At 42.8% G+C, this 144179-nt stretch overlaps 1 protein-coding gene across 1 annotated transcript; it reads right to left on the minus strand.

The window, feature by feature from the left end:
• Positions 1-15388: 15388 nt before the first annotated feature.
• On the minus strand, positions 15389-110365 carry NCALD (neurocalcin delta). The gene is made up of 4 exons (XM_073590077.1): positions 110221-110365; positions 38404-38800; positions 33511-33616; positions 15389-19832 (listed from the first exon to the last, which is right to left on the minus strand). Exons 2-4 carry the CDS (start codon positions 38779-38781, stop codon positions 19735-19737), a joined length of 582 nt encoding a protein of 193 aa, XP_073446178.1. The 5' UTR covers positions 38782-38800; positions 110221-110365; the 3' UTR covers positions 15389-19734.
• Positions 110366-144179: the final 33814 nt, after the last annotated feature.

Consider the following 144179-nt stretch of genomic DNA (forward strand, 5'->3'; position numbering starts at 1 on the left):
GGCTGTGTTGAAGTGATACTGATGCAATTGATCACAACTATTTAACCTCTTAAATGCAGTTGTCATGCATGAGACCTTCAAGATGGCTACCAGCCCACTGGCCCCCTGAGTGATGGGATTGCAGGGTGCTAATGAGTTGCCAAGCCAGCCTTCGGAAGACCTCCATGTCTGCCATGATAATTATCTCTGTTGCTATAACTATTACTTCTATAAGACTTATGACTGGGCTTCTAGGTGACCAGTAATTGTGTGATATCAAAAAAATCTAGAATTAATAATACATCTGTTAAATTTAGAGATGAGCTAAATTGTTCGGAAAATGTTCGCAAATCTCAAATTCGTCACAAACGTAACTCGTACAGATTCGTGTTTGGATTCCCTAGCATTTTCCCTCAAAATTGGCAAAATTCGGATCCACTTCAGCAAATTATCGCATTTCCACTAATGCTTTTGTTAGGACTTTGGCTAGGATAGTTGTGCTGTATGATGAGCTGGGGGATGTGTTTAATCAGGGTAGGGGAAGGGGAGAGGTCAGAGGAGCGTTGGACTTTTTTTCGTTTTTTTTAAATTACTGTATGTTTCGGATTATAAGACGCACCTTTCTTCCCCCAAATTTTGGGGGAAAATGGGGGTGCATCTTATAATGCGGATATACCTTACTGGCCATGGGGCAGCAGGGTCCCAGGGTCGCAGCTGGAGAAGGAAAGAGTGCAGCTTTGCTGCAGGCCGCAGGCTGGGATGAGGGGGTGTTCGGATGTGCGGCGCTCCACTGCAGGTGTCCGGTGCTGTTGCGGGTGTCTCCGGTGCTGCTGCAGGGGCTCTGCCAACATTTTGAGAAAGGCCAGAGCCCCCGCAGTTCAATTGTTTCTTATGCGGTTGACTCCGTGAATGTCACAATGACCCGTCCTGTGTGACATGACCCGCAGGCTGGTAACTGTAAACAACAAGACGAGGCACGTGATACTGTCCTGTGTGACACGGCCCGCAGGCCGGTAACTAAATCAATAAGACACGGGGAAAGGGGAAACAGTTACAACGGTAGGCCCTGCGATAGGGAAAGGGGACGTGGAGACCTCCTACACTCCCCTGAGTCAGTGTCCCTAACGATCCTAACGTTCCCTATGCTGGTTCCGCACCGGGTGCCGATCAGGAACCTGTCGCCCTAGCACACCCTACACCTATCTCTTGCTAGGGAGCTGGGTGGCGCAGGCACTGGCCCCACCGCTGTACTAATACACACTAAGGAAAAACACAAATAGGGAAACACCACTTAGCTTTACTCTGTTGCACTTGCTCCCAGAATGCAGCTCTCCTCCTGAATTGCTGCCACCAAGCTCTGTCTGAGCTACAAGGAAATCCCCTATGACTCCTTCCACACCAGGGCTAAGACAGTGCTGGCAAGGAATGTTCTCCAGCTCCTTCCTCCACCAAGGATGGTTGAAATGAACACTATCACCAACAATGATTGCAACACCTGTGACTCTTTTATAGCAGAGCAGAGCAATCACACCTGCATTATAATCATGTGCACTTAACTAAAGAAACGAGTGCAATGATGCTCACCACCATCGTGGGCAAACTTAGTACTAACAACACCACAGTGCATTAATCCTAATGGCCACCGGGGGAAAAAAACAAACTTAAGCACAGCTTAAGAAAAAAAAAGGTTACCTGTGCTTTTTATCAGTCCTGATCCAGCATGGATCATGACAGTACCCTCCCCTTAATGAGGGGCCTCTGGACCCTCAAGACTGCTCCTCATCAGGGAACCACCTACAGCGGAGACGCCCAGACCCAGAGTTCACCCCAGCAACTACCTGCACGCCAGGTTGATGACAAACGAGCCCGCTGGTATTGGCAACGTATATTCTGGAGGCAACACACATCTCCGAAGCGCTGACCTGGGGAACGGGTTGTGTATGTGTATGTTTGGAATGAGCTGGTAACACTCCACAACACACTTCCACTGGATGTTTTTTGGTGGCCACCAATACACGCTCGTTCACACACAGGTCCGGACCTGAACATTTATTGCCACTCGTTCATTTGTCACCATTTGGAGAACTCTTTCTGGGATTGACAACAGAGGCGTCCCCATGTGTCACCACACTCAGACCCCCCGCATTTCACCAAGGGGTAGACCACCCTCCAACCCCTTCCACCACGAGGTCTGCGCCTCCCAGGGTTGGCCAATGGCGAGGGTTGAGACTTGCCCCTACTCTCCTGCAGTACATCTGCTGCTCTCACCGGAGAGGACGGGGTCCGTTGAAGAGAGACGGCAGAGACAGTAGTTCCTAGGCAGCAGCCCTCACACGAGGGCCCCCAGCTGACCACTTCCTTCGCCCACCAATCTATTACCTGGTTGTGTCTTTTCAGCCAAGGGAGGCCTAAAACAATAGGTGCTGGCATTCCCTCCAAGATGTAGCATGACAAGGACTCCTCATGATGTCCTATACGCAGATGGATATTCTCTACGACTTTGGTAAAGCTCCCCTGGTTCAGTGGAACAGAGTTTATGGCCTGGACGCTTATAGGCTGGGCTAGCATCCTACACCTCAGACCATGAGTCTGGACAAAGCGATCATCCACCAGATTGACTCCTGCTCCGCTGTCCACAAGCAACGTTATCACCTCCAGCCAAGACCTCTGCTGACATGGTACCTTGGGAGGGCAAAATGGAGGAAATGTATACTCCCTGGTCGCCTCCCTCCAAGCGACCAGGAGAATGCGGCTTCTCAGATGGCACAGATAATTTGGCACGCAATGGGCAAGCCTTCAGGACATGAACAGTCTGCCCACAGTACAAACATGCCGACAACATTCCCCGAACCGTAGGCAACTCCGAATACAAACTAGCTCCTCCTACTTGCATAGGTTCATCGGGAGACTTGGCATGAACTGGGCAGGCTCTCATAAAATGGCCAGGCTTCCCACAGGAAAAGCATACCCCCCACCACGACGAGCCGCAGACACCCCCTTTTTTGTATCAACAACACCGGGCTGTCTGGGTTCCTCCATCCGCACAGGTGGGTCCTCCTCCCTAGCGAGGACAGCAGCGGGCACTTTTTGTATATGTCTTTCCCTAAGGCGTCTATCCACCCTAATGGCAAGGGACATGGCGGCCTCCAGCGACCTGGGGGCGGCGTACTGCACCAGAGTATCCTGCAACTTTGGAGACAAAGCCTGTACAAATTGACTCCTAAGTGCAGGGTCATTCCACTGAGTGTTAGTGGCCCATCTCCTAAACTCTGATCAGTAGTCCTCAGCAACCCGGGCTCCCTGTTTACACCTACGGATTCGGGATTCCGCCAGGGCGACGCCATCAGGATCCCCATACACAAGCGCCAAAGCCGCAAAAAACTCGTCCACGGACACCAATGATGGAGAATTGTCTGGTAGGGAGAAGGCCCAGGATTGGGGATCCCCTTTAAGAAGGGACATAATGATTCCCACCCGTTGCTCTTCACTCCCTGATGAACGAGGGCACAGCCTGAAATACAATTTACAGGCTTGTTGAAACACCAAGAATTGATCTCTCCCTCCAGAAAATCTGTCAGGGAGGGATATCTTGGGTTCTGGCTGAGCCTGTTCCTGAACCAAGAACCCAGAGCCCACCAACAGCCGCAGCTGCCTCACCAACCCTCCGCGCAGCCCCCTAATCTCATTAGTAAGGTCTGCAGCATTTGGGCAAAGGTCTGAACTGGGTCCATGGCTCAGCAGAAAAAAGTTGTGGTTGGTGATAATGTCACGATGACTCCGTCCTGTGTGACGCGACCTGCAGGCCGGTAACTGTAAACAACAAGACGCGGCACGTGATACTGTCCTGTGTGACACGGCCTGCAGGCCGGCAACTAAAACAACAAGACATGGGGAAAGGGGAAACAGTTACAACGGTGGGCCCTGCGATAGGGAAAGGGGAAGTGGAGACCTCCTGCACTCCCCTGAGTCAGTGTCCCTAACGCTCCTAACGTTCCCTATGCCGATTCCGCACAGGGCGCCAATCAGGAATCTGTCGCCCTAGCACACCCTACACCTATCCCTTGCTAGGGAGCTGGGTGGCACAGGCACTGGCCCCACTGCTGTACTAATACACACTAAGGAAAACCACAAACAGGGAAACACCACTTAGCTTTACTCTGTTGCACTTGCTCCCGGCAACACAGCAACAGAGTCCACCACCAGAATGCAGCTCTCCTCCTGAATCGCTGCCACCAAGCTCTGTCTGAGCTACAAGGAAATCCCCTGACTCCTTCCACAAAAACTGAATGGGAGGAGACACAGATTAGATATTAGAAAAAACTTTTTGACAGTTAGAGTGATCAATGAGTGGAACAGGCTGCCACGAGAAGTTGTGAGTTCTCCTTCAATGGAAGTCTTCAAACAGAGGCTGGACAGACATCTGACTGGGATGATTTAGCGAATCCTGCTTTGAGCAGGGGGTTGGACCAGATGGCCCAGGAGGTCCCTTCCAACTCTACGATTCTATTCTATTCTATGATTCACACCAGGGCTAAGAGAGTGCTGCAAGGAACATTCTCCAGCTCCTTCCTCCACCAAGGATGGTTGAAATGAACACTATCACCAACACTGATTGCAACACCTGTGACTCTTTTATAGCAGAGCAGAGCAATCACACCTGCATTATAATCATGTGCACTTAACTAAAGAAACAAGAGTGCAATGACGCTCACCACCACCGGGGGCAAACTTAGAACAAACTACACCACAGTGCAATAATCCTAATGGCCACCGGGGGCAAAAACCAAACTTAAACACAGCTTAAGAAAAAAATAAAGGTTACCTGTGCTTTCTATCAGTCCTGATCCAGCATGGATGATGACAGTGAAAATGGCTGCCGGGGGCGGCACATGCGCAGATGGAGATCTCAGCACCAAGATCTCAGGAGATGAGATCTCAGCACTGAGAAGCTGGCTGTTTTTGTCTCACTGAGCACACCACATCCTTCTCAATTCACCATAACATCTCCGCCTGCACCTCACTCACAGTCCAGCAGTTTGTCGTGTTCACCCTACTCCACCTTCTCTCTGCACAGCAGCCAGCCCTTGGTCCTTCAGTTGTGGTCACGTAAAGAATTTTTCCTCCTACACATACCAAAGCTAAGGCTAGTTTCACACTAGCGTTTCTTCCGTCTGCGCACGGCCGCTGATAAGCCCCACCCCCTGACGCGCCCCCTCCTGACATCACTGTCTATTATCGCACATGGGCGCATGCGATCTGCGCACCCTATCTTTAATATAGGGTGAGCAGACCGTGTGCTAGTAGGATTTTTGAGTGCGCTGCGCACTTTTGTAGGTGCCCCAAATGCAGCATGTTGCATTTTGGCATGCTTGGCGCACCTTCAAAAGTGCGCAGCGCACTCAAAAATCCTACTAGCACACGGTCAGGGCACGTTCTGTGCACCCTATATTAAAGATAGGGTGCGCAGATCGCATGCGGCCATGTGCGATAATAGGCGGTGATGTCAGGAGGGGGTGCGGCAGGGGGCAGGGCTTATCGGCGGCCGTGCACAGACGGCAGAAACGCTAGTGTGAAACTAGCCTAAGAGCTTGAACTCCACGATCTTCAATTAGTTGGCCACAGAAATGCTGCCTTTCCACCTGGTGGATACAGTTTCCAAAAGCTGAGGGCTGTTGCAGTCCCCCAGTACCAGTTGCCCAATCGTCAGTAGTTCTCTAAGAATTTGTACCTGCGAAACACCAGCATGTTTCAGACATCATCACCCTTTCCTTGAAAAAATGTATCTGTCAGGGTGAATTACTCCACTGACACCTGGACGAGCAAAGATGGCCAGGAGAGTTACATCTCGCTGACTGGGTACTGAGTGAGTCTGGTGGCTGTGGAGGCAGGCAGTCAAGGGGCTGCTTCATAAGTCTTGGAATCCCCATGGTTTGTGGGACAAACCTCTGCATCTAACACTTCCTCCACTGCTTCTGCATCCTCCACCTCCTTTAGGTCCGTTACCTGTGCCCTCAACCTCTCCCTTAATGAGAAACGTATTTCAACAGTGCAGAGGGAATCCCCCATCTCCCTACTGCACAGCCATGACTCACTGCAATCAGACAGTATTTAAATTAATATGCCTTGGAGATTGCAGTCACACAGCTCAAGAGTTGTGGACAGGTATCCAAGCCGAGTTAGAGCAATGGCTGTCTACACTGAATCTGGAGCTAAGGAAGGCCATGTGTGATAATGGTGCAGTTCCGGTGGTGGCTCCAAGGCTGCATAACCTCACCCTTGTGCCTTGCATGGCTCATGTCCTCAACCTGGTGGTACAGCAATATACCACTATCCCGGCCTGGTTGCGCTGCTGCACAAAACAAGGTCATTGTGTGCTCACTTCCACCGTTTGCACCTCGCAGGTCATCAACCTGCATCACTACAGAGGTCTTTTGACCAACCTGTTAACCGCTTGATATGCAATGTGCCAACATGGTGGAATTCCACTCTGCACCTATTGCAGCAATTGTGGCAGCAGCGACAAGTCCTTTTGCATAGCCTGGGCCAATGCAGTACGGACGTGGTGCAAATTACAATTGCAGTTTGGGCACACATGAAGAACCTCTGCACCCTTCTGCATAGTTTTAAAATGGCTACTAATATGGTTAGTGCTGGTGATGCTGTCATCAGCATCACTACACCAGTCATCTACATGCTGGAAAACACTTTGAATAATTTGCAGGAGGAGGTAGTGGTCCCAGAGGAAGAGGTAAAAGCAGAGGAGGATGCGGACGGGATAACAATATCTAAAAGTTCCAGACTGTCATCTCACAGGCAGGTGCCATGGCAGGGTGGATTACAGCGATTGAAAAGGGCTCATAGTACCAGACAAACTGTTAGTAAAGGTAAAGGAGCCAAGGAATAAATGGAGGATGAGGAGGAAGAATTGACAGGCGTCCAACTATCAGGAGATGAAGATGATAATGATTCCCTCTCTGTTGTCCATGGTTGGTGGGAGGGGACGGAGGAAGCAAGCTTGAGTGTTACATCACCCCCAACACACCATGTACTTGTACCTCATGGAAGCTCCCAACACATGAGCGCCTTCTTGCTGCACTATCTGCAGTATGATGCCCATAGTCTTAGAGATATAAAAGTGGTGACTAATGGATAGCCACTCTGTTAGATCCACGGTACAAGAGTAAATTTTACCAGATGATTTCCCCCTCCCTGTAAAGGGACATATGCATGCTGGAGTATCAAAACATGCTTGTATACAATCTTATGAGTGGTTTTCCCCAAGACAGCAGTGAGGCAACAGTGTGCATCGCAGTTATAGACTTCCAACCCCAAAACATTGAGTCGTCAACGCAAAAACATTAGCAGCAGTAGTGTAAGTGGTAGAAGCAATTTAAGTGAGTTGTATTTAAATATTTTTATCAAAGTTTTTATAAAACTGGGAGGTGGATAGGGAGGGGGAACAAGAAAAATGGAGGAGAAAAGGGTAAATGTACATAGGATTTATTTTGTATTTAAATATTTTTATTAAAGTTAATTTATGTGAGTTGTTTCACACATCGTTGTGAATAACTGGAGAGGATGGTGCAGGAGTATCTCAAGCTCAATATCAATGCCATAGGGGGTTTGGACAGGGGCTTGTCTGTCATGCCTTGGTGGTTTTGTCATGCCCTGCAGCCACCGTTCTCTCAGAACATGTCTTCAGCACTGCTGGTGGTGTCCCCTAAAAGTATAGACCACTTAACGTTCATCAAGATGAGCAAGTCATGGATCTCCGATGACTTTTCCACCCCAGTCACATGCTGGGAAGACTAGGCAATGGTGTAGTTTTTAGTGTGCTGCATTGATCTTGCGTTATTGCAGTCTGTAACATCTTTGTTGCTGTTCTGTGCCTGCAGCTGCTACTGCTGATGATTTTACAAACATCACAGTGTGGTTGTTATAGGCATTGTGCAGGGTTGCTAACCGTCCATAAATTTCAAAACAGTCCATAAAAATAGACCCCCTTTTTGCTCTGTCCATGAAAAAAATCCTGGCGTGCATGATTTTTTTGTTTAAGCTGTAGAACCGTATACAGATTATGGGAGATCTGTATGTTATGGAAAAGCATCACATGATGGCCACTAAGCTCTGTGGAGGTGCATCATAGCTGGAAAAAGCCCTCATGCTGGTTTGGGCCAAACAAAGATCACTTGGAAGGTAAACAACCACTAGCAGTGATGACATCTCTCTTCACTTCAAGCAATTTAATTATTAGTGTTTAGTCTTTATTAGTGATGAGCGAATGTCCTGGGATAAGTCGTCATCAGAGCATGCTCGGGTCCCATCCGAGTGTCTTCGGCGTGCTTGAAAAATATGTTTGCGTTCCCGCGGCTGCATGTCTCACTGCTATTTAACCGCCACAACACATGCAGGGATTGTCTAACAAACAGGCCATCCCTACATTTGTTGTGGCTGTCGAATAGCTGTGAGACATGCAGCCACGTGGACTCGAACATATTTTTTGAGCATGCCACAGACACTCGGCGTTTGCACACGAGCATGCTCGAATAACACCTTTTTTGAGCAGGTTCACTCATCACTTATGCTTATGTTAGCTGTATCACCTTGCATCCTAGTCAGGGCCGGTTTTAGACAAAGTGGGGCCCTAGGCAAAAGTTTAAAGAGGGGCCCCAAATGCTAACATTGTAAAATCATACATTTAGGTTACATTACATGAACAGTTGGCAGAGGGGCCTGGAGCCAGTGCTGGCACTGTGGCCCCCATATTCAGGGGCCTTATATCGGCCGACAGGTCTGCCACTATTAGCATTACACAGGAGCATTGCGAGGGTCAGAAAAAATTGGGGGGCCCAAGCCCCAAAGACAAAGTGTTGTCCCCCAACCCCCTCTTAATTTTTTTTTAACACTGCAGATAACGCAAGGCTCCCAACCGTCCTGGATCCAGCGGGACAGTCCTGATTTTGACACTCCCACCTGTGGGATTGTAGTTTTCCCCCACTGCAAATCAGCCGCCACACCCACCTGTCATTTCAGAAGCCGTACCGATCGCCGTACAATCTATGCACAGCACACTCCAGAACAGACGCCCTCCCTGGCTCACGTGACCAGTCACATGACTGTGACCTCATCCTATGTAACACCAGAGATAACAGTGATAACTCTGAGAACAAATAATATAGTAGATGTCACCTGCAGTCCTATGTAACACTACAGATAGTCTTACTCTGAAACGCTATGGCTATGTTCGCACGCATTTTTTTCAGTAGCCAAAACCTGTTTTATTGGCAGTAAAAATGTTGCGTTCAAAACACCTGTTTTTCAGCTTGTTTTCTGGTGTTCTTTACACTTTTTTCAGCTTTTTTTAAAGTGAGGATGTTTGCTTTGTCTACAGTATGTTTAAGGCCACATTCACACGTTGATTATTCGGCCTGTATTTCACATCAGTATATGCAAGTCAGAACCAGGAGGGTGAGAATCCAGAAGTGGTGACGTGTTTCTATTATACTTTTCCTCTGATTGTTCCACTGCTGTTTCTGCATTACAAATACTGATGTGAAATACTGACCAAATACTGAACATGAAAATGAGACTTAATAGTTTAATTCACCAAAACCACTTAAAAAATTGCAGCAAAAAATGCCGTTGCAATATCTGCAGCTTTTTTTTATATTCTTTCATTTCATTCTACAGGTGAAAACACACTGAAAGAAGTGACACGCTGCAGATTTAAAAAGCGCTACAGTTCTGAAATTCAAACAAAATGATACTCGCACTATGAATCAATGGAGAATAAAAAATATATATATATATAGTTACCTGTAGGATCAAGGCAATAAACTCATAAGCATTAGATGTTAGAGGGTACTGAGTATTGACCGCCGTTGGACCGTGTCCACTCTGGTGAGCGACCACCCACGATTTCGGAAATCTCATATGTTTTGCTGGCATTTTAAAAAGCAGCTTTTGGCCACGTTCATATGCAGAATTTTTGCAGCTTTTTCTTCTGCAAATAAGAAGTTTACAGCATTTTACAGCACAAGTAAAGACTGAGATTTTCAGAGATCTCCGCACACCCTTTTATTTTCTCCTGACTGAATTTCACAACTGCAGCGTTTTTTAATTCTGCAGCGTGTCACTTCTTTCAGCAATTTTTTTCACCCGTAGAAAGCAATGAAAAAGTTTTAGAAAAGCTGCAAATGTCGCAACGCTGTTTTTCGCTGTGTTTTTGGTGAATAAAACGAACTTTATTAAACCTGTACTGTAGGCAAAATGAATACGATACAAAAAAAACAGCAAAAGCTCAAAGGGTCTGTGTCCACAATCAGTAAACTCTGGATTCTGCGTACATCCGCAGCATCCAGATGTTACAGCATAGTGGATGGGATGAACACATGTGGAATCACCTGCGTAAGATGGCAGCACTTTAGACGGAGCACATGTAAGCTGCGTCCAAAGTGCTGCCATTTCCGGATCGTCTGCACATACCCTAACAAATGGGTGTTTTGAAAGCAGTGTTTTTACTGCCAAGAGAGCAGGCTTTGGCAGCAAAAATGCACCAAAACGCTGATTCAAATGAAGACCTGTACTAGTACTATATATATGTATGGTTTACCCTTATAATTTCACATGGAAATTCATTTATTTCTATATTATAAATCCCCTGATTCAGCAGACAATATCCCTGTCTTGTGTCATCCAGACAGTAGTGACAGGAGGTCGCCCTGCCTCATTACAAGCAGTGATTAGTGACTATGGTCAGAGCTGATGCTGATCGCTGCTGTATGTGGCTGTGAAACTTGATCCTACAGCAATCAGCACAGAGCTCGGGACCACAGTGAGTAAATCACTGCACTCTGACCTGTTATTGCTGCTCTTACTTACCAGATTCTGTGGCTTCACTTAGGCATATCCATTCTCAGGACAGTGCTAGAGCAGCCATGATCAGGACTCAGGAGGAGACATACAGAGCTTCAGGCATCTTCCTGGCTGTCACTGTGCTGTAATCGGCCCCTCCCCCTCATATTTTAGCCTAACTGCAGGGAGAAAGAGACAGGGGGCTTAAGGGGCTTTGCGAAAGACACTCCAAGACTTCAGAGCAATGCACAGCATTATTCACTGCTGTACACCCTCTGGGCACTTGATAAATGGGCTGCAGATGCAGGGGGCCCCAGACATCTGCCTGGTCTGCCTGTCCCAAAAACCGGCCCTGATCCTAGTCCTCCTTTCTGTGCACTAATCCAGTCACCCAGTGCTCCAAGGTACCATAAGTAATGGTCAATGCTAATTATGTGTGCCTGTATACGGTATGTATATATTCTGTAATATTACACATTATTTTCCTTATTGCTAACCTTTTAAATTCACTAAGTGTCAACAAAAAGAATGGAAGAATGGGGAATTTATCTTATTCTAGATCGAAATTGACGACAGACTGTATAGATTTCTTGAAATGCAATGTAATTACAAGCGGCAATTTGGCGAGCGCATTCAGCAAAGTAAATCCTGCAAAGACTGTTATCCTTCTTCCCTGTGGCACATCTCTCCACAGACAAGAAAAATTGCATAATTTCTCTATCTAGTTTTTTTTTTCATCATGGCTTATTTGTACTCTCCATAGTCAATGAATTATATCAGCTGAAAAATGCAGGGCAATACCAACCATTCACTACTATTGACTCCAAGCCTTCCTAAAGATAGGAAAATATGTTGATGGAATCCAATCAGTGGCTTCTTCTTCTGCGGGTACATGACAGATGACTGTGTGAACTGAACCCTCTTCTCCCAGTGACTGCCGTTACTGGACATTTCCGCCTTCAATATTTGTGGACTTGGGATATCTTAAAAGGAATACAGACCAAAATAGAAAATCCCTGGAGATGAAAAAAAGAGGGTTTCACAGGGAAACGAGAGAGAAGGCGAATGATGAAAACTTCCTCTAACAGGATTCCTGTTTAATTTTCCCTCTGAATTAAATGTCATTAGTCATTGAACTGTGAGCAGTAGGATTCTGTCTGTTTAGGATTTATTACGGCAAGGCTTTGACATTTAGTTTAGCATACAATGGGAGCATACCAACGCCTAGTATTATTAGCACAGAAAATACTGAATTTCCTGCTCGCACAAACAGGACTTCGACGTCCATGTCATTCTGTCCTCTTAAAGGAGCGCAACAGATATAAAATTCAACAACGAAGCAAAGGCTTGGGCAATCTGCTCCAAATGAAAAGCTCAAAAGTGCAAAATAAATTATGCTTTTCCATACAATTGCATGAGCAAGCAAGTTTATTCTTTCATCGATTTACAAAATCGAAATTGAATGAACAAAAGAAAAATCTAGATCCAATCAATATTTGGTGTGATCACGCTTCGCCATCAAAACAGCATCGCTCCTTCTAGAGTCAATTGCACACAGTTTTTGAAGGAACTCGGCAGGGAGGTGGTTCCAAACATCTTGGAGAGTTAACCACAGATCTTCTGCGAATGTCATCTGTGAAAATCCTTGTCTCTTTATGTAGTCCCAGTCAGACTTGATGATGTTGGGATCAGGGCTTGGCGTGGCCGGATCATCACTTTCAGGACTTCTTGTTCTTCTTTACCCGGAAGATAGTTGTGAATGATATTGACACCATGTTTGGGGTTGTTGTCCTTCAGCATAAATTTGATGACGCCTCCCTGATGGTATTACATGTTGGATAAGTATCTGCCTGTATTTATGAGAATTGAGGACATTATTAATCCTGACAAAATTCCCAATGCTAGATACTGAAATGCAACCCCAAATTTACAAATACCAACCACTGTGCTTCACTGTTGAATGCAGACACTCAATATTGTACCGCTCTCAGGCAATGGGCAAAGAAACTGCTTTATATTACAGTCAAATATTTCACATTTTGACTCATCAATCCAAAGATCCTGCTGCAATTTTTCTGCATGCCAGTTCTTATGATTTGATAAATTGTTGAGTCACTTGGCCTTTTCGTTTTGACAAAATTTTGACAGGAAGCCAAAAATTCTTCCAGGAAGACTTCTGCCCAGACTTCTTCGAACAGTAGATAGGTGTAGCCGAGCCTCACTGGTTGCTGCCATTTCTGAGCTGATGTCATTGCTGGACATCGTCCAATATTGAAGGTAAATAACGTGTGTTGCATCTGCTGCACTAAGTTTCCTTGGCCAACCACTGATTCTACATTCCTCAAAGTTACCTATTTATCGGTGTCCTCAATGCTGAGAAATGCGCACAAATATTTATCTATCATGCAATGCCATAAGGTTTATGATTGGCTTCAGTTTATTCTGCAGCAGGAAAATGACCCTAAATATACAGCCAATGTCATTAAGAACTGTCTTCAGCATAAAGAACAATGAGTCCTAGAAGTGATGATATGGCTCCACAGAGACCTTATCTCAACATTATCGAGTCTGTCTGAGAGTGCATGTAGTGACAGAAGGATTTGCACAAGCAGCATCCACAGAAGATCTGTGGTTAGTTCTCCAAGATGTTTGGAGAAATCTCCTTTCTGAGTTCCTTCACAAACTATGTATAAGTACAAGTGTTCTTACAGGAAATAATGAAGGCAAAGGGCAGTCACAGCAAATATTGATTTTAGCTTTCTGTTTTGCTCTTTCACTTTGAATTTTGTTGATTGATAAAAAAAATAAATTATTAACACTTCTATTTTTTAGAGCATTCTTACACAGCAGTATTTTTCCACCCCTACGTAACACTTTAGCACAGTACTGTACATTTGAGGTATTTTGTCCAAACATGTAAGCCGAATGTCAGGATCAAACAGCCTAAGCTGAAAAAAAAAATATTTCTGCCAAGCACGATCCAAAGGGTGGAAAATAAAAAAACAACAACTGTAAATGTGTGCCAGGAAGCAACTATTTTGACTCACATTCTTTAAAGAGAACGTCTGTCTTCTCAATCACTTTGTAATTATTCCATGGCAATGGAATCAAGTTTGCAAACAGTCTTAATTAAAAATCTGATATACAGCCCAGTGCTTTCTTATCTAACTTCTTGGCTTGACATATCCTTACGAGTGGTGCAGCTTTAAAGAAAAGCATGGATTTTACTAAACTCTGTTGGGAGATGCTGATGCATCAATATTGGCGTTTTTATGGGCCAGTCTTGATGAATGGCGCTCCGGAGTAAGGAACACCAAATTCATTAAGAGGTCTGCATCGGTTTATGAATTAGGCACAACTTTCAGTAGTAAGAAATATGCTCCAGTAAGAAGTACATTTTGATCATAATTTGCGGCCCATTTTTGGCATAAATTATGATTCATTAGTCGAATGCTCTTGGCCATGCTCCCTTCTTGGCTAAGCTCTGCTGACTTTTCAAAAAGATGTCAGACCTGGCCAAGACTGGCATAAATATGCCAAAATTTTCAACATAGTGGTGTAATTTTGAGTGGTGCAAACATTTTTGGGACATTTACAACAGTTTTAAATTGGAAAATTATCAGAAACGGGTGGATGAATCGGGACTCAATGGTGGACTCAACTGTAGTTTTGTGCTTAGAGCTCCAATGCAAATCTATGTGTTTCCCTGCTGACAGACTATGAACAAGCACTGTGTAGTCTCATCCTGCAGTCGTAATCCTTTCCAATTTGCTCCCTACTTCTTGTATATTGGTAAGGAGCAGGGGACAGATGAAAGGGAATATTATTGCAGGATCAGACTACAGTGTTCATTTGTAGTCTGTTACCATGGAAACACATAGTTGTTTATATCAATTACTTAAATTATAGCTTTATAATTAAGACATTTTTGCAAAGTTGCTTCATTTCTTATTACAGATGTGTTGAAACAATAATTATGGCTGCAAAGTTACAAATAGCTGCTTTAAATCAGTAAGACTGGAGAAGATAAAGCACTGGGGAGATGGATCTCTGCGTTCTGTGCTGGATTTGTTTTTTCAGGAACTAAACATTCATTCATGCACACAACACTGTATTTGGAGTCTTTATGAGAGACATGGAGTGTCTAGAGCATAAAATTTCCTCATCTTGGAAAGTCCCGATTTTACAGATGAAGTCACATCAAGCATATTAAAAAGTGTTGAGGCTCAACAATCCTACGGCCAAAAGTAGGTTGTTTTGGAAATATTCTATAGTATATTGAATAAGTTCCAGAGTAGTCTTGGGGTAGGATGACTTAAAGGGGTTGTCGCACTTTTTTTTATTTAGGAGTGCACTGCTGCACTGTCTTCCAACTTCCTGTTTGCCAAGCAGCGGTGCACTCGTGATAATTGACATTTTGGAAAAATTCTGTGCCATATAATGACTGTGTATAACTTGTTATATGTCCATGTGCATGAGACCTTGCAAAAAGAATTGCAGACTGACGAATAGCTGTTTATTCCTCGTTCACTTCATACCCCATTAAAGGCAAAAAAACATTTGCTTCCTTTATTTTTTTTAAATGAATATTTAATTTTTTTTTTTACTTAAGAAAAAAAAAACAGTTAAGTAATGTCATTTATGTAAACTTCAAAACCACATTATTTTTGCATACCAGAAAATATTCACAGTTTGGAAAATGATATGTCATGCATTAGAAACTGCAGTTGAATCGTTTGACATTAGAGAATCCTTGCGATGATAAGCGGGAAAAGTAACAAGTGAGGGAAAGGTCGTCTTTCAGGTCCGGGTAAGGTAATGATGAAGTCATATATTTCTCTGGAAGAATTAGGTAGATTTTATGTCCTTTTATATAACCATCTTTTTTTTTTTTTAAAGCTTGTTATTTATACTTAATAGTAGAAAAAAAGATTTCGCAATAAGTCATGCTCACATGAATTACACACTTGTTAGAATCCCATATGGTAAAGCATAAAACCATCATTGGGTTGCTTTTAAGTAAATATTTGATCCAAATTCACAAGACGTTTACAAAATTTTCAAATACGATAAAAGTTACAGGGTGTACAAAGTGGGGAACACTACTCGGAGTAGGGTGAACTAGAAAGAACTACGGGTCCGTACTACAAGGGATGGAGCACAATGATATGAGGCAACCGTCCGATTAATTGTAAATTCATGGAACAATACAATAAACTGAACAGAGTGATGGAAGGAGGCGTGCAAAGCAAAGAATCACCGTGTTAGTCTACGGATTGCAACATGACCCTCCGCACTGTCTTAGTGAAGCACCTCATTCGGAGCGGTGTGGTAACTCGTAGTGGCGAATCGGCTACCATTTGGTAGAAAAGAATACCGAGGGTTGATACTTTTTATCTACTTGATATGACCGAGCACTAAATATGCTCATGTGCAATATACATCGGAGAGATTTATCATTATATTCACGCCGCAAATGAAATGAAAAATATTCGTAAAGTCCGTGCACCACTTACGTTTTCAGATCTCCAAAGTATAAACACTTTATTCTCCATTTTTCTACCTTATGTTTTGTGTCCAAATAATATTCATGCTCATGTTGTGTTGATAAATATAGTGCAATGTATTGGGGTAGAGATGGATATGCCACTGGTCTCCAAATCCTCTCTTCTTCATAGCTGCAGGCAGATAGGGTATTTCTGAACTTATATATGTGCATATAGATTGGTGCCTGTTGCGTGGAATCATATAAACAAGCACCCTCCCTTCAATCCATGCATGGTGGCTTTATGATCAAAGTTTCATATGGACTATATTGACAAGTTGATTTGTTCTAGCACATGAGCCCATACTTGCCAACTCTCATGAAACACCAAGGAGGATCCAAAAGAAAAGGGAAGCCTCCCTGGACTCTTGGAAGAGCTGGCCAATCTCCTGGGCAACTTTAAAGTCTTCAAATTTCTCCCAGCAAGCATTAAGGCCCCGTCACATACAGCGATCTCGCTGATTTTGTGACGGCACAGCGATCTCGCCAACGAGATCGCTGTGTGTGACGGGGATCAGCGACCCCCCGCCGGGTATCGCTGATCGTGCTTGATCGGCCTGGGCCATTTTTTGATCGCTGGTCTCCTGCTTCCCAGCAAGCATCGCTGTGTGTGGCAGCGAGAGACCAGCGATCAGGGACGCAGGACGATGGTTTCTAATGTATACATCGGGTATCCAGGAGCCGCGCGGCTCTTAGATACCCGATGTTTACCTTGGAAACCAGCATGTACGCCGGTTTCCAAGGTAAACATCGGGTATCCAAGAGCCGCGGCTCCTGGATACCTGATGTTTACATTAGAAACCAGCTTGCTCGCTGGTGCTGATCGCTGGAGGGGCTGTCTATGTGACAGCTCACCAGCGATCAACCTAACGATGTCCCAGAGATCTCATCCATGTCGGATCGTTGGTGGGATCGCTGGGACATCGTTATGTGTTACGGGGCCCTTACTTCTGGAAACTTACTTCTGTGCTGAAAATTTGGAATGGGTTGGAGGTGTCTTTACCTGAGAAAGCAATGTGGCTAAGGCAAGAAAAAAATCAAGGGACGTATCTACTGTCCTACCTGAAGAGCAGGCCCAGAAGTTGGCAAATATGCATAAATCCATTATGTAGAAAGCATAGTACCTGATTAATTTATATCAAGCAATAAACTGATTTTGTAAAAAAAAAAAAAAAAGAACAATTGAAGTCTATGTGGACCACATTGCTAGCTGAGTGTTATTCACAAAAATTCCAAGTTACCTTCATTTCAAAACCCCATTCTCAAGAATTGTGATGGTCCAACCACCAAAAACGTTGTTCTAAATATCTGTCGGAATGCAGCAGAGGCCAAGCATGCGTAACACCACTATTTTTTGTCTATAGGGCTGCCGGAGATAACAAAGTACTGTACTTGGCAGTCCCTGTTTGTTCCATTGTCAATGACAAAAGCCCACATACACAGCCTCTGCTTTATTCCTTTCAGCGATGCATTCCAGAGCCTTGTTCTCAGGCCCACTTCCATTGGTCGGAACCCCAACGAGCCCAATCCTGTAGATCAGTGACAACTTGCACGTTGGGAAACACTTTAAAGGATTTTTCCAGGATTTGAAAATTGAGCCTGAGCTGTAATTTTATTCTAATCATAGAAAGTCCCTTTAAAAAGCAATTCCAGAAACATTTGGTATTGAAATCAAGTTATGGTATATTCAATTTCTCACCTTAGCTTCGTTCACAGCATTCCAAGAAATGCTGTAAAGCAGCCACGTGATCAATCGGAAACAATACACTAGATATGTTCATTGACTTCGATGAGAGAGTGCTATGGTCATGCTCTGTGATCTGTGCAGAGGTCATTGTACAGAGAGGGAGGAAGTGAACTGTGATCATTATTTAGTGTGACAAATGTGATCTTTTGTTATCTATATATAGGTGACACTTGATGACACATTCATTTTAAGAAATGACTTGTTTAGAACCCACCAAGAGAAATTAAGGAAGTAGGTGAGAACTGCCATGAGCGCATTTCTAGTTCCGAAATATCATTGTCAGTCTGTCTTAAATCCATCAAGCCTCTAGTCTGGCAATCTATGTGATTGCTTTTTCTGCATCAGTCCTATAAGCATAGGAGCAAAAAGGAGACCATGACGTGAGCTAGTCATTGCTACTCGTTAGTTTTCTCTGTTCAAATAGTCATGTATTAGGGCTTAACTATCATTTGACTGAGTACATCTTCTGATCAACAGGTACCTTCCTAGAGAAAGGGATCAAAACAGCTTTTCTCAGTTGGGTCTCATCAAGGCGTCCATTGTTGTGGAAGGAAAATTTCTAGAAATGAACCAATAGGTGGTTGATGAATCATTCAATTTGTATTATGAAATGACAAGAAACATCATGCTATACTCCAACACTGGGCAAAAACACACATCCAGTCTTGCCATTGAAGTGCATCAGTAATGCAGCTGAGTGCTATTAAAATAGTCAATGTACTAATGCATCACATCCCAAAGTTGCAGCGTTCTTGTGCCACAAGTTTGTGCCGAACTGTGCAAAGTTTGCATCCTCCACCTTTTTATTGCAGTTATTGCATAACGTACTGATCTGATATTAACCTTTCATCTACTCGGATTGTTTGCAACCATGTAAAAGAAAACAATACTTATGAGACTAGACCTTATATATGAGCTAGGATCTATGGACCCTTAGGCACAAGGTAATGACTATTCTTGCCTCTATGACGTCGGAAGTCCCTAGTGAAAAAGTATTGATTAACTATGATTGCTTCTACTGGGAATGGGTCATTTTGTGCTTAGGATGAAGAAACTCAACGATGCTGGCGGCCCTCACTTATGTAGGTACGTACGTAATCCACATAAATCACTGATCTCCAACCTCTAGTTCTCCAGCGGTTGCAAGACTACAGCTCCCAGCATCCCCATAAGCCTTGGGAAAGCCACAAATTGGAGACCACTGATGGAAAATATCACATACCGTTCTTCCATCTGCAAACGTTGGCTAAACAATTAAGAAGTTACTGATTTAGGCAAGGCCAAATCTTAAAAACAGTCTTCTAATATTTGTTTGTGAGCTCCAAGGAAAAAAAAAAAAAAAAGTCCATAGGTTGTGGCGGAAATCTCCGTTATCCATTTACATAGTAAAATGGCAAGAATACCAGGCGCAAACGTACAGAAAGTGTCCCAACAGTGATAACATTCACCATTCTTTGTCATCCAAACGAAAAGATATCATACAGGGAAGTAGATATGTTTGGCCATAACGTGTCAACACCACAACAAATTTAATTTTGGCAAAAATAAAACAAAAAGTAAAAATTGACGGGGTTTTATCCAAAAAAAAACAAACCATAAAATAAAATGTTCAGAACTGTCCGGCACTGCTTGGGTCGCACTGAAGTAGGCGGACGATTGATGGATCGCTTTTTGCCCCTCTGATAAACTCCTCCAGTGAGAGTTTCCCTGTAAATAAGCATAAGAAGGCATTAATACTTTTTACCTAAAGAATAACCATTACTTTAATTTTTTTTGTTTCCTAAATCAATAGTGCACATCGTATCAGATATATCTGCTTCTTTCTCAGCCTGGATTAATCTTTCACTCTCAGTTCATGGGTGAAATCTGTGTTCAGTGAAGACAGATTTTTCCCATTACTGATAAAGGAGATGTCAATTGGTGCTCATAACATTTTATGGAGCAAGAAGAAGGGAGGAGGTAGATACAGACACACATTATAGTTAAAGTTCTCCTGGAACAACAGTTACACTTTAAAATATGATAAACAGTTTTGGAAATGTCTAAACAGCTGTTAGTTTTAAAGGGGTCCAATAAGAATTTAATAAAATGGCCTCTGTCACGTAAATCAAACGGCAGCCCATAATAGTTGTGTGTTAGGATTAGTGATGCGTGAACGTGCTCGCCACTACTTGTTACTCGCCTGAGTATCAAGGTACTCGGTGTACTCAGCGAGCATTGAGCATTTTCACGATTACGCGGCGGGAACTCGGGTCTCCATCCAGCTTTTTTGGCGGACTTTTACAGACCCAATCACGATACAGGGATGGTCTGCCAGGCAATGAAACGCCACAGCCATCTTTTTTGTGGTCGGGCAGTGATTGGCTAGCCGCACAGCATCATCAAGGGTATAAGAGACGGGACGCCGCCCTGCTCGCCGCATTCAGCACCGGATTGAGATAGTGTAGGGAGAGCTGCTGTCGAGATAGGGTCAGAATTGGGGATTTATTAGTTAGTGTGGGGTCTACCATCCTAAACTACTCAAATCCAGCTAAACCAACAGTCCTTCTAAGGACTAATTCGGAGTTTATAGGTTCCAGTGTTAGGTAGGCAGGGTAGTGTATGTCGCTCTATACACATCAGTGCAAGGCCTGCAGGCACTATACGTGGGTATATAGATCATTGCATACATCAAGAGGGTTCATTTCCTTCCTGTGTTCTGGTGCTGCTGCTGCTACCTGTAGGATATATTGGCCGTATATACAGTAGCTAGCCCCAGGTGTAATTGGAATACAGACTACACATTTTTTGGTGTGGTATCTCCATGCCAGCTCATATCCGTGCGTGCCCTAAGTTTGGCCAGTTTACGGTGCTTTTCTTTTTTTGTCTTGGGTGTCACTGTACTTTTATATGCAACAGTATTTACCCCCCCCCCCAAAAAAAAATGAAAAAACCCACACATTTGTTGTAGTGGTATCTCCATGCGAGCTCAAAGTTTGGCCAGTTTACAGAGGTTTTCTTTATTTGTCCTGGCTGTCACTGTACTTAAATACAGTAGTATTTAGCCAAGCAAAAAAAAAATACAGGCCACCATTTTTTGGTGTGGTATCTCCATGGCTGCTCATATCTGTTCGTGCTCAAAGTTTACGGCGGTTTTCTTTCCTTGTCCTGGGTGTCACAGTACTTATATACAGCACTACAGTGGGGTCTAACTGTGACACGCCTTAGACATCCATGTGCCAAAAATTGAGGTAATTTAGGCCTAAACTTCATATTTTGGGCAGTCTGTCACTCTCGTTATATCCAGCAGTCTTTTGCATCCACCAAACTAAAAAAAAAAACATATTTTACAGTGTGGTATATCTGTGAGACGCCTCATACATCCGTGTGATAAAAATTTGTGGATTTTAGGCTGGTACTCCAGTGTTTTTCTGTCTGGTACTCAAGTTATATACAGCACTATGTAGCATTATTTTAAAAAACAGGCTACATTTTACAGTGGGGTCTATCTCTGACACACCTCATACATCCGTGTGCCAAAAATTGAGGCATTTTAGCCCTAAATTCCCTTTTTTTTGCAGTCTGTCACTCTCGTTATATCCAGCACTCTTTTTTATCCAAAAAAATAATAATTTTTTTACAGTGGGGTATGGCGGTAAAAAGATTTCTGTTTCAAGTTGTTATGACAGCTTCATGACTGTGTTAAATGCGCCAACTACTACCACCATCATCATCTTCAACCTAGAGGCAGTCACTATGCAGATAGAAAGTCTGAGTAGCAGAGGGTGAACGCTTAGGCAGTGTTGTACTCTGTATTGCACTCTGTCTCTGTATTACGAAGGCTAAATCTTCTTGATGAAATCATGCCTGGAAGAGCCATAGCAAGATAACTTTGAAGATCACAGGGACAGGACTCGCAACTACTGAAGCCTGGTGTTCCTGGGCAGGATTCTGACAAGCCCTCACCTACTAATACTGAACTGATTGGATGATGACTTTAAAGGAGCCCATGCATTTTATGTAACTGAAGCTAGAGATTTTGACATTTCTGATGCTTTTTCAGAGATGTCAATTGGAGAGCGTGGTGGTCGGAGATGTCACTACACCACCACACGAGCTGCCGCCTCTCCACCACCCGAGGTGCTGCACCCACCACCTTCTGTCTTTTTCCCACTCTCCTGCAGAATGAAAGTCGGCAAGGACAAGGTCCTCTCCCCTCTGTAACAGTCTGTCATAATTGTTTGGGGGGTAAACGATATCTATTACTATGTATGTAACCCCTTGTCATGTACAACACCATGGAATTAATAGCGCTATATAAATAACTAAATAATAATAATACTATATTGGTGTTTCCACTAGACAATCTATCAAACATGTTATTGAAGGATTTTTCTTTCTGACAACTCTGTTCAGCTGTGCACAAACTATGTCAACTTGGTAGCTATACCCCAGTGGGTGTTGGCACAGTGTCATGTTGACTACAGTCCCCAGATGTTATGTAGGTCCCTAATATCACCTCTACTTCAGCAGCATGATGAATTAATAGGAAAAGCATGTGGTATTGGTGTAGCTGTTGTTTTCTTGACAAAGAAACTCAATAACATCACTGAGGTGGTTAGCTGCACACGGAATGGAGAAATAGTAAAGATGACAATTGACAAGTAGTTTCACATTTGAGGTAAAATACACTTCAACAAGTTGCTTTAACTCTTACATTATATTCCAAAGCCTTGAAGAAAAAGATGAATATATTGTGAACCAAATAGGTATGAATAATTAATCACACAAATGATATAAAACAAAATTCTAAACATACACAAGTTATCAGTGGGGAAATTATTTTTCACAAAAAATTTTAAGTATGAGACTAGTGTCATCTTGTAGAATGATATGGGTCACAAAGTCCTTCAAATTGAAACTGTTCTGGATGTACTGTACAATTTTCTCTAGAAAATTGGAACTACATGCTTTCTATGCTGCTTGCATTAAAGAACTGATTTGCCAGATATGTATGGAGTCAAGATGACCGGGCTGCAGGTACCTGTGCTGCGCCGTTTCCGGAACTGTCAAGGCTGCATCCCCTGTTTCCCGGTGGAAGGAATAGGGTAACGGACAGGCCCCATTACACAGAAAGAGGGGTCATGTTTAGACAGGGAACCTGGCCGGAAGCTGAGGTAAAAAAAAAAAGCAAAGCAGGAGTGAGTCCCAAGCTGTGACCGTGTGAGCAGCAAGGGGCCAGTGCACTATGCACCTGAAGAGCCGATGCAACGGCAAAATGCAGCAGAGAGACACAGTGACCTAGAGGCATGGGGCCAGCTTAAGAGAAAGCGGGCAAGACATCAAAGATTTTTGGCATCGACAAGCAGGGCATAGGAGGCTGAGTAGCGTGCTCCGTCCTTAGAGAAGTGGTGCTGCAAAGGGCAGTTCCCATTGTCTCCCGCCACTAAAAGCGGTACTGCCATTTACCAAGGTGCCGTTTGCCCAGTAGCTGCCAGAGAGCGAGGTGCCGTGCGCTCCTTGACCGTTAGTACAGCGCACATGCGCAGCAGAGAGAGACAGTTCATGCCACGTGTTCAGCGTGGATAACCAATAATTAGAAGGCAACAGAAGAATGACAGAGGAAGTTGGTACGGTCAGCAAGGTACTCCCTCAGCATTTTCAAAAACTTGCACTCCATCTGAGAGTCCCCTGCGCCTCAGGGTCAGGGCAATGGGAGGGTCTGAGAAAACTCTCCCCAAACTTTGTCAGTGTTCCACTGCCTTTGCTGGCTTGGAGTTGTGTCTCTCTCACCTGTACTCCTTGCTTGGCCAACAAACTTTGACCTCTGCTGCCAGCGTTTTCAGATGTGAATTTTTTTAATAATTCCGCAAGAAGGGCCCTCTGTTCCTCCAACATTTTAGTACACCTGTCTGCCTCTGGAATAAGAGATGTAACATTCTTCTTGTAGCGTGGGTCTAGAAGTGTCACCAATCAGTATTGTCCGTCACCCAAAATTTTGATAACGTGAGGGTGACGGGAAAGGCAGCGTAACATAAACTCAGCCATGCGTGCAAGACTGCTAACAGTCAATACTTCCGTGTCCTCACCAAGAGGATGACTCTCCTCCTCCTCCTTGTCCTCAGGCCTCAAACACTTAGAATTATCCTCAGTAATATCATTGTACAAACATCATTGTAAATACCTTCTTGTAAATACACCCCTGAAATTTTTATCTCCCTCACCTCATTTTAGATTGTAAGTTGTCATGAGCAGGATTGCTTTGTTTGGGTTTAATTATTGTTATCGTTGTTACTTAGTGTAGATTGTAAGCTGTCACCAGCAGGGTAGTTTTATTTTGGTTTAATTATTGTATTATTGTTATCTTAGTTACTTAGAACTGTTTTGTTTGAAAATGTTAAAAACTGTAAATATGTTTTCGCTCTATAATAACTCTCAATCTTCAAATTAGAACACAGATAAGCAGGATGGAGACGTTAATTATGGTGTCATTGACGCACACCCTCTTTGTGGATTCGTCAAAGTTTTGGAGGATGTTACATATGTCAGACATCCATGTCCATTCCTCACATGTTATGTGTGAAGATAGAACTGAATACTGACAACCTTGTTGATGCTGGTAAACTATTCACCAACTGCCCTCTTCTGCTCACAAATCCTTTCCAACATCTGCAGTATAGAGTTCCAAGGCCTGGGGCATCACACACCAGTCGTTGAGCCAGAAGCTGCAAGTGCTGCTGAATCACGGCAAGGGCGGATGAAGCTGTAGCGTTACACTTTTCCGAGCAGATCTGCCAGCTCCGTGTCGCTTTTCAAAAAGCGTTGACCAAGTTGGTTAAGCACATGAGCCAGGCATGGCACGTGTGTGAGCTCGCCTCGCCACAGAGCAGCCACCAGGATCCAGCAATTGTCACACACAACCATGCCTGGCTGTGGGTTCAGACATCTCAGCCACTGATCTGCATGCTCTTTCAGAGCTGTTCACAACTCTTTAGCATTTTGGGGTTTGTCACAGAAGCATATTAACTTCAGCACAGCCTGTTCCTGCTTTCATTTGGCAGTGCTTCCAGCTTTTGACTGATGTGCTACCTTTTGTAGTTGGAGGCTGAAGAGGAGGCGAAGGAGAAGGAGGTGCAGGAGCTGTAGACTGTGGGGGCAACCCAGATTGACGTAGGGCCCACAATACTTGGGATTTGGGAGGACGTGCACCATACTAAGGTCGGAGTGGGTCCCGGCTTCCACTATGTTAACCCATTGTGCCCTCAGGGATGTGTACCTTTCCTGACCACAAGCACTTGTCCACATGTTTGTGGTTAGGTGGACTTTCCAAGTAACAGCATTGTGGAGGGTAATGTTGTGGGACACATGCCTGTGTAATGCTGGGACGGCACACCGGGACAAATATTCCCGCATGGTCGTGCCCTTGGGGTGATACTCGACTCTGCCCTCTCTTTCAAGCTAAGATCCAAGACCTTGCCTCCTCCTGCCCATTACAACTCAAAAACATTTCCTGGATCTGCACATTCAAAGAAAATTCAAAAATGTTTGTGCACGCCCTGTTAATCTCCCGCCTCGACTATTGCAACCTTATACTCTCTAGCCTCCCCTCTAGCACTCTTGCACCACTCAAATCTACTGCTGCCAGAGTAATCCAACTGTCCCTCCGTTATTCCCCAGCCTCTCCTCTCGGCCATGCCCTTCACTGCCTTCCAATTGCCCATAGGCTACGGTTCAAAACCTTAAATATGACATATAAAGCCTTGCACAACCTGTCTCCTCCATAGATCTGTGACATGGTCTCCCAATATCCGACTGGGTCATGACTTCTTCTACACAAATTCAGTGTGCCGTTAGCGAGATGTACCGTCCCTGCCCACAAGCACTTGTCCACGGGTCCGTATTTGGTGCACTTTCCCTGTAACAGCATTGTTGATGGCCTGGGAAATGTTGTTGGACACGTGCTTGCTTGTGTAATGTCGTGACGGCATACCCAGAGAAATAGTGGCGGGTGGGGACCGAGTACCTTGTTAATGTCACCGCCATCAAGTTGCGGAAAGCGTCCTTCTCCCACGAGCCTAAAATGCAACATTTAGAGCGCAAGCAGATGAGAAATTTGTGAATTTAGTACTGTGGCCTGTGGGCCGTTGGCTGCGTCTTTCCGCTTACGGGCCAATGACTGGGGCATGGACAAATGAAGGCTGTGCTGGGACAACGACGTGGAAGTGCTTGATGATGGTGCTATTTGACTGTGGTCAACGGCAGGTGCAGGGCAGGAAGCATCTTCGCATGCACTGTGCACAGGGGATTGGCTTGCATGCACAACAGTGGAAGAAGCAGTGATATCACCAGCAGACACTGTTCATGGAGCCTGGTGTTCAACCAACAAAGTCGGGGGCTTTGCTGCCATGTGCCAGATCATGCTTGTGGTGGTAAGGCTGGTAGTTTTACTACCCCTGCTGATGCGGCCATGGCCGGTGTTGCAAATGTCCTTTTTGGGGTTATCGGCAGAGTCTTTAAAAAACAACAAGATTGGTAGGGGGACATTCATTGTCTCCCTCTTCCACACCACCTCCTCACCTTGACACCTGTCTTTCGGTATTCCCCGAATTGCCATTCCTTTAACAGTCGTTACACTAGGACAATTAATTTTAGACTGGAACATTAGGATATTATTGGTAATATGTATGGGTGAAGATGAAGACGCTTGTGCCATGGGTGTGTTTAAAGTTACGGACAGTGCACTCCTCTTTAAACTTAGTTTTTCATGAGCATCTATTAGTTTTGTTTGGTTTTTCTCCAACACTGATATGCTTTCTCTAATTCAGCATCTCACGAACATGTTGCACTTTGCCTTTTATACAGACACGTGCGTCTTTGGCAACATATTTTGGATGGGCATTTCTTAGGCAGAGTCTCACATGCACATCTGTTACACCGATCTTCAAACGGGCACAAAACCAATTTTGGTTATTGATGGTGGCTAAACGACGAATCATTGATGGCTGTATCCTGGATCTCATACCTCCTCTAGCCACTGCTGTTATTAATCATGTACTTTCCCATTCCAGTCATCACCATGCCCCTTTTCCAGATCACTTTATTCAACAATTCGTCCGCCATATTGTTACTAAAAACATGCACCTTTCCAGCAGCAACTGTGTAGGAAACCAAGTTACAGTTTTGCAAGGTGTTTATGATGCTCCAACAAAAAAATGTACACACTATGTTGATATCTACCCCCAGGGGGAAATGTTTGCAAGGTCATATACTTAGTGTATGGGCATTACATGTCTAGGAGACCTGCTCCTTTGAATTGGGCATAGGTTTTAATCAGGCTTTCCTCCATGTCTCATCATCCGGCGCCACTAGATCACCAGCGTTAACGTGTTCCGTGCTGCTACAGCCAGTGTCGAATTCCAAACAAGGGTGGGGGTTTTTGCTGGGCGTTAAATACTTGTTATGGAAAAGGTGGAGATGTACCCCACAGGGGAAATTGTTTGTCAGCCCAATACACTTAGTGTATGGGCATTACATGTCTAGGAGACCCGCTCCTTTAAATTGGGCATAGTTTTTAATCAGACTTTCCTCCATGTCTCATCATCCGCCGCCACTAGATCACCAGCGTTAATGTGTTCCATGCTGCTACAGCCAGTGTTCCAATCCTAACAAGGGTGGGGGTTTTTGCTGGGCGTTAAATACTTGTTATGGAAAAGGTTGAGAAGTACCCCACAGGGTAAAATGTTTGTCAGCACAATACACTTAGTGTATGGCCATTAAAAGTTTAGGAGACCGGCTCCTTTTTAATGGGACACTTTTTGTTAAGCAACCCTCCTCCATGTTTTTTCCAAGGGGGTATTGGGGTTATTGGGATGCATATGACTTGGTAGCAGGGCAGGCCTTGCAATCAATGCATAAGAAAACAGAATGGGAGTACAAAATGAATAATGTGAAGTGGATTTTCCTATGCCCATCCAGTACCTGGGTTCAAAGGCATATTGGGGTGCAGATGACTTGGCAGCAGGGCAGGCCTTGCAGTCAATGCATAAGAAAACAGAATCGGAGTCCAAGATGAATAATGTGAAGGGGATTTTCCTGTGCCCATCCAGTTTGTGGGTTTAAAGGCTTATTGGGGTGCATATGACTTGGCAGCAGGGCAGGCCTCGCATTCAATGCAACATTTTTTATGGAAGCCCTCCTGGACATCTCGTGAAAGGGGTATTGGGGTGCATCGTAATTCTTGGCAGCCGATCCACTCACTGCATAGGCTATAACTGTTTAATAATGGCCCTTTCAGAAGATTAATGCCACCTGATGCACCGGTAAAAATAGGCTCTGTGACTTTGAGTCCCTCATTCATACATGAAACAAGAAGTGTCTGCTTATGTGTCACACACCACATGGCCAGCTAGGGTTGGTAAATGTTACAATGACATTTCCCAGTGAATGCATTTGTATTGGTTGAAAGCAATGTTAAAGTTGAAAAACGCTTCAAAAACGCTGCGTCTGAACATAGCCCAAGTGGGGGAGGAACATTTTGGGCTGGGGTTAATTATTTTGCCTTATATACTAGTCATTAACCTGGAAAGGATGTACCTTTACATATTTCCCAGCAAAATCCGTTTTGGTTTCATTTTGGTATGTTTTGGGTGCACCGGTAAAAATGGCATGAAACTCTGACAACATTGTTTAAAGCTGTGAACTAGGAGTCAGGCATGCTTCCAGGGGCAAGCCCCATGATGTCCCCGTGTCATTTGAGCAGTGTTTCCATCATTTTCAGACGTTTTTAGACCTTGAAAGGACCCCGGGGGGGATTGTGTAAAAAATGCTCGGGTCTCCCATAGACTTACATTGGGCTCGTTGTTCTGTCCGAGTACCCGAGTATTCCAATTTGCTCGACCCGAGTAACGAGCACCCGAGCATTTTAGTGCTCGCCCATCACTAGTTAGGATGGGATGCAGTCTGAAAAAACACAGCTCCCGGGACCTGTGTCTAAATGACAGAGGAGGTGTATGATAAACACACCGGAGATATGGTGAGCTGCATGAGAAGGGTTATGACAGGAGAAGAAATAAATATTCTCAGCTGACATGGATTTTTTTTTTCTCCAGCCTCAGTCCTCTGTGCTCAGTCAGATGAGGAGAAAATGTATTTCTTCTACTGTCACACACTTCTCCGGCAGCATCGTTATGTGTACTTACGATACAACTCCTCTGTAAGTTGAGACAAGATCTCAAGAGCTGTGTTTCTTCAGATTTCGGCCCATCCTGACACATGACTAGAAAAAACTGCTGCTTGAATTATGTGATGAGGCCATTTTATTACATCCTTGGAGAACCCCTTTAAAACTATCAACCCTTTAGACAATTCCAAGACTGTTTAGTGCAAGGACTTACAGTAGAAAGTCTATGTCTGCTTTTAGTTCCTCCCTTTTCCTAATTCTAATTTAAAAAAGCTGTCCGAGATTAGAAAAAAAGATTTACTATAAAAAAACAAACAGGGCAACCTCTGCCTAAAGGGAATATGTTAACAGAAAATGACCTATTGTTTACATCAGTTTTTTGTGTTAAATATTTTTTTTATTTTGGTAATGTTTTTCCCATATCTGATCTCTAATGCTTCCTGTTCTTTCAGGAAATTCCCATGTACATTTGCAGCAAAAGACTCACTCCCTATCTTTTGTATTGGAGCATCTAATGAGCTTGTGCAAAGGTCGTTGTCAAGGTAAGGGGAGCAGGGTCAGCAGTGAATGGGGGATCCTGTATTTAAACCTTTAAGGTATCTTGCAGATGCTCTCCTTTGAGGGGGGTTGAGCACCTTTGGGGACTATTTTTATTTAACTTGGGTCTCATTAAAAAAATTGCACTGCTTTCCTTTTATCATCTGTTTGCTGCACTTCTTTTTGCAGAATGAGTTGACTGAGCATCCATCAGTTAGCTCGTTCTGACAGTCTGGCTGAGAGTTTGTTTTTTTCTGAGCTCCTCTGCTAATTTACGACCACAGACCAAATCAAAGTTGAATGTGCAGAAATATGAAGAGCCTGTAAAAGCAAAACAGTGAAAATTTTTTAATGAACCCCAGTTGCAAAAAAAATGCTAGCCCCAAATAAGGTACATGCAATTAACTAAAAAATTGTGGCTAACCCCTTTAAAGGGCATGCCATAAATCTTATTTACTTTTTATAACATAGCATTTTTACATAAAACACATAGTTAAGAGCTCTGCACTCTTTCACCATAAGGAGAGTGTTATTCTCGAGTCCCTTCTTTCGTTTGATTATGAAAAGAGCTGTACTAGGATTACTTTGGGAATTTTTGCAAATTGGAACTAGGACTGTCAACCTTGCGTGACCCAATACAAAGCGCCCACGATCCTCAGCCTTTCGAATGCTGACAAGCTCTGAATAATTTAGAACATGGTGAAACCTGTGGGTTTATCAAGCCTCTGCTGAAATCGCTACTTAGAAACAGATATTGCACGCATCAGCCAAGGTAACTGGGACACTGGCTTTTCTGAGTAAGGATTACACAGTTTTATATAATTAAGGTTAACAGCACAAAGGTAATACACATTCAACTGAACTGCCCGCAGTCACCCTAAAGAAAAAGAACATTAAAAAAAGGACCACACTAAACTCACCAAGAAACATTTTGTACCAGAACCCAAGTATAGATAATGAATTTAGAGGTAATTTACGGTAGTAGTTTTACTATAATGATACAGTTACTATAATGGGTGTCCTCTACCACTGATTCCCATCTTACTACATTCACACTCTATGTCTCTCATTAATAGTTGATCAAGCACTAAATCAGATTCAAGGAACCCATACTTTTTGTAGGATAAATAGGCTCACAGCACTTTTCTTAATACCGTACCCCGTGATGTAACCATCCTGGTCACTTTTGAAATATTGAACCTTTAAAAAGTGGTGTCACTATAATGAGTGATATATCTCCTCATCCTGCATGCTCTATGTCAGTGTCCCTCAAGGTTTTGTCCTGAGACCCCTACTCTTCTTCATTTATACCTTTGGCCTGGGACAATACACAAAAGTCCTATGGCTTCCATTACCACCTATACAGTGAGGACACTCAGGTCTACATCTCTGGCCCAGACATCACCTTTTGGCAGTCCAGAATATCAGAGGGCCTATCAGCCATATCCTCCTTCTTGTCCTCTCGCTTCCTAAAGTTCAACATGGACAAAACTAAACTCAAAATTTTTTCCTCCATCTCACCTAGCTCCGCTATCTGATCTATCTATCACAATAAATAACATCACACTTTCCACTGTACCGGAAGTCCGCTGCCTCGGAGTAACACTCGACTCGGCACTATCCTTCAAACCACACATCCAAGCTCTTACCACATCATGCCACCTCCAACTCAACAAAATTTCTAGAGTCCTTTCCTCAACTCTTAATTTATTAAAATGTTATTGCAGTAGTCAAATCAGTAGATAAGAAGGGCATGCACTATCTTCCTCTGGGACCTCCCTGCTAACACTCTGGCACATCTCCAGTCCGTCTTCAACTCTGCTGCCCAACTAATCCACTTCTCTCCTTGCTACTCCTCGGCTTCTCTTTACAAATCTCCTCAATAGCTTCCAATTCCCCAATGTATCCAGTTCAAATCATCAACATTGACCTACAAAGCCGACCATAATGTGTCACCTCTATATATCTCCAAACTAATCTCCTGATATCTTCCAATATGTAATCTTGGGTCCTCCCAAGACCTCCTTCTCTACTAAAAACTCGTATGTTGCTCACCCAGTCACCTCCAAGACTTCTCCCAAGCATCCCCCATTCTCTGGAATTCTGTGCCCCAACACATCCAATTATTAATCACATTCGAAATGTTCAGACGGAACTTGAAAGCCCATCTCTTCAAAAAAGCATACAGCCTGCACTGACCACGCTGCCACCTCACCACCACCGGAGATAATGCAAATCCCCAACCTACTGTCTCCTTCCTCATTATCCTCTAGATTGTAAATCCTTTCCCCTCTGTACCCGTCTGCCATTGTTATTTTGCTGATTGTAATTTATATTTTATGTGTAAATTTTTTTAACATCGACAGCACCATGGAATCAATGGTGCACTAAAAATAAATAATAATAATATCAAATCGTAATTTTATTTGTAACAGATATTCTTTGCTTATGTCAATACCAGAACTACAGATGAGTGGATCGATCCGCTGAGGATTGAGTTTGGGTATAATTTCCTGAAATTCACATTTCCATGCAAATTCGAATACTTTGAAATGCAAACATATTATTTTCTGGTTAGCCAATAAAGGTATCACTCTGAGAATACTTTTGTCATCATTGGGCGGAAAAGTATTCACATCGATTCACTATAGGCCAGAAAATTCAGCTGCGTGATGTCAAGACGTTCACCACAACCTTACAATGTCAGTGATTGGGCTGAAAGTCTTGGCCCATAGTGAAGAAGACAGAGATGTAACACACGATGCCAGAAAGAAGAGGACCGAATGGTAGGTAGAGAACAGTGGAGCGGCCGGACAGATGAGCTGAGTGTTAGTTTCTTTTGGTTTTACATCTTGTATTCATTATGCTCTAGGGTGTGGAAAGAATCAAATCTTCTGTAAAAATTTGGAAAGGCCGACAAACTCGAATGCCAGACGATTCACCCACCAGTAGCCAAACTATTGGTTTAATACTGTCCAAAAAACCTCCTGAAGAAAGCCCTGTGATCCTCCTACTAGCCAGCATCCACATCACATATTCGTCACGCCACAACAATGGCATTGTACCAGGCCGGCTAATCAAAAGAGTAGCCAAGGATGCTGATAGGTAGGAGAAGGTTCACTGCGCTCCTGTCTGGTGGCCACAGATCAATGATGCTGTTGCTGGACCAGGTCCTGTGAATCGATTCACACCATCCCTAGTACTTTAAGACAGGACTTGTTATTTATCTTTCTGTAAACCGTGGAAAATACAATGGTTCCATGCTTCTTAATATACCACAATTTTTTTCTTTTAGGTTTTTCTGACGTAACACTGGGTGGCACGGTGGCTCAGTGGTTAGCCTGGGTTCGAATCCCACCAAGGACAACATCTGCAAGGAGTTTGTATGTTCTCCCCGTGTTTGCGTGGGTTTCCTCCGGGTACTCCGGTTTCCTCCCACATTCTAAAGACATACTAATAGGGAATTTAGATTGTGAGCCCCATCGGGGACAGTGATGATGATGTGTGCAAACTGTAAAGCGCTGAGGAATATGTTAGCGCTATATAAAAATAAAGATTATTACTATTATTATCAAAAATCAGTTTCAATGAAAACAAGCAAAAAAAAAGTCGATATTGTAATTTTCTTTTGTCATTTCTTGTTTTTTTATTAAGCAATCACTACTTCTGCCTGAATCGTGAGTCACATACCATCTCGGTTGGTATCCATTTGCCGAAAGATTTTATCTGTCCTTTTCTCAGGTGTAGACTCGTCCTCTGGCATTTTCATCACTGATGAAACCATCTTGTAGATCGCCTGTAAAATAGATTGTATTCATCACAGTGCCAGGTAGTCATACAGTTGTAGGTGACCCTTTTGTGATAGGAGGCATGAGCCACCACATAGAGGACTGGTGTATCTCATCAATGATATCTGCCGTCTCACCTACTAATTTGTGTGAAACTCGGGGGTAATTAAGGAGTCAATCGAAAAAAATAAATAACAGGATAATATTCATTACAAGATACTACTACTTAGTACTAGACTGCAGAACGTAGAGCAAAAATGTGCTCAAATACAGAACAAAAATACCTCCATAAAACCATATATCACTGCGCTTAGATCCTCAAATACTATGCCAATGTGAAATGAGTTCAGATATGTATAAAGCACACCTCTCCTTTTTTCACTGACAGGAGGTTCTTATCAATATCTTTACGGGTACAATGGAGCTGCAGTCTGGTCACGCTGCCTACAATCCTGTTAGCTTATGTTACAACTGCCTCCATTCACACAGTGGAGGAGAAATTGATTTTCTGAATTAGTGCAGATGCTGCTGTGATCACAGGACACTATTAACCTGAGACCATTGATTGTGCAGCCGATACTCTGGTAAATGTTTTAGATTACAATGGGTGGGCGGAGTTTCACATGGGTAGTCACTAGTAATGGGCGAACGTGCTCGTATAACGTCTTATCCGGGCGTGCTCAGGTGTTATCCGAGTATCTTGGGCGTGCTCGTATATTATGTCCGTGTCTCTGCGGCTGCATGATCTGCAGCTGTTAGACAGCCTGAACACATGCAGGGATTGCCTGTTTGTTAGGGAATCCCCACATGTGTTCAGTCTGTCTAACAACTGCAATCATGCAGCCGCGGGGACTCAAACACAATATACGAGGTTTCCGAAGATACTCGGATAACACCCGAGCACGCCCAGATAAGACGTTATCCGACCACGTTCGCTCATCACTAGTAGCCACACCATTTAGATATTTCTCAAAATTTATTATATATCTCAAATGTCTCTTTTTTTTGTTTTTTTGCTATTTCCTACTTTTAGCTGAAATCTCTCACTCTTTGTCCCTTTAAAGTCCCTAATTTTAAATTGATAATTGCAATATAAGTATCTATTTTTTACCATCCAAAAAGTTGGTAGGTATAGATAAAATATGTAAAATATTTTAGCTAAGCCATTAATTATTTTCATATACACTACAGTTAAAATGATGCTAGAGGTCTCACCAGAAACCCTGAGTCTGACTTTCTCCATCCCATCATAGAGTAAGCCTGTGAGTCTTACTTGCCTGTATACTAAACCTGTGAGTCCTACTTTCTCAACCTTCTTGTAAAGTAAGCCAGTAAATCCTACTTTCCTGTATACTAAACCTGTGAGTCCTACTTCCTCTATCTACTTATAAATTAAGACTGTGAGTCCTACTTTCTACATCCACCCATAAAGTAAGCATGTAAGACCTACTTTTTCCACTAACTTATAAAGTAAGCATGTGAGACCTATTTTCTCCACTTACTTGTAAGGTAAGCATGTGAGACCTACAGTACTTTCTCCACCCATACATAAAGTAAGCCCATGATTCCACCCACTCCTAAAGAATGAGTGAGTATGGGAACAGTGATGATGATGTCTGTAAAGCGCTGTGGAATTAATGGAGCTATATAAGTGAGTAAAAATAAATAAAAATAAATAAATACTTCTCACTAGTACAGAAAACCTGAAAGTACTGCGGCCTTATTCCACCCACACACTGTTGATTAACATCTTTATTGACATGATCACTTAAGGATAAAAAGCTGTCAATTAGTTTGTAGTGAAAGAAAGCCGGACTCATAAGCCTTCTTCATGAGTCCTGACAAACTTTAGAAAGTTTTTTATACTAAAATACTAAATAAAGTAATTGAGAACTATATATCCCCTAACCCATCATCTCCACCTGTATCATATGTTGTTCTCAGCTAGGTGACCTGACCTATTATATTATGCTAATCATTGTAAAAATAGGGAATATGGAACTCTCTATAAACGCCACCAGCAGTAGACCTTTACTGTAATAAGCGAAAGTATGTGGCATTGTCTCTGTATAACTGTCAGGCTCTGAATGATGAGTGTGATATTTATACAAATACTAATTAACATAAGGAATATTAACATTGGTCCATAAGGAAAGCTGCAAATTAACATTGGGACTATAGTGAGCAAATGTAAAATCTAGCATTCTAATATTTTTCTATTATCCATTTATTGCTTTCACTATTTTTCAGTTCACGTATACTTTGTCTATTACATGAAAACAAATCCTGTTCCTACATGGGAACAGTCAAAAGATAAAGAGGCAATGAATATGTAAAAAACAAATGCTTCTGTGGTGTTGTTATCAGTGTGTCAAAAGTGGGAGAAGAGGGTTGCATTGACAATCCAACACAATGGGCATCACTTTGAACACATTTTATAAATAGTCATAAACTTGTAAATAACTCATGAAAGAATAAAGTTATGTTAAAACCAAGCACACCATTGTTTTTCTTGTGAAATTGTCAATAAATTTGATGTGTCACATGGCCCTCTTCCCATTGGAAAAAATAAAGTTGGATTCAAAATGGCCGACTTCAAAATGGCCGTCATTGTCACCACCCATCTTGAAAAGTTTCCCCCCTCCCATACTGTATACTAATATGACACAAACAGGAAGTTGATATCACCGACCATTCCCATTTTCTTTAGGTGTATCCATATAAATGGCCCACCCTGTAGTTCCTTTTTAAAAATAATAGCTTCTCAGTGACCTAAATAAAAAATATATATATTGCGCCGTTTCTGATATAAAGAAAAACGTATAATTCTGTGGGAAAATTCAGGAAGTCAATGGAGCCAATAGATGTTTTCAGATGCTACCAATCATGCTTGTTACGTTTCATGATCAGCTTCATATAGACTTCTATTGACTCATTTTAATGGAGCCAACAGAAGTCTAAGACAAGCTGACCATATGCAGCAATGATAAAAATCCAAAAGTGCAAGAGGGTCTTATCAAACTAATGAAGATTGATCAATAGACAATTATGTTCACCTTATAGGGTTATGTAAGACACAACCACAAAAATTGAATAAATTGCAGCTGCTGCAGCTTCCAGAGAATTGAATATGAAATATGCCACGGGCAATGGAAGTAACCTATGCTGCTGGAGAAATGACAAGCCACGTTTCAGAGACACTTCAACTACTTCTTCAGGACAACCACAAATGAAAAAGAATGTTAGTTTATTGTCAACACATATCAGAGTCACTCTGACTCCTTTTTCAGGACAACCACAAATGAAAAGGAGTTGGAGTGACTCTGAAACGCGTTGATAATAAACCAACATTCTTTTTCATTTGTGGTTGTCCTGAAGAAGTAGTTGAAGTGTCTCTGAAACGTGTTGACAATAAACCAACATTTGTTTTTCATTTGTGGTTGTCCAGAAGAAGGAACCGGAGTGACTTTGAAACATGTTGATGAAAACTAATGTTGGTTTATTATTCGTGGTTGTCCTGAAGAAGGAGTTGGAGTGACTCTGAAACATGTTGATGAAAACTAATGTTGGTTTATTATTCGTGGTTGTCCTGAAGAAGGAGTTGGAGTGACTCTGAAACATGTTGATGAAAACTAATGTTGGTTTATTATTCGTGGTTGTGCTGAAGAAGGAGTTGGAGTGACTCTGAAACATGTTGATGAAAACTAATGTTGGTTTATTATTCGTGGTTGTCCTGAAGAAGGAGTTGGAGTGACTTTGAAACATGTTGATGAAAACTAATGTTGGTTTATTATTCGTGGTTGTCCTGAAGAAGGAGTTGGAGTGACTCTGAAACATGTTGATGAAAACTAATGTTGGTTTATTATTCGTGGTTGTCCTGAAGAAGGAGTTGGAGTGACTCTGAAACATGTTGATGAAAACTAATGTTGGTTTATTATTCGTGGTTGTCCTGAAGAAGGAGTTGGAGTGACTCTGAAACATGTTGATGAAAACTAATGTTGGTTTATTATTCGTGGTTGTGCTGAAGAAGGAGTTGGAGTGACTCTGAAACATGTTGATGAAAACTAATGTTGGTTTATTATTCGTGGTTGTCCTGAAGAAGGAGTTGGAGTGACTCTGAAACATGTTGATAATAAACCAACAATCTTTTTGATTTGTGGTTGTCCTGAAGAAGGAGTTGGAGTGACTCTGAAACGCGTTGACAATAACCCAACATTCCATATTCCATCGTGGCTTGTCATTTCTCCAGCAATGCCGGATACTTCCATCGCCCGTGGCATATTTCATGTGCAGCAATGAGCAGTTACTGTGTAAGCTCGGTAGAATTTCTGACTTCCATAAGATCCACTGAAGTTAATAAAAACCATAGAAGTCAATGAGAAGTTGAACATAAGCAGTAAAGATAGCATTAATTGACTTTTATAAACCAGTGAAGTCAAAAAAGCCCACAGAAGTCTATGGGAAGCTGAGCATAAGCATTAACAAAGCAGTTCCTGTGCATGATCGGGTAACATTCATTGACTTTTATGAACTCCAGTGAAATCAATAAAGCTCGTAGAAGTCTATGAGAAGCTGAGCCTGGACAAATTGCTGCAGATCAATAGGTATCTGGGATCATATCCAAATATTGAACCCAGACCTTTGTATATTATGCATTAAAACCCCCTTTAATACTGACATTTCGGATGGGTTTACACTTTTATTTAATCACTAGAAGTTTTTCATTTTTGGTGAGTTAAATGGAAATATTTTTGTAAGAGTAATTCAGCAGATACAATGGAACAGGATAAAGTACCTGTACGATTTCCAACATTTCCGATTTGCTGATATAGCCATTTCCATCGAGGTCGTACATACTAAACGCCCACTTCAGCTTCTGTTCCAGTTTCCCTCTGGACGTCACACTCAACGCTATGATAAATTCTCTAAAATCAATTGTCCCATCACCGTTAGCATCAAAAGTACGGAATACATGTTCTGCAAATTTGGAAGCGTCCCCATAAGGGAAGAAATTCCCATATATTTTCTTAAACTCCTCCATTGTTAAATGTCCACTTGGACAGTCTCTCAAGAAGCCTTTGTACCACTCCTGGATTTCATGTTCTGTAAAGTCTGTGCTTTCTAGTAAGTCCTGCATGACCTCAGGGCGCAGCTTGCTGTTCTGTTTCCCCATGATGGCGTGTAGTTTTCAACTAGAAACAGAAAAACACAACAGTGGTAAATATTTTATAACATGTAATGCATTATTATCTTTTGTTGATCGGTGAAGCTGTGTATCATTCTATTCGCTTTTTCTTTTATATAAGTCCTCTCCTCCAATGAAATGATCAAGCAGAAGTCTGGTGAAATAGCAGATGGCCGAGCATGAATGTCTATTTTAATGGGGAGAAGATTAGGCTGCTGCCAGACCTTTCTCACTCTTTTATTTTTTGCATAATGACGACATAATGTCAAACTAAGCAACATCTAATGAATGGAGAACATATGAGCAAAGCTCAATAACTGTACACTGTTTATTCCTCCTTTTTCTGCTGAACATGCAAATCTCATGTAGGGGTCAATGAATAACCATATAAACCTGGTAGATACAACCAAGAATGCAAACTCATAACCTGCGAAAACACTAACCAACTATCGAAGGTTGCAAATAAGGAATTATATCAAGATTTAATAGGTGGAAACTCTGCTGTCACAACGTCCTGTTTCATACTCAGAATAGACTATACCTATTAGTTGAGGAGTAAAATACTATTGTCACGACTCTGTTGTTGGATGTCCCAGGACCAGGGGCTCTTTCCCTGTCCCTAACGCTAGGGGTGTCCTAGCTCGCCCTGCTCCCCGGATTACTTTTGATGGTGAAGATGCCGGGGCCACGTGCTGGGAAGAGGGAAGTAGTAGTGTACTACTGTATAATACACCAACCAGACTAACAAGGTAATACGAACAGGAATAACTAAAAATACCAAATATACTCACTCGGACAACAGAGGAACACCAGGGAGTGGAGAATGGGGTTAAACCAAAGTAGGAGAAGAAAGAGAATTATCACACACTTAAAACCTAGCGACAGTCACAGATAAATCCACCAAACTCTTCTCCAATAATAACCACCACCAACCTCCAGCAATGCAGCATAAGCTTGATCTGACAATGAGTACTAGCCAGGGCCCAGATTATATAGGAGATGGGAGTGGCTAACAGTGCACAGCTGAGAACCTTAATGCAGGAAAGCTTCCAGGAGGTCTCAACTGTAGCAGATTAACCCCTGCACTGCTAAAGGAAACTTGCACCGTTTAATAAGAAGGTGATGTGCTTGTATTCAGTGCAGGCGTAGGAGAAATCAGACGCTTCGGTCTTCTGGCTCCTCTCTGTCGTGGAAAACCCATGACAACTATTGTACTGTGTCCCAAGAACAGGGGTGCGGATTGTAGGATGGAGTCTGAGTTGTGGTCTATGTCCAGATCTCTGTTATCAAAAATGTATATAGCATAGTCTAGTCCATGTCTAAAAGGAAATAATACTTATTACCCTATAATTAGTTATATTTATATAGAATTTATTACAATTTTACTTGTATAGTTATATCAGTAAACTTGCCCTAAATTAGGAGAATAACCAAATACTAATTTTAAGTAGAGTTGAGCAAATTTGTTCGGGATCCCTCTTATTTGGCAAGCTACATGTGTCGCGGCTGTGTCACAGTGACAGCACATGCATGGAGAACCCGTTTGTTGGGCTTTACATGCATGTGCTGTGACACAACCGCGACACATGCAGCTGCGGCGGCGATCAGCTGAACAGCTGGCACGATCAAGGAAGCCGGGTTCCCTCTGCAGCTTATTCGGTAAGAGCTATAGCTTGCCAAATAAGAGGGAACCCGAACAAACTCGCTCAACTAATTGTAAGGTGATTTATGCTTCAGATTGTGCTGGACTTCCTGCTGTGGTAGAGGTAGAAGGAGCTATATTATTTAATGTGCAGTGAAAAGAAATCTACAATCATAGTTTTTATGTATACAGCTCCAGCTATATGGTGAGTTTCCTCTATATTAACATATGAATCAACTTTTGTAACTGGTTGTATAAATATACTTTTTATCATCTATCCAAGTACAGTGGATGCAATGAAAAAAGAATGGAAACATTCTAATTTTTTTTTGTCTCAGACCATAAATACTGTATGACAGGGCCATTATCTTTTCCAGATGATCATTACGAAGAAAATAGCCTATATTTTTAATGTCAATGACACTTGAATGACGTACGAGCAAATTATTTTTATACTTGGGGACAATAAACTTTGGTTTTAAGGTCACAAACAAGGCAATATGTTTCTCAGCACAAAAGTGTCATTAGGCATATTAAATGGTTGTAGCTTAATATATCATCATTTTTCTGACACACGAAGTCATCAGGGGGTAGCACTGAGATCACTTGCCACAGCTTTGTCACTGCCATCCCCTGATAATGTTCTGTTTCAGGTGGTGATGAAGAAGTGACAGCAGCTCCAGTGGCTACCACCACAATTTTTCTGTGCATCTTTGGTTGCTGCTGCAACAGTTTCTGATTCTATCACCGCCATCTCTTTCCTGGAAATGAGACACCATCAGGGGGTGGTGATAGAAGCAGTGTGAGTGTCGGCAAAGCCACCCCACAGCTTCAATCACCACCCTAAAATGAATCATCATCAGAGGGTGGTAATAGAAGAAAGGTGAGTGACAATAGCACCGCCCACCTGATGACAATTCATTTGAAGGTGGGGTGATAGAAGCTCTGTGTTTGCGCTGCTGTCACTCACCCTGCTTCTATCACCGCTGTCTGATGATGGGCAGAAGTGTGGCAGTCGCCTCTGAAGATGTGGGTGGCAGGCAAAGATTAAGTGCAGAAGCTACTGAAGCTGTGGTCACTTTTCACTCACCCACCCTGAAATAGGACATCATCAGGGGAAAGCAGTGACAAAGCTGTGGTAAATGACCACATCGTCAACCCCCGATGACCTGCTGTTTCAGAGGGAGAGATATAAAGGTAAAAGTGACTGCAGGAGCATTTTCTTTTGATGTCCCCTTTCAGATTCTTCTAAAACGAAATGTCACAGAAAGTAAACAAAAAAATGACAGATATAGGGATTAGCTGTACAGGGAGAATGATAGGAAATTTTACAATATAGCAAATTACAAAAGTGATTAAGGCTTCAACATAGATATTTATAAAGGGTAGTATATGTATCGGACAACCCCTTTAAGTATATCATCACAACATGGAAGATACGGGGAACTACATGCACATAAACAAACTATAACAGTTAAGACAACATCTATTGTGATTAATCCAACAGAACCACGTGGTAATATTATGTACCTACACTACTCAACACTGAAATTGCAGCACCAAGAAAGAAAAGATGTGGAATTGTGAAAATCACAGGATAATTTCTGGACTTGCCTCCCATTGAGCAGATCTGGGACATTAATGGTTGGCAATTACAAAGCAGCTGCCAGCAGCGGATCTTGATGATTTCCCCAACTGAACTTAGCATGGCAGAACATCCCTCAGATAACCATTAATAACTTCATTGATAGCAGCCAGGGCTGAAAGCATGGACATTTCCAAATATATTGTTTCTAAGTGATACTAAATAAATTGAGATTGTTTAATTTTTTTTTTCATTTTGCAATCATTTGCATATCAATAAGGTCCTATCGCCCATTTATTTGTATATTATCATAGCCTAAGGTATGTATTATTAAAATGGACTTATGTTAGCTGCTTTTATTTATATACTTACCTTCTGTCATCTGTATTGTTCCATTATGACAATGCATTCTATAATGACTATATAATAATACCCTCACATAGAGAGTTTTGGGACTGTTATACCTTCACACATATCTAAAAGGCTCAATGGTATTATATCCCGATTGACTGTTTGCTAATTATGTTTGTCTTTTAGGTACCGTACATTGAATGCTATCATACCTTCATACGTCTTCTTATATTCTATATATTCTTCAGGTCATAAATTGGTATTTTTGACAATTATTTAATACCTTGCAGGTGCATTATGTCCATTATGGCACCATAAATATTCCGGGCTAATTTTTTCTGTACTGTAGTCCATTACAGATTTATTTATTCACTATTTTCTTGTTTCCATATGAAGATATTTCTTGTATTTTTTATATATATTCAATAAACTTTATATTTGTTATATATTTGATCAGTCTGTCTCCCTCTGCCGCTGTAGTTTTATGCAGATCAGTAATTTGTCTATCCATCCTGTGATTTACATAATTCCAACACTTTTCCGTCCATACAAATCCAACAAAAGAAAAATTGTTCATTACGCATTACGGAAAAGATTTTTTATCTAACAGTATTGCTTCTAAGAAAGAACATCTCCCAACATACGTCACCAGAAAGAACATTGCCGGGTAGAAAATAAAAGAGTGTATCCATAGAGTTTGCCTCCTGAATTGTAAATCCTACAGCAATCTTAACAAACCTTCATAGATGGTGTCTTTAGTATGTCATACATTAGATGCTTTAGATTAAAGGGGTGGTCCAGGCTTGGGGCTCAAGTCTGAAGTCACTCTTGTGCATCTTCAGGGTGTGCACAATGTGTGCTGTCAGGATTCTCCATTCAGGATCGGGCAGTCATGCCAGATTCCGACTAGACGTTTCCGGTCTTGCTCAATTCACTTGTATTGAGCAAGCCAGCACACGTCTAGTTGGCATGTGACAACATGTATGCAAATCACATAGTCCACCTGCTCTCGACACAAGAGAATCTTTACAGAGCGCACACTGCACATAGAGTGACTGCAGACTTGAGCCCCAAGTCTGAACAACCCCTTTAAATACCGCAGCTTGGTTCTCTCTCGTCAATGATGGTAGATATTGGAGAAAATAAGCGTCGATTTTTGCTTATTGGCTTGTCTTCCTTACCCAAAGGGCTGCTCAGAATGAAATCAATTGGGTCCACCAGGACAAATATTTATAAAGGCCAAACATAAATATGCAACCTGAACACCTCAAAATTCAATTTCTCAGCCATCTTGGTTTATATTGATTAAATACTGCATGAATCAATTTATCAGTCAGTGGGACTGAAAGGATAGAGTAGATGGTGTACCGTAGGATGGGCTTTCTAGTCGTTTGTGCAAATCTTTTCAGCTGGCCCATTACACCACTCCAAGACCTAATCAGCCGTGACACTATTTGTGTATTTCACACTCCAGCGGCCATGAGGCTTTCAATTATAAAATGTTTGCATGGGATACATTACATGCCCGTTACCTAAAAAATGACAGGAATTAGCAAATCTCCTGTAGACATTGCCCATAATCATCATAATCATAATCCAAAGGATCTCAAGAACAGGGCTCAGAAACCCAGGAGCCAGACATAGCAGAGCTCCCTCTTGAATGCAGCCTAGGTGTGCATGCTCAACCATTCACTGCATATGGGATGGCTGCAAATAGCAGAGCATCTGTTTTCGGCTTTCTCCAGCAGCTCCACAAACAATGAATTGACCGTGGTGGATGACCATGTGCACCTCAGCTCCATGCGAACAGTGGCTTTGCAGGGTCTGGCTCCTGGGCGCCAGATCATGGGTTCACGGTGGGTCCTCCCAGTGGTCGGAGCCTCAGCAATCAGTAGGTTATCCCCTATTCTGTGTTTTTTATATAGTTTTTTTTTAGATAAAGGCAGGAGTGGATCCAAAATAAAGGAAAATTCTAAAAGCAAAACCGATGGGTTTTTTTTTTTAGTTAGAAAAATATTCAGGATTGAGAGTCCTCAGTAGTTGATACCTTTTAATGGCTAACTGAAAAGATGGTAACACATTGCAAGCTTTCGAGACTACTCAGGTCTCTTCATCAGGCTAGACTAATACAAAATCTGAAGTTTTTTAGTTATTCACTGATGTGTTTGGCTCAAAAACTATACAAATAACTACAGTAGCTTAAAAGGCTTTATCATGCATTGTATAAACAACATTTCCTAGAAACCTGACTCCTACCATAAAAATCTGGTTGTAAAGAACACTAACATATAAGCCTGTGTGACTTGTTGGCTGCACAGGGGTCCATACAATAAAGGGTTTAAGACAAGTATCTGGCTTCCCCCCTATCCTCTCTCTGCTCCCTCAAATTCTACATGGCTCCTTTAAATATTATACAAACACTGCATCATCCCACTCAGCCATTGTGTCTAAAGTCTGCAGATGGAGTTTCAAGAGGAAGGCATTTCAATTCAGGTAGTGAGCCACCTTCATAGTGAATTACCCCTTCAATGCACTACCCTAGACCACCAGGGACGTCCTCGTTAACAATGTCTTCACCCTTGATCATTAGGATGTTTACTATTAACTCTCAGACACTACTAGCCCACCAGACTTTTCTACCAGGCATGTTATAAGTTCCCCTTCACTATCAATAACCTTTTAGTATCCTAAACCACCAGGGCTGTTGCCATTTTCCCTTCACTGTCCTACACCAACATGGATGATATTAATAACCTTTTAGTACCCTAGTCCACCAGGGATGTTGTCAATAATCCCTTCAGTACAATAGATCACCAAGATTGTTATCAATAATTTCTTTATTACACTAGACCACAAGGGATGTTATCAATAATTCCTTAAGTACCCTACACCACCAGGAAAGTTATCAATTACCCTTTCAGTACCCTACACCAGCAGGAAAGTTATCAATTACCCTTTCAGTACCCTACACCTCCAGGAAAGTTATCAATTACCCTTTCAGTACCCTACACCTCCAGGAAAGTTATCAATTACCCTTTCAGTACCCTACACAACCAGTACTGTACACTTTTTAATACATTACACAACCAGAGTGGTTACAATAACCCCCCTTTCAGTACCCTAGGCCACCAGGGATGTTACCGATCCATGCAGGTATGAGTCAAGCTGTTTTTACAGTCATTATTTATTTTATAGAAGTTGTTTTTGCCCAAGAATCCTCTATTGTCTGCATCCTCACCTGGAGAGCTAGAGAATATATTATGGCTAAATGTACAAAAAAACCCATTATCCTAGTACATAAATTTCACCCGTTCACAATGACTTTTTCTCTGTAGTACAGGCGATGAGATGTGATACACTTAAGCGCTGGTACAAGGTAAAAAGAAGTCTGTAAGACGGCATTTCTTAGATATACCGAGACGCGTGGTCTTTGAAGTGATCTACAACACAGGCGAGGAGGATGCGCCATGTTACATGCTCCTCTATATAAATATTCATGGAGGATGAGTCACCGGCTGCAATACAGATTCTTCCTGAGGAAATCCAGCAGAAATATATTATGCTAACATTCGGCACAAACAATACAGTCAGCTGCGGTATAATAAGCCGCATTCTCCCTCCAATCAATGGCACTGACGCTACTTGATTAACTGATGTCGTCCAGTAACCAATGTCCAAAAACGTCCACAATCAGCCCCTAAATGGGGTCTGGAGGCCATATCTAAGCTCTACGTCAATCTAACACTGTGTTCACAACATTTGCTATGTGGAGTCTTGGTGGAGTCCATTCATGAATCGACTGTGGCGGATTTTATGGACTTATAATGGGGTCCGCTGAGGTTCCAGATAAGGGGTAGCCCACTTTAATTGATGAGCTGGGGACGTGATTTTTTTTGGTGCTAATATACTATATACATATTTCAGGTTCTCCTCCTGTTATGGTAGCCTTCCTCATGGGCTACACAGCTCGTCTGTCCACAAAATGGCTGCTGGCAGAAGATCATGTGACCAGTTCAATCTCCTTCAAATATAAACAGCTCACATGGGAAAGCTGCTTCTCAATTGGTTGAGTCTGGTCACATGCTCCCCCCGTCAGCAGCCATTTTGAGAGCAAGAGAGTAGTGCAGCCTTTAAGTAGGCCCTAACAGAAGGAAAATGTCTACTACTTATATATTAGTAAGCGCCACAAAATCATGTCACCGATGCATTTGGCAAGATAAGGATAAAATGGACAACCCCTTTTAAGATTTGTATCTTTATTTCAGCAATAATGGCACTGGGCGCTACTCTATAATTTTTCTGTGAAATGTGACAGAACTGTAGCTGTGGAAAAGCAGACTTGTATAAAATGTACGGTAAAAGATGATATAACTGTAATTAAAGAGACCCTATAGACCTCATTTATCAAAACCATCTAACAGGTAAAATGGCCTTGTTGCCTCTAGCAACCAAAGTGCAGATTTTATTTCCGGGAGTAATGTCAGATACTGGTAATTATCTGATCGTGAATGACACATTTACAAGAGTGTGCAGATACAAAAAGATTTAACCACACACTGTGGCTCGTATTATTAATGGTCAGGAAGTAGTCAGGACTGTACTTATCAATGGCAGGGACAAATAACTATTACCTGGAAATCTTCTAGTCATCTGTTTCTACCATATACAGTTGTGCTCAAAAGTTTACATACCCCGGCAGAATTTTTGCTTTCTTGGCCTTTTTTCAGAGAATATGAATGATAACACCAAAACTTTTTCTTCACTCATGTGTTGTGAGCTCATCTGTTCATTCATCTTTTGTGTCCGAGGATCTCCCTCTTCTGGTGAAGGAAGGTAGTGAGGCTGATTACCAAACAACTGATCAGGTGGATGATGACTGGGTAACGGGAACTTCTGACTGGATATAAGGCAGCCGACGCCCTTCTGAGTTGCTGGTGATTTCTCTGCTGGATTCTTGGAGACCAGTCTGATTCCTTCATCCAAAGATAAGTTTTTGCACTGCTATTGAACTTATTAGTTTTGGTTTTGTTTACCTTGTTTTTTGGAGTTCAGCCATCCCTGGCCGGGGGTGTGCTGGATTCTTTTTCCTTGATCAGTGTTCTCTTTTGCTCTGCTTCCAGAATATTCTGAGTGCTGATATAGGGTTTGAAGTCTAGTGACTTCAGGGTCGTTTTTGCTTATCAGTTGTGTTGGTAATATTTTTTAGCAGGGTTTTCTCGGATTGCAAACAGCAGCTTTTCTATCCTGTCCTTTTTAGTTAGCTTGGGCCCCATCGTTTGCTCAACCTATCTTTCTATCTGTGTTAGTGCTTTCATCTTGCTTCACCGTCATTATATGTTGGGGGCTGCCTATTGCTTTGGGGTCTGCTCTGGGGCAGTCAGTTTTTCCCTTTTCTCTCTTTAGGCTTATGTAGATCTCCGGCTGTGACGAGGTGTCTAGGGTCACCGTAGGAACACTCCACGGCTACTGCTAGTTGTGTGATAGGATTAGGGGTCTGCAATCCGCTAGTTTCCAACCTCTCTGTTTTTCTGTGCTGAGCTTGTGTTTTGTTTTTTCCTCCTCAGTGACTCAATCATAACACTCATGGTTAGTGGTTGGCTGAAGCCATGTATTGTCAAACTACTGTGCTTTGTCTTTTTAAATCATGATGACAACCCAAAACATCCAAATGACCCTGATCAAAAGTTCACATACCCGGGTGATTTTGGCCTGATAACATGCACAGAAGTTGACACAAATGGGTTTGAATGGCTACTAAAGGTAACATCCTCACCTGTGACCTGTTTGCTTGTAATCATTGTGTGTGCATAAAAGCTGAGTGAGTTTCTCGGGTCCAGACAGACTCTTACATCTTTCATCCAGCCACTGATGTTTCTGGATTATGAGCCATAGGGAAAGCAAAAGAATTGTCAACGGATCTACAGGAAAAGGTAATTGAACTATATAAAACAGGAAAGGGATACAAAAAGATATCCAAGGAATTGATAATGCCAGTCAGCAGCGTTCAAACATCAGCTTAAAAACTGGACTCTCTGAAAACTAGCGGTGTGGCTGTTTTAAGATGCACATTAAGGAGGCACTTGAAGAAAATGGACTGCATGGTCGCGTCGCCAGAAGAAAGCCATTGCTGCGCAAATGCCACAAAGTGTCTCACCTACAATAAGCAAAACAGCACAGAGACAAGTCTCAAAACTTCTGGAACAAGGTAATTTGGAGTGATGAGACCAAAATTGAACTTTTTGACCACAACCATAAACGTTACATTTGGAGACAGGTCAACAAGGCCTATGATGTGAGGAACACCATTCCTACTGTAAAGCACGGAGGTGGATCACTGATGTTTTGGGGATGTGTTAGCTATAAAGGCACAGGAAACTTGGTCAAAGTTGAAGGAAAGATGAATGGATCATGTTATCAGCAAATACTGGAGGCAAATTTGCACTCATAAGCCCGGAAGCTGCGCATGGGACATACTTGGATATTCCAACATGACAACAATCCAAAGCACAAGGCCAAGTCGACCTGTCATTGGCTACAGCAAAACAAAGTGAAGGTTCTGGAGTGGTCATCTCAGTCTCCTGACCTCAATATCATTGAGCCACTCTGGGGAGATCTCAAGCACGCAGTTCATGCTAGACAGCCCTGGAATTTACAGAAACTGGAGGCTTTTTACCAAGAAGAGTGGGCAGCTTTACCATCTGAGAAAATAAAGAAACTCATCCACAACTACCACAAAAGACTTCAAGCTGTTGATGCGTTAGAGGGGGCAATACACGGTATTAAGAAATGGAGTATGAAAACTTTTGATCAGGGTCATTTGGATGTTTTGGGTTGTCATTATGACTGAAAAAGAGAAAACACAGTAGTTTGACAAAAAATGTCTTCACCCAACCACTAATCATGAGTGGAGAAAAAGTTTTGGTGATATCATTCATAATCTCTGAAAAAAGGCCAAGAAAGCAAAAATTCTGCCGGGGTATGTAAACTTTTGAGTACAACTGTATATCAATTTTTAAGAATCCCGGATGACAACTGTTATAGTCACGATTATAGATCTCATTAGGCATATCATCCTAAACCTAAACCCTTGGGCGGCACTAAAGCACAATAACACAAGCAGATCAAAATCTGATGTCATAAGTGTGAAGATCCCAGTATATATCAGATAGTTCCCTCCGTCAAGTGCCCCAGCCATTATTCCTGTCAACTCTCCCCCCAAAAATGTTTTTTTTTTCAGTAGGTAGACTGCAACATCCATGTCAGTACTTGCCCCTTCTGTTTATGCTTCTGTCATGGGGTAACACCACATGGCCATACATGACCGATAATAATTCAAATATAAATAATGACACTTAGACATTAATCGTGGAAGAAAAGTGGCGGTGTGTTTATTTTGGGTTAATATAAATAAATATTAAATTCCATTAATAAATACAACCATATAAATACCCAATATTACCAAAACCAAGAAACAATCCACCCCTTATCGGGCGATTTTCCACGAGCCAGGGCCCCGCTCCTCCACATAAACAGCCACTTTTCAACCATCGATTTTAAGTCTAAATTAAAAAAGTCCAGGCCTATGTCCGATAGATGAACCAAATCTTGCCTGTAGAGGCCCGCAATAAATCCCTCGAGTTCCACGTGTCTGAATGAAAAACCGTTAATTAGGGGTAGAAATTTTTGTAACCCCATATTAATACGTATACGAATTTTATTAAAAAAATAAGACCCATTTCTCTTCCATAGCAATCTCGGAACGATTTCCGAGAAAATGAAGGCTGCATTCGGAAAGGATTGTCTCAAGAATGATACATCCGATCTCATTATGGCTAGCAAATCCAGCATTCTCATTCTCCCTAGATCATTCCCTCCAACGTGAAATAATACAAAATCAGGTAAAGGAAATAAAGTAGAACATTTCTTAAACTCTAAGATGAAATTTGACCATTTCATTCCACGCAATCCGTGCCAGAATATCTGAATCGAAGCAGGGTTGAAAGACAAGTTCTCTGAGTAATAACGAAGCTTAGCCCTCTTCTGGGCCCAATAAACAAAAGAATGGCCGATAATCCAAACAACCAACGGGCCTGAAATTTAAATAAGATAGTAGTAATCATATAAATTATGCCGACTATAAATTTTAAATCTTGATGATTCCCATCTGCCCAATTTTTTGATTCTTGAATTAGATAGGCCAGCCCTGGCCCCCTCAGTTGCGGCCCCGATTCTAAATGAATGGGAGGTAATTTTTAGGTGTTCCTTACCAAGAATTTGCAGACATTTCTTCAATAAAAAATTAAATTGAAAATTGGTAACCGGAGAAAAGTCCAAGTGCACGAATAACGGGCCTGGGGATACTGGTCTAAGCCGAAACCATTTTTTAAAATTAACCACTGGGCATAGACCGGTCGGGAAAGCTGTTAATTTTAATTCTACAGCCTCTACCTGTTTGATCTGTTTTTGATTTTCTTATGAATAAAATTAAGAAATCGTCATATATCTCAACGTCCTAAGACAATAAACCGGATATCACAGTCTTTTTCAGAGATACCAATTCGCCGATACGAAGTGCTCCCAAAAAGGCAATTAAAAACGCAGCAGAAAACAATAAAGCTTCGTAGGTGTTGACGCAAACCTTGTGTAGAGAAACACAAAGGTCCTTCAACAATGAATGGGAAATAAGGCGTCTAGAATCTGGTGTAAAATTACTTTTTTTAAAACTTTTCAGAAACTGTCTAACAGAGAAAAAAGAGGAAAGAGGTTCACATCCGAAAATTTTTTGAAAAAATGATACTCCATAAATTGATTTATTCACTGCAGCGTAGGATAAGCCTTTATTTACTAAGTATTCCGTAAATTTCAAACCAGATAGTTGGTTGGAGTCTTTTGGATTTAGTTGAAAAATACTACAAAAACTAAGCCAATGCATCCATGCGGCCGAATAATCAGCCCATGATCGAGCGGAAAGTGATTGTTGAATAAAATGAGGAAATAGATCTGCACCAAGTCCCAAAATTCCTGAGGGCAGGGGGTCGCTTCTAGATCTGCATTTGGAACCTGTTGGTAAAATATCAACTGCTGATTTGACAGTAAAGAATCAGTCGCCTTTTTAAGATTACTAGCCCCCAAATTTGCTTTAAGCCAGATATTAAATTTCAAGCACAGTAATGTTAATTGCCTTAATATTTCAGCAGCCCATTTATTTTTCGAAGACAGGGTGTTGACGGACATGAGGAAGCCTTGATTTTCAGACCATAAGATGATCCTGGAATTCTGAAGAACGGATCCCCATAAGAAGATGCCCATGAGTGCAGCAATCAATTCTAATACTAAGTTGTCCTTATCTACCCCGACAGAAATCCAGGGTAGCGGAATCTTTTGGACAGTCCAGTGAGAGTTAAATAGAATTGCGCATCCTTCCGAGTTGCTAATCGAGAAATTAAACAGAAAATTATCCACTGAAATGAAATTCGATTGCCAACAAGACTTTCCATTAAAATCAGCAAGAAATCTTAACCAAATCTTGGCATCCTTCTTCAGGTCAGAGCAAATTCTGATATGAGAATTAGGGGATGAATATCCTATAGACGCTTCATACAGGCGTCTGGAAAATGGCCTACCTGTTGGAATAACCCTAGTTGCAAAATTGAGTATACCCAATAAAGATTGTAGGTTCTTTAAAGTAATCTTGTCTTTACTGACAAAGTTTACTAAGGCGTTGTGAAGTTTAGCTACCTTATCAGACGGAAGTCTTGATTCCATTACAGTAGAATCCAGTGTTATGCCTAAGAATTCAATACATCTACACGGCAAAACCGTCTTTTCATGTGCGATTGGAACTCCGAAATTCTCGCATAAACTAATAAAGTAAAAAAGAGCTCTGGAACAATCTAACGTGTTAGATGGGCCAACCAGTAAAAAATCATCCAAATAGTGTAAAATACCAACATTGCTTGTATTCTTCTCCAAAACACAATGTAGAAAAGAGGAAAAATTTTCAAAGTAGTAGCAGGACAAGGCAAAACCCATTGGCAGGCATTTGCCAAAGAAATAGTTGCCATTAAAATAAAAACCTAACGAATTAAAACCATCGGGATGCACTGGAAGGAGCCTGAATGTGGAATTGAGATCCGACTTAGCCATCAGAGCATTAAGACCGAATTTTCTCAAAATATCAATAGCACTGTCAAATGATGCGTAGCTGACGGAACATAAAGAACTATCGACCAGGTCATTTAATGAACCACCGTACGGGAATGATAAATGGTGAATCAATCTAAATGAGCCAGGTTCTTTTTTGGGGACGAAGCCCAACGGAGAGATCCTGAAATCTTCAAATGGAGGAGTAGAGAAAGGGCCAGAAAACCTACCCAAAGCCAATTTGCTATTGATTTTCTGTTTAGCAATATCATTGTGAAACCTTAAGGAAGGTAAATTATTAACTATCTCGCAACCTATGCCATTAAATGGAGGGACATGAAAACCAGAAGAAAAACCGTTAAATAACAATTTACTGCTCTCCTTGTTTGGGTAAGTATTTAGCCAAACTAACATGTTTTCTAGATTCACTGGAGTCGGAGCTTCTAGAGTTAGCATCTTTGACCGTAGATTGCAGGGAGGCTTGCTTTTTAAAACATTTTGCTGAGGATTGAGAATTGCCGCAAAAAGAGCATTCATGTCTGAACTTACAATTGTGGCTCCATTTACAAAAGGATTCATTAAAAGCTAAACAAACCCCTTTTCTACTAGCTGTATTAAATAATTGTTTGGAAAAAGGCTGCCTCTGAGGGAGCATTAGGTTTAACCATAATCCAACATCCTTAACCCCCAAGTCACTTGGGGGTAAACTAGACAGCTAGTTTCTGCCAAAAGTTTTACCATAACCAGGTTCCCCGCATCATGTTCCCACATGCTTTATGCATCCATTAGCCCTCTGTGTCTGTACTGTTACACACTTAACATTATGGCTGGTCCATACAATCAGGGCAACTGTTACCACCCACCTTTCGTGTCTACCTCTTTCCTCATAGACTGTAAGCTTGCGAGCAGGGCCCTCATTCCTCTTGTTATTTGTTATAATCTACTGTATGTGATTATTGTTATGCTGTAATGTCTATTGTCTGTACAAATCCCCTCTGAAATGTAAAGTGCTGCGGAATATGTCGGCGCTATAAAAGTAAAATTTATTATTATTATTATTATTATTCAATGCTTCGTCGTAATGAAGCCATGCAGAACCTCCAAAATTTCTGTATGCCTCAAGGATGATATCTAGATGTTGGAACAATTTACTGCACAGGCTAGGGTATTTTTCTCCTAGGACGAATGAATAAATTGAAAATGCCTGTAACCAATTGTTAAAAGATTTAGGAGATACCCGCTTGTTTTCTTCCGCATCAAACTTATCGTCTTTCTTATCAAATTTATTCGAAATCTCTCTACGAGGCAGGAGAGAGAATAAATCAATATAACTACCTTGCCACTACTCTTTTGTGTTTGAATTTAAATGAAAGCCTAATGGAGATAGCTCGCAAGTAAGGGCTTCCTTAAACGTGTTTTTGGGCAAGGTTATTTCCATTGACACAGGGTCATTAATCAAATCAATATCTGTACTATCCAGAGGCTGAGACATAGGAGAGATAGATCCGTTTAATGTCTCAGCCAAAACATTTCTAAACATTTTTTTTTATATCCTGCATGGACATGCCTACATTAAAGTTCTCACCCTTCCTGGGATTGTTGTCCGGCGACGATCGTGATGGAGCACAGCCAGCGCTCGAGCCTTCCATGTTGGGCGAGCACCGCTGCGAAGGTCCAGGAGCTGCCGAGTCCTCTTCTTCCTCGGAAGATGCTTCCAGCTGCTCCGGCAGTGCTTGTATAAAAGGCGCCAGGGCATTATTTCTCATGGCCACCGCGGTGCTTGTACGACCGCGACGCCCTTCTGCCCTGCCGGCGGACACAGCTGGTGGGTTCGGCCCTTGACGATGACGTTGACTAGAATCCCACGCTGGGCTACGAGATTTGCTAGCCGCTGGGCGACGGGACTATCTGCTTCTCTCGCGACGGGACGTCCTGGAGCGCTGAGAGGACAGGGAATAGGCCAATGGAGGATGCCTTTTCCTTCCGCTAGACACTGAGGCTGTTGTGGATGGAGCATGTTGAACTTGCGGTTGCGACTGGGAGTGCGGGTTTGAAGTAATGGGGGTAGCGTCAGATAATGCCAAATTAGGTTTCATAGCTAGGCAGTTCTTCAGCCAGTCCACACCATCTTCCTCCCTGGCCCTAGACAGCATTTGTTGAAGGAGGGCTTCCATAGTTTCAGGAGAATCTTCTTATCTTCAGTGAAGATCGCTGACTAAGGTAAAAACGGCTAACCTCTGTGCTTATATATTATAAAAAAGACCGCCAAAATGCCTTTCCTCCAATCATAGCCCGTTTAAAACGGCGCTAACCAATCAAAACATAGCCAGTTAAAACCGTCTCCAAGCAGATTCCACCCAACTTCAGGCTTAAATTAACCATTTAATATGATAAAATCTTAATAAAAATATGGTCCGCATGTATGTTTTACAGGGGGGGGACTTACAGCACCAACCCAGCCAGAAGTCGCATTTACAAAGGAAGACTACTAGATACAGTAATTGTGATGCTCCATAGGCTGAAGATTGGAAAAAGCCACTTCTGGAGAGTTGAAAGAGCCATCACGTGACCCAGAAGAGGACCGGAGCAGCACTGGACGCCGGAGAAAATGGCGATCGATAAGCATGTTGTTAAACTTCCACCACACAAACATTTACACAGGTTTAGGGAATGAAAAAATATCGGGAGTGTTTCTTTAAAAAAAGAGTGGGCAGCCCTAGACTGGTGATTTTACTAAACATAAACTAGTGGAAAAAAAAGTGCTCTTAATGCCCCCGAAAGGGCCCGGCTTTAGTCACTAACAGCCACTGACATATTCCAAGTATTTCATTAGTTGGGTGTATTAGGATGTAGCCTTGAGATTTTTTGGCAAACTAGATGGAGACACCCCAAAGCTCCTTCAGAATCGCCTTTTAGGTGTTTGAACAAGATACACTGTGAGTCAAACATTTAATTTTTGCAAAATAAAAGACCATTAGATTCTCAGAGATATTATATACATAGTGGGCAAAAAATGGAAATTTCTGTTTCTAGACCCAGTGATTTCAAACAGTTGCTTGAGATTTAGAGACAAAATTTTCTGTTCTGCATTTTGCCACATCTCCGTGACAATACTGCATTTAAATCTTCAACAAAATCCTACTGATTGTTGGTGATTTGGGATTTTTCTCACCCTATACATTGCAAAAGACAAAAGCCACGGTGAAAGCCTGCAATATGACAGGGACAGAGCAGGATCCAGACCTGACTGCTTTGCACCTTCCTGTGGATAGGTATATAAACCTAATGCACAGCCCAAAGAGGAGGAGCCACACCACCATATGTACAAAGTACAAAAAACTAAAGCAAAACCAAATAAATGAGCCGGAGCACATGTTGGTATAAGTGCAATGTGTAGGTGCACATTCACACTCTGTCCATTAACAAACATAACCTAGAAAAAGAAAACAAAATAAGCAAATATCCTGCAGTAAGTAAATAGTAATGGTACATGTCAATCACTTAGGATACTTAGGCTACTTTCACACTTGCGTTTTTTTGCGCTGCAGTGCAAACACGCATTAAAAAACGCATCATGCCTTTTTAATGCGTTTTCTTGTTTTTTGCGCATGGTTTTTACAAAAAAGTATGCGTTTTTAAACGCTGATGTGCGCATTGCCATGCACACGTCAGCGCTCCCATAGACTTTAATGTGTTTTTGGGTGAATTCCGTATGCATGCATTTTTTGGAGACAGGTTGGACGCACCAAAAATGCAACAGGTTGCATTTTGTGCGCCTGGGCGCACACTACAAAAAAACGCATGCGCATACAAACGCGAACAAAGGCATGACAATGCGCACCCATGTTAAATATAGGGAAAAAAATGCATGCACATGCGCAAAAACGCAGCGCAAAAACGCAGCGCAAAAAAACGCAAGTGTGAAACCAGCCTTAGTTGACATCGTTGTGATCAAAAAATCATAAAAGCCAGCCCACCACAGCAAGGTGTACCCGATCAGGATGGGTCCTATTAGAGTTAGGGTCAATCCTAATTGGGTACACCTTGCTATGGTGGGATAGCTTTTATGTTACTTTGATCACAATAGTGTCAACTAAGTCCCCTGTTATTATCATGAATTAATACTATATATTTATTTACTAGAGAGTATTTGCTCATTTTATTTTTTTCCTATGTTTTATATGTTAAATGAATGTGCACCTTCACATTGCATATTGCACTTATACCAATATGTGCTCCGGCTCATTTCTTTGGTTTTCCTTTAGTTTTTTGTACTTTGTACATATGGTGGCTTGGCTCCCCCTTTTTGGGCTGTGCTTCTTGTCTATATATCTTTCCACAGGCAGGTGCAAAACAGTCAGGTCTGGGTCCTTCTCTGCCCCCATCTATTTTGAGGTCTGCTGAGACATAGAGAGGCGACCTACAAGAGATAGGACCATCCCGATTGGATACACCTTGTCGTTGTGGGATGGCTTTTGATCAAAATAGTGTCAACTAAGTATCCTTTGTTACTTACTTGTACTATTCCTGTTTATTTACTTTCTGCAGGGTATTTACTCCTTTATTTTTATCCTTGGTCATGTCTGTTAAATGGCCAGTGTGAATGTGCCTACACATTACACTTGTACCAACACTCATTTCTTTTTTACGTGTGAACACAGCATATAAACACCATAATCAAGTTGGATGCAATTCATTTTTACAAAGCTTTCTTTAGCGGAACTTGCTTTTCTCAAGGCTGCAGCCCAGGATTTTAATCTGCGTAGGTAAAGGCAGTATTTATTTTGATACTACCACAATGCTGATGTAACTGTCTGATCATGCAAAGGCAAATGGCACAAACGCTCTGAATACCTGGCACATAAAACAGGCATGATAAATTACCATCGTATTTAGCTAAGCTGGAAACACAATGAGAAACTCATATTTTTTTTCCTTCTTTATGGCTCAACGAATACACGAAAGAATTAGAGAAGAGAGAGAGAGGATTCAAAAAGATTTAAATAAACTAGAGAAGTGGGCAGTAACTAACAGAATGGTTTTTAACAGGGAGAAATGCAAAGTACTACATCTGGGCAATAAAAATGAAAAAAGCATATATAGAATGGGAGGAATAGGGCTAAGTGACAGCACATGTGAAAAAGACTTGGGTATACTAATAGATCACAGACTGAATATGAGTCAACAGTGTGATGCAGCAGCAAAAAAGGCAAATGCAGTTCTAGGATGTATTAACAGAAGCATACAGTCTAGATCACGTGAAGTCATTATTTCCCTCTACTCCTCTTTGGTCAGACCTCATCTGGAATATTGTGTCCAGTTTTGGGCACCACATTTTAAAAAAGACATCAACAAACTGGAGCAAGTTCAGAAAAGAGCGACCAGAATGGTGACCGGTCTGCAAACCCTGTCTTATGAGGAAAGGTTGCAGGATTTGGGAATGTTTAGTTTGCAAAAGAGAAGACTGAGAGGAGACTTAATTGCTGTCTACAAATATCTAAAGGGCTGTCACATTGTAGAAGGATCAACTTTATTCTCATTTGCACAAGGAAAGACTAGAAGCAATGGGATGAAACTGAATGGGAGGAGACACAGATTAGATATTAGAAAAAACTTTTTGACAGTTAGAGTGATCAATGAGTGGAACAGGCTGCCACGAGAAGTGGTGAGTTCTCCTTCAATGGAAGTCTTCAAACAGAGGCTGGACAGACATCTGACTGGGATGATTTAGCGAATCCTGCTTTGAGCAGGGGGTTGGACCAGATGGCCCAGGAGGTCCCTTCCAACTCTACGATTCTATGATTCTATGATTCTATGATTCTATGATTCTATGATTCTATGAATTAGAATAAAACTTCTGGCTTCAGCTACGTTTCTCCAAACTTTACACACAGAAGTTCCAAAAGTTATTTTGCCTGTGTCCAATTTTCTGGAACATAAACTTGCTGGAAATGCTTCCGAGGACATAGAAGGGATTGTTCACTGAAGTCCAAAGCAGCTGTTGTCTGGGGGAGAGAACACTGACATCAAAGACTGTCTCTAAAGGGAATTTCCAACCAGCAGGCAGCCAGCGAGCGAGGGAGCAGGATTTTGTTTTGTTGTAGTCCCTGGCGCTTCAATGAACCATTATAAGAGCAGAGCGAAGAAAAGGAAAAAGTCACAGTTTGCATCTAGTAATATATTCTCACAGTCATTACAGATCGGTGTGTCGTCATTGTCACCATAACACCTTCTATTAATATCGCAATAAGGGGACAGCAGTCAGAATCCGTGACTAATTAAACGGAGGATCAAGAAGATGCTTCACTGAAGCCTTTAAAATTACCGCTATATTTTACTAGTGCATGACTTCCCAATGCATTGACACAAATAAAGAAAAGTTCTACCTTTTCTTACTGTATGTACAGTTTCTGTTTAAACTAATGGATCCTCATGGAAATCAACTAAAAAAATGCTTTGTGAAGTCTCATCCTACACACATTTTAGGGTTAAATTGCCCATAAGGAGCTCCGACAGGCACTAAACGACTGTCACGGGTGTCAGAGGCTGCAGACCTGACTGCAGAAGGTCTCAGTAGTTTGCTTTGCAGACTTCCTCCTGGGCCTTCTGACTTTAGAACCCAGTGGCAACCTTCCCTCGGCTCTAGTTGACACACCTGGACCCGGGTGTACATAGTTCCCAGCTTTCTGCTGGAAGGGGAGGTTGATATGTCTATTTTCCATTTCTTGTTGCGGCTTGGAGCTATAGCAGTCGGTTATCTTCCCCTCTAGTGTTTGGAGGACATAGTGTTTGTTTCTCTCTGAGTCTACTAAAACTAAGTGTTCCCCCTTGTTTGTGTATCTCATCTGTTTTTAGTGATAGTGTGGATTGACTAGCGCTTATCCTGTCCTTCCCGATGCAGGGCTTATCTTGGCAGGGATTAGGTGTTCTGCTTGGCGATAGGTGCGGAACCTACATAGGGACGATAGGGCAGACAGGGTGATGTTAGATCTGCCTAGGGGTCTCCACTTCCTCCTTCCCTAGTGTTTGGTTCCCTTTCCCTTAGCCATTTGTGTTCACTTAGCCTTTCCTATACTGTGTTTTTTCCAGTGTTTGATGTGCGATACAGAAGTCACAACGCAACATAACTCTAAGCGAGACAGAACGAGGCCAGAAGGAGGCCCTCATAGACTTAGGGCTCATTCAAATGCCCCTTTTACCACGTATGAAAAAAACCGGACCGATTATTCTGATCCGACTTTGATCAGAGTTTGAGTTTCATCAAAAAAGAAGTTTCTGTACCTTATCCTATTTGGCAGTCTGTGAAAATCGAACCACACTCAGATGTCATCCGAGTGCGGTCTGATTTGTTCACTGCCCCATTAACTTGTATTGCCAATTTTGAGACAACCTTTGGATCATAATCGGACATGTCTCCGATATTTTCCATGGACCATCTGATCCGAAGAAAAATAATGGATATGTGCACAGCCCTATAGAATATCTTAGGTGCGAGTGCTATCTGTGAAAACCAAGGATACCACTCGTACACGAAAACTGGACATGTGAACAAGCCCTGGGTCAGAAGTTGTGGTCACAAGAGAGCAGAGTGGTACCGGAGTGGCGCCGGGAGGAGTTGAAGACGGCGGCTGGTAAGTTTAAGATTAGAGTTAGGGAATTTAGAGGAGTAGCACCAATTCCAGCGCTGAAATAAAAAAATAAAAAAAGCTGGAGAGGTGCTTTAGATTTATCTAGTAAAGGATGTAGGTAAAAACATAATAACATAATAAAGTCATTTACATCACTGTCATAGTGCAGCAAATGAGTGACTTCCACCCAATGGCAAATAACCAGAAACCCGACTATAGCGAGGAATTGTGTTCTCTGCCGTAGGGCGACCCGCTAATTTGATATTCCATAGATCATAAACCTTTGTCATGTCTGAGTAAATAATCTGCGCCCTTTGCAGATCCTGTCATCTCCATCTTCCTAGAGAAAAGCTGTCCGTGACAGTCGTTAGGCCTGACACAGGGCACTTAAGTCTTTACTGCCGAGACAGTGACAAGTATACAGTGATATGTTCACAACAGCACGAAGAATCTAATTTGCTCCTTCCTGGAAGCCCGGTAACATGTTAACGCAATACTGCCAGCTCAATATTTGATAGCATTGACCTATGAGCCACTGTGCATTAACTCTTGGGCGCCTGCAAGGCGCATTGAGCAGGTGACTGCGCTAATGGAAACGATCGTGGTTTCGCTGTAATTGTGCATTTATTAGCAGCGAGGGGCATGAGATGAAATCATTTCAATTTAAGCTTTGGAAAAAAAAATCATTTTCTTTATGCTATTGGGTTTCTCGTACTTTTTTTTTTCCCCTAACATTAGTTTTAATCTGTTGTAAAATCGGTTTACATTTGCTGCAAGTACCTGGAAGGGCTCATGTAAGGGTTTACATTTGCTGCAAGTTCCTGGAAGGGCTCATGTAAGGGTTTACATTTGCTGCAAGTACCTGGAAGGGCTCATGTAAGGGTTTACATTTGCTGCAAGTACCTGGAAGGGCTCATGTAAGGCTTTACATTTGCTGCAAGTACCTGGAAGGGCTCATGTAAGGGTTTACATTTGCTGCAAGTACCTGGAAGGGCTCATGTAAGGCTTTACATTTGCTGCAAGTACCTGGAAGGGCTCATGTAAGGGTTTACATTTGCTGCAAGTACCTGGACGGGCTCATGTAAGGGTGTAGGGTACGGGTACAATATCATTCCTGTGGGGCAATATTCCACATGAAACCTCCTAAATCAATGAATTCTGTATTACGGACAGTCTCCCCTAGAAGCATTGCCGCAACGCCATATGGCAACACATGACGAGTCTATGGCCCCCCACTATGGAGCCAGAGGGGCTCTCTCAGGCTTCATTCATATCACACCCATGTACCCAATGGCCTTAGGCTGGATTAGCACAAAGTGATTACACTCATTATCCAAGTGTCTACTTATAGCCTTAAGGCACAACATCCACACAAGTAGCTTATGGATACAAAACATGTCGACTGATGCGCTGCTAAATACAATATAACATGAGCCGATAATGATTGCATTGCTCGGGGACATCCATCTTTGGGGACCATATATATTATTATTACCTACATGCGTGTCTTTAGAGTAAAAAAATCATTTTTTTTTGTAACAGGGTCACATTCAAAATTATGTACCGTTTGCTTTCTATAGCCTACGCGTCGCACTGTCTATTGCAAGCTACGGAATGAGCGAACAGAGGATCAGTCAGTGAACTCATTCAGAATATTCAATGGGAGGGTTTGTCGCTTATTTTTTTTAGCTCCTTTTGGCGGCTTTATGACATCACTGTTGAATGTGCATGGAAATTACTTTTAGCCACAAATTTATGGATTTAACTGAAAAAAAATTCAAGAAGTAGATAACCCTTTTAATATAATCGTACGATCCCAACAGCATTTCTATACTGTCAGTAGTAGGTGCTCTATGAACACTTTTTTGGGATGTGATCAGCCAACAACTGAGCAAAGTGATCGGCGCTATGCTTACAAAGGCCAATGATTTTTTCTTAAAAATACTAGTATGGTCAATTATCAGACTGTGTAAAAGAGCTTTTAATAGCCATGTTTAAATGGTCATGATGGCCACATCCATGGGATCTGTTCTAAGCTGCAAAAAGTCAATATAATCAGTAGTCAAAAGGGATTGGGACGTATAAGGGTTAAGCTTTGTCATGTTGTCATCCTACCACAATACATCTGCCAGGAGTGACAGTCAATACTTCATTATTTGGGCATCTATATCATTTTAGGAAATGGCCTTAAAGGGGTATCCCCATCTCCAAGACCCTATCTCAGTATGTAGCAGGTGTAATAATAAAAATATTAGGAAATACCTCCAATTAGAAATATAGTATAGTTTTTCTGATTCGCTGTCTCTTTCCTCCTGTTCAAGCATTACAGGACCTTAGGTATCCATGGTTACATCCTCTGATATAGTGACAGTTAGCTAGTTGCTACTGGTCGTAACCATGGATACCTAAGGTTCTGCAATGCTTGCACATGAGGAAAGAGACATAGCGAATCAGAAGAACTATACTACATTTCTAATTGGAGGTATTTCCCAATATTATTATTATTACACCTAATAATAATAATAATCTTTATTTATATAGCGCCAACATATTCCGCAGCGCTTTACAGTTTAACAGTTTCAAAACACAAGTCATAAGTAACAACGCTAACAATACAATAATTAAAGCAAAATAAGACGAAATAAGACGACCCTGCTCGTGAATACATGGCATGGAATTAACATTCATCTTCTCTCTTCACACAGGTAATCAACTGAGCCACCATGCATGTATTTACTCCATTCACTGCCAGCAAGCAGCCTGAATGATACAACTTCCCACCTCTGCTGCCTCTATTTCTCTGCTGTAATATATCCAAATGGTAATCAACTGAGCCACCCTGCATGTATTTACTCCATTCACTGCCAGCAAGCAGCCTGAATGATACAACTTCCCACCTCTGCTGCCTCTATTTCTCTGCTGTAATATATCCAAATGGTAATCAACTGAGCCACCCTGCATGTATTTACTCCATTCACTGCCAGCAAGCAGCCTGAATGATACAACTTCCCACCTCTGCTGCCTCTATTTCTCTGCTGTAATATATCCAAATGGTAATCAACTGAGCCACCCTGCATGTATTTACTCCATTCACTGCCAGCAAGCAGCCTGAATGATACAACTTCCCACCTCTGCTGCCTCTATTTCTCTGCTGTAATATATCCAAATGGTAATCAACTGAGCCACCCTGCATGTATTTACTCCATTCACTGCCAGCAAGCAGCCTGAATGATACAATTTCCCACCTCTGCTGCCTCTATTTCTCTGCTGTAATATATCCAAATGGTAATCAACTGAGCCACCCTGCATGTATTTACTCCATTCACTGCCAGCAAGCAGCCTGAATGATACAACTTCCCACCTCTGCTGCCTCTATTTCTCTGCTGTAATATATCCAAATGGTAATCAACTGAGCCACCCTGCATGTATTTACTCCATTCACTGCCAGCAAGCAGCCTGAATGATACAACTTCCCACCTCTGCTGCCTCTATTTCTCTGCTGTAATATATCCAAATGGTAATCAACTGAGCCACCCTGCATGTATTTACTCCATTCACTGCCAGCAAGCAGCCTGAATGATACAATTTCCCACCTCTGCTGCCTCTATTTCTCTGCTGTAATATATCCAAATGGTAATCAACTGAGCCACCCTGCATGTATTTACTCCATTCACTGCCAGCAAGCAGCCTGAATGATACAACTTCCCACCTCTGCTGCCTCTATTTCTCTGCTGTAATATATCCAAATGGTAATCAACTGAGCCACCCTGCATGTATTTACTCCATTCACTGCCAGCAAGCAGCCTGAATGATACAACTTCCCACCTCTGCTGCCTCTATTTCTCTGCTGTAATATATCCAAATGGTAATCAACTGAGCCACCCTGCATGTATTTACTCCATTCACTGCCAGCAAGCAGCCTGAATGATACAACTTCCCACCTCTGCTGCCTCTATTTCTCTGCTGTAATATATCCAAATGGTAATCAACTGAGCCACCCTGCATGTATTTACTCCATTCACTGCCAGCAAGCAGCCTGAATGATACAATTTCCCACCTCTGCTGCCTCTATTTCTCTGCTGTAATATATCCAAATGGTAATCAACTGAGCCACCCTGCATGTATTTACTCCATTCACTGCCAGCAAGCAGCCTGAATGATACAACTTCCCACCTCTGCTGCCTCTATTTCTCTGCTGTAATATATCCAAATGGTAATCAACTGAGCCACCCTGCATGTATTTACTCCATTCACTGCCAGCAAGCAGCCTGAATGATACAACTTCCCACCTCTGCTGCCTCTATTTCTCTGCTGTAATATATCCAAATGGTAATCAACTGAGCCACCCTGCACCTACTACATATTGGTATATGATCTCGGATATGGGAATACCCCGTTTAACTACAGCAAATGTCAAAACTAATGAAAAGAAAATTGGGTGGAATATGGACTTTACAATACGGACAAGGCCATAGAAAATATAAATTCATAATATATGAATTCACCAGAAGACATGATCCCGAGGTCCATATTAATGTCTGCATTTACAGATATTGCACATAAAGAACATGTCATCAATAAGGTCCCATAAGTTATTAGCGAATTATCCCATGAGTGATTGAGCCTCGTGATAAGTGATTGGCTCCACAGCCTCCTCCAAATGGACCCGTCCTCTAAAGGATCCGTGGCACCCTATATTATGCCAAACCTGGGCCTACCTTGTGTAAATTAGTTAAAAAAAAGGTTATTTAACTTGTTTGACCCTACAATTCTGCGCCCAACGAGAAAAAAAATTGTTTTCATTAGACAAATGTATATGATGGGACAATACTAAAAAAGAAAAATGGCACAATTTTCTGAAAAAATTTTTTTTTTCTTGTGTTCCTAGAAAACTTTTTAAAGTTCAAAGTGCTATACACGGAATACTGTACTTTACTTTTCGACATAAAGAGAATGTAAAACAGGTTCCTGTGAATGACATATTCTGTATAAAGAACAGGAACCTCAGGAACTTTACACTAAACCAGCGAGCTATGGAAACCGAGAGATTTACAATGCATTTTACTGAACAGTCACAATGTCAGACAGCCCTGAGATTGCAATCAGTGAAAGTATCACCACTGGCTGGCGTTATCTTTCTAGAACATGGTAAATTGGAGCCTAAACCTGTGACTTGTCTCAGATTATGGTCATCTCACTTAACTCCTTCATAACTGGTTGACTAATGGCCCCCATACACACTAGACTAATGTTGGCCGAACATGCAGATATCAACGGGTTCCTCCGACAGTCTAATTTGTATGAGGCCCTCTGGACAACTCATTGGCGGAGGACTTCAAGATCTGCAATGTCATAAACAACACAGGAGTGTTGGTCGAAGGAGCGCTCCTGTGTACGTGACCAAAATAGTTGCCAAATGGAACCATCATTCAGCCGACAGTGATCTAATGTGTGTGGCTGGATTTAGAGAGGTTTGCTGTGGTCAGATGTTCTCTGCAAAGGTCCCCATACACATTAAGCCCCCGTCTCACATAGCGAGATCGCTGTTGCGTCACCGATTTTGTGACGCAACAGCGATCTCACCCTGCGATCTTGCTGCATGTGACACATACTGTAGCAGCGATTGGGCCCCTGCTGCGAAGACGCTGATCGTGCTCGAATGTCCTAGGCCATTTTTTGATTGTTGGTGTCCCGCTGGCCAGCATGCATCGCTGTGTTTGACAGGGACAACGACAAACGACCTCAATACTACAGGTCTGAGAGACAGGGTCCCAACGACCGTCGTATCGTTCCGCATCGTTGCTGCGTCGCTGTTGAGATCTGACTGTTTGACATCTCACCAGCGACCTCGTAGTGACGCACCAGCGATCCCTACCAGGTCGCACTGTTGTCGGCATCGCTGGTGCGTCGCCAAGTGTGACGGTAACCTTAGACTAACATCGGCTGAACCCATCGATGTTGATGGGTTCAGCCAATGATCTAATGTGTATGGGGGAGTCGACCAACCGATCATTGGGAGAGACGTCGATCAGACATATCCGATTTTGGACTGTCGATTACATTGTTCTCCCGGAGATAAGTCGCCGTCCGTGTGTCATTCAGCGGCTTTCTCATAGAGAACACAAGAGCGCTTGGCCGAACAAACGTTCCTGTGTATGGGGGAGTCGGCTGAGATGGCTATCGGATGAACAATCATGGTTGGTGTGGGTTTCTTTTCTCCTCTGCGTTATCTTAATCCAATCTGATCGGATTGGGTACTAAATACAGTATACTGTGTACATATTTCACATGTGATATTGGACACACAGTATGTAAAAATTTATATTTAGCTGCCTGCGATCCATGGAGGTTATTCTTGGTGGGTCACGGCCAATAATTTCCTGGAAAGTGTTTTTCCAAGCAAACCCGCAGTAACCTCTGACATCAAAGTTTCTACTCAAAGTAGCAGACATAAGCCAATAGAACCACGATCTTTTGTTCCTAGAGAATAATATTTCTGGCCTGGAAAACTTCATGCAAATTTCTCAGTATTTTTTTGCTCTGTATTTATTTAATTTTTATTGCTACCTGATTTATAATAATCATTTTTATGTTATCTAAAATGTTGATCTGGTTGGTCTGTATCCCTATAATATCATGGCTAGAAATAATCTTCCATGTACCTAAAATCCTACCTTATTTAGAACAACTCAATTATCTAGACCTGTCCACTGTTTCTCAAACTGTCACTGAGCCTCAATAATGAGACACCCCATTGTTCTGTGGAATCAGAAGGACACAAGTGTGTGAGGTCAACTTATTTCGATAGGACAAGTAAGGTGTATGGGAATGTAAAGTTCCTCATACATTTTAGATAGAAGTTGACAGCTCCACCGCCTCCAATGCACACGAATTCTCAGTTGGGGCAAGCATGCACATATTTTCAAAGAGAAAAATGGAGTAAGACTTCTTGAAAGTCAACATGACTCCAGCGAGTCCAACAATATAGGCGAGTTTGGCCAACATAAAACTAGGGTGTATGATGGCCTTGAATGTTGTGCTAAATGGAAGCCCAGTGGCCTTTACTAGGTTCACTATGGCTTAACTACGAGAAGTGTGGCTAGTACTGGAGGCATTCAGGCTAGCACTGTTTTTAACAATGTTAATGGGGGCACTTTGGGACCTAAAACCCCATTCACTCACCTAATTTCCAAGTACATGTGCTATCAATTGTATTATGGACAGATCATGTGAACATTATAGCTTATTTTCCATTTCACATACCAGTCCATTTTTTGCAGACTGCCAGCCGCCAAAAAACAAAATGGAAGCGCACCCAATTTTGATCTATGTTGAAGATCAAACTTACCCGTTCTTAGTGACAAACCAATGTCAACTGTGTGCTATCGGATTTTGACTATGGGCTCCTTTACGCGTCATTTTTTCTCATACAAGTGCTTTTTGTGTGTTTCACGGATAGCACTCTTACCTCTGGTGATCTATGGGGCTGTTCATAAGTCCGATTTTTCCCTTCGACCGAAGAGGCCTGCACAAAAGTACAGAGACTTGTCCGATATGGATCCGAATGTCAGATCAAACTCATCAGTGCAGGTCTATGGATTCAAGAAAAAAGTGGACAGCACTCAAATGCCATCCATATGTTGTCTTTTTATCACGGACTGTTTATTATAAGAAGCTTGAGAAACTTCCATCAGTTTTTTTTTTCATTTGACAAAAAAATTGATAAAACTCTGATGGTAAAAATTGACACTGATCAAACTCTGATGACACTCTCATCAAAAACACTGATGAAACTCAGACTATTTTTTCTGTACAAGAAATTAATCAATGAAGTGTGAAGGAGCTCTAATGCCAAGAAAAGATTAGTAAACCCTAAAGAGGTTTTCCACTACTCGGACAACCCTTCTACTTAGGTTTCCACCCAGTAAAATAATAACACTTATACTCACCTCCAGTGTTGGTGCAGTTCCAGCAGTGTCGGCACTGGCTCTTGTTGGACTTGAGTGACATTATTATATCACGCAATCTCTCCAGCCAATTAGGACTGGCTTCACTCTCCTCGCCTACGGATATATTTGGCATCTGGAAGAAGAGGCAGCTGCTGCTGCTCCCTCACTTCCTTTGTATATCTTGATTTGTCTGAAGGAATTGAGAGTGAAGCCAATGCTGACTGGCCACAGTGATCGCATGACATAACGATGTCACGAGAGCCCCAGGAGAGCCAGTGCCGACACTGCTAGAACTGCGCCGGCACCGGAGGTGAGTATAGGTGTTATTACTTTACAGGGGAAACATAGGGATTCAGAAGGGGTTGCTGGAGTAGTGTAAACACCCTTTATTCATTTTTTTTCTTACATGAGTGATAGCTGAATGTTATAAACAGAACATGGATGAAAAATCGCTTTGATTACACTGATGCATTTTTTTGTGTCAGAGAAAAAATAATTTGGCCTAAGAAATTTACTACAGCACCTGATCCACACCACAGGTAGGCCTTGATATCACTATGGTTTGCCAGGTAAGGTCTTGATTAATGGCTTTATGGCTGATTGCTCCCAGAGGAGATACCTCTGCAACACAGCACTAAATGCAACTTCACAGCTATCTAGGTAGTGATGGGGATCATTCAGAAGTCAGTTTTTCACGTATGAGTACGATCTGTATTTTTCACATCTAGATAACATATCTATTATGGTCTACTGGCCTAGTCATATGTATTTTTGTGGATTGAGTGGTCCACATAGAATCACGAAGACATGTCTAATTTTGAGGCGAGTTATGGGCCTAACTCTCCAATGCAAGTCAGTGGGTCCGTAAATAAATATCACACTGCACTCAGCTGACATTCGTGTGCCGTTTGCCTTTCATTTGATAGTAGAAGATATAAAAAACCCAATAATTTTCTTTTCTTTGTTTCGTACAAGAAAAACTGATGGTAGAAAGTGTTACATGCCCAAAATCGGATCCAAAACTGATGAAACTTGGACCGTTTCTTTGTGAATCAAAAAAATCACTGACGTCTGAATGAGGTCTACCTGAATTATTGTGTCCCAAAAATCACAAAATCCTTGTCATAAAGTTAGGAACGCTCGCTTAAGGGACAGCAACATTTGGAGGGGCTAATCTATCACGATCCGTCCATGTTTCGTCATTCTCATGGTTAATAATGAATTGACCACCTGATGGATTTGTAGTTTGTTATTTTGCAATAGCGATACGGATATTAAAGCCTTTAGACTTTAAATATAATCATTTTTATGTGCTAACTACCAAAGGAGATCTCCGGTTGCCTGGTATGAGCTTCTTACAGCACCCTCTTAATTTGTCGGTATTTGACACTATGTGCGGACTGACCGCTATGTGTGTCCTGATATTCTATCACAAGATTGCATGCTGCATGAGGACTCTCCAGAGCCCATAATCTGTCCTTTCAACTCCTTGGTATCATTCATCTCAAGCTATAGCCTGGTGTTTGCATTAGCGGTTATTGCATACCCTATGAATGGCAGACATGTAAAATTACTCCATAATATCTTCTTACACGCTTCTATTCACCGCTATTGGATATTGATATTTACTTTGCAGCATTCTGTTTCACTTTGTAAAGATAAATTCGATGACTATTCCAGACAAACCTGCTACCTCCATGGTCACATACAGCTATACATAAAGGCTGCCATCTCTGCCGTCTTGGTCGTCAGAAGAAAGACTTCCACAACCACAGGCCTCTGCGGTCCATGCTGTACAGTAGGGACCACCACAAAGTGACCGCGGCAGATTTATCAGCTGAGGGGTTTTATTTTTAATTCTATATTCTCCCTGCTAATGGAATTTTCTTTCAAAAATTCACACTTAAAAAAAACACCTTTCACTTGATTTTTTACAAAATTTAACCTGACTCCCCCCTTCAATTACTGCTGCTCCGCTGATTCTAGAACAGTTTTTCTTTTTCTTCTGTGCCCCTCCATTCCAAAGTTATGCCCCTCCAGGTAATAATGATGCATATTTTCCCGTCAAGTAACTGAGCGTAAACCACAGAATCTTTCTGACGCTGGCCAATGAAAACAAGGCCACGCCCATAGAGGAGGGCTTTGGTTTACGCTCAGTTGATTGGAAGGAAAATCAGCATCTTTATTACTCGGGGGGAATAACTTTGGAATGGAGGGGCACAGAAGAAAAAAAAACTGTTCCAGATCTATCGGCGCAACAACAATTGGAGGGGTACTCAGTATAAAAAAAATCCAGTGAAAGGTCCTCTTTAAGGCAAAGCCTAAAATGTACAATTGGGATGTGGTTACAAGTGACCACAAAAGTGGAGGCTCACACTCTCAAGCTAGACTAAAAATATATACCAGTAAATTAAGGTTAAAAAAAGGTAAAAAGGTTATTTGCTCAAAAAATGCTTGTAAAAACTGTGTGAAAGTAGTAAAATAATAAAGAAAAGCTATACCAATTTACTATCAATACAATAATAACTCAGGCAATAAGATTAACATGTTATTTACACTAAAGCGAAATGAGCTGGACCACACGTTGGTATATGTGCAATGTGTAGGTGCACATTCACTCTGTGGCCCATTAACAAACATAACCAAAGATAAAAAAAAAAGCTAATGTACTAAATTTAGTGCTTTACATAGGCAGGTACAAAAGCAGTCAGGCCTGGGTCCTGCCCTGTTCCTGTCTATTGAGGACTACTGGCACATAGAGAGGGTTAATACTAGAGTAGGACCATCCTGGTTGGGTACACCTTGTTGCGGTGGGATGGCTTTTTTGATCACAATAGTGTCAACTATGTACCCAATGTGATTTGCATGTACTATTATTATTTACTTACTGCAGGATATTTGCTTATTTTGTTTTGTTTTTTTCTAGTTTATGTTTGTTAATAGCCACAATGTTAATGTGCATCTACACATTGCACTTGTACCAACATGGGCTCCGGCTCATTTCTTTGGTTTTGCTTTAGTTTTTTGTACTTTGTACATATGGTGGCATGGCTCTCCCTCTTTGGGCTCTGCATGTTTTCTGTATAACTTTCCATGGGCAGGTGCAAAGCAGTCAGGTCTGGGTTCTTCTCTGCCGCCATCTATTTTGAGGTCTGCTCACACATACAGTTAGGGCCATATATATTTGGACAGAGACAACATTTTTCTAATTTTGGTTCTAGACATTACCACAATGAATTTTAAACAAAACAATTCAGATGCAGTTGAAGTTCAGACTTTCAGCTTTCACTCGAGGGTATCCACATTAAAATTGGATGAAGGGTTTAGGAGTTTCAGCTCCTTAACATGCGCCACCCTGTTTTTAAAGGGACCAAAAGTAATTGGACAGATTAAATAATTGTAAATAAAATGTTCATTTCTAGTACTTGGTTGAAAACCCTTTATTGGCAATGACTGCCTGAAGTCTTGAACTCATGGACATCACCAGACGCTGTGTTTCCTTCCTTTTTGATGCTCTGCCAGGCCTTCACTGTGGTGGTTTTCAGTTGCTGTTTGTTTGTGGGCCTTTCTGTCTGAAGTTTAGTCTTTAACAAGTGAAATGCATGCTCAATTGGGTTGAGATCAGGTGACTGATGCTAAAGATAGGGTGTGCAGATCGCATGCAGCCGTGTGTGATACTAGGCGGAGATGACCGGAGGGGACGGGCAGGGGGCGGGGCTTAGCGGCGGCCGTGCGCTGCGGCCCAAAATGCTAGTGTGAAGCTAGCCTTATATATTAGATATATATATATTCTCAGTAGATAAATAAATTAGTTTTACCCTATAGTCTTAGGTAGGGTTAAAAGGATTGTCTAGAACAAACATATTGATGACATGTCAGTAAATCTGTTGGGGTCCATCACCGAACACCCCCATAATTAGGTGGCAGAAGAGGATCTAAACAATGTAAAAAGCGAGAACAGCGTGGCTCCGTACACCGATTCTTGCATCTGCCAGGTACGACAGATCAGTTACCGTTCACTCTCGGTCTGGTATATCCTTTTTTTCCTTTTTATGTCATAGACATCTTTGAGGAATAGCCATTTGAAGCCCAATTGATTCTTTTCGGTCTGGAATGCCAGACATTCTCCAGTAATGACTCCAAACCTGGTAAGATTTTATCCAATTTTGAAGTCGTCTGACCAAAAACCAGTAACCAAAAACTAATTTTATAGAAAAAAGTCCCCAAATCTATGAAATGTAACTTTCAAGTTCAATGCCCCAAAAATTGAGGTCAATGAATCTGCTGGTATAGTCAGCATCGGGATCCAGTAGTGTATTAACTATGCATCTGAATGTGAACTCATTCTGTCATTGTAGTGCGTCTGTCGATGTTGATGGCTCATGCGCAGAGGAAAACCAGTCATCCAGAGCAACAGAGCGATTCACATCCTGTCAATGCAACTGTGTGCAATATAAGATGCAATGCAACATGACAAGCGTCTCTCCGGGTGCATTATTAGAATCCTTTAGCTTATTGAGCATTTCTTGTCTAGCTGCTTTGGAGGTAGAAATGGGTCCCGTTACCCCTTGGGTTGCACCAATGATATGTCTGCCCCGCATATATTTATCGGTAGGATTTCAATATTTTTGGGGCCGACAAAGTCAGCGATCATGCGCGAACATGTCACATCTTTCAATCCCATTGCAGTGAGGTTCCCCCACAATTACCCCAAAAATACAGAATCATGGCACTCCTTAGCCCCAAGCCAATACCCATGCTGCAGATAAATGACAAATGTAATCTGTAGGAAAACCCCCTTTAAATGGTCATTGTATTGTCAGAAAGTTTGATCTGATCATGTGATAAATAGGCAAAGTGCAAATCACTTTTATCTAATAAATTATGTTTTCTTATGTTCTTATTACACCCAGGCTCAGACTGGCCACAGGCGCATAGGAGAATCCTCCGGTAGGCCGCCCCTGTGAAGGAGTGCTCATGAGCATTGTTATTATACTTGATTCACTTTCGTCTAATGATTCAGTAAACAAGCTAGTCAAATTAATATTATATAGAAGCAAAACAATTTGTGTACTAGGGTCATGTTATTTATACAGGCAGCTGAACAGTGGTCCCCGAGAGTCAATGTTATTGGTGGGCCTTGGCCAACCCAGTTCGACACTGCTTACTCCCCTAGAATCCCTCTAAAGTTCAGGCCTTTTGATGTCTCTCTTCTGCCTAATGTACTTCCCACTACCTGTTGTCATGTGTAACCCATCTCTAGAAGCAACGACACTGAGACGGATTACAGGAAGTAGGGGGCGAGGTTTTGTCTCTCGAGTTTTGTCTGTCCTTAGACATTACAGAGAGGCAGACTTTTAGTTCAGAGCTGGCAAGCCACTGAACAACAATGTCCAGAGGAAAGTTTGCTGGAAAGTGAGTAGGAAGTTCCAGCACATATAGTGCTGGTAGAATGATGATGAAGAACTGCCCACTCAAACAGAATGTGACAAAGCAATACATAGTAGACTGGTGTATGATCCAAAATTAGTCTTCACATATTGTGAAGGATAAGGGCAACAAGACTATGTTTCTCTACAATTTTTTTTTTTTTTATAAAGGACAAGTATGCTTTAAAGAAACATTTTTTAATATAGAAGATGGGTCTATGTCTGATACCCCCAGTATACAGCAGCCTTTCAGATGAACGGCCAGCTATGGAATAATCCATGGAAGACTCAAGTCCATCGCTCATAGGGCAGCTCTCTTGTGGCTCATAAAGGGTGTCTGAAAATGCCGTCGACATGGCAATTTTACTAGCAGGTAAATCCCTGTCATCACTTTGATTTTACTAGCTAAAAAAGTAGTAACCTTAAATTTAACCTAAAAATCTCTTAGGATCCATCATGGTTTCCACTTCGATCTACTTGTATCAACAATGCATCATCAGAACCATGAAAAACAGAAGCTTTTGCGTTACTATAAAAACTATCTTGTATTATACAGCTCACAGGTTAAAGGGGTTATCCATGAATAAAATACATGTTTACTATGTGCCTAAGAAACAATAGGCAGGTAGTTGCTAACTAGCTGCCCATTGTGTCTGGCGCCATTCTCTGCCGGCACAGAACGGTCACTGACTGCTCCTGTCGGCGATTCTGTGTCTTCCGCTGACTTCACATCGACAAAGCAGCAGCTTCTCTTCCGCTCTGCTCTGTTGACCTGACGTGCTGCTGATGTCATGCTGACTGATAGCCAGCTCCCCACTGTCTAACTGCGGGGAGTTACCGGTCAATCAGCATGACATCAGCAGCCACATCCTGTTGACAGATCAGCCAGAAGAGGAGTGGCTGCTCTGTTGACGTGGAGCAGCTGAATTGCCGGCAGGAGCAGTCAGTGATCGCTCTGAGCCGATGCCGGATAGAACAGGCAGGTAGTTAGCAACTACCTGCATGTTAGTTTTATTGGCTCAAAGTAAAAAAAATATTATAATTCTTGATAACCCCTTTAAACAGATACAAACAGAAAGCATGACCGATGTTAGTGGTTGATGTCCAGTGCAATCTGCTGGTATTAAAAAGGAAAAAAAAACTAAATAATAGAGCTAGTTCCTGTTTCTAATCTCATTACAACACTTTTAACTTCAAGGTGATGACAAAAGAGCCGAAAGTGCAATACCACACATGACCTGTGGAAATACGTGGTGCTGTTTTTGGAAGATAGCAGCTATGGACAACCCCTCTAATGTGTCAGATTGTTATCTATGCCTTGGTAAACACACTACCCAAGCCCATTTTTCCTAACAGAGGAATGGGCCACACTTCACCTGATAAATAAACATACCGATCCCCGCAGTAAATGCAGCACCACGTCTAGATCAAGAAGTGTTATCAAGGTATCTAATATTAAAATGTATTCCTTTACCTCTCGGATTCTTGATGGAGGATTCGGTGGAACCGCGGTGCTTAGTGCTTTCTACTTTTGGATTCACACACATATACAGTATATCCCTGTGTAGTTGTGTATGCTGCTCTTGCTGACCTCCTGTTTTTGGGTTTTATGGTTTGAGGCGTCCTATTTTATGTATTTTTGTTTTAATATTATTGAAATAAAGTAATACATTTTCATATTGGATACCTTGATAACACTTCTTGATCTAGACGTGGTGCTGCATTTACTGCGGGGATCGGGATGTTATCTGTGCCTTGTCTGATCTCCATCACCCTTCTCGCAGCGTATTAGCATATACTTATTCTAGATGTCAGCTCCAGTGATATGATCTTACAGGTATCTTTAGGATGTCTGTTGTAACTTATCGGAGTTTTTCATAATCTTCTGTAAACATTTCATTAAAGGCAATTCAAAGATGTGGTGCGGTGAGACCAAAACCGGGGAAGGCTTGGCACGAACACGTGAGGCTAAGAATAACCTCAAAGACCCATCCACAGTTACAGCATGTCCTAATCCAAATCTTATCCTAAGACAATACAGCAGGCTGTTCTCCCGGCTCCAAGTGCCAGAGACAACAGTGACGTGATCACACACATAAGGAAAAGTCCAAGCCCATGTTTTCCTAACATCACGTAATGTTCCACAGATATGCTCATCTAATAACACTCCGAGTTCACCACAAACTTTACTGCTAGAGGGCATTTCCGACGGATGTACATTGGGAATCAGAAAAGGTACAAGGCAAAGTTCAAGAAGTTGTCCACTACTTGGACAACTCCTTGTCATACCCCTCGCTTGGCTCCGATACAATAAAAAACCTTATACTCACCTCGCGTGCTGGCGCCGTTCCCATGGTGTTGGCACTCGCTCTCCCCGGTGCTTCTGTGCTGTTGCTGTGACCCGGCGCTCAATCAGCGCTCGAGTCACAGTCCCCGCCTTCGTACGAATTGAACATAAAGAGGAAGTCAGGGATCCGTCGCAGTCCAGACTTCCTCTTCATGTTGGATTTGTCTGAAGGCGAGGACTGTGACGCCAGTGCTGATTGGGAGCAAGGCTCATGTGTCATAAGAACCGCATGAGAGCACCGAGACCGCGAGTGCCGACACCGCTGGAATTGCGCCGGGAAGTGAGGTGAGTATAGGCTTTTTTATTTTATCAGATCCAAACATTTATATCAAGGAGTTGTAGGAGTTGGACAACCCATTTCACTAAAACAGGAACACTGATATGATATGCTGTTGTGAGCTCATTTTCGGGTTTGCCTCTGGCTTCTGGTGAGGGTATGGAGCTGGCTGTGCTGACAGAGGAGTAGTGAGTTCTCTATCTGGACTCCCTCTGTTGGTGAAGGGAGGTAATGAAGCTGATCTAAATGGCAGAGACCGGCCACCTGAGGAAGAGGACTGTGATTGGACATCAGGAATTTCTGATTGGATTTAAGGCAGCCGACTCCCTAGTTTCTTGCTGGTGATTTCTCCTGACTGTGGCTTCTGGTTTCCAGTTTGGTTCCTGCCTTCTTGAGCCTAGGTTTTCTCTGCTATTGTTCGTGTGAGTTTTCATCTGGTTTGCTTGGTTTTTGTGTTCAGCCGGCCCTGGCTGGGACTGGGCTGAATCCCTATTTTGTCTCTGATCGGTTGATCTCTTTTGCTCTGTCTTCAGAATGTGCCTGGGTGCTGATATGGGGAACTGAAGTCTAGCGACTTCAGGGCCTTTTTCTATCAGACGTGTTGGACATTTTTTGGCAGGGTTTTTTGCGTGATTGCAGACAGCAGCTTCTCTTTCCTGTCCTTTCTAGTTAGTGAGGGCCCCATCGTTTGCTCAGCCTATCTTTCTATCTGTGTTTGTTTTTTCATCTTGTATCACCGACAATACATGTTGGGGGCTGTCTATTGCTTTGGGGTCTGCTCTGGGGCAGTTTAGATTTTCCCTTTCTTTCTTTAGGCTTCTTTAGTTCTCCGGCCGTGATGAGGCGTCTAGGACCACCGTAGGAACGCTCCATGGCTACTGCTAGTTGTGTGGATAGGATCAGGGGTCTGCAATCCGCTAGTTACCAACCTCTCCGGTTTTCTGGGCTTAGCTTGCTTTTTGTTTTTTCCTCCTCGGTGACTCATTCATAACAATATGCCATCAATGTCTGATCTGTAAGAATGAGGGGGGAAAAGCAGGACTCACAGGCTTTCTTTATGAGATAGTGGGGAAAGCAGGACTCACAGGATTTCTCTATGAGAAGGTGGAGGGAACAGGACTCACAGGCTCTCTCTATGAGAAGGTGGAGCGAGCAGGACTCACAGGCTTTCTCTATGAGAGGGTGGAGGGAGCAGGATTCACAGGCTCTCTCTATGAGATAGTGGGGGAAGCAGGACTAACAGGATTTCTCTATGAGAAGGTGGAGGTAACAGGACTCACAGACTTTCTCTGTGAGAGGTTGGAGGGAGCAGGATTCACAGGCTTTCTCTATGAGATAGTGGGGGAAGCAGGACTCACAGGATTTCTCTATGAGAAGGTGGAGGGAACAAGACTCACAGGCTTTCTCTATGAGAGGGTGGAGGGAGCAGGATTCACAGGCTCTCTATGAGATAGTGGGGGAAGCAGGATTTCTCTATGAGAAGGTGGAGGTAACAGGACTCACAGACTATCTCTATGAGAGGTTGGAGGGAGCAGGATTCACAGGCTTTCTCTATGAGATAGTGGGGGAAGCAGGACTCACAGGATTTCTCTATGAGAAGGTGGAGGGAACAGGACTCACAGGCTTTCTCTATGAGAGGGTGGAGGGAGCAGGATTCACAGGCTCTCTCTATGAGATAGTGGGGGAAGCAGGATTTCTCCATGAGAAGGTGGAGGTAACAGGACTCACAGGCGTTCTCTATGAGAAGGTGGAGGGAAAAGGACTCACAGGCTTTCTCTATGAGGTGTAGGGAAGAGGACTCACAAGCTTTCTCTATTAGAGGGTGACGGGAGCAGGACTCACAGGCATTCTATATGCGAGGTTGGAGGAAGCAGTACTCAAGTTTTCTCTATGAGAGGGTAGAGGGAGCAAAGCTCACAGACTCTCTATGAGAGGGTGAAGGAAGCAGGACTCACAGGCTTTCTCTATGAGAGGGTGGAATGAGCAGGACTGACAGGCTTTTTCTATCAGAGGGTGGAGGGAGCAGGACTCACAGGCTTTCTCTGAGAGGGTGGAAAATCAGGACTGGCAGGCTCTCTCTATGAGAGGGTGGAGGGTGCAGGAATCACAGGCTTTCCCTGAGAGGGTGGAAAATCAGGACTCACAGGCTTTCTCTATGAGAGGGTGGAGGGTGCAGGACTCAGGCTTTCCATGAGAGGGTGGAGAGAGCAGGACTCACAGGCTTTCTAGGTGACTGGATAGGTTACAGAAATGACCTGCTACATGACCAATTTGTTTTAGAAAGATTCTCTGTACTCTACTGCTCTACTTTTTTATTCCAAGATTGAAAAGTGAAAGGAAATTAATTTCACTTTGTGCATAGAGCCATTGTCTTACAGTCATAGCGGTAATAAGATTCCTCACTGCACTTAATCTGTAAAGTAATTTCACCTGTTAAATATCTCCATAAATGAGTAATTGGCCTATATTCAATCCCTTAAGTGCTTGATGTTGTCGCGGAGCAACCGAGCACAAAGCATGAAAGAGGTAGAACGCGGAATATACGGAAAAACGAAAAGCTATCTCACTGTGTGCGATTGGTTAACAGGGTATAATGCAAGATTGGACAAGTATTTTCTGGTTATTGGCATGCCGTACACAAGCGATATACTGTAATGTAACAACACCATTGTGAAGACAATGAGACGTAAGTCTGGCGTTTCCAGTCCTTTTCATCAACTGATCATTGAAAATCAGGTGTCCTCATAGAATAGCTTCTTACTATATGATACGACACATGGATGTTATAGAGGGGTGGGACTTGACACTGTCCGATCAGAACTAACAGTATCACACTGTGTCAGAACACACCCCTTTGGCAATAAAAAATTCACCCAGTTGTGAATTTTACAGATTTCAGTTTCAGATTCAGTTGCAAATAAATACACGTAAGATTTTCATCAACATCCTGCTTGATAGGATTGTAAGTTGCTACTTTGCCAGGAGAAATGTTTCTTGGATTCCATAGACCTAGAAATTTGGCAGATAATTCCACAAAGTCCAGAAAATTATTTGCAACATATCAATAATTTTAGTTGAATAAATTAAAGGGAGTCTGTCAGTAGGATCCACCCTTCTGAGCCGTCTATATGGGCATGTAGGTCATAGAAAGATGAATAAAATGATACCTTGATATCTGCGATACAATGTTTTATTCTAGAGAAATCAATGCTTTTCTTAATATGTAAATGAGCTGTTAAGATCTATGGGCGGGACATAGATCTCTCTGAGAATCCGCCTCCTGAGTCTATAATGTTTTGCGCTTCCGCAATGGCTTCCCAACAATGCTCTGAAATCACATGGTCTCCCAGATTCTCTTTCTCTCTCTCTCTCTTCCTCCACATACAAATACAAATTTATTTGACGCAAATTGAATTTTGTGGAAAAATTCTGCAAAGCTGGCAATTTGGAATTTCAAATCATCCGTTCATCTCTACCCACAAGGTCTACAGCGTATCTGCGGGAGAACAATGCGATCAGCAGTTCAATACCGGACATGTGCGATCGACCTCTCTCCCAATGATCAGTCACCGACTGCCCATACACATTAGGCCTGTTTCACACATCATTTTTTTTTGTCAGTCAAAATCTGCTAAAATGGCGGATAGCGGATCCGTTCCTGTACCGCTGCCTGGGGAAGGAGAGAGAGAGAGAAAATTTTTCAGTCGCAAGAACAGAGTTTAGGGTTAAATTTCCGGCTGAGTGAAGTCTTTCGGGCATGCGCAGTGAGAAGTGCGGATCCTGCCGGCCGAAAAAACGTTGCATGGTCCGTTCGGGCATGTCGGCGCTCGTCAAAATTTTGGCGGATCCGCAAAAAAACGGATCCAACGGATGGCCATCCGTCAAGATCCGCCCATAATGCGACTCAATGGTAAAAAAAACGGATCCGCCAAGAAAAATGGCGGATCCGTTTTTTTTGCAAAACGGCAGATTTTGACTGATGGACACAAACGGATGTGTGAAACAGGTCTTAGACTGTCGCCCAAATCCGTCTAATGTGTATGGGGGCTTTTAGCCCTTTTATCTAGCTGAGTGATCTGCAAAAATGTTACAAATCCATCAAAACTCCTGGTTCTGATGGCTCTCTGCTCTTCCCCTCAACCCTCTCAGCGTAGGGCCTCATTCAGACATCAGGTTTTTGCATACGTTTTTCATGGATAGAACTTGTACCTATTATAGTCAAGGGGATTATTCCATGTCTGTGAATTTTTACTTCCCTAGTGGTCTGCACAAAAATCACAGAAGCATGTCCAACCTTGACCCGATTCTCAGATCATGTTCGCCATTGCAGGTCTATGGGTCAACGCAAAACTTGAACAGCACCCAGACTACGTCTACTTTCAATCCGTTTTTCACAGACTGATAGGAAATGGTTGATAAAACTTCATTATTTTTCATCCGAGAAAAACTTAGGACCAAACTGTTTTTTTTTGAGTACGAGAAAAATCACTGTCATCTGAATGAGGTCTTTGAGAGGAGGTTGTACACTGTTTGTACAAGGACCTCTTGTGGAGAGGTGAGAAAGTATCTACAGTCTCGGGAGTTCAGTGAAAACACACTGTAGATAGAGAGAGATAAATACAAAAAGAGAAAATAAAATAAGTTCAAGAGAAAACCTGTGCTAATGTTAGGTTGAACAATAAGAAATGTTCACTAGTTGCCTGCTCCTGGCCCAATGGGTATTGATCAGTGCGCACTAAAAGAATCATATCAGAGACTGTGTCGGATGTAATCTCTCTTTGATCAATCTATGCACAGCTCCAAGAGGGCAAGAGAGAGAGTTATTGATCCAAACATAGGTTCATATATCCCCTGTAAGGGGGCTCGGTTAACTCTAAGATGGGAGTGTTCGGATGTATTCCATTGGTTAGTGGGTTGGGCAGTGAGCTAGTGTGTGGGCGGATCCATTAGGTCATCAGGTTGGGTTGGTCCATGAGGTCATCAGAGTGGGCATCATCATGGGCGGATCAATGAGGTCATCAGGGTAGGCGTCATCATGGGCGGATCCATGCAGCACATGGTGTGTGATGAAACAGGAAAGGGCAGATCCATGAAGCACATGGTGTGTGGGGAAACAGGAAATGGCAGCCATCTTTAGTGACACACTTTGATCTGAAAAAGCTCATGCAAGGTGAGATAATACACTTTTGCGTAGTTCCCCTCAATCTCTTATGTCTTGAGGTTAATTAAGCATTTGATGTTAAGGCTCTCCTCAACACTAATATAGGAGCTAATACAGACAGCAGCACCCTGGATACACACGGCTCACATCCAGCCTATATTACCGGGAGAGACACTCACACAAGAAAAAAATCTGAAACTTGGATCAGACTGCAAACTGCATAGGAATGAATGAAGTAAGATTCTGGACTGACACGCACTGTAAGTATTTCACTTTTATTTTTAAGCATTACCTACCTGTTGGACAGCTTTGACCCATTTTGGACAACCCCTTTAAAATTCTTATTTATTTCAAAGTTCTACTAAATACTTCCAGAATTTCTCCTTGGATTTAGTAAATGAATAAATGGAAATAAATGGACAAGAAGAAGTTGTATGATTTATCATGGAGACTTAGCTTGTTGACAGGTTGATTAATGAAAAGATTTAACCGTGCTCTGATATAAATAGAGCACATAACAGAACACATGTCAAGATCCTCCTGGCTGATATTCCCTGCTTTATATACTAGCCTCCCCCAGAGTCAGTCTTGAAGGGGGGGGGGTATCTTTTATTTCATCGGTTCATTTATCTCTATGGCTTTCCGAGTCCACATGGATATACCCCTTTGTATCCATCATTACAATAAAGTGTACAGGACACAATTGTAGTACAATCCATGATATTAGTACTCTGATATCTGAACTCTATTTTAATGAAATTTAAATGCCCTTTAAGATTAAAGGGGCTATGCACTGCTGGACAACCCCTGCTTAGGCAATCAAGGGTCCCATAGAAAATAAAAGCAATGTATATTTAAGATGACCTTCTTGACTGCTTTGTGCCAACTGGAAGGTTTGGGGGAGCAGCGCTATGGACCGTTTCTCTGGGTTTGCCTTGGCCCCTTAGGTTCAATTATATTAATGCTTCCAGCTTTGTGGGAACATTTTTGGGGGAAGTCTCTTTTCTGTTCCCAGTGCACAAAGCAAGATCCATAAATACACCATTGGGGGAGTTTGGTGAGGGAAATGTGATGGGTTACCCAGAGGTGTGACCTCAACCCCAACTTTGGGATGAACTAGCCCAGAAATTGTGAGCTTGGTCCTTTCTTCCATCAGTGTCTGACCCTCGTACATGCTCTTCTGGATGAATGGTGCAAAGTTCCCATAGATACCTCCTAATTCTTGTATAAAGTCTTCCCGGAAGAGTAGAAGATGTCATAGGGACCAACTCCATATTAATGCCCAAGGATTTGGAATCGGATGTCATCAAAGCTCCTGTAGATGTAATAGAAACGTGTCCTAATACTTTTGTCCATATGGTGCATGTTTAAGCTGGAACGTCCCTATAACATGATCGTTGCCCCGCAGTGGATTTACAGTCACGGGTGCAGCTCATAAACATGGTGTTAATATCTGGCCCGTAATCCCTGCACAGGAGTCAGGCAGCAGAGCCCTAACCCCAGAATTGTCCATATGGTGAACGTTTTCTAAATCAGGCAAGATAGTTTAAGCTGGAACGTCCCTATAACATGATCGTTGCCTCGCAGTGGATTCACAGTCACGGGTGCAGCTCATAAACATGGAGTTAATATCTGGCCCGTAATCCCTGCACAGGAGTCAGGCAGCAGAGCCCTAACCCCAGAATTGTCCATATGGTGAACGTTTTCTAAATCAGGCAAGATAGTTTAAGCTGGAACGTCCCTATAACATGATCGTTGTCTCGCAGTGGATTCACAGTCACGGGTGCAGCTCATAAACATGGTGTTAATATCTGGCCCGTAATCCCTGCACAGGAGTCAGGCAGCAGAGCCCTAACCCCAGAATTGTCCATATGGTGAACGTTTTCTAAATCAGGCAAGATAGTTTAAGCTGGAACGTCCCTATAACATGATCGTTGCCTCGCAGTGGATTTACAGTCACCGGTGCAGCTTATACACATGGTGCTAATATCTGGCCCGTAATCCCTGCACAGGAGTCAGGCCACAGAGACGTAACCCCAGAATGTCAGCAAATCCCTCTCTTTACACAGTGTGAACTTGTAAAAGATTTCAGCTGGCAACGCCCGGGATCATATGTTACCGAACAGCACACTCCGTATTGCCCCCACCCACCCAAACTGGTCACAAGATTTTGCCGTGAACGGAGGGTCCTGGATATATTTAGAAAATGACTCTTGTAAATGTAACATATCAATGTATGAATAAAAAGCTGCATAATGGAAACTCTCTGTAATGTTCCTAAAGTTTTAGTCTTTTACATGTAATTACTTTTATTACTTTACAGTATTATTACCTGTAAACGAGAAATAATTAGTGTACTTGTTCTTTTTTTTAATATTGTCGCTAATTCCTGTTTTTGAAGGCTTCCCCGGTGGCGGCCATGCCTCGTGAGTCGTCTGAGTATTGCTGCAGGAGATCGTTTTATGACAGCTGAAATAATGGGCGTCAGTTTTAAAGGGGAATGTCATATTTTATTAGTGACCAGGAAGAGAAAAGGAAGAGCGCAGAACACTAGAAAATGGACTAAAGCAATTCCTTCTAATCTCTCACCCTGAATTTATACATGCATGCTAGGATCGGTCACGCGTGCATGTATTCTCCATAGAAAGAGTGGAAAAAACCACTTGCCCACATGTCTGACAGCAGCTTATATGCTGCAAAAGGAATCTGTAAGTAGGTTTTTGCTACCCTATATGAGAGTAGGGGCAGAAACCCTGATTCCAGCGATGTATCACTTACTGGGCTACTTAGTGTAGCTTTTTTTAAAAAATCACAGTTTTATCAGCAAGAGATTATCACTAGAGGACTATTGGGGTTGTCCAACTCCGCCCCTACCAGGAGTGGCATAGCAGCTTTCTGCCTATGCACAGTGCACACAGAAAGTTGCCTATCAGTGGTAAGGGCGGGGTTATACACAGCTCAACATTCAGAGAACTGCTAGATCTGCAGCAGATTTTATTTTATCAAAATTGTAGAATCCAGTAAAGTAAGTGATACATTGCTGGAAACAGGGCTTCTGCCCCTACAGTATGCTGCTCTCAGATGGGTAGCAAAAACCTGGTGACAGGTTTCTTTAAAAAACAAAGGATCACTATTCATGAAGGCGGCCTAATAGGGGATTTGTTTCGGGCCTGGTGCCGATTCCCTGTGTAAGACAGGAGGTGAATAAATGATGTCTAATATAAACTTTATTACAAACAGCAAAGTTTTATAACAAATATGTGGCACTAAAACTAATATTTTAACTCAAGTTCGGCAAGTCTTATTTACCTATATAAACATCAGAGTCATCGCCTATTTTATTGGTGGTGTCATTATTTTAAACGTTATTTTACTCTCTTAAATTAGCGTGTCGCTCAAGGATACGGCCATTAAAGAGTATCACAAATAACTGCCAAGATTACTGATGGATCAGATTAGGACGGATGATCACTCTCATCTTTGTCAAAATGTATACACCTGCCCTCCGCTCCTTCTCAGTATCTCCAGGATTCAGCCCAGCTGTCACATAGTAATGATTTCTTGCCACTCACACACTATGGTGACTTGGATCAATCCCTTTGTTTCACAGCAAGGGCAACAACATTTATAGCCATTACATGACAAGAGAACATTTGAACATACACAACACTGCTATTTCTTCATACCACAAAAACCCCAGACATTTTTAAAGGGGTTCCCGGCGTTCACTCCTGCTGGGGATTCAGCTGCTCCACATTAACAGAGCATCTTTTCCTTTTCCAGGCTGCTCCATTGGTGTGACGTGACTGCTGATGTCATGCTGATTGACAGTTGGCTCCTCGCAGTTAGGCAGTGGGGAGTCAGCCGTCAATCAGCACAACGTCGACAGTCACACCCCGTCAACAGAGCAGAGTGAAAGACAAGCCGTCAACGTGATGTCAGTGGAAGCTGCTGAATCGCTGGCAGGAGCAGTCTGTGCCAGCTTTGTGTGTGGAAACCTGCATCAGGCATCACAGGCAGGCAACTACAGGCCTAAAAACTTACAGACAGGCAGTTAGCAAAAAATTAAATAGTTGTGGATAAGCCCTCTAAGGCTGGGTTCACACGTAGCGGAACTCTCGCCGAAATTACAGCGAGAGTTCCGGAATTCCATTCAGCGGGAAAATCGCATTTTAAATTCCCACGATTTTCCCGCGGAAAAACTAGCATTTTGCAAGCGTAATTAGCTTGAAAAATGCTAGCGTTTTCCAAGCGATCTGAAGCATCGCTTGGAGAACTGATTGACAGGTTGGTCACACTCGTCAAACATAGTGTTTGACAAGGGTGACCAACTTTTTACTACTGAGGCCGCCTATGCAGCATCAGTAGTAAAAGAAAAAATGTAAAAAATAATACAAAAAATAAAAAATGGTGTTATTCTTACCTTCTGACGTCCCGCACAGCCTTCCCGCCTCTCTCCACGCTCCCGTTCCCAGTAATCCTTTGCGAAAATGCCCACGATGACGTCTGTTCTCGCGGGATCGCGATGTCTCGCGGTAATTCGCGATGACGTCGCGCGAATGACCCATATGTCTAAATGCATTCATTTGTATGGAAGCATAGGGACCCCAATATTGGTGGCTCATGGCTATCCAGGATGGATCACTAATCAATGTCTTCTGTTGGACATTCCATTTGTCTGTTCCGGAATTACATCAGTTTTGCACACGGAATCAGTGGTGTCTGTGTTCCATTTTTTAACAGTATGCCCAATTTTTTTTCTTCCTTTTTATAAAACGGAACCCAATAACAATGAATGGGGCCCATCTACTTCTGCTTGCTGCAATAGATAATTTATTCATATGTTCCTAAAATGGAAAGGACAAACAGAATGTCCGAGTGGACATGGGAACACAGCCTAACACAAATTCATTGTAATAGATGCTGTGTTCATTGTGATCCCATGTTGTCCCTCTACTTGAGAAATCTTCAGTTTCAATGGAGTTTTCTGACCTATAAAACAATATATTGGATGTAATTCATAGATATTGGACCTGTCAGAACTTGTTTTTCTATAGAGTCGATGCGAGACTTTAAGATCTTGGGAGTTAACTTAGGTTTGTAGAAATAAAATTGTCAGAATCATTGCAAAAATCACCATGGAAACATCCAATCACCATGAAATGAGAGTCTGAGGCAATCTTCCTTCTGTATTCCTAATCCTTTCAGAACTGCGTGATCTTAGCAGAAAAAAAATCAATTGTCATTGTCTCTTCAAGAAACACAAAGCTGGCTCCGCAGAAGATAGAAAATACCCTTCAACAATTATCTGCCCCATTGTCCAAAGATGTGAACAGCAGACAGCGTATGTGAGTGACAGGATGGGCACATACACTGCCCCAGGTATAATACCTATTGTCACATTTCCAAGATACACCAAAAATATCAGAACAAGTACAAAAAATATCTATCTATCTATCTATCTATCTATCTATCTACAGTATCTATCTATCTCATATAACCTGGTCAAAATAAATTACAGCCTAGGTTACTGAAAAAGTTAGCAGAAGAAATTGCAGAACCACTAGCCATAACCTTTGAAAAATCCTGGAAAACAGAAGTCCCAACAGATTGGAGAAGGGCCAATTTTGTCCCTATCTTAAAAAAGGAAAGAAGACAGAGCCAGAAAATTACAGGCCAGTGAGGCATACTTCTATACCAGGAAAGATCTTTGAACAAATGATTAAACAGTATGTATGTAAGTACTTGGATAAGAATACACTTATTAACCAGAGTCAGCATGTGTTTGTAGCAAACAAGTCATGACAGACTTATCTAATTTCCTTCTATGATGGAATCACTGACTGGGTGGATCAGGGAAATGCGGTAGATATAGTATATCTCAACTCTAGCAAAGCATTTGATAAAATATCTCATACTTTCCTTATGGAAAAAAATGACAGGGTATGGTATTAACAAGGTTACGGTTAGGTGGATTCAAAACTGGCTCAGTGATTGTACTCAAAGAGTGGTAATAAATGGCTGCACATTCAATTGGAAGAGTGTTTCAAGTGGAGTACCACAAGGCTATGCCCTGGCCCTAGTGCTGTTCAACATTTTTATAAATGATCTATATAAGGGAACTGAAGGTAAACTGATGAAATTTGCAGACAATGCAAAGCTAGAAGGGATAGCTAACACTAGAGAAGACAAAGGATTCAGATGGATCTAGACAAGCTTGAACAATGGGCAGTGATTAATAGAATGGTATTTAACAGGGAAAATTGAAAGATTCTACATCTGGGAAAGAAAAACAAAAATTGCATCTGTAGAATGGGATGAACAGATCTAAGCAAAAGCATGAGTGAAAAAGACGGGTATACTAATAGATCACAGACTGCACATGAGTCAACAGTGTGATGCAGCAGCAAAAAAGGCAAACACAGTTCTAGGATATATTAAGAGAAGCATACAGTCTAGATCACGTGAAGTAATTATCCCCCTCTACTCTTCCTTGGTCAGACCTCATCTGGAATACTGTGTCCAGTTCTGGGCCTCACATTTTAAAAAAGACGTTGAAAAACTGGAGCAAGTTCAGAGAAGAGCTCCCAGGGTGGTAAGTGGACTTCAAAGTATGTCCTATGAGGAATGGTTAAAGGATCTGGGAATGTTTAGCTTAAAAAAAAATGTCAGAGGAAAAAAAGCAAATGCCCATAGAGAAATTTTGTTGTATACGTCCAGAAGGTTGTAGGGAATATTTGCACCAATGTTTGGGGGGGGGGGGGGGGCATAACTTTGGAATGGAGTAGAACAGAAGAAAAAGAAAAGTGGATCAGTGAATCAGTGGAGCAGGCAAGCTAGGGAGGTACACATTTTAAATTAAAAAAATCCAGTGACAGGTCCTCTTTAAATATCCACAGTTGGACTACCACTTTACCACTATGTTTATAGTTGGACAATGTAAAGACTCAGTAACCAATCAGATCATGTGCTTCATTTTTGTAATTTTCTTTAAAAAAAAATGCAAACTCAAATATGGTTGGATTGTATTGGAAATATGTTGGATTTTTGCCTGTACTAGTTATTAGGCATGAAATCCTCTTTTTCTAATCTTTTCTCTGATATTACTAATTACAAGTTTATAATGATAATCGTTTAACATGATCCCAATTAAATACATAGAGACATGCCAAAATAAACATGGATTATTCAGATAATCTTGTCGTATAGCGAGTGTCACATATGCAGAAAGCAGAGTTCACTGAGGGACCAAGACTGTGTGGGACAGTGAGCCATCAGCCTCTCCTCCGCACACCCTTAACGCCACACCTAACAGGCCGTGATCGAGGCCCGGGAGGACCGAAACATTGCTCATCTTGTAAAATGTGGGACCCCTGAACATGACATGCTGACAGATCAATAAATAATATTTTCTTCACTGCAACTTAGGAGTCTTTCATATATTTTTATCAGGATATCCATCCTACCACTGAGCTCCATCCAGCTGAAATGTTAACCATAACCTTTCTTCTTCTTCTAAGGGCTGCTGCAAATGGCCGTATGTTCTCCATCTGAGAGAATCGGTCCGATTATGCTAATCACACTCTGACATTTCTCAGAGAATTTTAAAAAAAAATTCTCCATCTTCTCCATTCATTCTGCCCGTGAAAATCAGATGTCATCCCAGCGCGGTCCAAAGTTTTCCACGGACTTCTATCCTGTGCTTATTTCCTCTCCCCACTGCAGATAAGGATCTAAGCCCTTACCCTGCTGCTATCCCCAACACTGAGAGAAGGGAGAGAGAGCAAAGCAAGTCCTCAAGAGAAGGCGCACTGGTGGATTTCTAACATTTTTGTGGATCATTCAATATATACACACTCTGAAGCAGCAAACTGGTAGCATTTTTTTTTAATGAAGACTGGTTAGAAAGTTGCTTAACTTTGTATTTATGAAGCAAATTAATTAAAAACAATACTACGCAAAGGTAAGCTATGGTTACATGTAGTAAAGTTTTTCAACAGATTAAAAAACTAATTGCAACGCAATGATTAAAATCGACATGAATGTGCTTGCAGTGCTGCCTTCAATGAGAAGTAACAAACTGTCAAGAGAGCACACTGTCAGTGCCACGTTGTAAGGAGAGAATGAGCGAGCAGAGACCAGAGCCACCCCCAGCAATTGGCTTGGCTTGCGGAGACGGCGCTGGTCTCTGCTTACTAGACTTTCTTCTTACAATGTGCACTGACAGTGCGCTCTTGCCAGCTCGTCACTTCGCATTCACTGGCTCCCAATTTCCCAGCGTATCCAGTTTAAACTACTAACACTGACCTACAAAACCATCCGTAACCTTTCTCCTCCGTATATTTCCGAACTAATCTCTCAATATCTTCCCTCACATGATCTCCGGTCCTCCCAAGACCTCTTTTTTCCTCCACGCTTATTCGCTCCTCACCCAATCGCCTCCAAGATTTCTCTTGAATATCCCCATCCTCTGAAACTCTGTGCCCCAACACGTCCGGTTGTCCACCACATTTGTATCCTTCAAACGGAACCTGAAAACCCATCTCTTCAAAAAAAGCTTACAACCTGTAATGACCACACGGCCACCTTAACACCATCGAAGCTACTGCAACCCCCAACCTACTGTCTCCTTCCCCATAATCCTGTAGAATGTAAGCCCGCAAGGGCAGGGTCCTCTTCCCTCTGTACAAGTTTGTCACCGTTAGTTTGTTTACTGTAAGTGATATTTGTATTTTGATGTAACCCCTTCTCATGTACAGCACCATGGAATTAATGGTGTTATATAAATAAATAATAATAATCAGAGCCAGGGAGGGAGCGCACTGTCACTGTGCATTAATAAGAATATTGCACACTGAATTTAATTGACAACCGATGCATGCTCAGTACAGTGGGGACTAGCCCAGCCCTGAAACAGACGTCCCTGATGACACTTTGTTGCAGGGTGGGGTCAGAGGTTGAGGCAGTGACCGCAGCCTCTGCCCTCTGATGACTACTTGTTTGAGTATCCCAGCATACATTGGGGATTCTCAAAAAGAGCATCATCACAAAGGAAGTAGTAAAAACAAATAAAGCAGTCAGGGTATTGAAGGAACGAAGGGGACTTTTTAATGAAAGTATATTAGAAAAGAGATCAGGTTATGACATTAAATAAATAGATATTTTGGTTTAACTAAATTTTAGTTTCGGACCACCATTTTAATATAACATTCAATGAAGTGTGTCCCAATTTTTGTTTCTGTTGATTTTATACAGATGCATGTGGAGGTACTAATATACTCGATGGGTGCCAAATTACAGCACTGCACTACGCCGAGTCCTCACCCAAATAAATCATGCAGTGAGAAAATGAGATGTGTATTTCATCAACACCAAGGGGGAAAAAAATTACATAAAAAGAAGACAGACCTGTTAACAGATGGCAGAGAGACAGGAGACGTTTTCACCTGTTTTATGGGATGACTCTTGTGTGCTGTTATTGCATGCCTCACAGTACAGCATGTAAGATGTGTGATTCCTATTGGAGATAATGACTGATCGCCACCAGGGTTTTTTCCTCCTTTTTTTTTTCTAGACTCTTTCTAGTGCAGAAACTGCTGGCATAATGTACTGTGCCTAACTCTGGAATAAGAGACCCTCGCCGCCTGTGCTGCAGCTACTAACTTGGTCTAAACTTTGCAATATACTTTGACATGTGAGACAAATATAACAGGAAACGGCATATTGTGGGCAGTGTGGTCGGTTATATAAGATGTACGCGAGTTGGAAAAAACGGCTAATTCTGTCTCATGACATTAACTTTCATGTTCAGAGAGATCAGATGACTTTCACACATTGTAGAACTAATATAGTAAGTGTTACTGCAGGATTACTACACAGCTGGCAAAAATAGGCAAAAAGAAGGCCATATAGCAAGGTGCATAATGTCCCATGTATATCGCATATGAATTAATTGGAAGTTTTTCATAGCGCACAGTGCAGCACGTGTCAATCAATGAACGTGAGAAAACTGGTGTAAATGTAGTGTACCGACTGAAGAGACAGTGGTAACTAGTGAAGAGCGAAAGTGGTCAGGTAAGGTGTTATCCGAGCATGCTTGGGTGCTAAGAGAGTATCTTCGGCGTGCTCGAATACTATGTTCGAGTCCCCGCAGCGCCATTTCTCACTGCTGTTCAACAGCCGCAACACATGCAGATGTGGCGCCCCTGCGGTCTCAGTTGCCACAGGGTGCTGCACTTCATCCAGAGGTGTGGTACTCTGCTCTCAGGTAAGGAAGGGGCACTGCCAGGACTCACACACCAGCAGCCAACACTAGTCCTCATCTGGCCAGGTAGGAGTTAAGTAGAGGGTGTGGGTGGAGAAAGTAGAGAATCGGCGGAGCTTAAGGGAGTGACAGTTGGTGGGAGGAGTTAGTGCTGAGGTAAAGATTGTTCTGGAAAGAGTCGGTCAGAGAGTGGTGTGAGAGGACAGAAGTCAGGAGGCAGGGAGAGAGGAGGAGTCGCTTCTGGAGATTGAAGCTGAGTGCAGCTTGTCTCCAGACTAAAGAGAGTGAGAGAGATGGAGTGAAGACAGAAGAAAGGAAGGAGAGCTCCAGGAGGAGAGGAAGAAGAGGTCTTAGGGGCACAGATAGTGAGCAATGCATCCGTGGGGTCCGCATCCACCCGCGTGGTCAGTGGAGGGACGAGGTCGCAGTTAGGGGACCGGCCCCAAAACTAGTGGAGAAACTAAAGATTCAGCTAGGAAACCAGAGGCGGCAGTATCTTTAAGAGCTGCAGCCGACCCCACACTCATTCGCCGAAAAGGCAGACATATAGGATCCAGGGGCCTAACCAACGTCGCCTGACAAGATCTGAGTCTGCTGGATTGGGACACTGTTTGTGAAGACGCAGGGCAGGAGAGGCGGTAGCCGGCATAGTGAGACAGCCAGGAAAGGAACATCAAAAGGGATCCCTGGCAACATACACTCCAAGCTACCTGAGAGCTGTCTGGACCACAAACCTGGAGGACACAGCACCCCGGCTGGGGACTGTAACAACTCCACTGTGAGTAAGTGTGAAGACTGCACTCCGCTGTGTCCTCAGTTTATTTGCTGTGTCATCTGCCCTGCACTACAACAGCATCACCACTAACTTTAGCACCATACCTGCCCTGGGGAATAGCTCTGCCTGTGGAGAGCTGAACCAACTCTGCTGCATCACCATCTGCCCCAGTGGACTGAAGCTGCAGCGTCGGCTAACACCTTAATTGCCGAATACCACAGGTGGCGTCACTAATAATCCTTTATAAACTTTATTATCCCTTTTCATCATTTTTTTATTGGACGCCCAGGGCCACGAACAGGGTCACTGCTGCCATGACACATCCCTTTAAGAACTGACGGGCCCGGTACCAAGTAACCCCCGGCTCTGGCGGGCGCTCCACAGGGATTTTCTAACAAACAGGCCATCCATGCATGTGTTGTGACTGTCGAACAGCCACGAGACATGCAGCCGCAGGGATTCAAACATAGTTTTCGAGCACACCGAAGATGCTCTATTAGCACACGAGCATTCTCGGATAACGCCTTACCCAACCACGTTCGCTCATCACTAGTGCTAACATTGCAGCCAATATAACATTACGCTACGCAGGTGCAACAAAACCCCTCCAACGACAAGTCCTGTCCCAACAAGCTTCCACCGAGGTCAAGTTCGCAAATGGCACTATTTTCAGAGGCATGGTATGAGATATTTGATACACCACCACCCAGTCTACAGCGCGGTTCGCAGTGTTTCTGTCATATATCCTCGCCATCCCTCCACTTTTTCTTCTTCAGTAGATGTTGAGACTGAAAGTGAAGAGGCATTCAAGATGCTTGGCATCCACTGAACGCGTCTCTGATTCCAGCCCATTCTCAGCTCTGACATATCTTCTGTATATGTTGGCAGAGACAGAACACCTATTAGTGATACAGTACTAGAAGGAGTAGGCTCCATTAAAAATTTGGAGTGTAAGACTGGGAGACGAGACAGAGAATCTACTGTAGGCATCTATTTTGGGCCTGACCTGTCATCAAGTCAAAAGTTACCAGTGTTTTGTTCATGTGTTATTCCTTCTGTTCCCTTAAGTATTCTGTTTATTTTTTATTTTTATATCCATGAAACGGTTGTGGAGATATGGGTCTTCTTATTCAGTGCGTAGTACTGCAGTGCGCAAGTGCCGGGAAAGGTCAAAGAGGTGCGGCGCCTGCGCACTGCAGTACTTTACTCTACCCTCAATAGGGCAGATAAAGTACGCCTCGCAGGGGCTGCGGCAGAAGTAAGGAGGAGGAGGATGTCATCGCTAGAAGATGGGAGGTGCCGGACTGGACCGCCACACCCATCGGACCGGACCGGACCCCCTGGTGAGTATAATCTAACTTCTTTTTCTTATCTTTGAGGTTACATCGGGGCTTATCTACAGCATTACAGAATGCTGTAGATAAGCCCCTGATGGCGGTTGCCGCATCTCATATAGGAAAAATGAGGTGACAGATTCCCTTTAAAGGGTCACAGCCTCGATAATGAATTTTACTTTTTTTGGCACTTTTTTTGGAAAGGGATCAGATCTTCCAGTATCAGACTTACATAACCTCTCATTGTAGACTGTGAGCCCTCACGGGCAGGGTCCTCGCTCCTCCTGGACCAGTGGGTGACTTGTTCAAAATTATTGTACTTGTTTTTTATTTTATATATACCGCTTTTAGCAAGTAAAGCGCCATGGAATAAATGACACAATAATAATAATAAATAATAATTCAGACATCCGTTTTTCATGTACATGTTTTAGCTTGTGTTTTTCATGAACAGAATCCATACACATTATAATCTATGAAACTGTTCATACATCTGTGTGTGGGGGGGGGGGTTCAGATCATGTATTTGCAAAAACATAAAAAAAAAAAGTCACGTAGACAAAGTCCCGAATCAAAATCATCCATACTAGTCTGTGGGTCCGTGAAAGTCACAGTACACGGATGACACCCACGCGCAATCCTTGTGCTGGTCGTTTTTAAGGAAACGCTTTGTAATTTTTTTATTTATTTTTTTACAAGCGAGAAAATTTCTAATTTTTTTTTACACGTACGAGAAAAAAAACAGACGTCTGAATGAGGCCTCATTTATAGAAAATATTTTAAAATGAATGAACATGGAAAAAAAATCTAGAAATGGAAAAAAAATTGTAATGACAGCATTCTGTTTAAACATGTCAGAGGGAAGCATGTTAAGTATCAGGCCAAGGTCTGCTGACCTTGCACAATGCTGCCCTCGCTGAGTGTAGAGCTGGCTCTATTCTGGGTGCATGTCAATGTGAATGGACAGCAGGCTTAGTCACGAGGCTTTTTTACTTCTTTACTTTCTTCACATGGGATAGAAAGGAGGATTTATGACAGTGACCTCTCTAAAGTCAAAAGCAACTCTCCGTTGTGGTCTGCATGAAGCCAGAACTTTCTGATAAAAGTAGTAATAACCTGTTCTAGATGGACAATTTTGTGTTGTATTAAAAAGAACCTGTCACTTGCCATAAATATGTAATTTTTTTTTAACTGGTGTAAATGCTGCCGTTCTACTGACACTAGTATTTTTCTTTTGTTCCTGCCCCTCTCCATTCCTGAGATATGGTCCTCTCTTGCCTGGATGTAAATCTAGTCTTTTTGCCCTACTGACCGTGGTTCTCAAAAATATTTCCATAGAAGGAGATTGAGGACCATGCCTCTTTGGCTAAAAAAAAGTTATGCGTGGTGGCACAGGTCTTCCATTACATGTTAGGCAAAACAACCAGATCACATTGAAAGACTACATCTTCCTGAAGAAGGCCTCATGCCCTGAGATGTGTCGCTACGACCACTCATGACTATTCTCAACTTCCAATTGATGTGCCCCTTTGTGTTCCACTGCATTTTCAAATCTGTGCATTTTCCCTTAGGAGAACACATGTCCCAGCCTGGCCAGTCTTCTCTATGACCCTCAGATCTGGCTACACTTCCACTTCTTCTCCAATATAGATAACGCTTACTGTAGGCCTCCACATGTCCAAGATAAAGTATTCTTTTGCCACTTGATACTTGTTCGCTCTAGAACTTATACAAGTATGGTTTCCGTTCTTCACTCATGACACCCGTAAGACAATGTCGGTCTGAGAATGATAGGACCATAGGTCCTTCTCTTTTCAGTACTTTCCACTAGTGCTGAGGAGTCGGTAAGCCAAAGCTCTGAATCCTCAATTTCCTTGACTTCCAACTCAAACACGAACTCCGACTCCATGACTCCAACACCACAGCACTGGTCACTACTGAGCATGTGCATAAAATGCAGTACAGATTCATCTCAACTAAAGGCCGAGATCCTTAGATCAGGAACAGAACAGACATTTATAGCACATTTCATAACGTTCCCAAAGTCACATCACATCCTGCATTGTTCCACTGTACTCAATTTATTATCTATTTTAGGAGTCTGAGTCGGTACATTTTATACCGGCTCCACCAATATGGACACTGACTCCGACTTCCCGACTCCATCTCTACAGCCCTGCTTTCCACTATCTTCCCACCATGGGTTGGCCCCAATAGTTAACCCTATCCACTAGTTGGATAAGTACTGCAGACCACAAAATAGATAAAACCACATATAAAATATGGCAATGCATTATATTACTGGGAGACCTTCAAGATGTGGATGGGGGAGGTGTCAGTAGCTTCTCCATTCTTGTACATCAAGATAGCAAGGTGTCAATTACTTGTCATCATGTCCAAAATAGTATTGCAGGAGCAGTTATTCCCACAGGTATACAGGGGCCCATGAGGTAAGGGGGCCAACTTCTACCTCAACGCAGCAATCAGCTTCTGTCACACAGGCATGAAAAGGGGAGCATTATTGAACTGCAAAGGGTCCATATACTGTTCTTGCACAGGGGCAGTCTTCTGTCTGTATCCCCCCTGCATCAATAGCTTACAACACTGATTACTGCTTTTACTAATCAAAGGGTCTGGACGTCCTGGTTGATATGTAAAAAAAAAAAAAAAAAAGGGAAATCCCACTGTCCACTTGTGAAAGATCTTCTAGCTCTTCGTTCTAGCTCTTCGTTCTAGCTCTTCGGTCTTCACCACTTTATCATGGACAGGATGTATCCACGGAAGACCAGGTTGTTTTCTTTCGCCTTCTAGTCTTTCAAGTCTTGGTCGATGTTACTGCATTCCTTTTCAGGAATCTTTACAAGTGGTGAAAATGAAATATATTATTTAAATTCACACATTTAAGCCTATAATTGTGATTTTTATCACGTTTTCTTTCAACCAGCTACAATCAAGTAAAGTTTTTAACCTTCTCCTCCTGGAAGACTTCTGTTCTTAGAGCACAATTCCATAAGCCAAAATGAAAACTCAAAAAAAAAAAAATCCCCTTTCTGTTTCACAATGTTAGTAATAAACTTTGGATCGGTGCGGAGCTCCTGCCAATTGTGCTTGTTAAGGCAAAACAGAGCAATTACCCGTCAGAGATGAACCCCCGAGACCGACAGCAAACTTCCATCTGATCCTAATATCTCCATCTACCTGAGTAGGTTTCAATAGTATAAAAAGAACTCGCTGAACAATGGGGGTTGTCTCGGCCACGGCCTTTGAAGTAGAATTAATTACGGTATGTTTCATCTATTAATACAATGCACACATTCCCCGTTCCCACGGACTCTGGAAATATGTAGTAAAGCGATATCTCTGAGCATATATTCTGTATTAACAGGAAGAAAAAACTATACTTTCTCCAAATATATATATATATATACACAGTGGCCTGTCTCCTGACCTGAACATGATGAAGCCGTCATGCTCGGATCAGGAGATCTTCGGCCAGTCTGTGCGTTGCGGTCCAAAAATCAGATTTTTCAATGTTTTCAAGATTGGCATCGCTGTTGTTGATGTCAGACCAGAGACTCTCAAAGTGCCAGCGGCAACAATCCTAGGCAAACCTTCCGGTAGACGGTGGTAGAAGAACATTGATATCCTTCAAAATTTCACATCTTACTCTTCGCAAACTTTTTATACCCGTTTACACGCAGTGGACGGGAGGAATTCTCATGAAACGTTTTGTAATTTTATCATCTATCGCACAAAGAAAGCAGAAAACCAGAAGCGACGGGAATGAGAGGGGTAAATAAGAAATTAGATCGGAATCGCTCAGCTGATAACGTAAGCTTGATGGATGACCTCATTACACACACACACTGCAAAGAAAACCACAGAATTCCTCGCATTACACAGAGGATGCTGCTTAAAAAGGGCATAGGCAAGAGCCGGGACTAATTGGATGAAGTTTTCAATCTATTTTTAAAGAAACAGTCACAAAGCCGAGCATGGAATGAAGGGTCTCCGGACTGATAATGAGTCGGATGTTTGGCTGAAACCGTAGTGAGTTGCATTGACTCCATAAACTTTCTACAGCTGGAGTAATGTCATGATACTGAGGCTCGAAATTTTGACGTGCCACCATTTTTACAAGTCCAAAAGAAGTTATGGCATCAGAAATGATCGAGCACTCTGCAAAATAACTCCCCTCCGAATAAAAGAAACCTCTCCCAGATCATGCGGAAAAAGAGAAAACCTCCAGAAGGGTCGGCAAATCTTCTGGGCTCCACTGATAATGGCCGAATGCAGCGATTCAAGAAGGTATCATGCCCCCATGTGTTCCATATAGATGGGGAATGAGGCGAGAAGGAGTAGAGTACAAGTGGAGAATGGGAGTGATGGGGGGTGAAAAAGGCACGGCTGGGGGGGAAAATTTGTGGCAGCAATAGTTAAAGTGGTTGTCTGGTGAAAATAAGTTAGCTGCACCTATCCATAGGAAAGCTGATATCATATTCATCGGAGGTTGACCCCCACTGATTGGCAGAACGGGGCACTTTTATCGCCGTTGGGCACATGCATAACCGCTACTTCAATCATTTCCCATGGGGCTGCTGGCTTTTTTTTTTTTTCAGAAATCCCATAGAGAATGAGCGGAGTCGCAGCCATGCATGCACATTGCGACTCCATTCTAGCAAAAAAACACACAATCAATAAGTTATCACCTAACTCATGTGTCGTTGACAACTTTTCGGCACTTGTCAACTCCTTTTAAACATTGATGGCCTATTCTTTAAATCTAATGTACAGGTATAAGGTATAATCAGAGTCATGTTTCGTCCCATTAAGTACGCTGTGACTTCCGCTGCGGAATGGGGTGCGGATTTGGCCGCGCGGATTTTGTAAAATCCGCAGGTAAAAAGATTGCTCTGCGGTTTTTCATCTCCACAATGGAGGAGATGGCAAACTGCAGCGGAATCCGCAGAAACATGTCAATTCTTTCTGCGGTTTCAAAACCGCAGAAAAACCGCGCGGAAAAATCCGCACCGTCTGCACTGCGGTTTTTTATTCCCATAGGGAATAATGGTACTGTACACTGCAGCAGAATCCGCAGCGTGTGCACACACCCTAACAGCTTTCTGGCACTCGAACAACCCCTTTGGAAATTCTCTAGGGTCTGACAGTGCAATGTGCTCTATGGAATTTGGCCAGCACCTAATAACCCTCTTGTAGCCCCGTCCAGTCGTATATAGTGAGTAATCATTAGTGGGGTGTGATCGCCCGGGTCCCCTAATTTCCTGAGTTCTCAGTTAGGGTGTGTGCACACGCTGCGGATTCTGCTGTGGTTCCGCAGCGGATTTGGCCACTGCGGGTCCGCAGCAGTTTTTGCTGCGGTGTACAGTACCATTATTCCCTATGGGAATAAAAAACCGCAGTGCAGACGGTGCGGATTTTTCCGCGCGGTTTTCCTGCGGTTTCTAAACCACAGAAAGAATTGACATGTCAATTCTTTCTGTGGATTCCGCTGCGGTTTGCCATCTCCTCCATTGTGGAGATGAAAAACCGCAGGGCAGAACCGCAGAGCAATCCGCAGGTAAAACCGCAGGTCTTCTGACCTGCAGATTTACCTGCGGATTTTGCAAAATCCGCGCGGCCAAATCCGCCCCCCAATCCGCAGCGTGTGCACGTAGCCTTACACAGAATGGATAAAAATAAGAAAAAGTAGTAAAATAATAAACCCTGTTTAACGCTGACATGAGACTAAAGTGTACGGAGAGGCGGAGGGGATTCCGGACCGTTCTGTCAATGAAGTGTTTACATGATATCCGTAGACTCATAGAATAACAAATGTTCTCAGCCGCTAAGGACATGGATCGCCGGGCTATAAATGTACACAGCTCGAGGAAGGCAGCGTGCTCTTTGCAAGTCATGTCATGGAAGCCACAGTCCTGTTGGCACTAAATAGCATTGCGGTTAAATTCCAGGAGGGGATGAAATTCCACAGGAATCCTTCTTAAAGTTACAGCCAGCAGCAGATTAGCAAGCACAAGTCTACCACTCTAACGCCACGGGGGACCTTATTCACTACAAATGCCAGCAGGTCCACTTAGCCACAGAAAATAAAAAACTAGCTCATACAAATCAGAGAGATATGGTATTGTTTTTGGAATCTATTATAACTTAAAGGGGTTGTCCAGGTTTGGTACAAAAGTCTGCAGTCATGTGACCGTAAGTGTGAGAGCGGGCGATCATGTGACCGTAAGTGTGAGAGCGGGCGATCATGTGACCGTAAGTGTGAGATTTGCATAGTTCCGGTCACATTCCGACTAGACGTCTCCAGCCTCAAGTAAACTGAGCAAGGCCAATCAGGTCTAGTCTGAATATGTCCGCGTGGTTTCGACGCCAGCACCAGAGAATCCTGACAGAACACTCTGCATGTGATGTGTGGATTCACAAGTCTCCAAACACAAGTACCAAATCCGGACAACAGGATAAAAGAGAATCTGTCACCAGGTTTTTGCCACTCAGTTTGAAAGCTGCAGGAAGTAGGGGCTGACACCCTGATTCCAGTGATGTATTTCTTACTGGGCTGCTTACTGCAGCTTTGATCATTACCTGCTCATAAAACAATGATGACTAGTAAACTGGATGCCATATAGTCCTCCGTATTCATCTGTGTAACCGCTCTCACGCCAATAATTGGTAGCTTTCTGTGTATACTGCGCATAGGCAGAAAGCTGCCAATCAGTGTTGAGGGCGGAGTTTTATTGAGCTCAGTATTTAGCGGACTGGTAGATTTGCAGCAGACAAAACAGTGATTTTACCAAAATGACAACAAGCAGCGCCGTGAGACATGGTTGAAATCAGGGTCTCTACCCCTACGTTATACTGCTCTCAGATGAGTTATCAAAAACCTGATGACAGATTCCATTGAATAAAAAAAAAACAAGTTATTCCTTATTCACATAGTTAGGGGATAAATTATTGATTGTTAGGGATCCGACTGCATTTTTGTTTCCTGAACTCTGTGTAACATAAAAATAAGTACAAAAATGAGTCAACTGTGTCACTAAACCAGAGATTTCTGCAGACAGAGAAAGTACTGAGCAGCCTATAATGTCTTCTATGAATACACAGTCCCTCTGTGATCCTCGCCAATAACTAGGGGGTGCCTCACTGGAGCAGTTTGAGCAGCACTTCTGTAAAGTGTCAGTATTACTTAACATATTGAAAAAAAATACACCTTCAGAATATAACAAGGACTTAAAATGTTAATGTTTCACAGCACCCTGTATTCTGAGCACAATGTCTGCGTCCACCCCCTGATGAAGCTGGGCGAAACGCGAGTCAGGCTAAAACACCTTTAGGGCTTCACATTGCAGCACCCTCTTTTTTTTTTTGTTATTTTTAGACCTACATTTTATGTTAAGTATTTCAACCGCTCACTTTACAGACAAGAGCAAGTCTCGTATTTTAAAACCAGAAGCCACGGACAGGTAAATCCAGGAGCTTAATATAGGCCAGGCTGGATATAGCTGTAACAAAAGGCTACAGATGTAAACCAGCATCCTCCCATTCAATGGCAGCAAGAAGGGATGTTGGAAATAGTGACAACTCGAAACACTAAGTATATGTCAAAACCATAGTCTTCTAATGGGTTGGGAAGAAAATATTAAATAATTGCAACATTTGGTAACTACAAAATCTAAACAGATATTTTGTCTCGGGCGGTAGAAAAACCACAGAGCAAATGTCAAGTTGAGCTAAGCGACATCGTATAAATGCAGAACAGATTCGTTTATAAGGACACATCACCTCGGGAACTGCAGCAGGGAACGTGCTGTACACAAAGGATGGTTCATAAAATATGGTGTAAAATTACATATTTAATAACCACAAATATTTACTTTCATTGGATGAGCGAAAGTTACATCCATAGACGCTAAATACTGATTGCTGCCTATTGTTCCTGCACAGTATCACATGTAGGGTTGTGTCCAATCAATCACAAGAACTAAAAAATAAATTACAGTTGTGCTCAAAAGTTTACATACCCCGGCAGAACTTTTGCTTTCTTGGCCTTTTTTCAGAGAATATGAATGATAACACCAAAACTTTTTCTCCACTCATGGCTAGTGGTTGGGTGAAGCCATTTATTGTCAAACTAATGTGTTTTCTCTTTTTAAATCATAATGACAACCCAAAACATCCAAATGACCCTGATCAAAGTTCACATACCCTGGTGACTTTGGCCTGATAACATGCACAGAATTTGACACATATGGACTTGACTGTCTACTAAAGGTAAGATCCTCACCTGTGACAAATTGTTCAAGATCCAAAGAAAAACCCACAAATAACATCAGCTAAAATACTGGACTCTCTGAAAACTTGAAGAAAAATGGGCTGCATGGTCGAGTCGCCAGCAGAAAGTCATTACTGTGCAAATGCCACAAAGTATCTCACCTTCAATACACAAAACAGCACAGAGATAAGCCTCAAAACTTCTGGAACAAGGTAATTTGGAGTCATGAGACCATAATTGAACTTTTTGCCCACAACCATACACACTACATTTGGAGAGAGGTCAACAAGGCCTATGATGAAAGGAACACCATTCCTAGTGTAAAGCATGGAGGTGGATCGCTGATGTTTTGGGGATGTCTGAGCTGCAAAGACACAGGAAACTTGGTCGAAGTTGAAGGAAAGATGAATGGAGCATGTTATCAGCAAATACTGGAGGCAAATTTGCAATCATCAGCCCGGAAGCTGCACATGGGACGTACTTGGACATTCCAACATGACAACGATCCAAAACACAAGGCCAAGTCGACCTGTCATTGGGTACAGCAGAATAAAGTGAAGGTTCTGGAGTGGCCATCTCGGTCTCCTGACCTCAATATCATTGACCCACTCTGGGGAGATCTCAAGCATGCAGTTCATGCTAGATAGCCCAGGGATTTACAGGAACTGGAGGCTTTTTAACAAGAACAGTGGGCAGCTTTACCATCTGAGAAAATAAAGAACCTCATCCACAATTACCACAAAAGACTTCAAGCTGTCATTGATGATAGAGGGGGCAATACACGGTATTAAGAAATGGGGTATGTGAACTTTTGATCAGGGTCATTTGGATGTTTTGGGTTGTCATTATGATTTAAAAATAGAAAACACAGTAGGCTGACAGTAAATGTCTTCACTCATCCACTAACCATGAGTGGAGAAAAAGTTTTGGTATTATCATTCACAATCTCTGAAAAAAGACCAAGAAAGCCAAAATTCTGTTGGGGTATGTAAACTTTTGAGCACAATAATAATAATAATAATCTTTATTACAGCACAACTGTATATTACAACCACTAAGGCTATTTTCACACGCTGAATTATTGCAGCAGGTCTTTTTCTTTTTAAAGCTTTTTTTATGCAAATTTAAAGCTGCTTTTTACAGTATCAGCAAAAGCTAGATTTCAGAAATGTCAAGCACGCTCTTAGTTTTTTCTTTCCTGACAGCAGCGTTTTTGAAAACTGCAGCATGTCAATTCTGAGTGTTTTTTTCAGCTATGGAAAGCAATGAGAAAGTGCAAAAAACCTTGCACTTTCGCTACATTTTTGCAACGGTTTTTGAGAATAAAGCTATCTTTATTTAAAATGTACTGTTAAGATAAAAAAAAAAAAAAAACAGCAAAACGGAGCAAAAAAGCACCAAAAAACAAAACAAAACAGCAAAACCCACTTTTTGTAAGCAGTTTCTGTACTGCCAAGGAAGTAGGTTTTGCCTACAGAAAAAAAAAACACAGCAAAAATGGAAGGTGTGAACATACCCTAAGTCCGAGGAGCTCAGGATCTAATCAAGAAATAAGGAGAACAGGTTAAAGGGAAAACTGCCATCAGATTCGTGGCATGCAAATATCAGGCAGCATGAATCAGTCGCTGGCCAGGGATGATGGGTCTTGGCTCCCCATGACTCTCTGGTCTCCTCCCACGTGTGCATATAGGGAGAGATCTGTCAGTCATGCTGAACGGGGCGACACAGCATGAATCTGCACTGTTTGGCTTTTAGGTCTGATGTTTACCTTTGTGGCCGATGGGCAAAGGAGTTGGTCCGTTGGCCCGATGACAACTTTTCATTGACTGTTGGGATCTGGCTATACTTCAGGTGGTAAAACATAAAAAAAAATCTGATGGCAACTGGTGCAATTTTACATCAGTTTTGCCATCCATTCTGATCATTTACAATTAGTAATGAGCGAATGTGCTGGGATAAAGTATTATCCGCCACGCTCGGGTGCTGACCGATTGTCTTCGGTGTGCTTGAAAAATACATTCGATTCCCCGTGGCTGTTCGGCTGCCGCAACACGCGCAAGTGCGGGGACTCTTAATTATGTTGCTTTATTCAGTAATACAAGGCTTAGGCATGGGAGATATGTGCAAAGTATGGACTACGGCCGTTTCACACTGCTGCGCTTCAACGGGTCTTGTTGAAGCGCAACAGCGCGAAACGGCCGTAGTCCGTACTTTGCACATGTCTCCCGTGCCTAAGCCTTGTATTACTGAATAAAGCAAGTTGAACTGGAACGGTGAGTACCATCCGTCATTTCTTTGTTGTGTATTTTCAAGCTGTTGCTTTCCTATGGATTGTGCACCCGTCCCATGGTTTTTGGGGGTGTATGGCCTTCAATAGGGTGTGTTTAGCCTCATGGAATTGTAATTGAGGTACAGGCAGCGCAGTGGTGCTGAAAACGTTATATTTTTTGTTTGAATACGACTCTTAATTATGTATTATACATACAGAGTGGTTTAAGGTCCTCCAGCGTGGGATACGTTCGTTGTAGATGCCCCCTTCACCAATCTATTCCCCAACAAGTCTTCTAAACCAGAAAAGCCCTTTTAAGATTCTAGACACCCTTAAGAATGTATTTACTTAATCAGAAAGGAGTGTATACAGGCTGCGGACCACACGACAAACATGGAAAATGCCCATTTCACAGGTGAAATAATTTCTTAAGCTTGCTTAAGTTCATGATTCTCGGCAGCACATTTTCCTTCGAAAACCTGAGATGTGCTGCTGAGAACGATGATATCCTACGCGCACAGAACAATCGTTAACACGATCTTCCTGTGCGCACAGAATATCATAGTTCTCGCCAGCGCATCTCAGGTTTTCACAGGACGATGTACTGCCGAGAATGATGATTTTTTTTAAACATGGAAATTTGGTGAGCAAGCGATGAAATGTTCACAGATCGGCTTACAGGTAGCTGATTGGTAGTTTTTTAATGACTGCAGGTCAGCCAGTGTAAGCGGTAACCCCGGTGAGTGCTGTAGTGACTGCCCCCGAGCTTCATACAAGAAAACCACAGGTTTGGGGCAATCCTTGAATATGTGGTAGAAATAGACGACTTCCAGATGCTCAAGGTAAAATAAATTTTTTGGTCTCAAACTTTACACCATTATTCTTTGGACATTTGGAGGTCGCCCATTTCCAGCAGATAAAGTAGAATGGCACCAAACCTATAATTTGTGACTACCCGAATATACCAGGATAAATACAAGGACCAAATCCGAGGTAGCAGCACCCTGATTAATCACATCATAGGCACATACCGTATGTTTCCACCACACAAGCAAGAAAAGGAGCACATTTCCATATGCTAAACCCACTGTACTGCCCAGACCTACTGCCCCATAGGGCGCTCCGCCTTTCTTTTATTTCTTCCAGTATTTTATACATAAAAACATACCAATAACTAATGCATCCAAGTGACTCGCTCTATGAAAAGCAAAATAGATTTTTAAAAGAGAAAAATAGTATAACATTAGTAAAAGTGCAGCAAATAACAGATAGATAGATAGACGTAAAATAATCAACACTCTCCACATCGATGCCGAACATCACAAAAAGGAAAATCGATGAGCGGATCAATCTTTCAGGCCATATAATAAGGGATTATAACCTGGTCCCTTTGATGATAGGCTGGTAACATGGCTGAACAATACTAAACCCTATAAATTCTAGATAAGATGAAAGAGCCGAAAAAAGGAAAAAAAACAACAGCAAAGAACTATTCATTTTGAAAAAAAAAAATCAGGAAATACCCAATAAAGATGTCATTAATGCTCCCACAGGAGAAATCCCCCACTTCCACACTTCTTAATGACTCATTTGTAAGTGTATGTGCGGCAGAGCCTCGTCCACAGCCCAAATGCTTCACTTCTATCTATCATACCCATCAATTCCATATGGAGCCACCTAAGAGCAGAACTCCCAGGAGAAGCTGGGGGACACGTGGGGGCATTACTAGAGGACACACGGATTCTCACTCGGATTTTTTGGGAATCAGTCTGTCGGATCTAGCAGAGGTGTTTGCTATATACTCATGCATTACTGATGCGGATTACACCGAGGCTTCATTATCTTCCCTCAGAGTGTCATCATGATGCTGAAAATGACCCATCTATATTTATCCACCTCGGACACAGGCCGGGATTAGGATACTTAGCAAAGATAAATCCTATTCTCCCAGGCGCAAATCAAATCCATGCTGAAAAAGGGAGTTACTGCATCTCCTGAGCAAATATTAGATTGTATTATAATGTACATAAGGCAGTCCTGGCTGCGGTGGTGCCAAGCCTCGCCAGCTGGCACAGCGCTATCTACAGTCATAAGTAAAGTTCCTGTGGTTAACATTTATTTTTCTGGCGCTATGTGACAAACAACAGCTGAAAGGCCACAGAAAAGCCCAAACAATCAAGGCAGCGGCCCCAACATTGCATCTATCACATACCACCCACATCACAGGTTGCAAATACTTACACTTTATGTTCATTTTGGGCAAGCAAATCTAAGCTGCCGACCCAGGAAATAGTAACTTCCAGCCTCATTTACTACCCAGTACTCTGTAGGTGCCGTGTAATATTACAGAGCCTGAGTGTATTGGCAAATGAGTGTCCTGTATGGCTGCATGCATGTAATTTACTGACAATACGCTTAATATTAGTGCATGCAAGGCACTGCTATGTAAAGGCAGTATACATATTATTTGGGTTTATTTTGGTGCAAAATATCAGTAAAAAAATAGTATTATATGAATTATGTACTCTGTAGTATAATGCAGGGGCCATTCAGTGCTACATGCACATAATGTATGGAGGAAAAATGCTATATGGATGCAATGTAGAGCTACATACAATATCATATGTAATACATAGAGGAAAAATTATATATAGATGCAATGTAGAACAACGTACAATATCATATATGCAATATATAGAGGAAAAATGCTAAAAAGATGCAATGAAAAACTACAAGCAATATTGTATACATATAATATATACAGGAAAATGCTATATGGATGCAACATAGAACTACATACAATATCATATATATAATATATAGAGTAAAAATGCTATATGGATGCAATGCAGAGGTACATGTTTTATCATATACACATAATATATAGAGTAAAATGCTGAAAGGATGCAATAAAAAACTACATACAATATCATATATATAATATATACAGAGGTAAACTGCTATATGGATGCAACGTAGAACTACATGCAATGTGCCGAAATAAAAGTGCAATGCACTTTATATTAGTGCACCCAAGACATTGCAATGTAAAGGCAATAAACGTATTACTTGGGATTGTTTTGGTGCAAAATATCAGCAAAAAAAAAAATTGTGTTTTATGGATAGTGCACTATATGGCATTCTGTAGGAGGCATACAGTGCTACATGCATATGATATATCGATGGAGCATGCTAAAAGGATGCAACGTACAACTGCCTGCAGTAGCATGACATAATAGAAGAGTGACTATATAGTAGTGCACTGTTCTATAAATTCAATATTCAGCTTCTTTGGGTTTATTTTGATGCAAACTAGTAATGTTTCAACGTATCAGCACAAAACAGTGTTACGTGGATAATGCTCAATACGCTGGAGTCATTGGTGGCTACAGGTATAGAGACAAGAGGAGTTTAGAGTCAAAACGCTACATGGGTGCCATATAGAACTATATGATATATAGAGAACAAATACTGCATGGATGTAATATAGAACTATATATGATATATAGAGAACAAATACTGCATGGGTGTAATATAGAACTATATATGATATATAGAGAACAAATACTGCATGGGTGTAATATAGAACTATATATGATATATAGAGAACAAATACTGCATGGGTGTAATATAGAACTATATATGATATATAGAGAACAAATACTGCATGGGTGTAATATAGAACTATATGATATATAGAGAACAAATACTGCACGGGTGTAATATAGAACTATATATGATATATAGAGAACAAATACTGCATGGGTGTAATATAGAACTATATGATATATAGAGAACAAATACTGTATGGATGTAATATAGAACTATATATGATATATAGAGAACAAATACTGCATGGGTGCCATATAGAACTATATGATATATAGAGAACAAATACTGCATGGGTGCAATATAGAACTATATATGATATATAGAGAACAAATACTGCATGGGTGCCATATAGAACTATATATGATATATAGAGAACAAATACTGCATGGGTGCCATATAGAACTATATGATATATAGAGCACAAATACTGCATGGGTGCAATATAGAACTATATGATATATAGAGAACAAATACTGCATGGATGTAATATAGAACTATATATGATATATAGAGAACAAATACTGCATGGGTGCCATATAGAACTATATGATATATAGAGAACAAATACTGCATGGGTGCCATATAGAACTATATGATATATAGAGAACAAATACTGCATGGGTGCCATATAGAACTATATGATATATAGAGAACAAATACTGCATGGGTGCCATATAGAACTATATGATATATAGAGAACAAATACTGCATGGGTGCCATATAGAACTATATGATATATAGAGAACAAATACTGCATGGGTGCCATATAGAACTATATGATATATAGAGAACAAATACTGCATGGGTGCCATATAGAACTATATGATATATAGAGAACAAATACTGCATGGATGTAATATAGAACTATATATGATATATAGAGAACAAATACTGCATGGGTGCCATATAGAACTATATGATATATAGAGAACAAATACTGCATGGGTGCCATATAGAACTATATGATATATAGAGAACAAATACTGCATGGGTGCCATATAGAACTATATGATATATAGAGAACAAATACTGCATGGGTGCCATATAGAACTATATGATATATAGAGAACAAATACTGCATGGGTGCCATATAGAACTATATGATATATAGAGAACAAATACTGCATGGATGTAATATAGAACTATATATGATATATAGAGAACAAATACTGCATGGGTGCCATATAGAACTATATGATATATAGAGAACAAATACTGCATGGGTGCCATATAGAACTATATGATATATAGAGAACAAATACTGCATGGATGTAATATAGAACTATATATGATATATAGAGAACAAATACTGCATGGATGCCATATAGAACTATATGATATATAGAGAACAAATACTGCATGGATGTAATATAGAACTATATATGATGTATAGAGAACAAATACTGCATGGGTGCCATATAGAACTATATGATATATAGAGAACAAATACTGCATGGGTGCCATATAGAACTATATGATATATAGAGAACAAATACTGCATGGGTGCCATATAGAACTATATGATATATAGAGAACAAATACTGCATGGATGTAATATAGAACTATATATGATATATAGAGAACAAATACTGCATGGGTGCCATATAGAACTATATGATATATAGAGAACAAATACTGCATGGGTGCCATATAGAACTATATGATATATAGAGAACAAATACTGCACGGGTGCCATATAGAACTATATGATATATAGAGAACAAATACTGCATGGGTGCCATATAGAACTATATGATATATAGAGAACAAATACTGCATGGATGTAATATAGAACTATATAAGATATAGAGAGAACAAATACTGCATGGGTGCCATATATAACTATATATGATATATAGAGTATACGTGCTACATGGGTGCCATATAGAGCTCCATGCAATAACACATATGGTCTATAGAGTAAAAGTGTTGTCTGGATAGCTGATACTTCCATATAACTCGTGTGAGTGACAGGCACCATGTAGGTCTATGCAGGGCAGATGAAGAGCTGGAGCTGCATGGTGTGACTATGGGATAGGAAGTGAAGAGCTCCCAGGCAGCACACACAGGGGGCAGAACAAAGTCTCCAGATTCCTTTATGATCATAGTATCAGAACTCTGCAGAATTAACTATGTAAAGCCCAGCCATATGCCAGTTTCCCTCCTGAGGCTGAGCCTGCAGCATGGGCTGTGCATAGCCCTGTGCACGAGCTCAGCACTGCACTCACTTCCTTCTGCCTTGTTGTACTGCAATGTGACAATCTTACAGAAAGTGCCCTGTGGGTCCCATGTGCTGAAAGTTGTGCTAAGCTCTATGCGAGGGTGCAAGGAGGACTAAGAGAGGGGGGAGGAATGGCAACAGGCTTCTTACCAGATGCGATGGTGGTCAGAGAGTCAGTAGTCCATGCTCCTGCAGACAATGAGAAGCCTCAGCAGCAGCAGCCAGGTCCTCCTGCTCCACCATGCAGCAGCCTCTGGGCTGTGTGGCTTCTGCTCAGGCTCTGCCTCCAGTGACGTCAGCCTCACTGTCATAGAAGCCAGGAGAGCACTGGTTGCCTTAGCAACTCCGGGGCTGCTGTGCGATGGCTCCGGGAGGGTCATCCTTCATATGGTGCCCAGATCCCCCAGAGCAGGTCCCTGCTGCTGCTGCTGCTGCTCTTTCCAAGAATGGAAAGATTATCTTGTTTCTTTGCAAAAGTATCTGTTAGGGAATCCTCTGCTGCCAGTTATCAGTTCTGTGGGAATGGAGGAAAAAGGGGCAGGGGTTGGGGGCTGCATTGTGGCCAGTGTGTGGGAGCACAATGGGGGCCTCTGCTAGGCAACAGGTCCAGCATCACTGGAAAAAAAGCATCCAAAGTAAGAACTGGGGGAAGTGGAGGAATGTGGCCGCCTAGTGCAGCGCTACGGTCGCCGAAGACTATAGGAGAAGAAGACGGATATATAATCGCATTTGTACGCAAATAAGTTTTATTAACCCCTTCACGCCGCAGCGCATTTTTCGTTTCCGTTTTTTTTTTCACCCGCCTCCCCCCGTTCTTCCCAGAGCCATGCCAAACTTTTTTATTTTTCTGCCCACATAGACATGTGAGGGCTTTTTTTTTTTTCTGCGGGATGAGTTGTACTTTTGGATGACGACAGTTATTTTACTGGAAAAATGGGAAAAAAAAATCCAAGTGATAAAAACACAATTCTGACATTGTTTTTTATAAATTGTTCTTACAGTGTACATTTTGTGGTAAAATTGACCTTGCAGTGTGATTCTCCTCATCGATACGATTACGGCGACACCCAACATGTCCAGTTTTTTATTATTATAGTGGTTACAAAAAAAAATCTGAAGTTTGCAAAAAAAAAAAATGTTGACGCCGTGTCGCCATTTTCAGAGACCCGTAACATTTTTGTTTTTCATCCAATAGGGCTGATTTTTTGCGGGGCGAGTCAATATTTTTATTAGTACCATTTTGGGATAGATGTGACTTTTTGATCGATCGTTACAGCATATTTTGTGGAATTGTGGGGACCAAAAACGTAATTTTGGCTTTCTTGATTTTTTTAAGTTTACGGTGTTTAATTTTTATTATATTTTGATAGCTCAGACTTTTCTGTACTCGGCGATACCATGTGTGTGTTGTTGTTTTTTTATATCTTTATTTTCAGGGGGGGGGGAGAGGGAGTGATTTGACTTTTTTTTAATTTTCTCCTATTTTTTAAACTTTTTTTTTTATTTTCCAGTTATTTTGTTAGCCTCCTGAGGGGACTTGAAGATGCGATCATCCGATCGTTTCTGCTATATACAACGATGCCACGGTATCACTGCATAGAGCAGAAATCACAGTCTCCTTTTAAGCTCTGCCACAGGCAAAGTTCTCTGTAATGACAGTCACGGGGGTCATCAGCTGACCCCCAGCTGTCGGGACAACCCTTTAGCTTCCTGCGATCATGTCACGGGTACGCCGATGGGCAGACGTAAAGACACGGTTGCTCGTCAGTGTGAGTTAAATACTGCTGTCAGAGATTGACACCAGCATTTAACATGTTAACAATGGCGGGCGGCGCTCCACTTCATCCGCGATTGGTAGGTCTTGGCTGTAATACTCTGTGTGAGCCCACTACATAGACCCACTTCTGACTTACGCCGTGTATATACGGCGTATGTCGTGAAAGGCTTAATCCATCCTCAGATTTTAGGTTCTTCTATAAAAGAGAAGCAATAGGATTAGTCACAATGTGAACATGCAGCAAGTTTCTACTATTTTGCTTTATTCCGCACACATAATGTTGATATGTTTTATATTACACTTGTTACATTGTGATGCTTTATTACATGTACATGTCAAGTATAGCGTGGCTCTACCACAGGGCGTACAAGTAGGTTACCCAGACCAAAGTGAGATAATAAAATAACTTGGCACTCAACTAAAGATGTCGCGACAAGACGAGCGGTGGATACCGCGTCTAGCCCGGCAACCTCACCCACTGCACACCAATGCCTCATATAGGCCCATTATATTGGCATACAGATCCAGTACTACAGTTCCATTGCCTTAGAGAGTTGGACATCATACCCGGTATTTCAATACTTCCGAGAGAGCTGGACAGTATATCGTTATACTATACCTTCAAAAAACAGGAGCCTGCATAACTTTCTACTCTCTACCTTGTCACCATAATTCATTAGCAGTCGGGCTGACGAAGGCCGATAATAGGCCAAAACGTCTTTGCAGACTGCACAAAAATAAAAATTCATCTTTTAAGGACATCCTAAGTTGAGTGCCAAGTTATTTTATTATTACATGTACAGTGCCGTAAAAAAGTATTCATATCCAGTGAACTTTTCCACATTTTTTTCCCGTTACATTCACAAACTTTTTTTTTGTATTTTATTGGAATTTTATGTGATATATCAACACAAAGTAGCAAGTATTTGTGAATTGTAGAGGAAATGATACCTGGTTTTCTAAAATATTTTAAAATATAAATCTGAGAATTGTGACGTGCATTTGTATTCAGTCCCCCTGAATCAATACTTTGTAGATCCAAATTTTGCTGCTATTACTGCTGCAAGTCTTTTGGGGTCTGTCTCTACCAGCTTTGCACATATAGAGGTGACATTTTTGCCCATTCTTCTTTGCACACTTGCTCAGTGAGATTGGATGGAGACGTCTGTGAGCAGCAATTTTCTGGTTTTCCTACAGATTCTCAATGTGATTTAGGTCTACACTGTGACTGGGCCAATCACACACATGAGTATGCTTTGATCTAAACTATCCGTTGTAGCTCTGGCAGGATATTTAGGATCCTTTCCTGCTAGAAGGTGAACCTACACCCCAGTATCAAGTCTTTTGCAGCCTCTAACCGGTTTTTGTCCAGGATTACCATGTATTTAGCTCCAACTTCCCATCAACTCTGACCAGTTTCCCTGTCCCTGCCCCTGCTGAAGAAAAGTCTCCCCACAGCATGATGCTGCCATCACCGTGTTTGAAGGTGGGGATGGTGTATTCAGAGTGATGTGCACTGTTAGTTTTCCGCCAAATATAACGTTTTGCATTTAGCCCAAAAAGATCTGACCAGGGCACCTTCTTTCACATGCCATGTAGGGGACACAGCTAGCATGTGAAAGATAGTGATTTGCAGTAACTGTTTTAGAGAGCCAGGGACTGTGCTGTCAGTGCTTTATTGTAGAAAGGAAGTAGACTGTTGTTGGATAAACTGTGTCTTTAGCTGGTTGGATGTTGGTATTTCGACAGGTAGAGAGGGATTCCCCTTTGAGGCTTAGAGAGTTAGAGGGAAAACTATTGTTGCATTAAAATAAGTGAGGCCTGAGAGCGATACATAGTTAGGAATATTCTTGAGCCAGCTATAACCTGCAAAGGTTTCTAGTTGAAAGCACTAATGTGTTGTCCAACTGAGTCCTTTCGTTGAGAACTCATATTCTTGTGTGCTTCATATTAAAGTGTAACCATGAAGCAAATAAACTGCTTTCCCATAACCATTGCGGTTTACATGCCTCCAAGTGAATAAACATTTATTGAGTTTCAGAGACTTTCTCGATGTTACTTCAGGGCAAACCATACCCTGTGCCTGGTGCAATACAATGCAGCTCTATTACCCCAGTCTTCTGTAATTGACAAAGCAATCACTGTCCAAATAATGGCGCTGTGCTGCCATGTTCTCCTCCAAATGGCTTCCCTGCCCCGTGACTAAAAAAGCCTGTAGACTTCACGCGAGGTTGACGTGTCAACATTTGTCTATAGACATAACTGCACAATATATTCTGGACTTGTGACTAGGTAATGACCTCACAAAAAAAAACCACCACATTGAAAGTTTGGATGTTTAATTGGTCAGCCACTACTGGGCAATTATTCTATTTACTCTTCCAGATTGAATGGTCTAGAAATGAGCGTTGTCTTCATAAATTGTTGTACTGGATCTTATCCTTAGCTTGGCACAATATACAAGTTAATTGCTTTTGAAAAAAAACAGAGGTTTTGGAACAGCACCATTTAATAATTACTCACGGGTGGGTGCCAGGCCTCCAGACAAATGTTTCTTAGTAAGAAACCCATAGAAGGAAGCACTCCAAACAAAACAAAAGTAAATTGAAAGATAATGGACTTTATTGAGCCCAAATGGCAATGTCTCGGTTCATAGAACCTTATTGAGCTCAAATGGCAACGTTTCGGTTCATAGAACCTTCTGCAAGAAGAAGGTTCTATGAACCGAAACGTTGCCATTTGAGCTCAATAAAGTCCATATTTTACAATTTTGTTTTGTTCGGAGTGCTTCCTTCTATGGGATGCTTGTTAATTACTTTAGAAAAACATATCATGAAAAATATCCTCACCAAAACCTTGTCAAATGACAAATGCACTAGCAGGATGCAGCAGGCTCCCACTGATAAAGGCTGGAGCCGCACAGGTGCACTCTACTGATGAGAACATCCACCCACTCACCTATATAATGGAGGTATATACAGTATATGCTAGCTGTTTTTAATTACTTTAGACATCAAAGCTACACCAGAAAGCTCTTTTGAATTGAATACAATAGGATCTTTTTCAATTGTCCCAAAACAGGCATGTGTTATAGGGTTTAGAACAATCCCCAATGAACAAAGACATGAAAAGGAATGTCCCAATTGGATAGAATCTTTAATCTTTAAAGGTCAATTTTAATTAAAAAAAAATCATAATCCGTGAAAAACCAATGATATGCCAACAGGTAGCATCCTAAAGCCCCCCATACAGATTAGGCTGGTTTCACATTAGCGCTTTTTAAGCGCACGCACGGCCGAGGGTAGCTCCGCCCCCGAGCCGGCTCTCTGCCCGGCGTGCCCGCCCCTTGCTTGTAGCGCCGCCTCCTAGCGCACAGCGGCACCTGCGATCGGCGCACCCTATCTTTAGCATAGGGTGCGCAGATCGTGCGCAGGCCATGCGCTAGTTGCGCTTTGACCTGCGCTGCGCACTTTTGACGGTGCGCCGTGCGCGCCAAAATCAAACTTTTCGGATTTCGGCGTGCTCGGCGCACCGTCAAAAGTGCGCAGCGCAGGTCAAAGCGCAACTAGCGCACGGCCTGCGCACGATCTGCGCACCCTATGCTAAAGATAGGGTGCGCCGATCGCAGGCGCCGCTGTGCGCTAGGAGGCGGCGCTACAAGCAAGGGGCGGGCACGCCGGGCAGAGAGCCGGCTCGGGGGCGGAGCTACCCCCGGCCGTGCGTGCGCTTAAAAAGCGCTAATGTGAAACCAGCCTTAGACTAATGTTGGTTGAACCTGGGTTTGACTGATAGTCTAAAGTGTATGGGGGCCCTGAACAACTGATTGTTAGAGTAGTTAAGGATCTAGCATGTCTGATTTTGGACTGCTTTTGTTCTCACAGAGTTAAGTTGTCACCACACAAGCCTAGCAGTGGCTCTCTTGTAAGAAGATGAGCCGAGACAGAGTCAGCGGTTTCCGATGCCCTTTGGGGCCGGAACTATCAGGATTGTCACCACTGTTGCCGGGGGAAGGTTCTCCTGGGAGGGGAGGACCTTTACGCTGGACAGCAGGGGGCGCAGGAAAGATGAAAAGGACTGAGTGCAGGAACAGGGGAGACTTGGCGGGAAACTGACAGGAGAACAAGGAGAAGGTTTACTCCTTCCCCACTGCTCCGACTGCTAACTCCACATCATTCATCCCCCAGCGTTCTGATTCTACCATTGACTGTGTCATGACCAAGCTGCCTTCGGACCTTTCCTTACTGGACGGCTCCTTCCCGCTCGCAGTTGCAGATAAGCAGACTTGCTCCATTCTTAGAGACTACTCCAGAGGACCGCCTGCTGCCACGGTCTGCAAGCTTGCCCATGGTTCGTGTTCGGTGCCACTCCAGATGAATTCACACAAAGGACTGTTTCTACGGTCCAGCGCACTCAAGCCAAGCGAGACCGGATACATTGGCACCGTCGGGAGACGGTCCTTTTTGTACCTCCGTAACAGAGCCAGAGACATTGTACACGATTTGCAACGCCGTCGGGAGATATTCCAGCCTTTCCCCTACAAGAATTGCTAGCGATAAGTTACCTTTTTTTTATATACCTTTTTCTCAAGCATTGTGTTTGTGTGCAATTCCCATCGTTGCCGTTACTAATCTTGTCTCCCTGCGTGAAGTATTTCTTCTATAATAACCTGTTCAGTAAATCCTGTTAACCCCTTCTCTGCCTCCGACTCTTCACTGCATCCAACGAATCTCTTCCCTTTACACTCTCATAAAGAACGCAGGAGTTCTTGACCAAGCAAGCGCTTCTGTGTGTAGGAGAGAGGTGTACGAGAAAGCTACTGGATGGATGATTGACCGTACCATCATTCGGCTGATAGCTGACTAAGGTGTATGGGGGCTTAAAACATAAAGATTGTAAAAGAGAACTAAAGTTATCATTGTTCTAGGAGATAAGGGTGCACTTTCTGGATGAAATGACCCCAAGAGGTTCAAGAAGCCTGATGGAAGAAGCCTGAGGCTGGAGTGTTATATGGGAAGGTTTTGCAAACATAAATAGGATAAGACTAGAGTCAAACACAGGTTGGTCTCTTAGGAAGAACAATGGGTGCAATTGTGAGAGAATTAAGACACATGAAATGAAAGGTACACCTTTGTTGGTTTTGCCAGTTCATGGTAATAATTTGGTCTTTATACTAGAACATAAGAGGAGACCAAACACTTGAGCATACATGATCATTTTGGTGAAATTGTTCGGCCTAAAACAATCCATTCAGTGAAAGATGAATTTACATTGGATGATTAATAATATAGTCTTACAGACTCGCTTATCAGTAGAATAGCTTCATCAGGACACTTTCAGGAAAAGTGGAAAACAAATAAGTAAGAAAAATAGCGTCAGTGTGTGAAATAAGGAATAATAAGGGACTGGTGATTACGCATATGGATATGCAGTTTATACACACGTGGAAAAAAATGTTGATACCTTTCTGATAAAGCAAGAAAAACCCACCGTGATCACTAAAATGACAGTAATTTCCAATTAAAATTTACTGAATATAAATTTATGAAGATCAGAATTTGCTTATGATTTTTGGTTCAACAGAAAAAATATTTTTTAAAAACCTAATGAAACTGGCCTGGACAAAAATGATGGTAACTTGAGGCTATGTGCCTATGTTGCAGAATTGAAGCAGATTTTTCCTCAGCAAATCCGCACCCCCTTGCCCGGAAAAACGCAAGTGGATTTTGACGTGTTTTTGACTCGTTTTTCATGCGTTTTTTTCAAAGCGTTTTGTAATCGTTTTTTAAGCTTTTTGGAGCACAAATAAAGTTGGGTAAAAAAAATAATAAAAGGTTCCTATGAGGTCATTTCCTAGTCCAACCGCTCTTCTCCATTTTTTTTCTTGTTGCATTCAGGATGCCACAAGTTGCCACCCTCATTACTAACCTACAAAGAGTTAAAAAAAGACACAACACCCAGAAAAAAATATTTTATTTGAAATAAAAGACGCCATTTTATTTTATTCTTAATTGACATGGCTGCTGCATGTTCACACTGCTGGGAACACATCCGCTTCCGGCAGCGTGAGCCTCCGAATGAGGTCAGCGAAGTGCATTGAACTCACGCTGCTCACGGTCTTCGGGTCCGTATCGAGTTCACCCGTGCTGCATGCGGGTTGAACTCGTTATACATTGAACGGGGCCACTTTACGGCCCCGTTCATTGTATCGGCAGCGGCGGTTTAGAGCAACCACATGTTATGTGGCTGCTCTAAACTTTAGATCATCGTGGGACACTCGATTAAAATGGATTCTACGGAGGGTAGATACTTGTGGTTTATTATTTTACTTTTTTTCAGGTGATCAAGGGCTTCGGGGAATTAGGTGTCTAGGTGAGTATATGCTATTTTTTTTATTTTATTTTAGGTCACGATCAGCGGGGACAGATAAGTATAATTTATTTCCACAGGTAACCACTGGCCACCAGTGAAATTTATTTTTGAGGACAAAGAACAAAAAAAAAATAAAAAAGAGGGACATAAAAAAGGGACAAAATAATAATATTGGGGCAGGCAAAAAAAAATATAGGGGGAAAAATATTTTTAAAAAATAAGGGGGAGCCAAAAAATTTAAGGGCAAATATAAAAAAAATCCAGCTCCATGCGGTCATACCCTTCCATGCTAGTAGCCATCATCCAGGAAGACAGGAATGATCTGGGATTCTCGTCTACCTGGATTATGGGATGCTCATGGGATGTCACTTCCCATTTGCTGCGGTTTTGATTTACAAAACTGCAGCTAATGCACTTGAAATCTGCAAACATTTTTCATATTTGTGGATTTCAAGCGTTCCAATGCAAGTTTATGGCGGCGGAATCGTCGCGATTCCGCAAAATTAATGAACATGCTGCGTAATTTTTCGCAATGCGATTCCGCTGCGGAGAAATACGCAGCATGGGCACAGCAATTGCGGAATGTAGTTAAAATGAATGGGATGCGTTTTGTAAGAGTTTTTTAAGCATTTCCGCTTAAAAAATGCAACGTGGGCACACAGCCTGACTCAATATTTTGTTGAACAACGTTTTGAGGCAATCACAGCAAACAAACGATTTCTGTAACTTTTCATGAGACTTTTGCACCTGTCCTTCTCCTCCTGAGCAAACTGCTCCAGTTCTCTCAGGTGTGAAGGCACCTCCTACTGACTGAAGGTTTCAGCTCCTTCCTCAGATGTTCAATAGAATTTATATCAGGGCTGATAGAAGAAACTTCAGATTAGTCCAATGCTTTACTCTTCGCCATTTTTCGGATTTTTCTATCTGTGTATTTTGGGTCATTATGCTGTTGGAGAACCCATGATATGCAGCTCAGAACAAGCTTTCCGACACCAGGCATCACATTTTAATCCAAAATGCCTTGGAAGTCTTGAGAATTCATTGTACCCTGCACAGAATCAATACACTCTGTGCCAGATAAAGGAAAGAAAGCATCACCAAAACATAACCAATGCAATTTCTTTGTATGTTTAATTTTTGTGTCTCTTAACATAGATCTAATGTGATTTGCCAAAATCTCCAGTTGTGTCTCATCTGTCCAGAGGACATTCTCCCAAAAGCTCTCTGTCTTGTCAATATGTATTTTGGCTAATTCCAGTCTCACTTTTTTATTACCGTATTTGCTTTCAACAGTGGTTTCCTCTATATGAAATAAGATGTAAGAAGAATCGTTGCCTTCAAAATGTGGTGCTGGAGAAGGATGTCATCGATACCATGGATGGCAAGAAGAAGAAACCAATTAATTTTGGTGCAAATCAAGCCAGACACATAGCAAAGATCACCAAGCTATGTCATGCCTGCTTTGGACACATCATATGAAGAGAGCAATCACTGGAGACATGATGGTCGAAAGGAGAAGGAACAAGGTGAAGAGGAAGACCAGTAGCCTGATGGCTTGATACTATCAAGATACTGACTGTGAAGACCCTGGTGGACCTATCTAGGCTTGCACAAGATCAATCTTTCTATAGAGCGATCATCCATCAAGTTGCCATGGCTCGAGATTGAGCCAAAGGTCATTAATAATAGTAATAATAATAATAATGACAGCAATAGTGGGTACCTCCTCATTAGTCTTCCATGAAGTTCACTTTGGCCAAGACAGATGGTGCGATTTGACACTAATATACCTTGACCTTGGAGTTCACCTCTAATCTCTTTAGAAGTTGTTCTGGCCTTTTCGTTTATCATTCATATTATCCATTGCTTCAATTTGTCATCAACTTTCCTCTTGTGGCCACATCCAACAAGTTTGGTTACAGTTCCATAGACCTTAAATTTCTGAATAGTATGTGTAACTGTAGTAACAGGAACATGAAGCTAGAGCTATCTTGCACATGTGGCTCTGGTCAGTTTGAACAGGAAAAAGCCTTTGACCGTGTTTCCTGTGAATTCATGGGCAACGCACCGCACAAGTTGGGTCTGGGTAACATGTTTTGCGTCTATGTCTGAATAATGTATCTTAATATCCATAGTAGAGTGCTGGTGAATGGCTGGTGATTGATCCCTTTCAAGTCCTCTCTGGGGTTAGACAAGGTTGCCCTCTTGCACCTTTTCTTTTTGTTTGCGCTATAGAACTCTTCTCAGAGGCTATCTGGTAGAATCATACTGTTACTACTCTTGGGACTATGGTGTGGGGTGGCATAATGTACAGTACCCAGACCCCTCTATATTTCATTTCAGGTGTACTAACAACTCAGTGGTGTTTGGCCAGGGAACCAATGGTATGGCCCGCCTGCCTGCCAGAGCATCAGCCGTGCCTGCCTGCCTGTCAGTGTATCAGCTGTGCGTGCCTGCACCGATCTGCTTGTGTTCCAGACGAGGCTTCCAGTACTTGCCTGTCTTTGTATCAGCTGAGCCAAACAGTATATCTACAGTACTGGCCTGCACCTTTTGTTACAGTGTCCTGTCCCCTTGGAGGTCAGCTGCTACTGCCAGACTCCGCCCTGGAGTGGTACCTGGCAGCTACCCGCCGCACAAGCCTGACCTCACCACTAGAGGCTCCAGCGAACACCAAGGTAGCTGTTTAGTCACACCCTTCCGGGGTATGTCTGGTTTGTGACACAGTGGGACCACAATCCACGCTCACACTAACCAGTCTGGGAGCGAGCGTTACAGATGCCATTTATAAGGTCGGGGTCAGACTTGCGAGTACAATGCGAGAAACTCGCGCCAGTCTCTCGCATCAATACCCGGCACTGCCGCCGGCACTGGGGACCACAGTGTATGGCTGCATAGAAATACATGCAGCCACACACTCCAGTCCGAGTGCCGGCGGCAGTGCCGGGTATTGATGCGAGAGACTCGCGTGAGTTTCTCGCATCACACTCGCAAGTGTGACCCCGGCCTAATGGAGCTACTGCCAGCACGGAATGTTGATGACTTGACCAAGTGCATTCAAGACGGCATACCAATCCTAAGACAACCATTAATAACCTCATAGATGGCAGCTAAGGCATGTTAGTGTGAGGATTTCTGCACGTAGTGCTTATATTCGATACTAAATAAATCAAGATGTTTTGAAAAATTTTTTTCCATTTTTTCATCATTTGCAGATCATGAACAGGTCTTTCATTTCTGTGATTTCTATATTTCTACGAGTTTTCTTTCTTGTTGTTGCAGTTTCAATTCTCAGCATTAGTGTTACTTCTTTAAAAATACAGTAAATAATTTTAAAGTAGATAAAGAGGTTGTCCAATGTACAATTTAAACCCTTTAAATGAGTATTTTTGTAAATATCTTCTTTTGCCTTTTGTACCTGTGAGCGGCGCTATCGCTGCTCTCTCAGTCTGCATCACGTGATTCCGGATGCAGCTGCCGCTGAACATCCGCTGATGTCACGTAAATTTCCGGACTTCCTTGATTCACCCAGTCAATCAAATTGGGGGGTGCATGTGACGGGGTCACACCTGGGTAAATCAAGGAAGTCCGGAAGTTGGCGTCACAGCAACAGATGTCAGTGGCGGCTGCAGCTAGAGTCACGTGATGCAGACTGAGCGAGCAGCAATAGCGCCTCTCACAGGCACATATGGAAGCAGAAGATATTTACAAAAAAATTTTTTAATGGGTGTAAATCAATGGGTGAATTATACATTGCAGTGGACCGCCTCCTTAAAAAATGTGCAATGCCATAAAAGTGAACTTTGCATACATTATAAAGTCTATGACAAGCGTATACACATTCTCTTACATAGTTGGACCCTATTGATGTTTGTCCGTTGATTGCTGTTATGGCAGTGGTAGCTTCTAATTAATCCTGAAAATATATTTAAACTGAAGGAACATTTTTGCACGTGCTTTGTTTTCCTGTGTTTGTTCCTAAATTCCTTTGGAGACGTTGTGCATTGAAAAGAGCTCTGCCCTGCGCACTTATTCTGAAGAACATTATCCCGTTGAACAATGAGACAAAGATCTTTTAGCTTTGGGAAAAAAAAAGAGGTTAGATGTTTAAGAAAGGACTATTTCCGTTGAAGAGGAATGAAAGAGCTTAGGAAATAAAAGGTAAAAAATGCTGCAGGGGAAAGTGTCTTAACAGCCAAGGACAAGGAATGTTAGAAGAAGGTGAGACATTAGTCACTTATTAAACCCTACAAAAAAAAACCCAATAGGTGCCTATCAGATTTTTTTTGGAAGATTTATTAAAACTGCCTTTTTCTAACGGAAAAACTGGTCTTATTGTCCATATTGACCAATCATATAGCAGTTTAGCAGTTTTTATTTAACCAGAGATGTTTGAAGTGTAAGTATCACATCAGGAGAACTTTCAGAGGAATGTCTGTGTCTGCCTTTAGCTCATCCTCCGTCCTCCTCCATAGAATCATAAAAGCACCAACTGCCATCTCCTCTCATAGGGATGCTAGGGTCACATGACCACTTTCTCTCCATTGGATAAAAACGGTCCTATTATTCTAATCAACCTCAGATAAGAGTTTGATCAAAGTGGGATTCATTTTTCTCAGAGGTGGAGAGAAAAAAAAGTTTTTTAACCCTCTCCATTATGTCAGTATGCAAAATTTGGACCCCATAGACCCATAGACTTGCATTGCCGTTTTTGATCCGAAACACAGATCAAAATCAGACATGTCTGCAATCTTTTCATTGGCCTTCTTGGTCCGAAGAAAAAATATGACATGTGCAGAACCCCATAGAATAACGTGCACGAGTGCCGATTTTAATGATCGGGTCTCGTGTGCGCGAGCCATAATGGAAGGATTATTCTTCACTGACTACAAATTTTGCCCCTGAATTGAGAGTGAGACATATATAATTGATAACATATATTACCAAGTTTCTTATTTTCATGTACGATTGATTTCTGAAATAAAAATTAAAGCGACGCTTAAACTTTACAGTATGAAAGTGTGAAAGCTAAGATCTGATTGGTTGCTAATGGGCAACAAGGCCTACAACAAGGCCTAGTTCTTTTTTGTCCATAGCATTGAATCAAATTTCAACTTTCGTTTTTCACAGTCAATTTCCAATTGTAGAAAGGGCATTGCAACTGCCTAAATAGACTATTAAGTGACGTGCAAGTGTGTACCCACCAGCCCTTACACCTTACACTTAGGTCGGGGTCACACGAGGGTAGATTCCGTCATGCAAAAGAATTGGATCGATTATGTTAATACACTTGGACAGGGGCGTCACTAGCATCAAAGATCCGGGGCTCTCTAAAAAATGCCAGATTGCAGTGGGGGTGACAGCGAGTAAGGTGAAAGTTACTCTGCCTGTGCACTGACCACTGCCGCCCCACTGCTGTGATCCATGCCTGTGATTACCTTTCCCTCGCTGCGGGGAAGAGGAGCCCGGCTGCCCTGCACACAGGAGGATGGAACAGACGCTAAATGGACTTCAAAGTGTCTCCATCTCCTTCATTATGCTGGGAGGTTCCATCGAGGGTTTGGTCTGAATTGCATTTTTGTTGGATTTACACTGAATCCCTGACGTAAGTGTTCAGTGTAGAACACAAGAATGTGATCCAGCCTTTTTCTGAAAGCGATCAAAAAATGTTATGTACCCCAAAATGTTACCAATAAAACCCCTAATTTATCCAGCACAAAATCCCACTCACATCCGTTATCAGGTATCAGGCTCACATTAACCCCTTCCCAACATTCGTCTTAGATGTATGGCGCAAGACGCCAACTGGTGTATGGAACGAGCTCACAGGCTGAGCCCACTTTATAGCGCAGACTCAGTCCAGTTGTAGATGTTGTCAAGTCTTAGGCCGGGGTCACACTTGCAAATGCAATCCGAGAAACTCCTGCCTCAATACCCGGCACTGCCGCCGGCACTCGGGACCGGAGTGTGCGGCTGAATGTACTTCTGTGCAGCTGAGCGCTCCGGTCCCGAGTGCTGGTGGCAATGCCGGGTATTGAGGCGAGAGACTTGCGCAATTTTCTCGCATTACAGTTGCATGTGTGACCCCGGCCTTATGCTAAAAGTCTGCAGTCACTCTATGTGACTATAGACTTCTAAATCCTCACAGTGAGTATCATACGCTTTTCTTCAATAACTGTGGGCACAGCTTTTTATTCCACTATACATGGCATTGTGCCTTTGATATCTCTGTGGTTTTGACTAATGCATATTTGCTGCTTATCTTGGGCACATAGGCCTGATGGGCTGTTTATGGATGTGTATCTCTTTTAATATTTTTTTACCATGCTTTGGAGAATGTGTTTCGTAGTGCTACACTGTATATAATGTAAAGTGATGTATATTGATGTTCATTAAATATACCAATGTTGTCCTATGATAATTAGAATCTGGCACATCCAAGATACATATAAATACAACAATATTCTGGACTTACATGTAAACCCTTGCCGAAATAAAGTGAAGAGATCCAGAAAAGGTAATTTAAAATAGCATGTTTATTAAATTCACATAAAAACATGAAAAACTGAAAACTGCCTAATAGAAGGCGCAATGTACCCTAAGGCCGGGGTCACACTAGAGAGGAATACGGACGAGTGAGAGGCATTAAAAGCACACATTACACACGGACCAATGATTCTCTATGGGTTTGCTCCCAACAGCCGTATATTTCTCGGCCGTATTCTACGGTCCGTGCCAATCGCAGCATGCTGCGATTGTCAGCGTACTATGCCCGTATTACGCCAATGCAAGTCTATGGGTGCGCAAAAAATACGGATTACACACGGACCACTTGCGAGAAATATGCAGGTCTTTCCGCAGGTGACAGGAAATGGGCCAATCCATCATCAGGAAGCTTAGACATGCAAATGAACTCAAAAAGCGCTCCAGACATCCAGGAAGTACGCCTTCACGGAGTACATCAGCGTCATGGCGCCATATTTCCTCAATGTGGAGATGCTTATAGTATTAGTGCAGGAGCGGCCAGAAATCTGGGACCAACGTGATGCCCATTATGCCAACCGGGCAAGAAAGGAGGCGTCATGCAGGTGCATATGTCGCCAGATGTTCCACGATTTTGGTGATTGGTCACGTGAGGAGCAGCAGCAACTGAGTAAGTACATCCCAAAAACTGTGTAAAATTACCTCACATCAAAAAATGCATATAGAATCAGGCCCCCCTTCCTGTGCTTCTACTTTTTTCCTCATGAGGCGGGTAGATTTTGATGTGACCCATGGTTTAACACTGCCATAATTTGTCCCAGGCCACAAGCTCCTCATCCTCCTAGCCTACCAAGTTAGTAAGTGTAGTTACTTGATACATGAACTACTGTGACCCTGTGTATCTGGCCTGGATGCCCCAATTATATATGCCACCCTGGGTAGAAAGCACACCCCAGAAGGCCACATGCCTAGGCTACTGTTAGCAAATGTGACATATCAAATATGTGAAATTGAGAATATTTCCTGTCACATTGCAGTGGAAGATGTGATGAGACGGTGGCGCAGTATCCGAGACCAATACAGACGGGAACGTCAGCAGCGGTCAAGGAGTGGTGATGCAGGCCACCTAAAGTGTAAATACATTTATTATGACCGCCTCTCCTTCCTCGCCCCTATTCTGGATCTGAGCCCGTAAGTAGATACCTCACACCACATTACACAGATACTTTACAGGGCCAAAAATATTGATTATTTTTTGGCTCTGTTCTATTTCATAACAGAACTCACTCCAACCTTACGGAGAGAGGAACTGGCTCAGATACAGAGCCCATCATTGATCCTGTAGGGGATGAGGTGGCTGGCCCATCTTCTCCCCCTACAAGAAGCATGGGTGAAGAATCCTCGCAGGAAAACCCAGTGGCTGTGCCATAAACCCCACCACCAGGCCCACATCCCCAACCAGGACCGTCTGCTGCTGCACCATCAGCCATACTGGAGGAGCAGGGCAACATGAGCAGCAGCCCAACTGGCCAGATCCGGGCCTCACCACAGCCTGCTGGACCATCCCAGGGAGGAAGAAGAAGGCGCCAGATCCCTGCCCAGGATACACATACAAATGTGGACACTGGGGTCCTCAACTATTTGGCTAGAGTCAATACTGATGATGGCGAGGAGGCATACTCGCGCAGCCTGGCCCTTTACCTTCGTGCCCTTTCCCGTGAGGTGAGGCTCCGTATTCGAGGATGTTTTCAGATCCTGCTTGATGCTTGCACACACCCCAATACTCCATATGAATTTCTTGAATATCTGGAGAGGTGGCAGCTTTCACCCAGAAATCTAATGCGCCTTAGACACCCCACACACATGCTTGCTCAATCAGGCTCTGAGCATCCTCAAATACGTGGGCCTACACCTCACCCCCTTCCTCCCCCTACCCAACCTTCCCAACAGCAGCCACATATGTCTGCCTCTAGCCAACCTCATCAATATGGCCACTTGTTCCCACCCAGTGTTGAGGCTGGTCCCAACCTGGTTGGGGACGACATGGATATATTGGTGGGTATGAGACACGGGCCTACCAGACCCAACAAGATGCCCCTCTTCAGTCTCACTATGGCCAGTACCCACAGCAATTCCAGGAGGCAGTACATTACTCACATCATGGGCAACAGTATGCCCCCACACAGGGCGATGTTGCGCAAAGTAGCCAGCAGCAACCACAGGCTGGTCTTCCGCCTTCTCCCCCAACTTTCCACAATTTATAATTTAGCCATTTTTGTATGGCATAATATTTTGTTTTTATTTTTGTCTGTATGTGTGCAAATGTTATTTTGAACAAATGTTGACATCTGCAAAAAGGCCAATTTTGCCCATTGCCACAGTTCTCATATGGCAATAATATGTTTGGCTTAAAAAAAAACAACAAAAAAATAGGCAAAAGTAAACATTTGTCTACTACATTTAACGTCTCTGTGTCAATTATAAAAAACAGTGTCAGCATACTAAAATATGCTTACCAATGCTAAAAAACATTCAAAGAATCATAAGGGGTAGACATATATATATAGACACACATAAACCAAAAAATTATAACATAGACACAGCATGCTCTTGCTAAGAAGTTTCACCCTCAGGTGACATAAAGTAATTTGTGAAAATATCACGCACTTTGAGCCCAGAGAGCGGTCTATGTTGAGGGTTGATAGGTGGTCTCGCCCTACGCACATTGTCCAACCCACACACAACACCAGCAGAGGAGGAACAATCATGTATCCTGATGAAGTTATGAAGAACCACACAGGCTTTAACTACTTCATTAACATTTTGTTCACTCAGCTGAATGGCAGACTGGAGTACCCGCCATTTGGCACAAAGAATGCCAAAGGAACACTCCACCAGTCGCCGAGCACGTGATAGGCGCAAGTTGAAAATTCTGCGCTGGTGGTCAAGCGCACTGTCTCCAAGAGTCGATCAAATGTTGCAAGGCTCATGCGACAATATCGGTAGAATTTCGCAGGATGCTCCCGCAGAGAAGAATAGAGGCGGTGAAAATGACCTCTTGTGAGTTGTTGCCTCAAAAGTGGATGCATCCACATGCGTCTCCTCCGCGGATCCACTATCACTGGGTATGGTTGACCAAAGCGGCGTGACAAAAGCCAGTCGAAGAGAACCCGCTCAGTTGTGTTGAAAAGTCAGAGTGTTTGCCATGTTGCACATACAACAACAACACACCTAGTGAAGGCAAGGTCACAAATGGACAGAATGGAGGCAGCCACCTGTTCCTGAGGCAATAAATAGGGTGCAGGCTAATTAATTAAATAGTTAGCAGGCCTCAAAACCGTTAAATGTCCATTTTGCAAGCCTCCGAGAAAATCTCGCAATACGGATTGCATACGGATGCAGACATGCGCAAAATACGCGACCGCACCTTGCTTACGGATGACATACAGAGCACAATTTAGGGGTCATTCATCCGTATTACGCATGTAAACTACGGACCGTATTTTGCGTCGGTTAGTGTGACCCCGGCCTAATAACCATAATAGCGATGCAGGTAATTGTATAAAAAATCCAAAACCACAGTATACATCATAATTCACATATGGTAGAAAAAATCACATCTATCTAGATATAAGGGCAACATGACTAACAAGTTTAAGTCCCCATATCCATCCCCTACTAACAGTAATTGCAATGCAAATGCTATCAATGATAGAAAAAACCTAGACCACAATTCAGATCATAGATTTCATGTAGCTGAAAAAATCATACCCATTAAGATATAGCGGCAACATGACCAACCAGTCTAAGTCCCTTAATCAATCCTCATAAGTAAACAATTTTTTATACAATTACCTGCATCGCTATTATGGTTATTAGGGTACATTGCGCCTTCTATTGGGCAGTTTTCAGTTTTTCATGTTTTTATGTGTATTTAATAAACATGCTATTTTAAATGACCTTTTCTGGATCTCTTCACTTTATTTCGGCAAGGGTTTACATGTAAGTCCGGAATATTGTTGTATTTATATTGATGTTCATGTATAGTTTAGGGTAAGTCAGTGCATCCTTTTGGGGACATTAGAGGAGGTCACTTTAGTATACAGTTCTTATACATAGGGTAAGTGTAGTTATTTTGTGGGCCACTAGATGGGGGCATACTAGTAGGCCTTGTAGGTATAGTTTATAGGATGTTTATAGAGGGTTAATTGTAAGAGGGGCTGCCGGATAGTAAGGGAGAAGTTTCTAGAAGGTTAGGGGAGACGGTGCTAGGGTGCCCTAGTGTCCACATGGGCTATAAGCCCGGACAGCTTGGCAGCCACGCAACAATAAAGTGCTGCAGCCCACGTTACACTCGGCCACTGTGTTTCATAGCAGTGGGCCAGTGCAGGAAAGGAAAGATGTGGCGACTTATCACCTGGGCAAATGCTTTTAGGGCAGGAGTCGGTTGGACAGAGGAAATTAAGGAATTTGGAGCCGAAACTTCACTAGAGGCAACCAAACCTGGTGACTGATGATTTCGAGTCTGGGGCGAAACAGGCAGAAGGAATTGTCATCATGGTGAGGTCAGGCCAGGAAGGACCTAGGATGGTCCAGTCTGGGTGTGTACTGTACAGAAGTGACAGCCAGAAAGGGAAAGATAAGGAACCAAGAGAATATCATGATGTGCCGACTGTGAATGTAACATGTGAAGTATTAAGTAAAGAGAGTGTTCAAGTTAACCTGGACTGTGTCTCTGTTACTGGGGGTCACCTGGCTGAGGCACTGTCATCATCTGGGAAGTGCTCAGGGGAGTCTGTATGTGGAGATGCAGGTATGCTAAAGAGAAAAATGCAGTTTTCTGTAGGGGAAGGACTGAACATCGATGTTACAGTATCTCAGGTTATGACTACAGTGTCACCCCTCCCTTACAATTCCCCAGGTCAGTATGAGTATGCTGATACCTAACATGTATATTTTTTTTTATTTAAACGCTTCCCGACCGCGAACGGTAGATAAACGTCAGCGCTTGCAGGGCTTTATGCAGTGCCGATATTTGTCTAAGGTCGGCGGTTTTGTGCTGATAGGGACCCCCACGTACCTTGTAATGAGGGAATCCCAGCGCACAACGCTTCATGTGACCCCCGACCTCATCGAGACCTGATTGGTTCAGGTCCTGATAACTTCAGCTTCACACCAGCCAACAAGAGAGATCGCTGGAAAAGTTTGTTGTAGCAACGAACTTTCCAGGCGATCTGCCTCATAGTAATGCTGTTTCTCCTCTGATCTACTGTCAGTGAGGGATTAGAGGAGACACAGTGTGCCAGTCAGCGATCTTGTCATAAAGTAAAAAAACAGATACGGCAGGGTAGGGTTAATGCTATAGCTAGGGTTACTGTTAGGGTTAGGGTCAGTGCTATAGTTAGGGTTAGGGCTACAGTTAGGGTTACTGTTAGGGTTAGGGTAACTGTTAGGCTAAAGTTAGGGTTATTGTTAGGCTAAAGTTAGGGTTAGGCTAAATTTAGGGTTAGGGATAGGCTAAAGTTAGGGTTAGGCTAAAGTTAGGGATAGGCTAAAGTTAGGGTTATTGTTAGGCTAAAGTTAGGGTTATTTTTAGGCTAAAGTTAGGGTTAGGGTAAGGCTAAATTTAGGGTTAGGATTAGACTAAAGTTAGGGTTAGGCTTAAGTTAGTGTTATGGTTAGGCTAAAACTAGGATTATTGTTAGGCTAAAGTTAGGGTTATTAAGCTAAAGTTAGGGTTATTGTTTTGGCTAAAGTTAGAGTTAGGCTAAAGTTAGGGCTAGTCTTAGGCTAAAGTTAGGGTTAGGGTTGGGGGCTAAAGTTAGGGTTGGGACTAAAGCTTGGGTTAGGATTGAGGCTAAAATTAGGGATAGAGTTGGGGCTAGGGTTAAGGTTGGGAATAGGGTTAGGGGTGTGTTGGGGTTAGGGTTGTTAGGGTTATGGTTGGGATTAAGGTTAAGGGTGTGTTGGTGTTAAGGTTATGGTTAGGGTTATGGTTAGGGTTGGGATTAGGGTTAGAGGTGTGTTGGGGTTAGGGTTGGAATTAGATTTATGGGTTTCCACTGTTTAGGCACATCAGGGGCTCTGCAAATGCAACATGACGTCCGCAGACCATTCCATCAAAGTCTGCATTCCAAAACATCACTACTTCCCTTCCAAGCCCCACCGTGTGCCCAAACAGTGATCCCCCCACATATGGGGTGTCAGCATACTCAGGACAATTGTTACCCTTGAGAAAATAAAAAATTGGGCTCTAAAAGATCATTTTTGTGGAAAAAAAAGATTTTTTATTTTCACGGCTCTACATTATAAACTTTAGTGAAACACTTGGGGGTTCAAAGTGCTCACCACGCATCTAGATTAGTTCCTTGGGTGGTCTAGTTTCCAAAATAGGGTCACTTGCAAATGCAACATGACGCCCGCAGACCATTCCATCAAAGTCTGCATTCCAAAATGTCACTACTTCCCTTCTGAGCCCCACAGTTTTAGCGAGCGGGCCAAGGTGGGGTTTATCATCTCCCTCCTGTCGGGCAGGGCCCTGGAGTGGGCCACCCCGCTGTGGGAGTGCGGGGATCCCCTGGTACAGAGTGCCACCCATTTCCTGGTCACTCTGAAGCAGGTGTTCCTGGGTCCTCGGGTCACGCATGACACCGCACTTCAGTTGCTGGCTCTGACCCAGGGTGCGTCTTTGGTCAGCCAGTATGCCATCCTCTTCAGAACTCTGGTCTCGGAGTTGGAGTGGCCAGATAAGGTTCTCATACCCATATTCTGGAGAGGCCTGGCTGATCACGTCAAAGACGTCCTGGCCACCAGGGAGGTGCCCACCATTTTAGAGGAGCTCATTACGGTCGCTACCCGAATAGACATTTGCACATTTGCTTCACGGAGCGAGGGCTGGAGCGTTCCAGGTCCCGCCAACGTTATAAGTTGGCTCCAAATTTCGCGAGACCTCTGGAACCTTCCGGTCAGCCTCCTGAGCCTCCAGTGGCTAAGGAGGTGTCCCGCACGGGGTCCAGGACCCGGTCTGCGTGGGTACCTCCAGTATGCTTCCGCTGTCGGCAGACTAGGCATCTTGCTAATCAGTGCCCACAGTGCTCGGGAAACACTCCCGTCTAGTGGTTATCGGAGGGGGCTTACTAGACACCGCGACTTTCTCCTCCAAGCTCCTGTTTAAATGGGCATTAGAATTTAATTCCTCCACTCTGATGGCGGAGGTTTGTGTGGACTCAGGGGCGGAGGGCAATTTCATGTCATCTGCCTTCGCTCAACAACACGCAGTCCCCCTGGTCTTGCTACCTCAACCAGTCACCATCAGAGTGGTGAATGGGGCGACACTCCCGTCCCAAATCACCCACCAGATGGCTCCACTGAGACTCTCTTTGTCTCCTCATCAGGAGATGCTGTCTCTCCTTGTTATGCCCGAAGGGATCGACCAGGTCCTCCTAGGGGTTCCCTGGTTGCGATCTCGCTCTCCCCATATAGAGTGGTCTTTGGGAAAAATCCTCAGTTGGAGCAAGGCCTACGAGGGTAGGTTAAAAACACATGTGACATGCACAAATGTGAACAAGTCGGTGGGACAATGTTCGCACCACCCACTGACTGAAACACAAAGCACAGAATGAAAAATGTGCAAAAATACCTTGCAGTAAGACATATAATAGTAGTCAGCAAGTGCTGATAAAAAGATGACAACAAATACAGGGTATTTAGTCGATCCTTTTTTTGCAAAAAAAGTATGCCAAGCTGCTCCACCACGTCAAGGTAAGCCCTATTGAAGCAGTCCCTATCTACTATATTTAATACCTGAACATGTGAACAGTGTCTAAAATGAGCAGGATTAAGACAGGCGCTTACCTGTATGGGCTCGTGGCGTGAGACAGCTCCTTTTGTGCATGTCACACAAGAGAGGGGTGGGGTCTCTCAAATCATGCATAAGCACGAAAGAAACGGGATTAAAAACACATGTGACACGCAAAAATGTGAACAAGTCGGTGGGACAATGTTCACGCCACCCACTGACTGAAACACAAACAAAGGACAGAATGAAAAATGTGCAAAAATACCTTGCAGTAAGGCATATAATATTAGTCAGCAAGTGCTGATAACAAGATGACAACAAATACAGGGTATTTAGTCGATACTTTTTTTGCAAAAAAATGTATGCCAAGCTGCTCCACCACGTCAAGGTAACCCCTATTGAAGCAGTCCCTATCTACTATATTTAATACCTGAACATGTGAACAGTGTCTAAAATGAGCAGGATTAAGACAGGCGCTTACCTGTATGGGCTCGTGGCGTGAGCGCCTGTCTTAATCCTGCTCATTTTAGACACTGTTCACATGTTCAGGTATTAAATATAGTAGATAGGGACTGCTTCAATAGGGGTTACCTTGACATGGTGGAGCAGCTTGGCATACACTGTTCACATGTTCAGGTATTAAATATAGTAGATAGGGACTGCTTCAATAGGGGTTACCTTGACGTGTCAGAGCAGTTTGGCATACTTTTTTTGCAAAAAAAGTATCGACTAAATACCCTGTATTTGTTGTCATCTTTTTATCAGCACTTGCTGACTACTATTATATGTCTTACTGCAAGGTATTTTTGCACATTTTTCATTCTGTGCTTTGTTTGTGTTTCTGCGAGGGTAGGTGTCTGAGGGACCGTCTACAGGTCGCCACTTCTGAGGTTCCTGCAGATCTCTCCTCGCTTCCAAAGCCATATCGATAGTATGCAGACTTTTCTCCAAGAAGGCGGCAGAGACCCTTCCACCGCACCGCCCATACGACTGTCCTATCGACCTCTTGCCCGGTGCTGAGCCTCCCCGGGGTCGAGTATATCCACTATCTCTCCCAGAGACAGAGGCCATGTCTCAGTATATCAGGGAGAATCTGGCAAGAGGATTTATTAGGAAGTCGGTGTCTCCGGCGGGTGTGGGATTCTTCTTTGTCCAAAAGAAGAATGGAAAATTACGTCCATGCATCGATTGCAGGGGTCTTAACGTTATAACCGTTAAGAACAAGTATCCTTTGCCCCTGATATTGGAACTGTTTGATAGGCTGCGGGGAGTGAGAGTGTTTACTAAGCTCAATCTGCGGGGAGCCTATTACCTGATTCGTATCCGTGAGGGGGACGAATGGAAGACGGCTTTTTACACTAGAGACGGGCACTATGAATACCTAGTGATGCCCTTCGGGCTATGTAACGCGCCAGCCGTCTTCCAAGACTTTGTGAACGACATCTTCCGGGATATGCTTACCACCTCGGTAGCAGTCTATCTGGATGATATTCTCATTTACTCTACAGATATTGACTCCCTCCGGAGAGATGTTTGCAAAGTTTTTGATCTCCTGCGGGCCAACTCTTTATGCCAAATTGGAGAAATGTGTGTTTGAGCAGGAGTCCTTGCCTTTCCTGGGCTACATCATCTCAGCCCAGGGTTTGGCCATGGAGCATGCCAAGCTACGGGCAGTGATGGATTGGCTGGAACCCCATTCTCTCAAAGCGGCGCAGCGCTTTATGGGGTTCATAAATTATTATCGCCAATTCATTCCCTATTTCTCAACTTTGCTTGGTTGCCCTCACCAAGAAGGGTGCAAATCCCAAACTGTGGTCGGAGACTGTCTCCAAGGCCTTCGCCTCCATTAAGTCCCACTTCGCTAGAGCTCCCATTCTACATCGCCCTGATGTAGATAAGCCCTTCATCCTGGAGGTGGATGCCTCCTCCATCGGTGCTGGAGCGGTCCTTTTTCAGAAGGACTCGCAAGGTCGGAAGCACCCATGCTTCTTCTTCTTTAAGACCTTCACACCGGCGGAGAGGAATTATTCCTTCAGGGACAGGGAGTTGCTAGCAATGAAGCTGGCCTTCTCAGAGTGGAGACACCTTCTGGAGGGGGCTTGCCACCGATTCCAGGTGTTCACCGACCACAAAACTTTGGTCTATTTACAGACAGCCCAGCGGCTGAATTCTCGCCAGGCCAGATGGTCCTTGTTCTTCTCCCGATTCCATTTCACGCTACATTTTCGCTCTGGGGAGAAGAACGTCCGGGCTGATGCTCTTTCCCACTCCGTGGTGTCATCGGAGAAGGAGGAGCCTCGGTTGATAGTCCCATCAGAGAGCCTGAGGACCATGGCTCCGGTTGCTCTCGAGTCTGTACCTCAGGGCAAGACTTTAGTTCCTGCCCATCTGCGACCGGAGGTCCTCTCTTGGGCCCATTCGTCCAGGGTGGGTAGCCATTTTGGGATCAAACGGACCTCTGAACTTCTGGCGAGGACGTACTGGTGGCCGCATATGGCCCGTGACGTCAGGGACTATATTCAGGCATGCGTCTCTTGCACCCAGAATTAGTCCTCTCGGCAGCGGCCCGCTGGGTTACTCTATTCTCTGCCGGTTGCGGACAGGCCCTGGGAGATGGTAGGTATGGACCGACTCTAGGGTGGCAGACTGGGCGGTGGAGGCACGTGACATTTGGGATCACACGCAGGATGCTATCCGGGCCTCCAAGGAGAGAATGAGGTCCTCCGCTGATTCTCGCCGGCGCCCTGCTCTGACCTTCACTCCTGGCGACTTAGTGTGGCTCTCCGCTCGAAACATCAGGCTGCGGGTGGGATCCGCTAAGTTCGCACCACGCTATATTGGTCCTTTCAAGGCCCTCGAGCAGGTTAACCCTGTGGTCTACCGTCTGGCCCTTCCACCACATTTGGCTATCTCGGACACGTTTCATGTGTCTCTCCTTAAGCCGGTTCACATGTCCCGGTTTTCTGAGCCATCTGCCAGGACATCAGACCTGTCGTCTGACGAGTTTGATGTCAATGCCATCGTGGGATGCAAGGTGATGCAGGACAGAAAGTTTTACTTGGTGGATTGGAAGAGTCATGGTCCAGAGGCTCAGACCTGGGAGCCAGTGGAGAACATCCACGCTCCTCTTCTCATTGCGGAGTTTGAGCGGAGTGAGGCTCAGAGAGGAGGGGTCCCTAGGAGGGGGGGTAATGTTAGGCGTCGGATTTCTGTCGCTGCACAGCGAGAATCCCGAGCCTTACTTCCGGCGGTCTCCCATTCCTCTCCAGCCACAGAGGAGCTTGCTCAGCAAACTCGTTGGTCCCGGCGCTGTGCCCTGACCAGCTCCGTGAGTTTGCTTGCTGCGGCCACCTCTGGCACAGTTATGGCAATGCATGCTGCTCAGCAGCGAGATTCTCAAGGGACTGAGTCCTCATGCCGGGCCACTGAGCATGCCCGTGGTGTGATCTCCCATTGGAGATCGAAGGTCATGTGCTCAGGTCCTGCTCGTGCTCGGATTGGCCCATCCGAGAAGCCAGCAATGTCCCGGACGCTCGCGGATATAAAAGGTTTGCATGGCCGCTCGGCCATGCGCTAGGATAGCCAGTATTTTCTGATTATAAGGAGTGAGTGAAGGATACATATACTGTATGAATGTCTCTGGTGACTGACTCATTATGAAACCCCTACCCTTGGAACGCATGTGTTGTGCAGCCTAGCCTGCTAGCGCCCAGGCTTAGGCGTAGGTAGGACAGAGTTGAGTCAGATATTAGTTGCTATCAGTGACTCGGCACTCTTCAGAGCAAGTGCTCCGCACTCCTTAGCCAGCGTCTATAGCGGCGTTCGTGGCAGCGACGCCCCGCGCTCAGTGGCCTAGAAGGACTCTAACCCCGTGCCTTGGGGTGGAGTTCTGTGGCTGTTTGCTGTGCGCTCTGTGGCCGGGCTCTGTGAGCTAAACAGGCTCCGGCATTCATCTCAAGTGGCTGTGCGGTTCTGTGAAGTAACAGAATCCGCTCCTGTTCACACTGGGTGACGTAACCCACGTGTAACTGTTCTCACGCTGCTCATCCCTTCCGCCATTACCTATCAGCAGTGTACCACCTCTGCACGGTGGACCCCGGGCTGCAAACGCACTCTCTACTATTTTATAATCTGGTGCGTTCCGCCAGCCCTATCACTGAGCATCCTCCGCCACCTTCCAAATCATTACAAGTTCCTGACAAAGTCTTCTCCCACCTTTTAATTCATTATAAAGGGTCCTATGCACCTTATCTCCTCCTCTCCCACTTCCCAATAATTTTTCAGCCCCCCCGATGGCATCACAATGATTTGTGAGATGAAGGAGGATGCTATTCGGGGCTTAGCACCCTCCTCCACCATCCAATTCATTTTACATCCATATCTAATGCCCTCCTCCCCCTCCCCCTGTTCATAAGCCCATTATCAGTCCTTCTAATTCCCATCCCAATAACCCACATCCCTCATTCCCTGCATTCCATAATTGTTCTCCACCACCTCCATCATTGCCTTCTCCCCACCTCCATTGCCTTCTCCCCACCACGATCATTTCTCTCTCCGCCACCCACATCATTGCCCTCTCCACCACCTCCATCATTGCATTCTCCCCCACCGCCATCATTGCCCTCTCCACCACCCCAATCATTGTTCTCCCCCACCACCTTCATCACTGCCTTCTCCATCACAACCATCATTTCCTTCTCCCCATCACCATAATTTCCTGCTCCCCACCCCCATCCTTTCCCACTCCCTCACTTCCATCATTGCCCTCTCCCCCACCTCCATCATTGTCCTCTCCCCCACCTCCATGATTGCCCTCTCCCCACCTCCATGATTGCCCTTTCCCTCACCACCATCATTTCCCTCTCCACCACACCCATCATTGCCCTCTCCACCACCTCTATCATTGCCCTTTCCACCACCCTAATCATTGTTTTCCTCCATCATTGCCATTGCCACCACCCCCATCATTGCCCTCTCCACTCACCCCCCACCAACCAATGTTTTGTTAAAAAAAACCACCACAAGCCTCTCCACATGTTCCCTCGCAGCATCATCGCCACTGGCAGCTGTCTCTCTGACACAGACGCTCGATGAATGCTGATGTCATCCAGCCACGCACCACACTTGAGGGCAATCTGGCCAGGGGCCCCCCTGCAGCCTCAGGGCTGGAGAAACAGGCCAAATTGCGTTCATTATTAGCCACTCTGCAGGAGCCTCCTCCACCTCCAGGCTCCCAGTGCAGCTCCACCTGCTGCATTGGCTTTATGTCCACCCCTGGCTTTGAAAAATGTAGATGCTGGGGGTTGATGATCTTACAGGATGATAGCAGCAGCTTGATAAGGAATATAGAAAGGGGATGGGTTTTGAGCAGCTAACTGCTGTGAAGAAATGAGTAGGCTGAAAAGAGCCAACTGTTATATCAGGAGTTAACACATCCCCTGGAATACAACTGCTAACCATCAAACTGCAAACTATGAAAATGATCGCAGATAGAAAAAAAGAAACAAATTCATTGAAAATTTGCTTGTTTTCATGTGGTTTAACAACATGTGAATATTCGTATAAAAGTGCATCTTGTGTTGAATTTGGAGCAACTACTCGTTGGATGTGTTGAGAACTTGAGATATTTACATTGTTCTTGTTTGGTTAATGTCTAACAGCAGACATTTTTTGCATTTTGCTAATAAATCTAATTTGTAATGGGGGTTGAATCATTTTTTTTTTATTTGTAGGCTTGAGACAGTAAAGTGGTGATATGATGGGACCCTACATAAATATTAATGCCTATGAATGAGGACTATGAACTTCTAACTTGTAAATGATGAAAAAAAACATTGATGCAAATGAGAAGAGTGCTTTACATTTGCAAATCTTTCTCCTGAAGCAAAAATGTACAATGAAGTATTTCAGTTTGTTGCTTTTTTTTTTTTCCCTATAGTACTATGTAAGTTAAGGCATAACTAAGGAGAAATACAGAAGTGACAGTAAGTTATAGCCCTGTGCAGAGTAAGTTAATTGCATTCTAAATAATCCTGTGGGACATTGTCTAGTCATGTCCATAACTACGTGCACTCCCCATAGCTTTAATTATGAGGATTCTCCTGAACCTCATGAATCATTGTGTGTTCACTTTTTTCAATTGATTCATGTCTGACAAAGTATTGGCAGTGTAAAGAAATGCACACGAGGAAACAATGCGCCTTTGTTTGAGGACGCTTTCAGAATGTCTCTCTACAGGAGCAGCAGACCATGATGTAAAGGATGAATGTTCTCAAAAAGACAAGTAATCAATGTATGAACATTTTGAGGCTTTTATATATATATATATATATATATATATATATATATATATATATATATATATATATAATCCTCCTGTACGTGCTGAATTTCTTCCTACTTCTATAAAGACTTGTTGTAATGAAAAACCAAACAATCGTTACTTAATCCTTTAAATGGTCATACTTCAAAAAACAAGTTATGATTTATCCGTGGGATAGGGGATAACTTGCTGATCACTGGGGGTATAACTCCTGGGACCCTCAGCTTTCCTGAGATCAGGGTTTTAGAACCCTGATAATGGGGCTCTGTAGCCCTGTCTTGGAAAAAGCGGAGGTGCGCGAGCAAAGATTTCACTCCATTCATTGTCTATAGGATTAGTCTAGTATTGCACTCAACAGGCTCATAGTCAATAAAAGTAGTAAAGGCAGCACATGTGCACCTCTGCTGTACTCAAGACGGTGTGCAGGGTATCATTGTCAGGGGTCTAAAACCCTGATTTCGAGATCACTGGGGGTCCTAGGGATCAACAAGTGATTGCCTAGTCAATCTATAGGGGATAACTTGTTTTTTGGGGGAATAACCTGTTAAGGACCCTGGCATTTTTAATTTTTGTGCTTTCATTATTTCCTCCATTTGTTCCAAGAGCCATAACTTTTTTTCTTGCATGAACATAACTGTATGAGGGCTTGTATTTTGAGGGATGCATATTAGTTTTGAATAATACCATTCTTTTTATCATGGAATGTACTTAAATATGAGAATGAAATTCCAAGTGTGGTGAAATTGAAAAAAAAAACACCTGTAATTTTGCCATTACTTGAGAGGTTTTGTTTTCACTGTTATTACTGTGTGATAAAAATGACCTGCCTACATGAATCACCAGGTCAGTACTATTACAGCAACACCAAACTTGTCCAATTTTTTTTATTAGTTTAATTTTATTTGTTATTTTAGTTAACTTATTAGTTATTTATTTAATTATTTTTTTTGTCATTAGGTGAGAAAAAATTCTGACATGTGTAAAAATATAAATACATTTCTTTGTGTTGCCACATTCGGAGACAACCGTAACTTTTTAAAGTTTTTCATCCATTTAGATGGATGAGGCAGTATATAGCGAAATCATGTGTCATCTATGGAGTCCAACCTGTGGCTGAGCTTCACAAGAAGAGTAATATCACGAATAACAGCTGGAGGGGTCACGAAGATCCCACTGCTGCCACTAGTTATCAAGGTAACCCTACTCCGCTCCCTCCAATTGTCAAGAAAAGTACACAATTGGCTGACAAGTGATGGACGAGGCCACGGCTACTTCCACTAATAGACTGGTTATTGCAGAACTAACAGTGAGCTTATGGTATTTACACCCCTGATTTCAACACATGGAATATATGTACCGTATTTTTTGAAGTATAAGACGCACTTTTTTCCCCAAAATTTTGGGGGAAAATTAACAGTAAGGTCACCTGAGCTCACAGCTGCTGTTTCTCTTGCTTTACAAGTGCCAGCGCTGGACTGATGAACTGCCGTAATTCCAGCAATAGGCACTCCGGCATTCCGTAGTCCGGCATTGGAGCTAGAGGCGAGGCTCGGAAACCTCAAATGAAACTTTAAGGGACATTTTAAGGTTACTGAAGTTTCCAGCTGCTGGAACATCTGAAGGCTGTACACTAAGGATACCTTAGGTATGTATTTTGCTGTACTTGTTACTAAATGAGCTAAAACAATGTGAGCGCCACCCTATTTTAATAACCAGCAGAGGGAAAGCAGACAGCTGGGTGCTGGTGTGTTAATTTTCTGGGAAAAGCACAATATTCAAAAAAACAGCGTGGGACCCCTCTATTCTTGATAACCAGCCTTGTTAATGCTGACAACTGAGGGTGGCAGCCCACAGCAGTTCAGTATTCCCTGGCTGGTTATCAAAAATACAAAGGAACCAAAGTCAATTTTTGTTAAATTATTTATAGCGCAGTTGATGGGTCAATTGATGCCACATTTCCTGTTGTCTGCTCCAAATTTGAGCTGTTTTAGCAGCTTTTGGTCCCCCCTGGTGTTGTCTATGCTTTGGTTTTGCCTCTCATTGAATTTAATGGTGTTCAGCGAACTGTTTGACGAACATGTATGGCAAACAGAGGGAAGTTTGGTGAATATAGCTGAACCGAACTTTGAAATGTTTGCTCATCTCTAATGACAAGTATCATGAGAGTTATGAGGGCTATCAGCAGGCCCACCTCCTGCCATAGCAACTTTTTAGCTCCCCATGATCAGGGGAGTTTGACTGCGGAATTTAAATGGGTACACTCCAGTGATTGGAGTTGTAGTATAATCTGATCCCTCAGTAAGCGGACAGTCTTTTTTGTCCTTAGAAAGACAGATTTTAATAATAATAATATAATAATAATAATCTTTATTTTTAACATATTCCGCAGCGCTTTACAGTTTGCACACATTATCATCGCTGTCCCTGATTGGACTCATAATCTAAATTCCCTATCAGTATGTCTTTAGATTTTACAGTTTGTCAGAGTAAATACTGTGTATGCAAGTATGTTCTGATCATGCACTGATCTGGGCAAGGGGTTGACCGGATCAATGCATGTTCAGGACATACTTTTATATGGTTGTGAATTATTATTATTAATTTATATTACGCCATTAATTCCATGGTGCTGTACATGAGAAGGGGGTTACATACAAAGTTATAGATATATTTAACAGTAAACAAATTTACAATGACAGACTGGTACAGAGGGGAGAGGACCCTGTCCTTGCAGACTAAGGCCACTTTTACACTTGCGTTTTTTTTGCTCTGCGTGCGCAGTGCAAACTCACATAAAAAAGCATCATGCGTTTTTTAATGCGTTTTCGTGTTTTTTTGCGCATGTTTTTTTTTTTTTTTTAAAAATGCATGCTTTTTTTTGGGCTGATGTGCGCTTAACCATGCGCACGTCAGCGCTCCCATAGACGTTAATGGGTTTTGGGTGAATTTTGTGCGCATTGCGTGCGCATGCGTTTTTTTGAGACAGGTCGGACGCACAAAAAATGCAACAGAATGCATTTTGTGCGCCCGCGCGCACACTCCAAAAAAACACATGCGCATACAAATGTGTACAAACTCGTACAAACGCATGACTATGCGCACCCATGTTAAGTTTAGGAAAAAACGCATGCGCATACAAACGCATGACTATGCGCACCCATGTTAAGTATAGGAAAAAAAGACGCATGCGCATGTGTGCGCAAAAACTCAGTGCAAAAAAACGCAGGTGTGAAACCAGCCTTACATTCTATGGGATAGTGGGGAAGAGACAGAAGGTCGGCGGTGCAGCAGCTCTGGTGGTGATGAGGTGGCAGCTCAGGCAGTGGTGAGGCGGCAGAATGGTTATTGCAGGCTGTAAGCTTTCCTGAAAAGATGGGTTTTCAGGTTCCGTTTGAAGGATCCAAGGGTGGTGGATAATTGGACGTGTTGAGGCATGGAATTCCAGAGGATAGGGGATATTCGGGAGAAATCTTGGAGCCGGTTGTATGAGGAACGAATAAGTGTAGAGGAGAGTTGGAGGTTTTCAGAGGATCGAAGATTACGTGAGAGAAGATATTGGGAGATTAGTTCAGAGATATAGGGAGGGGAAAGGTTGTGGATGGCTTTGTAGGTCAGTGTTAGTAGTTTGAACTGGATGCGTTGGTGAATTGGGAGTCAGTGGAGGGATTTGCAGAGGGGAGAGACAGGGGAGTAGCGAGGAGAGAGGTGGATTAGTCGGGCAGCAGAGTTGAGGACAGACTGGAGTGGTGCAAGAGAGTTAGCAGGGAAGCCACAGAGGAGAGTGTTCCAGTAGTCAAGGCAGGAGACAATGAGGGCATGTACAAGAGTTTTAGTAGATTGAGGGCTGAGGAAGGGACAGATTCTGGAAATATTTTTGAGTTGAAGGCGACAGGAGGTGGCAAGAGTTTGGACGTGTAGTTTGAAGTACAGGGCAGAGTCGAGAGTTACTCCAAGACAGCGGATTTCAGGTGCGGGAGAGAGTGTGATGCCATTTACCATAATAGATAGATCGGGTAGGGAAGATACGTGAGATGGAGGAAAGATAATGAGTTCAGTTTTGTCTACATTGAGTTTTAGGAAGTGAGAGGTGAAAAAGGAGGATATTGCTGACAGACACTCCGGGATTCTGGACAGCAGAGAGGCGACATCTGGGCCAGAGAGGTAGATCTGAGTGTCGTCTGCATACAGGTGGTACTGGAAGCCTTGGGACTTTATGAGTTGTCCTAGGCCAAGAGTATAGATGGAAAAAAGTAGGGGCCCCAGGACAGAGCCTTGGGGGACTCCAACAGAGAGAGGGTGGGATGAGGAGGTAGTGTGGGAGTGGGAAACGCTGAATGTGCGGTCAGAAAGGTATGAGGCAATCCAGGACAGGGCAAGGTCTTTGATGCCAAGGGAAGAAAGAATTTGTAGCAGTAGGCAGTGGTCGACTGATCGAGAAGTAGGAGGATGGAGAACTGTCTGCTAGCTTTGGCTGTGAGTAAGTCATTAGTAAGTTTGGTCAGGGCAGTTTCAGTGGAATGGTGGGGGCGGAAGCCAGATTGCAGGATATCAAGGAGGGAGTTAGATGAGCGGTGGGAGGAAAGTTGAGCGAGGACATGTGGGTCGCCCTCACACCCAGGGCTGTGGGGTACTCGGTACCGGGCCCGATGAGCTCCAATGGGAGATGTCACGGCAGCTGTAAACCGGCACGTGGCCCTGGGCGCCCATTGTAAAAGGGGTTGATTTAGTGTGCTTATGGTGATGAAAGTTTATAAGTGATTCGTGACGCCACCTGTGGTGTTCGGCAATGAAGATGTAAGCCGACGCTGCAGACAGATCCTCTGGGACAGATGGTGTGGTGCAGCAGTGATGTTATAGCCCTCCACAGGCAGGGCTGGAGTCCCAGGGCAGTGTAGGCGAAGTGACATGTAGATGGTGTAGTGTCAGGCGCAGAGGTGGCAGCTGTGCTAGGTGGGATGGCGCAGGGAATAAGTGGAGGACACCAGGGCATGTAGTTCCAAAGCTTTACTCACAGTCTGTTGTACAAACAGGTGCCTGCCTCCGTGCCGTGTCCTCCGGGTCAGGGACTCAGTCAACCTCCAGGCCAGATGGAATACTCCTTTCCAAAACTCCCCAACATGTGCCTTTCTGAACGTCTCCTCTTATAGCGCCTTTTAAATTAAGTACTCCTAGTACTGAGTTACACTGGAGTTCCTCCTATCCGATGTTCTTATGAACTCTACTTGTACGGCAGACAGCTGTAGCCTGCTTCGGGGACTACTTGCTACTAAGTCCCGGCTCACTATCCAGTTGCTGTTGTGCTCCCAAGTCTTGTGTGGGAATAAAGTGGTCACTACTTGTATTCCTCCGGTGTCTGCTGC

Source organism: Dendrobates tinctorius, unplaced genomic scaffold, assembly GCF_039654945.1.
Source record: "Dendrobates tinctorius isolate UK_male_01 unplaced genomic scaffold, ASM3965494v1 ptg000116l, whole genome shotgun sequence".
In the NCBI taxonomy this organism is placed as follows: Eukaryota; Metazoa; Chordata; class Amphibia; order Anura; family Dendrobatidae; genus Dendrobates; species Dendrobates tinctorius.

Excerpts from the sequence above, each read along its gene's own strand:
- NCALD (XM_073590077.1), bottom strand. The coding sequence starts at position 38,781 with ATGGGGAAACAGAACAGCAAGCTGCGCCCTGAGGTCATGCAGGACTTA. Across the intron at positions 33,617-38,403 it reads AAATGTTGGAAATCGTACAG|GCGATCTACAAGATGGTTTC; the intron begins GTACTTTATCCT and ends TCTATTTTACAG. Across the intron at positions 19,833-33,510 it reads AATGGATACCAACCGAGATG|GGAAACTCTCACTGGAGGAG; the intron begins GTATGTGACTCA and ends GCTTATTTACAG.